Genomic DNA, 131,452 nt, shown 5'->3' on the forward strand with positions numbered 1-131,452 from the left:
ATTCTCCAAAAATTAGCTCTTTGCGGAGCTCTGAGTCTTGCCTGAGCTGGGGCAGAAATTTAAAACCCAGTGTCCAACCTCTGCATTACTTTTAAATGACTATGTAATGAGCTATGGGGAGATACGTGGATTTATATTCACCTCTGGATCCTGAAGAATATCATAAACCATTCAAGCTTTCACTCTTTTGGTTTTATGTCACCATCAGATTCACCTCAGAATTATTTCCTTTGATAAATCCTTCCCGTTCTCTCTACTTTCCCTTTCAGTGAGCTCCTCTGTGGTCCAGCAGGCCATTTTTCAACACTCAGCAGCATCCACTGGTCTGATGCTTTATTGCCAAGGCTGTCTGGACACGTCACTTCACTGACCACTGGCACTTGTGTCCCTCCCAAAGCCTGGGCTTTAGTACACTGCCATAAGGAGCCAGATAATCATCCCAAGACTTGCTGACATTGTGAAATAATGATTTTTCAATGGTTTAACTCTCTTTAAAGTCACCCTTACCCCCATCTGCTTGCCCATGGTTGTGTTTTTGCCTGATAGAAAACAGCTGATCTTGATGAAATCGGAGAAACAGTGGAACACGGAGGGAGGAATTTTGTTTCTCCCCTTTTGCTGTATCCACAAGAGCCATCTAAATAGGATTGATGGAGCAAAACCAGAGTCATCCAAACACTTGCTAGCCAGTTCTGTGGACTTTGTGCTCACTTCCTCCCATGCACACATCAATGGAAAACTGCTGGGGTGTGCACCACCCTGCTTTCACTGAGGGGATGGCTGAGGAGACCAGTGGTAAATACTTGGTAATCAAGCCAGCCCAACAAAGAACTTTTAGAGCAGGACTCAGGATGCCATTGAGAGGTCTGAAAGGTGACAGGACTTGTAAAGCTGGAACTTAAGCTCAGCACAGCCTGTAAGTGCAGGGGAAAGTCACACAAGACACATAACGCACACAAGGTTTTGTCTGGCAAAGCACGTATGTCTGAGGGCCACCCTTTGGAATTCACAGCTGTTTTTCCCCACTGCAGAATGGCTTCCTCCATCCTCACTGGCTGCTGGGCACCTGGCGAAGTTTTATTTTCTGTCTCCCAACACCATGTGCTGTGGCCCTGCTGTAACTCTTGTCCCGTCACCATCAGCCCCTGTGTCACGACACCCTCCTTTTCCTGCTGCTCATTGTATTATTTTCCATCCTGTCCTTCACCCAGCTCCCATCACTTTCTTAAAACGTCCTTGGATACTGTTGAGTCTCCTCACCACCCACCACCGTTCTTGCTTCATGTCCTGCTCTGGGAAGAACTTCAAGATACATAAACCCAAACTATCCAGCTTGGCATCTGTGGAGGGCTGAGCAAAGGAGGCCGTGTTGCTCCGTGCTGTCCGGAGTTTTGGGGGTAGAGTGAAAGCAAAACTGATCCAGGCAGCTTGGACACAAAGATACATCAAAACACAAAAAAACCCCTACCCTGTCAAACAAAAAAAAAAACTACCCTGGACAGATATATGACTTATTGTTACTTTATTAACAACGTGGCTTACAACTGTTCAAGTAAAAAGGGATTTAATTCTGAATAAAAATTAAAATATAACTCTGAATATAGATTTTCACTTATTTACATGGAAACATATATACAGAATAGAATCTTACAGCAAACTGACAACATGCCCTTCGCCCTGGGAACTTTAAAAAGTAAAAACACCAGCATTGATTTATATGTATATATATATACACATACATATACACGCACATATATATACATATATATATACACACATATGTATCAACACACCAACGGGATTATGTACACAAACTTCGAGTCAAAACCTTCAGTACAAACTGGAATGCAAAACAATTCAAAGTTTTCCAACATGCACCACCACGAATGGAGCATAACTGCTGGTTGTGGAGCCAATTCCTGCTGTTCCATGAGAGACAGGAGGGTTTAAGTGCTTGCCTTGTCCTACACGAGGCACATGAAAAGATTCAACTCCCCTCCAAGGCTGCATTTGGGATTTTCACATCCCTTAGAGCACAGAGAACACCCCTGCCTGTGCTTGTGAAATGTCACAGTACCATTCCCCAGGTGAGTGTTTTCCAGAAAGAAGGTCCCTGAAGGTGAAGGCTGCTGGAATAACTTGGCACATCCTGACCACGTTTGGCAGAACAGGGACTGGGAAATGGAATGCACACATTTACAATGTATAAATTATGGACATTTATATGTCCATAGTCTCCAGTGACGCTGGAGGAAAAAGAAGCAGGGTGCCCTGGGAATGAGCATTTTTATCCTGTCTCATCACAACACAGAACAGTGTTTTGTATAGCCACAACCTGAACTCAGGGCAATGTCACCTTTTCCTGTGGGAGAGAGCTCAAGTTTTAGCCTGGTATTTCCTATGGAGGTCTGGAAGATGCAAGAGGAGAGTCTTCAACACCCAACTCCCAGGAGACACACAGGAGTTGGTACAATGAGGAAAGACTGATTTCCCCTCCTATCCAGTCAAGGAGCCTAGAGACATCTGTGAGCCAGATTTCTCTATCTCCACTGGGAAAACAAAATTAGAACCTTTCAGCATTGTGGTTCTGAGTCTATTGCCAGCTTCCTTCCCTACTCTCACCTGCCCCTGCTGGGACTCAAAAACCATCTCTGCTGTGAAAAAGAAAAGCTTTCAGGAATGATGCTCACAGACCCCAGCTGTGCTTCTGTTCTGAGAGGTCCCCCTCCACAAAGACAACTCAAGCCCAGAACTCCAGGCTCTCTCCTCCTGGAGCCCTCTCTCCTCTAGGACCCCCCTCTCCCCTCTCGCACATCCTCGGCAGTGATCAAGACTTACCTTTTTCACTGCAAAAATTAACACAATAGACTAAAAACAAGGAAAGGCCACGAGTATTTGTAACTATGAACCAGGTTTGTGCAGTTCATGTGTCTTCTGCAAGAGAATTCCCATGCATGGCACCGAAATCACTGCAAAACCACTCTTTTTCTGCAGGATAGCTGACATTTGAAGCACTGCTGGGCTATAAAATTCTCATCTTTGATGACTGGCTCATATTCTATATGCAGCCATTAACACCATTTACACTTCTTGCTGGAGTATTGTACCAAAGAATAAATGAGACCATTAAAGGCTTCTGCTCCTTTATTGGGAGTTCATGAGCACCTAAGGACACAAACCCTCTCTTGCGAAGTCTGGCAGACTGCAGCTGCATTTCTGCCTGCTAGGAAAAGGAGACACTTAAATTTTCTGTTAATTAAGTGCAGACTTTGACTTCTGAGAGAAACTGGTGAAGAATTGGTCCCATAGCCCATACATCTATGAGGGCCCTACCACTAACCTCAGTTATTTCTGGATCAAATCCTGAGTTAATAGATTCCTTTAGTTCTGCGTCAACTGATGTGATAAAGAATATTATTGAGGGGAAAATACACATGCATCCACATTTTGAAAGAATTTTTTACATAAATATACTGTATAAAACATGTCCAAAACACCCAGGATTGTGGGTGAAGGAATATTTGTTGAATGTATCCAAGTTAAAAAGTGTACAGTCACAAGAAAAAGAAATGAATTCTAAAGTTCAAGAAGTTGCAGATTACAGAAAATATTTCCCGGAGTAAGGAATCAGCTTTGCAATCCCAAGCAATGGAAAACACAGCGTGACGTATCTTAGCACCAAAAATGGAGCCCTTGGGACTGTATTTAGCCACGCATAATAAAGCTGGTTTCAACGGTGTTCAGTTGCAGCATGTTGTTCTCCTTTGGCACTTGAATTTGGAAACGAGAGGAACGCTCTGAGTTCATCATTTTCCAGATGCACTGCACCAGAAAAGCACAAAGTATTTGAAGTGCCCTGACTGTACGGAGTTCCTGGAACACTGAGATGGCACAGCAGCTCTGCCCAATTTCATTTTGTGCCCTGAAAAGACCAAGGCAGGCTTTAAGGTGACCAAATGTTGATTACGGCAGCCCAACATTGCCTGGTTTGCCTTCAGAAGGCTGAGATGGGGACACCACACAGCTGGGACTGCAACAGGCTGAAAGTTAAAGCCAAGGAATGGTGACTTTCCAGTTTAAGGCAAATTAGCTGTTTGCCCAGAGTAAAATAAAGGAGTCTGGGTGTCCCACTGAGAAACTTTTTAAATGCCAGTAGGCATCCAAGTATCTCTGTCAGCGTGGGTCAGGCCACCTCAGCTAGGACATGCATCTACTGGGTACTTCACTAAGGACAGGGTGTGCCTGGTTTTTGGTGTTTTCTGAGGGCACACAGCATTTTTAGGTTTCTGCACCCTGCAGGACCAAACTATCAAGGGTTATGGAATATGGGTAACATGAAAGAGCTGGAAACCCTGAAATCCTCCTCAGAACTGAGAGGCCTTTATGCCTCTGAGAGGTAGGAAAAGACAGGGTTTGGTCATCCTGGCAGCTGTGTTTGTGAGCTGAAAAAGGAAGAATAGCCCTGAAACCAAAGATGATTTTTCTTGAAGAGCATCCATGACAGCAGGAGAAAGGCAGAAAAACCAACGAGGGAATCATGGACATTCCTTAAGTTAATGACTTAATCCAGTTTCAGAGATGGATGCTTTGGGCCTGAAAAGTGGGAACTGCCTGATTCTGTCAAGGCTCATGAAGGGAGCAGGGACCTGCCCATGGATCTATTCAGCCTGACTGAGTGCAAGCTCCAAAGAAGCCAGTGCAGATAAAGATGAGCAGGTACCATACACTCTTTAGTCCCCTATTTTTGTTCCAAAAATGCTCATCTTTGGTCCTATGCCCAAAGGGAGTCCAGGAACACCTGCACAGCCTTGCTGTGGGAGCAAAGTGGGCTGTGTCAGTGTGCTGAAGGTCAACATCCAACAGCCCAGAAACAACAGCAGGGCTGCTCCCCAGCCCTTGGCAAGGGCCTTGGATAATCATGAGTTCAGCACTTCACAGCAGTGGCCTTTTGCAGCAGATAACACAACACACTTCAGGCCTGGATGCCAAATTCAGAACAGGGACGGGAGATGTGGCTTCACCACTGTCATTAGTCCATCTGTGAAACTGCAGCAGCTCTGAATTTAACTTAGAATCAACCAGGTCTGGTACAAAAAATCCCTCAAACTTAAAGTAGTTTACACTTCTACATTGCAAAGCAAAGTGGTATTTTACTCTAGCAAGATTGGATTTTCATCATCTCCTTTGAAGTACATTACTCTGAAGCTTTATTGATGTTCCAGAATTGAAACGAAGTCCAGGCAAGAGTAATTAATTCCTTTTGATCTCTACTCAATCTGAGCATATTGTCCAGTTGAACTCCACACCACCCGTTCTCCACCTGTGTAAGAAATGGCCCAACAAGTTCAGCTCCAGCTTTTCAGGAAAGCAATCAATGCAACAAGTAACAGTACCTCAATCCCATACATCTTCCCAACCTGCAGACTAAAAAGGAATAGTGAAGCATTTACCACTCAAGATAATTTTAGCATAAAGATTTCAGGTTATCAACTTCTCTGAGAGGACAGGAAGTGATAAATGAGGCAACACTGAAGAACAATAAAGTGAAACACAAATAGTGAGGAGAGAGAAACCTGTGGAAATCAAAAAGCTGGCGCAAGATAAAATTAAAACTTTTTTTGTTGTTGCTTAATAGTTCGAGATTTGAATACGATTTAACTTCCCTGAACAACCAGTAAAGATTCCCAAGTTCAATGCTTCACCCACTCCCTGACTGGCTGGCACCAGCGCTGGTTGCTCTCAGAGTCTGTGTCTGCTCCCCATTCATGCATCCACGAGCAATTAGCTGCCATAGGAATATCTACAGTTACAAGGCTGATGGAGACAAAAAATAAAATTTTTGCAGTGTGTCTCAGAAGGCATTAAACGTCTCTGACAAATCCCAGAGGCCAGAAACTCCAAGAACATCAGAGCAGCAGCAGCAGCTGGATTTGACGAGTAAAGGATCAGTGCAGGGGTGCTGTTTAGCAAACAGCCTTTCTGCTTCCCTTCCTTGGAATGTCCTCAGTTTTCCTGACAGAATCCTCCCAGGAGCTGTCTCCTGCTGACAGATGTAACACCAGGACTGGGCTGAAGTGAGGAGGAGCTGGGAGAAGCAGCCTCCCTGATTTTCTCAGCTGTCCTCTCACTTTGCTGGGCGCAATCCTTCTGTCTTCAGAGGCCAAACACTGAGCAACACTTTTAAGGGACCCTGAGAGGGATCCAAAGTAGTTATCAAATCAGTTACACTGACACATTTCACTGCTACTGTCAGTAGGAAATCCAGTCTAAACTCCAGTTTTTCAGTATCTGCCCCACTACAGAACCCTGTTCCTGGATTTCTGAAGAACAAAACCCCACCATTTGATGCAGAGGCAACTAATACTGCCTTGAACTGATTAAAACTTGAACAAGAACTTCAGAACAAAGCAACTGCTGAGATCAGATCCAGTCCTGCTCATCTCCCATGTAAGAACATTTCTGATGAAGTCTCAGCATCCGGTCCAGCCTGCAGCAGTTGCACCCATCCCACTCCTCAGTGACAAATCAGGAAACATGCTGAAAAACAAGCCAGGAATTCTCAAGTGATGCATGACAGATTCAATGCTTCTTGCCTGAAACACCCTCTGGGTAAGATCTGGATGTATTCCACGGTATTTATAATGGAAGGTCCCTCCTCTTCTCCAAAGAATTTAAGATGGAAACCAATGAAAGAGAATGCAGCAGCTGCAGCCTGGTGTTGGTCAGTAGGTTCTTCTGAGCACAGGGGTCAGCAGGAGTCCCTGATCCCAGTCTGCTGTCACCATATGGCTCAAAGACAGGTCTTTAAATTGACTTGGATTTAAGAGTTAAGATTTTGACTATGAAAGCCTTCATGTTCCTGTACAAGAACGGAGCATTGTACAGATCCCATCACAGAGATATTCAGCTGATTGTGCAGAGCCAGCATGGCTCAGGATGTGCTGCTGCCCCACCAGGTCTTGTGTCACCCCCGCCAGTCCACTGCAACTTTGTCTGGTATCACAGAGACCATGGGTTGAGTCCTCTTCCAAAATTCAGTCAGGAATAACCATTATATGCCTGGTGTTATCACTTTTTCCTTTTGTAAAACCAGAGAGGCGGGAGAAAAAAAAAAAAAGCCCATTGATCACCAAGATCAAACTTGCAGTTAAACCTCAGGTAATGCTACAGATGATGACTTGCATTTCAATATGAAAGAAGAGTGTCAGAGTTGTCTAAAAGAAATGTTCATGTCCAGAAACTGTCCTAGACAAACCACGAACACCTGTAAACGTCTGACTCTTCTCCTTGGGAATGTATCTGCCACTGGTGGGTTTGGTTTGGTGACAAACCACCTGATCCATGCTGGCCTTGCACCACTGGGCAATGGGTTGGAGAGGCTCACAAGGAGGGATGCCAGCAGTCTTTCCATGTGCTTTACAGGTACAGAAAAGTTAGTTCCATTTGTAGCTCGTTTCTTTCTGTGTTCGTTTTTCTTCCCCCTACGGATTAATTCCCAGTGCTTCCAATTCCACTTGTTCTCAGAAAAGAAAAAGGATATGGGGGAAGAAAATCCCTTGAACAAGCTGAAATGGTATAAAAAGACGGGGAACAAGGAGGGGAAGAGGAAGGAACGGAGAAGTGCAGTCAGTTGGCATATTGTGCATAGAAAGCAACTTTTACTCGCTCGATCTGGTGGCAGAGTTTGATGGCTGGACCCAGCTTCAGCTCCATGCACTCCTGCACCGTGGGCAGTGTCAGCAACAGGAGGGCCTGCCCATCAATGTCCTGGGGAAAGAAACACAGGGAAAATGGTTTTGTTTGTGGACTCTGGAGGGCAGAATGCATAAGCAAGTTTGGAGGAATAAGAAGGGCAGTTTGCCCTAAAAATTAAGTTCTTTTATCCTCTGCTTTTTTTCTCCCACTTTGACACTGCCCATCTCCTTTCCCTGAGATACAACATGGTTTTCCTGAAGTTGTCTAATGTCTCTTCATAGGTTCTCACCTTAACCCCCAGCTTGGGAAAAGCCACCCAGCTGCTGAAATGAAGGATCACCTAAAGAACCTCTGCAGAGTCCAGAGAGATCTAATCAGTCCCATTTCACACCTAAGGAGCTGAAAGTAGGGGCAAGCTGCAGAGAGACACCAGAAGACACAGGAGGGAGCCGAATGGAGAAACTGATGCTGGTCCCACTGCCAAGTAAGACCCTTTCCCCACCTCCTTTGGCCCACAATTTGCTTAGTACAGGTTAATGTCTGCCTTGCTCCATGCCCTGTAACCCAGGTCAACCCAGGACCTGCCTCATTCCACTGCTGAATGACCAAAAGAGGGGCCTGGACCACCCCAAAGCCCTTGCAATCTCTAATGTCCCACAATCCCAGAATGGTGCATGCTGGAAACGACCTCTGCAGGTCATGTCTTTCCCTCAAGCGTAACTATGCACCAAACTCCATGAACCAGAACCCCAGATGAGCAATTTTACTGCAAACTCCTGTTGGCTTTATGACCCTCTTCTTAATGAAGAGCTCAAGTTCTCTTTATTCTTTGACTGAGATGGTCAGGTCATAAAACTGTTTTTTACCCTTTAAGGAGGATCAGAGTCTACGTACAACAACTCACAGCCAACATAAACTCCCCAGGACAGCCCTGATTAGGCAGCATGGAACACAAGGAGGATTTAGCCATCTGAAGTGCTGCTTTAATCAGGACTGTCCACGGCTGAAGTCCATCCTCCACTGAAGGTTGATGGCATGGACCACAGCACCAGGGCTACACAAAGAAAAGCTCCAGTCATCTGTGTTTGATTCAAGTACCTAAAAAACTCTCTGGCAAAGGAGGGACAGGGGTGGCTTCCCAGTCCTGGCATTGTTCCAGGCTGGTTAACAAATGGTTGGAGCTTGCTATGACACAGCAACTGCAACACCCTGCTCTGGAGAGTTCCACGCTCTCCAGACTCACCCTCCACCTTCTCCCAGCCTCAGCAGCTGGAGTAATCCATGGTGAAGAATCAGAGACAGTTCAATGAGCAGCTGGCCACACCACTGACTAATTAACCACACTTACTTCTTCCTAACGACGGCTCGTTAGTGCTGCCCTTTACCCTCCGCAGTGGCTGCTACTCATTAGCCAAGGAATGGCTCTTTCCACATAAATTTTACACACTCACACTGGCTTGAGATGAAGAACACTGGTTTCTGCTCCTGCAAACCTATCTGCATAATGGGGAGAAGACTGGCATCTCCTAAATTTAGGTCACCCCAAGGCCTGACAGGCAGATCTTCAGAGGAAAGTAGTTAGGAATTAGGTGTCTACACACTTGGGACTTCAAGGTGTTAATGGCAAAATTCAGACAGACATTTTCGGCTTCAAGGAGCTCTTTTCTGGTTCCCAGGGCAGTAATTTAGAACAGGATGGAACCCATGTGGCCAGGAGAAAGCCTGGTATGTACCAGCTAACCATTACCTGTTTTTACACTGAGGTTCCTACCTATGGAACATCAGTATGGCACCAAGAACCTTGCCATCAAAGGACTAAACCTCCTGCCTTCCACAAGGGTTTTGAGTTTCTGGACTCTCTGAGGATCTGGCAAGCCTCTTGACTCAGATTTCTAAGGGTTTTCATGCCTTGCCAAAATTGGTGTTATAACTTGGCCTGATGGATCTGAGGTCTGGTCACGATCTCTTTACCAAATCCCCAGGCCCAGCCAGCAAGGTGGGATGCGCTGTAACACAAACAGACACCACAGACACAAAGGCACTAATGACAAAAAGGACTTCTACCTGCTCCTGAAATATTTTGGCAAGGGGGGCACAGTCAGTGAGTTTAATAAACCTCACGACATCAGTCACAGTCCACTCCAGTGGGTTACTGTCCAGGACAAGCTTCTCTTCCTCCTCTTGCTTTATTTCCTGTGAGGAAAAAAAATAACAAAGAAAGGCCTTTGATGCTGTTTTACACCACAACGACACAGACTTGGAACTTCAGATGGCTGAAAATGACTCCTTTATTTCTGGGATGTGTCTCCCTTTTATACTATTTTACACAGACCAATTTGATTGGTGAAACAAAGGCAAACCTCTTCAATCACACTGGTCAGACCAGAGGGACATCAAGAAGTCCCTCTGAGGAAAAGGAACGAATAACAAAGTTACAGTTACAAAAACGTTTCTCCTGCTGACAGAAAATTCCCCGGGAAAAAAAAATTTCAGAAAACCAAAACACCTCAGGCATGGAAGCAGGGCTACAGGCCTTCATAAAGCAAACCACCTCCTGTGGAGAAGCGGTGCATGGATGCCCTCCTCAGACCAGCAGGCTTTGGCACCGAAGGTTAATTTAGGAGGAACTCTGCTGTGAAATGGCACACACTCACTTCCTTGGCTGGCGTGCCCTTCTCTGCCTCGCTGCAGGAGTGGGGCTGGGGCCTGCGGCTCCGCCGGGCTCTCTCCGTGGCAGGAGGAGCCCTGTCCGGTTCGGTGCTGCTCCGCAGGGTGACTGCCCGCCGTGGCCTGGCCGAGGGCACCTCGGCCGAGGATGTGTCCGTCTGGTCATCGCGCAGCTCTGAGCTCGTCTCCTCGCTGCCCGTCTCGTCCTCCGCCACGTCCGGCTCCTCATCCTCACTCTCCTGCACGGACAAATAGCACCCCAGAGGTGGATACAGCAGCAAAGGCAAAGGCACGGGGTCAAACAGCATTCCCACGGCCACGCTGGTCTGGGGTAACATTTATTTTAATGAAATATCTTGGGTTGCAATGCAAGATGTAACCGGAAGTATGTATTCTGTTACTGTCTGTTGAAACCAGTTTTTCTCTTCTGTGACCCATTCCTTGTTACTCTGGGGGGAAGGGGGAGGGTGGCTTCTGTTAATGGGCAGCTGTTAAAACCATGTAGGGCAGTGTTTCTTTATCTCTTCCATGACCCATCCTCCCTCCAGAGGATATCTGCTGTTAACTGGCCATTGAGGCTCACTGCATGGCAGATACAATTCCATCATCCCATTGGGAGATGGTCCACCCAGTGGCAGGAGCCCAGCATTCCTACCTGGATAAAAACTGAGATTTGGAACACCAGGACAGTCTGTTTGCACTGGATTCCCAGAGGAAGACCGGACCCATCTCACCACCACTGGACCTTCAGAGGAAAACTACACCCTTCTGAAGGATCACCTCAGCTCCAACAGAACCACATCTGTCACTCCAGGAGGACTTATCTGAACTGCTACCAACACCCTGACCAACAGGGGGTCAGGTTGTATTCTGACTCTGTCAGTGTTTTATTTGTTTGTTTGTTTTTTTTTTCTTACTACTACATTTTTCTTTTAATATTCCTAGTAAAGAACTGTTATTCTTATTCCCGTATCTTTGCCTGAAAGCCCTTTAATTTCAAAATTGTAATATTTTGCAGAGAGGAGGTTTATATTCTCCATTTCAAGGGAAGCTCTGTTTTTTCCCTGGCAGACACCTGTCTTTTCCAAACCAAGACTGCATTACTTCGTTTTCATTACAGAGCCAAGTGAATTAGCCTTCATTTTAGGTTTGTTACAAAACTCAGAAGAAAAAAAAAAAACGATGTGGCAGGAAATTCTTTTTCTCCTCCCAACTAAAGGTCAACAGCAATGACCAACTCATCTGGCATGAAACATTCCTTTCTAGAGCTGGTATCTCAAAACTTGTGGAACTGCAGGTGCGTAGGAGAAATGGAAAATACTAAGTGGATAAAATGAAATTCAGGTTGACTGAGTTAAAACAAAACCAGAAACAGGCCTGACTTTGAACTTTCACATGGCTTCAAATTGTTTTGGCTGTTACTGGTACTGAAAAAAGGGAAATCTTGGTGCCTTTCAAAAATGTCTACATGTTCAAGATAACACTCTTTTAGTGACATTTCTGCAGAACTCAGGACAGAGGATTTCAGCCAGATTTCCCTGCTTTCAGCCCAACACTGAACTGCTGGAGGTGAAGTCCAAAGTTTCATTTGAAGAATTATACCAGACTCTTGTTATTTCTGTCACACAGGGCTTACAAACACTCATCAACTGATGGAAACTGTGCATTTTGAACTTTATATACATATAACTTGCCCAAATGGCTTTGACAGCCTACCTCTGATCCAAGTGCGAGCAGGCACCCAAGGCCATATGCCCAGGTCTTGAGTGAAAGAGCAATTTAGACAAAGATGTTTTGGCTGAAAGGCTGAAAAACTTTTCTAATGGTTGATTAAGGCATAACATAAGTTTAAGTTCCTTTGAAGCAGGTATAATGTAAGGAAATGAAGCAGAACTACACCTAAATGAGGACCAAGCCATGAAGATGCGGGCAATCAACTGAGAGCTGAATAAAATAACCTACTCTAGCTGAAGTAGAGAGAATTTAAGTAAACCAATTTTATTTCACATTGCACAAAGCAGCAATCACTGGCACTCAGCTAAGGAAGTGAAACCACACATGAGCTCTGTTACTGCCACCACGGGAAAAGCCCCCAGAAAACAGTCCACACAGAACTAAGTCTATTCCAGGTTTAATTTGGACATGAATCTTTTCTGAGCCTCAGATCCTGTTGTATCACACAGCAGACTGGAAAGACTGAGCCCTCAAATTCCATGTATCTGGGACACAAACCATTTGCTTGTGCGCTAAGGCTTGATGTTGTGAGCCAAAAATACCAGGAATAGTTAATGAAAAAAATAAAATTCCTTGAAACCACAATGGCTATGACCTATTATTTATTACAATACTTGGAGATCTTAAGATGTGGATCACAGAGCTCCTCCACTCTGCTAAATGCTGTGCAAAGCATCCAACAGGCTCATCTGCCTACTCTTAAGGAAGGAAATAAAACAAAGAGCTATTAGGCAGCAGGTCAGTCAGTGAGAACTGGGAAGGTGGGAGCAAAAAATCGGCCTGCATTACCTCTGAAATGGACGAGGTAAAAATCCCCAAAGTGCCCCAACGAAACCAGTCTGACCTTAGAAGAACAGAGCAGCAAGGAAACACCCAAAATAGAAACTGGAAGTGTTCAGGTGTGCTGAGAAGCCCCCCAAAAGGAAAATGCAGAATGGGGGACAAGAAGAAGGCACCAAAGAGTTTTTGCTGATTTATCCCGGTGTGACACAAACCTCTGCAGAGCCTGCAGCATTGGAATCCACAGCTGACGATCTCCTCTTCTTCTGCACAAAGATGGATTTCCGCCTCTTCCTGCGTCTGGCTGGCTTGACATGGCCACTTTTCATGTTGTTATTTTCCCCAATTGGTGGCTTAATGATTTTTTTCCTCTTCCCATAATAATAAGCTGGAGAAATGAAGCACCATGCCCATTAAAAACTTTAAACATCCAAAGAAGGGAACCTTGGCTTGCTCCTGGCTACAAGTTCAGGGCTGTACTCTAAGTGCAATTTAAACTCTAAAATACTTTGATTTGGAAAAAAAAATATACAGCATAAATAGGTCATGTTGGACTAGCACAATGTTACAGCTCTTATGTATCCAGATTTATTGATGAAGACCTCAGAATTTAACAATGTGTTTAGGCAGAGCTCAGCAGTGATTTGGAGGAAGAGGCCAACAAGTTCCAGATTTGATCCAATGCAGTTCTGTGTGAAGTAACAGGCTCAGACATCCTTCCACCTGCTGAAGTTTTCAGCAGAGAGGGGAAAGGGCCAGCTATCCTCAATCATGTACAGAGGAATGGGTTTTTATTACTTTCAACTATTTTGTGGCCCAGGTTGAAATTAAGGATGTGAGAGTCCTCTGGCCTTACATTAAATGTTTGTATTAAGTGCCTTTTGACATATTCTGGGGATGAAAGACACTCTGTCCTTGACCAGCAAGGGTATCCCAAAACGACTAAAATGGCACTTGGCACCCATGCCAAAGTTCATAACTGAACTGAGCCTTTCAGCAAATCAATGGGGTTTTGAGGAAAAATTCATCCAGTCACATAAACCATCAAATCTGAGATGGGAAAAGCTCAGCTCGAGCTCCCCCAGCTGCCCTCCTCCAGCTCTCCATTTGCTACCAGTGGGAGTCACAACCCCAGCTCAGGTGTAGACTTCTACAGAAACCCATCCCCAGTGATCTCAGTATCCCCCTGAGCATGCTCCTCCTTCTACTCTAGCACCAAACTCAAGAGAATTGCTTTAGATCAATTATACTGCTTTTTGCAATAATCTTTGTGGAAGAAGGACAACACTCACTTCCACTTTCCTGACCTGTTCAAGAGCCAATAATACCAGTAATATGTACGACAAAAAGCACTGAACATTAAAAACAGCCTTCCTGAACAGGCAGGGTCATGTTTAAATATTAAACCCTCTGAGTAGAGATTCAGTGTTCCCAAAACTTCCAGCACCTCAGCACTATGGTTCTGGCCTGTGTTGGTGTGTATGCCAGAAACTCTTTACCAAGAGGATTCATCTCACCTAACAAAGCTGTCTCAAGACGTAGCAAGTTAAAATCTCAGCTTCCCACTGCATGTTCCTTTTATGCGCTCCTTGTGTTAACTTTAGATACAAAGAAAAGTCAAAACCTCCAAAAAGTGATGACGTTCAAACAGATGTATTTGGATGGAGTGTGAGGGACAGTTTTCTAAGGGAACCTGTGGTGGCCTCAGGATTAAATAACTACTCTTAGATGAGATGAATCCTCCTCAGGATTAACATATCACACAACTCCTGCTCTTCACCACACAACATCTCCCACTTCTCCGGTTCCGAGCCAGCGCCAGGAGACATTTTTCCAGTACTCACTGTACTTGGTTTTGGTGTGGATGGAGCAGTTCTCGGGGCAGACTTCAGCCACCAGCACAGGGCTGAAGAGGTTGGGGCAGCACTCGAGCTTGGCACAGACTCTCCTGCAGAAATCTGCCACCTGGTCCGATGTCCGCACGATCTTCACGGTTGCCCGGTATGTCTTCCCTCTGTACCTAGGCAGGAGTACAGGACCCCACGTCACCCAGCTGGCAAAATCCTGTGGTGCTACAGACCAGACTCCCCTCTGCCATGGAGAGATCCTCCCCAGGGACTTTTGGGAGAGTGTCTCTCTTGAGAATGCAGACAGAACAGGTCTGCTTTTTTTAGTGGCTCCATTTCAGATGGACTCGAGGAAGGAAAGGGTGAAATAAATTGAAGGTATGGACCCAATTTGGGAAGGAATCTATGGGCACATTGGATATATCTGTAGATAGGGCAAGAGAAGGAAAAAAAGTCTCAGTAGGCTTGGTGAGGACACTACACAGGTTAGCAAGCCCTTATTGTGAACTGATCCAAAGTTTTTGGGAGAGGGATGCAGTCTCTCTTCATATTTTGACCCACGATCAGATGCTTCTACACCTTGCAGAGCGTTCTGGCCGCCACCCTCTGTTTAGACCGAACTCTCTAAGACCCCAGTGCACTTTTGGTTATCTCCACTGCCATCTTTCCTGCTCCCATATCACGTTCCAGCTCCCAACAATCCCCATCATGGTGCCAGCTGTGGCTATCAAGACACACTCATTGTGAAGAAGTATCTGGGTGAAACAACAATCTCTGCTACCCCAGGACCAGATGACTTCACCACTCTGAGATGTGGGCATTCACTACAAAACCTGTGGAACTCATCAGGAGTCTCTGGAGTTATTTAACAGCGCTGCAGCAACAGGCCTTAAAACTGATTCCTACAGGGAATGCCTGGAGCAGAAACCTGCAATGAAAGGTTTGTCTTAAATTTGCTACGCCAGTAAAACATTTATTTTGGTGTTTCATACGAACTGTTTCTCAGTGATAAATAGCTGAAAAAGATACAGTTACATCCCTGCTGTACTACATTTGTAGATGTGAACCCTGGAAAACCAATTATCCCCTAATTTATTAAACAGCAGCAGCAAGCTGTTGTAAACAGTGAGATAAGGTTTTTAAAACATCTCTTACGCATCCTGAAGAATGCAACACGAGAGACAACCACGCCAGAGCCCAGTGCTGGCATTACAAATGTGCTCAGAGGAGGGAAAAGTAACACACAACAAAAGAAGAAGAGGGAACAACAGTGGAAGACTACTGGATGGGAGGCAAGGAAAGACAAAGATACAGTCACAAGGAAAAATGAAACAAAGCATTTGTCAGTGTATTAAGATCTGCAGTTTCCTAGCAGCTGCTGATAGATATGGGAGAGGAAGAGAAGGAGGTGGTGAAATAAAGATGTGACCAGAGAGTTAAAACATTCAGACAGCTCTTTCTGAAACAAAGGGGTGTGGGAAAAGGGCTTGAAATGTGGCACAGGAAGTGCTATAATGGGGAAACCCAAATGAAACTTGGGTCTGAGAACAGCCCAGTCCAACCATCCTCAGGTCGCAACCCAAATTTATCACCTCAGCATAAAACCTAAATGAGCATTCCTGCAAGGTGCCAGGCTCTGATATCCCATTTGGTGCCAAGACAATCCTGGATTCATTCACCTGAATGCATGAATGACTCAATGAGCCAACTTTTCACACACCCTGAAAGATTGGGAGAAGTGATATAAAGGGGAAAAAAGCGTTCCTTTCAGGTACAGAGCACTGTTATGGCCCCAGCTTCCCTATGAAACAGCTGCAGCGGCAGGCTGGCTGAGGAGGGTTTGGCAATACCTAATACCAAAACTACCAAATGCCACAGGCATTTAAATGCATCTACTTATAAAAGTTTTATATTTCTTTTCAATGTGTTTCAAAAGACTCCTGCGCTTATTACTTCTCCAGGAGCCATTAAAGTTTAATGACAGGCTGGAGTGTTGCATCAGTGAGTCTGTGACAGGCTGCGCTGCTTCCACCTGGACCCAAAAACTCTGCTTGGACTAAACCAGCACTTCCAGACAAGCACCAGCCTCGAGGGTCTCCATACTGGAAGAATCATGGCACAGGGAACACCTGTAGCTACACCTCACGTGCCTATGCCTCATTTTATGACTGGATGCATCTGAATTTAACTCACATTTATTTGTCCTTGTTCTGACTTTCACCACTAGGATGAAACGACTGCATCTGGTTTTGTTTCCCTGCAAAAGCGCTCTAATCAAATTGCCTCTTGATCTTCTTTCTTATAAGCTAAGAAAGCTGCCTGATGGGTATTATTCAAGGATGGCTGACTTTTTCTAACTGTGTGCTTCCTATTGTGTTTGGCTGCCCAGGAAGGACCCATTGTACTACAGTGCCCGCTGAAAGGAAAAGATGAAACTAGGAAAACGAACAACTGACTGATTTCATAGTCTGCTTTGAATGCAACACACATTTTAATTAACAGAGAGGATGGCAAAATGGAGATCTCCATGACTGCAGCAATCAGTCTCAATAAACCCAAGGTGTTGGTACTGGCCACAGGAATATTTTTTACATCATTTTGGTCTTGGCAGCACCTCTTTCAACTATAAACCAGGTTCTACTAATATTTTCCATATTCCTCACACACTAAAGATTTTTAACACAGGCACCAGCAAATGTAATCTGAGCTCTTTCTAAGACAGCCATGTGGAAGGAGCTCCTTTGTCAGAAAACCTTTTCCATTATCATCTCTCAGAAAGTTACCAACTACTGATGCTCCAATTTATGTTTTTATACCAGGGCTCTCAATCACTTGCAAGCAGCAAGTATCTGCATGCACAGCATGGCAGAACTGGAGACTTGGAAAATTGCTGTGTCAAGGATAATATTTTTGGTTTTCTTAGAAATAGCTGTTCTTTTTTTAAAAAGAGATTTTTTCAGCTAAAACCAAAGGAATTTTTCACTCCTCTTCCCCCTTCTCTGACCGCAGATCCCAAACTTGGAGAAAACCTTAAGGCTGCAACTATTTCCATGAAAAATACACTTGCTGATCCATGAGCAAAAATATTAAATGAACAGCACTTTACAATAGAATATGTCTGTTGAAGCTCCCTAAAATAGATTAGAGGTCCATGAGAACATGGTGCCTTCTAGAAGCTCCAGTTAGGGACTGCTGTGTGATGACACAGAAAGTCTTGTGCTGAAAAACTTCAAACAGCAAGTACATTGAGAACTTCATTTTCAGAAGTCCCATTCTAAGGCATTCTGACAATTCTCGAGACTAATTTGAACAACTCAGTACATAAAAGTCTCAATTTCCTTTCGGGGAACAAAAAACTGCTTTCTATTCTTTGCAAGAAATTTCTATTTCATCTGTCTACCTTAAAGTCTACCAAACACAAGGAGTTAACTTCCTTCAAAGCTATTCAATCATCCAGTGGTATTTTGTACTCTTGAACACAGGATTCAGAAAGGACACTGGAGTGCTCTGGTTTTAAGGCTTTGTCTCATTAAGTCTCCTTCTGATTACAAAAATACAAGGTTTAAGTCAGTCCACTGATCCTGGTTTGGAAAGCCTCGTTCAAAATGAACACAAATTAATTTCCATTGCTTCTTCCTCAACCCCAAACAAGTTACCACATCACATCAGGCACAACTCGCCCTCTGCTTCTTGCCAGTCCCCTACTGGTCCTGCACGTTCTCAGAAATTGCTTCCAAGAGGATTTAGCTAAACCCTTCCAGGAAAGTTAAGCTGACAGCCTGTAGTTACTTGGATTCTCCTTCTTGCCCTTCCTAGTGAGGTGTGTGATAATTGCCTTTTTCCAAAAATTAGGATTCTTCCCTCATCCTCATCAACTTCCAAGCACGTCATCGAGTGGCCTTGCAATGACATTGGCCAGTTCTGCCAGGCAAAGCTGGCTGCATCCCAGCTGCTTCCACAGACTTGTGCACATCCAGTTTGCTTCCAGTGTCCTTAGATTCTTTTCCACCTACTGTGGGTAACACTTTGCTCCCTCAAACAGGATCAGGGCCCTGGGAAGCCTAAGAGCCAACCCTCGCTAGCAAAGGCTGAGGCAAAGAAGATTTCAAACACCTCAGCCTCACCTATCACAAGTAAAAGGCAGTCTTCTAAAGCAACTGCAGTGAAAAGGCTTTCTTTGAAATGCAGTCTCATAAATAAGCAATGATGTTTGGCAGAGGGGTAAATATTCCTGGAGTTCAGCTACAGGATTTGAGCAGCTCTCAGAATTTCATTTAATGAAGGAGTCCAGGAACACTCATCTTTATTATTTTGATCAACTGGGCTGCATACAAGACCCAGGAGGTAACTTTCTGCACACACTGCTTTTGTTTATGTCCAAAGTCCTGCAAAAATGGGTAAATCCAAACAGCCCCCTCATCAGCCCTTCAAAATGAAAACCCTTGAAAAGCATTATGTCCCTTAAGCATTTTATGTAAAACTGGGAAGGCAAACCAATATGTAGGCACTGAACTTAAATGCACCAAAACTATAAGGGTTGAATGCTGACAGCTTCAACTGGCCCTCATGGGAACTCAGGAGGATCAAGCTTGACATTTCTAACTCATCCTCACCAATAAATCAGGTTTGACTCTTCTCATACACAGCCAGCAGTGCTGATGGGAAACAGTTGCCATCACACACTGCAAACACATCTCTCTGGACAATCTAAATTGTTTTATCTTCTTTGCAAGGTGAGTGCAATTGCTTCCACAGTGGTCACTCATGACAGCAGAGTGGACTAAATGCAGGCTGCCCCAGGACTTGAGATAATGCATTCCTGGCAGTGCAAAACCTTGCATTTGGGACAGTGGGAAAAGCAGCCTTCTCTTCACCAATCCCTTTGATCTACCCTACTGCAGTCACTGCAAACAAACAGCACTGCCAAGATCCAAGGAGGTGCCAGTCCACATCAGAAAGAAGACAGTGACATGATGTGTCCCATCACAACTGGCTCTGGAGCAGTCATCCTTAGCAACAGGCACCATCCTGAGCCCTTGGAGCTGAAGTTGCTCGTTGCAGGTCTCTGCTGCTCATTACAGGTCTCTGCTGCTCCTTACAGGCCTCTGTTTAAGATTCTGGAGCACTGTCACACCTGGTGGAAGGTGTCATGTGCTGTTTGTACGTTACACAAGATCTGGTTTCATCGCTGTATTTTCTTTTCTGCTCCTGAACAACCAAACGCAATTTAAACTTCTGGATGGAGCAAGTCAAGCAAACGAAAGGAGGAAAAAAGAACAAGTCTTAGGGTAGCCAGACATGTCAATCCCCTGCTATCCACTCTTAAAGTACTCAAACTACCCACAGGCAAGCTGGCACGGCCACCAAGCCCTGCTCTGTGAAGAGATCAGCCGCAGAAGCCAGAGAGTTGCAGGAACAAGGTGCTGTCCAGCCCCAGGAGCTTTGTCTCCTCAGAGGGCAATGCCACACTGGAGGAGAACCCATTGCTGTTCTCAGAAGGCAATTCAAAACTTGCTGCTCCTGGCTCTGAGCCGGTGATCATCCATTCTGTGGCTTTAAAAAGCTGAAAGATGGAGCCTGACTCCCTGGGGAGCTGAGGTTGATGCCTGCTGGGGCAGCCAGCACACAGGAACACGTACATGGACTGTGACTGGCGGGGGGTCAACATAAAACACTATCATGGAAGGTCAGTTAAACATTTTCCAGGCTCTCTCCCATTAGAAATATGGGTTACAGCAGCCTTAAGAAATAGGTATTTCTGCTTTTGCACAAGGCAGATCCCCACACTCAAACAGGAGACCCCAACAAAATCACACTCAGGATAATGTTAATAGGGAAACTGCCTGTAAGCTCAGCTCTTTGCAGGAGAGGGTGTTAAGTAGTATAGGGCATTGTGACTTGATTTCACAACTAAGTACCTGTAGGAGCGAATTATCTGATATTTGTAGCACAAGATGAGGAATCCTAGAATCAAGGAAAACCAGGTCATGGACAAAGACCTGTTTTAAATGAAAATCTCTATGCATGAGGTTAACTTTTAGACTTCCATTCACAGCATCTCCACTGATGAACACAAAAGCCTGGCATTTCGCATGGGTTAAAGAAGCAAATTAAAAATAGGATGTTTCTATTACATTTTTATTTCAGTTTGCAGTCCTTCTTCAGGAAAGCATTTTAAGCGTACGCAGAGTAAAAGTTTCTCAACTCCCTCCCTCAACCAGAGAAAACATGAACTCTCTGCAATATCTACATTGGCAAAGATCAAATACAGTAGCCATCAACAGTGCTGTGTTTGGCAGCTATTCATATCAAATAACCAAGAGAAAATTGCTTTTCTTTGAAAAGGAGTTACAGAGTTCAGTACAAAGAGTGAGATTCACTGCATTTAACTACAGTACTTAAAAAGTCAAGGTGACCATTAGTCAACAAAGAGAGCTTTCTTCAAAGAAATATTTGTTGACATCCATCTTCAAGTGAGAAGAATTATTCTTCAGAAGGACTCTGGAGAGAGTTCAGGTGAGACTCCCCTCTTTTACACAGACAATAGTTGTTGAAATACATCCTATGTATAGTGCCCATTACATAAAGAAGACATAAACAGGTAGATTTTAACGCTGGAAGGAGGAATTCAATATTCTTTGATGCTGTTTAGAAGAGAATTTAAGAATATATTCTAGAAAGGCATCAAATTTTGACCTGAATCTCTGATCTGCTACTACTTTGCCCTAATCACACTCCTGCTGAAAAATGTGTCCCTGCTAATTTGTTTAAACTTTTTTTCCGTGCCATTCATTCTCACTACTTTCTCCTACATTAGTCTGACAGGCTCTAATTTAAAAGCAGCAATACTCCTCCATTAAGAAGCCAGGAATTGAGTTCATTCAGTAATAGACAAGCTTAGAAGAACAGCTTATCATAAAACTCAGGACTTGACTTCATCAAAAACTGGATGGCTGCTTGGAGAAAGACAATAGAAATGAACCGTTCAGGTGAATATTTCATTTCTGAAGTTGCTATGGAATCAGTCAAATAATTCAATGAAGCAAAACGATAATTAGAAAAGTAAAACTCTCACAATAGCAAAAAAAACCCTTTTCTTACCTTTTTTTTTTTTTTTCCCTAGTCAGTTCCCTGTCTGAAACCTCCCAAATAAAAGAACACACACTGAAGACTTACTTTGCTTTAAGTGTTTCCTCCTGGAAATTCCACTGAGGGTCTTCCACAAGCTGCAGTTCTCGTAAAACACTCCCTGGCTTGTAAGCTGCATTGATCACCATGCTGAGAACCTACAGGGAGATAAAACCAACAACAATGATGGCTTAAAAGTAGTCCTTGACCACACTGAATAGGGTCCCAGGTGCTGCACAGGCAGGAGAACCTTGCAGGTGCCTGTTTCTGTCCTGGTTGCACAGGTTAAGTGTTGGATGCAAGGAGGAGGTGTGCAAGAATGGATCATTGTTGCCATATTGTAAGTAACATCTGACTCTGATAAGGTAACTGCATTAAATGCTGCTGTTTGACCTCAAAAATCTGCTAACCAGTAATTTTGTCTTTGTGGCAGACCCTCTCACTCAAAGCAGATTCCACAGACTGCATCCCTCATGGACCATTTGATAAAAAAGTGCCAACACAAACAGTTCAGAAGGCACAACCAGGTACAGATCATGTGCCCCACCATACAGTGAACACTGAAGGGGAAATTCACACATTTGAGGTCAGCAATGTGCTAAAGAGCCTGAGAGTTGATTGCCTTGACTGTATTAACAGAATAGTAATGAAGTCTCCACAAAAAGAGTTTGCAGGAGGTGTGCCTGGAACCCAGTGTGTGTCCACTCCCTACAAGAGAACACATGTGCCAATCCTTTTAATCCAAAGTCACTGAGAATAAAAATGATTCCTGCTATTGGCTCAGGAAATCCAAGCTTTAATAGCCTACACTTGGCATAGGGAGATAAACACAAGGAAAACAAATCTCTTAACAGCACCAGACCGTGTGTTTGAACACTCTGCATTGTATGCACATGAATGATCCCACAGTGAGTCTGGATTGGTTTTCATCTAATTTAGCTCTTTACCTAACACCTGTTCTTAATTCCTTGGGGGCCTGCAAATGATTTCAGTATGACCAACATTAAGTTTATCCAGCACCCATGAACGCAGTACATCAGAAATGAAAAAATAACTAGGTCATACTGCAGTGACCAATGTGTTAATGTTTGTTTGGCTGGTTTTTTCTGGGTTGGTTTTTTTCCCCCCCTCTAAATCCAGCAACCTGAGGATTTGCTAGCTTTTTGAAAACCCTACAGGATTAATCATTTTCACGCAAGGGCTACACTTAATGCTGCAGAGCACTCTGTAAAATGGCACTGGCTGGAGTTGCTTGGATAGGCTATTTGCTAGAAGCAAAATTTAATTTATCATGGGGCCCTTGGAAGCATTACTCAAACCACTCTTCAAAAAAAGTTCAATTAGAGACACCAAACACTGACAGAGGGTAGGTTTAGATTGGATACGAGGAAGAAATTCTTCCCAGTGAGGGTGGTGAGGCACTGGCACAGGGTGCCCAGAGGAGCTGTGGCTGCTCCTGGATCCCTGAAAGTGCCCAAGGCCAGGCTGGATGGGGCTTGGAGCAACCTGGGATAGTGGGAGGTGTCCCTGCTCATGGCAGGGGGTGGCACTGGATGATCTTCATGGTCCAATCCAACCCAAACCATTTTAAAATGCAGGGAGTTATTTAACCCCTCTGCAGGAGTTTGTTGGGAAAGCTCTCCTTGAACACACTTCTACACCCACCCTGCTGGCTGGTGGGGACATCTGGGGCAGAAAGCATCTTGCTGACCAATTTCTACCTACAGTACTGCCCTGCCCCCCCACCAGTGTAATGGTGCTTGTGTGAGTTGTCAGAATAGCTGGGAAACGAGCAAGAAAAGAAAACCCAACCCTGCAATACCAGTGTGGCCCTGTCTGGGCGTTCTCCCAGACACCTAATCAACTCCAGCCCTGCACAGGCACCCACAGTGCCAGGACTTTTCTCAAAGCTGGCTTGTCACCAGCAGGACTCTGTAAACTTCTAAACTCAGTTTAAAAAAGAGTGTTTTGTAAAAACAATTATTTCCCTTTCAGGGGAGGAAAAAAATATTAGAACCTCAGGCTTTTACTCTTCTTGTATCTCAAATGAGTCACTGGGTTCGGCATCTTACCCTACAGCAAAGGTCCATCATCACAATAACAGCGGTACCTTCTAGCAACAGTATCACTTCATATTACACTCTATTAAATGCAAACAAACAAGATTTTTGGAAAAAAAATTAACTGTGATTTAAACAAAACCAGTGAAGAAACCTAGACCAGATTCCAGCTTTCTCTGGAGACGGAAAATTACATCAACTATTTCAGACCAGTCAAATGTCCTTTGGCTGGAGTGTGACCAGTCTGATATTTTGGTGGTTTAATTTCAGTCCTCTGCATCAGGAATGGTTTGGGTGCAGCCACCTGTGCCCTGGAGCACAGGGGGGGATTAGGAAAACCCCGCCTTTGCTGTTACCACCAGTGAGGTTTTATTTTGATGCTGCTGAGCTCTGGATTTTTGGAGCTGAGTGAGTTGGTGTCACAGCAGTGAACACAAACATGCAGCACTGTCACCAGCCTCTGCCCAACCCCACAAGCACCTCACACGCATAAAGTTCTCCATGCCATGTATTTTCATGTGCACAGGAGCTCTTTTCTGAGTGTATCTGGTGTGCCAGATGCCGCTGGGCAGTTCAGCACTGTTCTTCCCACCATAGCTTTTTGGTGCTCACACCTTTCCCATCTCCATCCCCCTGAAACAGTCTCAACCCTGGATGAAGTTTTCTTACGAGATATCAAGGTATCCTGACAAGGTACAGCTAAAAACACGATCCCAACTCTTTTCTCCTGTTCAAGACCTCAATGACCAGCATTCTTACCAGGAGAAACTCAATTTCCCTCCTGTGTCTGAGATATAAACCCACACCTCCTACCTAACAAGAGATGTTAAATCCCAGGGTTGTCTCAAAGCAGGGCAGTAAACTGTTATTTTTTTTAATTTGGAATACTGATGTGTCTGTGGGACAGAGAGAGGAGAGTAGAAGAGTTATCTGGGATTCTCTCATTAGATGATCAAGGATCTAAAAGGCATCTTTTGTCATGGTCCGTTTTCTTTTTAAATAAAGAGCAAAGTGTCTTAGAAATAGTAAGAGCAGTAAGCAATGAAAATAATCCTTACAGCATATTTCTCTAAGATATGGGGGTTATAGATCATCTGGAGTCTTAAGAAGACACTTTATTTTACAATGTTGCTGAGGAGTTCTTGGCATATATGAAGAACTGTTTGTGCTTCTTAGACATTCTGACCCCAGAAACTAAAACTAAAGCTGACAATGTATTTATTTTAATTTAATTCAAGTCAGCCTTTATTATACAGAATAGCTACCTTACAGTCACTACTTTTCAGCCCAGGTGCAGTGGCTGGATGGCAGTAGCTGGTGTCTCCATTGTATTTGGCTCCAGGTTTCAACTTGTTTTCCAAGAAAATACCTCAGAAATGAGACAAACTTTCAGCACACCACACAGGCACTGCCACCTCACTTACCTCTTACAGTGAATACAATAAACCAAAGGTCCCAGCAGAAAAATTGTGTTGGCACTGGGAATAATGAACAGCTAGGCTGTAAAAGTTTGGCACTAAACTGCAGAAGAGTTACTTGTTGCTCGCCAAAGAATTTGGGTTTCAAGGGTACACACACAGGATGATGCTTCACTGCATCAGTGGTGGAGGTAAGGACAAGACCTTGGGTTGAAAGGGCTGAGGAACATCAGAAACTTCAATTGTGCAGCAATTTTTTACTTCCACCCTGCCCATGGCTCTCCAAGCTGCTGGAACCTCTCTTATCTCAGCAACAGCTACCAAGAATCAGGTGTATCGCCCCTACAGCAACATCCTGAAGGTTGTCTCTACACCCTTTCCAGAATTTGGAACTGGTTCCTATGGCCAGAACAAGCTTGAGTCTATGGCCATAATAAGCTTGAATTTTTTCTGCAAAGTAACACAGACCAATGCTGGGCTGCTGCCATTGTCCTGCTCCTTGGGAAGTTGTTTATGTCACCAAAATGAGATGTCCAAATCTCCAAGGGCACTTCTTTTGTCTTGCTCCTTGGGAAGTTGTTTATGTCACCAAAATGAGATGCCCATGTCTCCATGGGCACTGCCATTTGCTCCTGTGTTGATGGCAACCCACACTGAAGTTGCTCTCAACCAACAGAACTCCCCATGTTTCAAAAATATCACCTTTCCCATCAAAACCCACAATGTAAAACCTGCCCCCTCTTCCTGGCTTGCAGCTTTGCCTCATGGAAACCACACCAAGACAATTTTAGGTGCACTGTTCACAAATTCTGGGTCTAGCAAACCACGAACTCATGCCTTCCTCTGAAATCCCCCCAAAAAGAGAGCTGGGCCATACCTCCTTGAGGACGAGCACACACTTGCCAGGCCCCACAGACTGAGGTAGCTCTGCAATCCTGCCTTTGTTTAAATATGGACCTGAGAAGCAGCGGTGGTTGATGTAGAGCTGGGGGCAGCAGTATCTCCCATTGATGGTGCCTGCAAGGAGAAAGCAGAAGTGAGGTGCCTGTAGCACTTTTATACCACAGATCAAGGGCACTTCTTCCTCCTGAATGTAGAAGGAAGGGGAGGAGAATAAAGAAATAAAGGAAGAAGAATAAAGAAGAAAGTCCGCTCTGGGATAGAGGGTAGAGAAGCCTCTGCTATTCAAATCTGTCCAGCATGGGAAAAGGAAGCATTTTTAATAGGGACTGATTTGGCTGCTGAAAGGAGGACTGGGAAAGGGTTTAATCCATGACATGAGCCAGGGCTCTTCCAGAACTCACACTGCAGGGGGACACACGAGTGACTCACTGCAACCTGCCAGGAGGGGATGGAGGAGCTGAGCCTCAGAGACAAGGAATCAGCTCAGGGAGAACATTCTCTCAGTGAAGAGCCTCAGAAACCCCTCTTCAGCTCCTGTCCAACCCCACAAACCCTGCAGTGCCATTCCCTGACCCAATATGGGTCTACAGATCAGTTTTCCTTGTCTGGGCTAATTACTCTGGGCTCCTTTATAGCCCATGGAGAGAAATGGGAACTTCTAGATGTGGTTCACATGCCTTCCAAGCGGTTATTCGCTCCTTTTGGTTATCATACCCAAAAAGATCCTGATTTTCCCCATTTGACTGTAATGGGGTGCTGGCTGCAATGCCAACATATGTCCCACAGCCTGCTGAAATAAAGTGAGTTAAATCCTGTCCCTGCTGCTGGGTTTACACCATTAATTGGATGAATATTGCACTTGGAGCCTCCTGGCACTGCTGAAGGGGAGAGGAATATGCCTTTAGCAGAAGCAGCAGCCACACCACACAGTCCTGAAGTAACACATGGGACCCATTAGGTCCTGCTGTACCCAATTACATCAGTGTCAATTAACAACCTGCACCCACCTCTACCAGAGAGAACTCATTAGCCTTGTCTTAATATCATTATCTGAAATGGGCAAGCTCCAGGGGAACTCTGATAGCCCCAGCAAGGCAGGTGGAGAACCAGAGCCTCACCTGCTGTACATCAGGTGGGTTCACACCACCTTACACCCCCTGAGAATGTGGCTCCATGTCCCCACCCCTGGGACAACTCCCTGCCTTTCTGGGGTCCTACCCTTCCATACAGGACATGAAATAGGGTCTTTGAAGTAAGGATCTTTACCTGTTGTGTCTAGCTGAGGAACTGGGCAGAGGTCATGAGGTATTTTCTCAACAGGCACTGTGGATGGTAACCTGTTAAAAGAGAAATTTGGTGTATTTATTAGTAGAGTATTTGGTGCATTTAATGCCATCAGACAGGACAAAGGGCCAGAACCAATCCTCAGGCTGGACCAAAAGACACGCCAGCAACAGCCTGGGATGAAGAATGGAGATACCTCCAACACAATTCCACTTCCACATGGTTGATCACAGACCAGGGTATTGCAGATGAAGGAGCCAGATCCACCCCTTCTCTAAAAATATATTCTGATGTGTCAGCTTTAGACCTCCAGGCTTCAAATATCCTCCCTTAAATTCAAGTTTCTAAAAACTGCAAGAGGTAGACAGGGAAATGCCCTCCTGGTACGTGTCCATCTTCCCTAAGCATCCCTTGCTGGCCATCAGACAGGGCCTGTACAGCCCCAACCAGTAAAAAATTGCTGTTACAGAGACTTTCTAATATACTAACAAATATTTCAGACTTAAAAGAATCCTCTTGCTAGCTGTGCTGCAGTATCTGGGCAGTTGTTACCAAGCCACACAGCTGCTGTGTATTATCCCCCCTGGAAGACCTGATGCATTCCTGTAAAAACACCACCTTAAATAACAAAAAATCAAAACAACTTACTGTTTTTCTGGTTGCACAACTGCAATTCTCCTCTTCCTTCGCACTGCAAAAACGAAGCAAGGAAGAAAAAGATAGTTTTGTACCCTTCTGTCCTGTTAAGTACCCCCAGAATGCATAAAAAGCTGTGTAAATGCACTGACTATAAAACGACTTTGAACGCAATGAAATGGTACTTAATTACTATCACCATCTTTTCTTGGTATTTTTTAAGTAAGTCACTACATCATTAAAACCTACTTTAAGGATGTAATAATACATTTAATCTTTCCTCTGGAATGCTAATATTGTGTTTTATGGGATCAGCATAAAAGAAAAAAAATTAAAATGAAAACACAAATATTTTTCCATACAGAAACACATATGGATAAGATTACATTTTACAAGCATGATTACCTCCAGCATAATTTATCCCCAGCTATAAATTGTGATAAGGCTGCAAAATGTTGCCATAGCAGTATTCTCCTAAATTAGGCTCTGGCTGCCTGATTTTTAACTTAAGCGTATTTAACTCTTCGAAAGGGCTGAGACATTTTAAAATTCGCCCTCTGGATTTTAATTAATATAAACAGTGAGGCCAATTTTTCACCTTGTGGCTTGAGACTGGATATGCTGGAACAGGAGAACAACACCAAGCCACTGAGCTCTCATGAACTGCCTTCAAATGCAAATAGAAAGGAAAGAAATTTGTCTTAATATGCACTGGAGGCAGGACAAAACCCTGTGGGCTTAACTGTGCTGTGGGGGGACTTAAACTGAACATTAGGAAAATCTCTGAGCTGGCAAGGGCAGTGAAATTTGGGACAGATACCCTGGGAAAGGGCAGAAACTCCATCACAGAATGGCACCAATTATTTCTCCATTTAGATGGAGCAGACCCTGTTTTGGAAAACGGCATCTGGATGGCCTCTGTATGTCCATTCCACCTGATATTTTATTGGGGTTTTTCTTCCAATTTGAGGTCTTTATCCCTAATCCACTCAGCTGCCTGAGTGAACCTGGCTCAGCACAACAAAACCTGGTTTCCCTCTGACAACCCCACTGTTCCCAAACCATTGAACAGCCTTCCCCAGCACAGACAACTCCATTTTTGGAGGGGCTGATCACAGAGACAAAATCAAACTGCATAATTCCAGTCTGGTCACTAATCAGATTTATTAACATCTATTGCAGTACACTTCCAGCCTGGTTACTGGTCTGCTGGGTTGGTTGACAGTGTAAAAAATGGGATTACAGACCTCAGGAAAAATTCCTGATATATCCACTGATGCAACATCTGCACTGCCCAGGTCTCCATGTACTTACAAACAGCTTTGTGTGGTGGGGTGAGGTTATAAGCGTTTGCTTCACACCAGCCAACAGGGAAAATGTCCATAGACTCCACATCAACAATGTACTCTGGAGAGGGCATCTGAGAACCTGTAAACAGAAATTTAAAATGGGATTTAAGCATGGGAACACCAAGCTCAGAGCCATCCAAGCATCCATCAAGAGCCCGGGGAAGCAAATGATGGAACATGTAAAAATAAATCTGCTTCCCTGCACCAGAATCAGGCACCGTTTCATCTTCAGTCCTGCACAGGATGGGGCTGCTGCATTTACAGTGCAATGTGGTTCAGAGGAAAACCCCATTAAGAGCACTTTGAGGGTGTGCAATGAAGCAGCCAAAAGACAGGGAGGTTAAACATTCCCTCAGCAAGATGGCCTGGCTGACCTCTGGGTATTTTGTAAAGTTGCATAAGTGAGTTAGAAGGAGTAGTTGAATGCTTGTTCTTAGTGGCAGGAGAGTGTTATCTAGGCTTTTCCAGGTTGGTAGCTAATGTGAGAGAGAGGCTTTTATGTCCCAGTTCTTCCCTGAAGGTTTTTTGTGCAGTTCTGCCCTTAAGTCCCATTTTTTAAGGTGAGAGGTGGCCACTGCTCTGACCAGAAGTGCCACGAATTCTCCTAGGGCTTCTCACATGGAACAAGAGCTGACCACACAACAGGAGAGAAGCAGTATAAAAATCCCAAGGGGGACACATGCATCAAGGTCTCTGGCACGATGCTGGCTCCAAAACTTTACCTGAAGTCTCTATTTAAAGCAATTATCTTCCAATTTGGTCATTACATCTCCTTTAGGAGGCAATCTCCTGTCTTCATTTATGTGGGTCCCACTCACAGAACCAAATAATTATTTAGGTTGGAAAAGACTTCCAAGATCATCAAGGCCAACCATTAACCCATCACTGCCAAGCCCACCACTAACCTATGTCTCTCAGCTTCACATCTACATGACTTTTGAACACTTCCAGGGATGGTTATTCCACCACTTCCCCAGGAAGCCCATTCCACTGCTTGACCACTCCTTCAGTTTTGGAAAATTTTCCTACTTTTTTTCCCTAATTTACCTGATTTCCACTCAAAATCTAATGAAGATATCCCTGATGGCTTTGAGTTCTTTCAAAAATAAGGCTGTGTCCTGAGTCAAGGCACCATTTAACTACTCCAATTCAAGTTCTACTGCACTGGCACAGCTGGGCCAGCCACTCCACCTCCTCCCTCTGCCAATTCCACCCCAGGACAGACAGCTCCAGCACCAGCATGGGGTGATCTCCTAATAAAAGGGACCAAAGGATCAGCAGCTTCCACTGCATCACCCTCGCCTTGGCATCTGTTAAAATATCTCTGCCTCCTGCTTAAGGCAGCAAGTGTTTGACTTTGCACAGCTAGATGACTACAGGGAGCTTCCCACTAATGTATGTTCATCAAGGGCTTGTGGTGTAATTGAAACAGTAATTGAACTCTGTGATGGGAACACCAGCGAGGCCGAGGTGCAGCGTTTGGATCAGTAATAAACCTGCTGCTCTGAGAGTATGTGGCTGCATGAAAAACCTGAAGGAGGCTGGGGAACAGGTGCTGGTGATCACACTGCTGGAGGAAATAATGAAAATAATGCATTCATGACGTCTGTGTAGATTCATGGACGTCTTCACGGTGTTTTTCTGAGCCCTTCGTCATGTTCATGCACTATCCATTGAAAATACAGTGTCTCTTTCACTGGGATATGGGATGAAGGCATAGGGGAAGGACACAGCTTGCTGAATACAAGATTTCCGAAGCTGAAATTCCCTGAAAAACCATTTCCCTCCATGAGATAATACCACGTGGTCACTGCTCAGCTGGAACCTGATGAAAGCTCTAGTGGGGAGCTCCATTTTCACCTGACACCACAAATCCAGGCAAGGAGCCCACATAACAACAGTGAGTCAGCTGCCAAGATACACACATGGTGAGCAAACCATGGATCAAGCCCTAAACAGAGCTGGAAATCAACACTGAAATGTCATCAGGTCTGGGAAAACCAATTACTTCATCACTGTAATGGTGTCATTCTGACAAAACAGATTCAATTATCTCAGAGGTTCTTTCCAATCTTAATTATGCTACAATCCTAAATTATTAAAAAGTAACCAGATCAAATGTGCTTTCCTGCATACAAGCAGCAATAAGTGTGACATGAAGGGTCTTTTCCAACCAAAATGGTTCTGTGAACATTCTGGTTCTGAAGTTTACAGCTGCAGCCACCCTGAGGAGCAACGAAGTAGCACAATGCCCCTTCTCCTTGTGTTTCTCTTGTAAGACATTCACAGCTGCTCTGTCCTCCCTAGCACTGCCTCTGCCCGCTGGCAACTGATAACCCTGCTTTCCACTTCCAGCATCTTACTGCTTCCTTTGGCCTCACTCACAGGAGTGGAAAACAGCTTTTTTGAGACTCATTAGTTTCATCTGTTGCGTTTTATGCCGCTCTCTTCTCAGAGCAAGAAATGCCCATGGGAATTGGAAGGTTAAAGGGAAAACAGGGAGACTGGAAACTGGGTGAGGAAAATGTCTGTGTCCTGCTATGAATCTTACAGGACGGGTAGAACAGAGCAGCAACTCTAGAAAACTGTAAAAGGAGAAATTACAGGAAACCTCCCTGGAGAAGTGATTAACCAAAGGGTTTTCCTCCAATTCCTGGGCTGTGCAGGGAGCGTGCATTATTACTTGTATAAATTCACACCAGAAAGCTTCAAGCTCTAAAATCTAAAATGAACCAGTAAAAATTAACAATGCAGATGATGAGTAATAAAGTAGCGGAGAGCGCAGAGCATCCCATCAGTCCTGAGCTTCTCCTCCACCACGGGGGAACCGCACTGCTGCTCATTAAACTCGCCCTCGAGTTTAGGGTTCTGCTACTGCACAAAGTGTGATTTATCACACAATGTTCCCTCATGTCTAACTCGGCCCTGCTTAACTCCTGTGCTCCTGGCTTATGGCTGCAGCCTGGGCTGTCAAACTGGGAAACTGGGAGGGCAGCAATGAAAGCTTCAGAGGCCACTGTGATAAACAGTGGGACCTGAGGTTTTCAGTGAGGGGCTCCCGTGGTTGTTGGGGAGCTTTGCTGTTTCCAAAATATAAATGATCAGTTAAAAACAGTTATATTAATGGAGTTAAAAAAAAAAAAAGGCCACACTTCAAGCCACATTTATTTTACAACTCTACAAGCAGGAGTTTTTTGGTTGTGTTTTTCTTTAATGCCCGCTTTTAGCGTAACACTGTGCATACTGTAGTGATGTATTCCTACAGCAGTGAAGATTTCTTTCTATTTTTGCAGTCTTTTGCATCTTTTCTGTTTACATCAGATCATTCAATTCCTGGTATTGAGATATAAACCAAGCTTAAAGCATCTATATATCAGAACTCAAAGAAAGAAGGTGCACACAGGGTTTTTTTATGGTGAGCTGTAAAAAACCATCCTTTAAGAAATTAAAAGAGTAAAAGGCAAAGAAAAAGAGATGATGGAAGGAAGAAAGGTGGGAGTGTGTAGCCCTCTTCCTGCATCTATCCACTTCTTGGGCATATACAAGTAAAGGCACCTGGTCATTTAAGAAAAGAAGTTGCCAAAATGGGTCAGAATCCTTGATCAGAGATGGGTGTAAATTCAACAACAGCCTTAATGAGAATGGAATTTCAAACAACTGCTGATCCCAGCAATTAAAAAAAATATTAGCCCTGTGTCCAGATCGGGCTGCAGATGAGCTGTTGCTACCTTGAGTTAGAAGGTAAACAGTATCTTAAGAGTTAAAAACCAAAACCTGCTATTGCACACACCTCTACCAAAAGCAAACACTGGGGAGGAACTGTAACACTTTGGGTTACCTGGCAATGTTTTTACCAACTTTAAGGGCTTTGATTAGAAACCTCTCCTCCTGTGCAAACTGTCAGGCTGGGAACTGCTGTAGAAGTCTCAGCTGCACAAGCGAGGCAAACGTCTGTTCCCAAGATGAAGGTGTACAATGAAGGCAGGGAGGAGGTTGTTATCATGGTGATAAAGACCATGTGGATGGGAGGGTGGAGGAACTTGCAGCTCCCTCAGAGAAAGAGCAGGTAAATGTGATTTCTCATGACACAGAGCTGGTCAATGTGTGTAAAATTGAAAAGCTGGGGAGAGTAATTTTGTGCAGAGGATGAAGGACAAAATTAAGAGAGTGAGTGAGTGAGTGAGTGAGTGAGTGAGTGAGTGAGTGAGTGAGTGAGTGAAGCAGACAAACACAAGCAGCTTTTAGAGCACATACCTTCCAGGTGCAGCCACATCAGCCGTCCTTTCACCGAGGTGATGGAGGCGACACAAATCTCTGCAGGGTTCCTGGGGTTCACTGCCTCCAGCTTCATGTTCTTGGTGAAGCCACGGCTGAAGGATGTCTGAAAGAGTCAAGAGACAATGCTGAAAACACGGCACTGCAGCACTGCACAGCCTCAACCAGACTGTCTGTGGGGAAGCATGAGTTTAGCATGGTTTGCTTTCCACTGGAAGGGCAGGATACCCTGAAGAATGCAAAGGCATCCAGAGGCAAATCAGAGCTGTCCTGGTGCAGCCCATGGTGAGGCAGCTGTGCTCCTGCAGTACACGGGGGTCTGCAGGGGAGCAGAGACCCACCTGCAGCCCCTGGAGGACCCCTGTCAGAGGACAGGGACACCCAAAGGAGGCAGTGACCCTGGAGACAGGAGCCCATGCTGGAGCAGGTTTGCACCAACACCCATATGAAAAATCAGGGACGGAATGCATGTCATGTTCTGCTCCCATCCCTGACTCCCTGGAGACTGGGAGGCAGTTGCTCCACATCAGCCCCAAGTATGTTTGAATGTTTGCCAGTGATGCATTTTTTGTTAATGTGATACTACCCAGAGGGTTCCCAGAATGCCTGTGCTTAAGCATCTCTCACCTTGCTAGGAGAAATCTTATAGAGCAAAAAATCATCTTGCCTGAGACCAGAGAAACCTCTTCATACATTCAGTCACCCAAGCTGACAGAAGCTGAAAATATTTGAGTAAACTTTTCAAGTATGATTTTCTTCATGGAGTTTTCATGGATGGACCCCTGAGCAACCCAATCTAGCGGGTGGCAGCAGTGCCCATGGGATAGAGGGATTGGAACTAGACAGTCTTTAGTGTCCCTTCCTATGCAAACCATCCTGTGATTCTATTTTAAGCTCAATGAACAAGGCTGGAGTGTAGACGGATCCAGTTGTGTTCATTGCCACTGTTCCTTCCAATGTCCCCTCCTGTTACTTATTCTCAGTCCCTTCCCAGTATCTCCCCCACCACTAGCCCTGAAAACACACCAATGCAACACCTGTGTCCATACCAGGGCTTCCTTTCCCTGGATTTCCCTCCCCTCTGTTCCACCTGCTCTTCATCTCTCTGCACACAGTAGCACAGAAAAGGTTCCCCTCTCAGATGAGGTTTTTTGCTAATAATAATTGGGATGGGTAATAATTGTCACTGACTCAAAATGACACCAAACTCTCATCCTATGTGAGAAACTGGCAGCCAAGCTCAAATTCAACCCTTCTCCTATTTGTGCAACACCAATGACCATGGGCATTTCACCTTGAACAACCATTGAGAGCTCTTTGAGAGACTAAAAACTCATGGCTTTGGTCTCTTTTCCGTCCAAGAACATGCTGCAACTCTCAAACACAGCTCGGACTGCCTCAAGCCTTGCTCAGCACACAGATCAGTTTCACCCTGCAAAAGCTGCTAATGGCCAGGGCTGCAGGAATGCAGGCTGAGTTTGTTTAAAAGCCTTTTATGTTGCCTAACAAGGAAACGCCATTTATCATCACCCCCGGCTCCTTTCATTGCAGTTCGGTGCTGGAGGCTCATTTATACAAAATCAATGGCAAAACAGTTAGGTGGAGTTTATTTTACTAAGCATTTGGGCACGTCAATCCATTTCATAACTGCCTCTCCTTGTTAAAAATCCCTCCCGGGGAAACAGCCACAGCACCTCCACTGCCAGCATCAGTCTGGCTGCACGAGGTGGGAGATGCAAAAAGCTTCCATCAAAGAGCCCCTCACAGCCACAAATCAAGCCAGGAGGCTGCACAAGGGACAACAGAGCAGTTCCCTCTGAAAAAGAATTGTGTTATTAAAAGTGAAAGAGTAAGAGACACATGTTCGTCTGGTCAATGTTTCCTTAAAAAAGGAGGATAAAAAAATGCTCAGACCTGACTTAATCTTAGAGGATATTATACAGAGACTTTTCTCAAGGCTGCCAGTGCTGAGGGAAGAGATCCACTACTTGGCAAAATGAAAAGAGATGTAAAAGAAAACGTGGGGATGTTTGCAGAAGAGAAATGCAAAAATAGCCCCACTGTACTGCTGGGATGCAGCACTGTCCAGCTTCCCCCAGGACTGCTGGAAATCTCTGCTTTAAGTCCCTTCAGGAAGAGGCTCTTTATGGGGCAAAGAAATCCTTACTCTGGCTTGACTCCCAAGCCAGACTCTGCTCGTGGCACAGGTCCTCTGAGCTCATCAACAAAAAATTCACCAATTCACTATCAAAGCTTCCAAGCCAGGCTGCCCCTGGGCCATCACGGATGAGGAGGGCCATGGAAAACCACAGCAGGTGCCTGTCTCCATTCTGCTTTCCATGAACACCCCATTCCTCAGACCCGTGACTTCTGAGCCCAGTGAAAAGCTGCACAACTCCTACAGAAACCTGTCTGTCCATCATTCACACCACCACTTTATTTTGCAAAGCCTTCTGTAAACCACATTTTAGGTGCACCACTAACATTTAGGTACCACCATCGGGAGTATTTTCAGTTATTGTTGGGATCTCAACCCCCATCAGTTGATGGGCACATGAAGGAGAGCACCAGGTTACTGGAAAAGGCAGAAGGCTCCATCTGCCTTTCCCCAAATCATGAATACCTGTCACATCAAGCCACACAGAACTGTCATTGCCATAAAACAGCCTGCAAAAGATAATTTCAGAAGCTGTAAATCTTAATGGCACCCATCACTCTCACGTCACCGTTGCTGCACCAAGGAAAGACATGAACTGTCCCAAGGACCAGAGTATCCATAAGGGTTAGGCATCTTCTCACATACTTTCAACATTTAGAATTTTAATACATGTGGTTTGGTTAAATGCATCCCCCCTGGGATACAGAGGAAACACCTAAAATGTAAAAAGGGGCAAATGATACTATGCAATTTCTTTACCTAAATTATTTTTAGTAGCACTTGAAATAATTGCAATAACCAGTTGAGATCCTTTTTGTGCTGTACGAAACCAGAGAGTGGATGAAGAGCAGGATAATTACTGAAAAAGACAAGACTAAAATAAGCTTTTTTTCTCTTTTAGGGATGGAGGTCTGGAACACTCTCCCAGTTTCCTCCCTAAGGCAGCCTCATGGTGCTCTGGGGGAACCTCTCAAAGCCTTGCAGCACCTTTTCCATGCAAGCTGTTTTGTTTCACATGGATGGACAGGAAGAACTTACATTTCTAAAGCACAGGTGAGGTGCTGCCTCAGCTCCACACTGCTTCTGGTAATCTGCCCAGTCAAAGTCCTGGCCAGAGTAACCTGCAGGAGAACAAAACAAAAAGAGCCATCAGCCACCACTCTCCACCACAGACAGAGGACAAAAATGGCCCCAAGAAGATGAAGATCTGTGTTTCAGCATCTCATCCTGCCTCAGTGACCTGTGCAGGCTCAGCAGGGCCCCTGCTTACACACCATGAGAGCCAATGGCTTCTGCAGCCTCCCCGCACACACCTCCTGCATTTCACTTCCAAGTCTCCATTAAGAAGTAGTCAGACATAACTATTTTCCCTTTTCTGCAAGCACCTCCCAACTTTTAACAAACCCATAACTAATGAGAAGTGCCACGGTCCCAGATTTCCACATGGGGCTAGTTATGGACTTCTTTCTCCTCCTTTTTTTTTTTTTTTTTAGCTGCCTAAAGGATGGGATTATGGAGCTGGACATGGGTTATTTGCTGGCCCCTCAGGAGTGGACAGAGAGAGGATCAGCACCATCAGAAGCTGATCCATCCTCTCTTTCAAAGCAGGAGATAAATTCTCCCCTCTTCACTGATGTACCCTCCCTGACTGATTCCCCAGCAGCTCAGGGTGTGGAGCTGAATCCCATCCCAGTAAGAATGTTACAGAAATCTGCAGCAGAGCAGGAAAATGGATGCAGATCTCCCAGCCTCAGCAAGCAGATCATCCCCTCAGCCTCTGCTTCTAGGTAAAATAAAGGGAATCCTTTATACGAGCATCTCTCAAAGACTCCTATCACAGAAAGACAAATTAGACCTCTGCTCATCCACTACTCTTACTTGGCAATTTAGGTAGTAAATTCTTGGGACATAAATGTTTTTTATTTTTCTTTAATTTGCTTTGGGGGCTTTTTTTTTCTTTTTTTTTTTTTTTTGCCTGCCTCTTAGTCCCTATTTTTGCAGTACTTGAAACCAGTGAGTGCTAATCCTGTCCAGGGGCTTGTGGATACTCTAATGACATTACTGCAGAACTGCTCTTACTGGGAAGTTTCAGGAGTCACCCAAAGGCCAAATTCTCCCCTCAATCTCCCTTCCTGGCATCTCAGCCTGGCCTCATTTCAAAGAACATCCCTGAATGCCTTTTGCATTGACAGTCAAAAAGGGACACTCAAGATCAAATGCGAATGAATCATTTATGACAATGAAAATTGTGACTTTTTTTTTATAGGCAAGGACTGGAATACTGAGTAATCCCCTATCAGTCTGCCAGATCCCCAAAAAAAAAAGGTAAAATTTTTGAAAACAGTGTGCCAAGCATCCTGCTAAGATCCAAGCATCTTGGATAAGATGATTTCTAATCCTAATAACTGCATTCATGACAAACAAATTACTGAGATAAAGCCTTGAGCTAAGATGCCTGTCTCTGTGGGGCATTAAACTGCACAATAATTAAAAAACTAAACATGCACAGGGAAGGAAAAAAAAGGGCAGTGACTTATAAAGAATGTTCTTTTTTCATACAAAAAATATCCTTTCGCTGTTTTTTAACGATTTCTGCAACAGTATTTTCCTCACACTTCTTCTCCATCTCTTTTTTTATCTCCAATCTAAACCCCTCATGGATAGGTTTTGCATCTCGATTTTAAGCCACACAGATCTTGTCAGAGTGGATAGAAATGGCACAACAGAGGGTTTTAGCGAGGTACAAAAACTTGACTGTGTTGTCACCACACAACCACCTGCACCACTGGAATCACTGGGAGCCCTTTTCCTTTAGGCTTCAGCAGGAATGGAACACGGGAGGGGCAGCTGGAGAGTTAAAAATAACTCACTGCAGCACCACAAGGAGGATTCCAAGAGGGGAACACTCAGGAATTGACTTCAAATAAGCCCTGACTGGTCTGTGGCCTTTTAGGGTGAGGCTGCACCTCCAGGGCTGTGCCCAGTTCTGGGCCTTCATGGCCAGAGACACTGAGGGGCTGGAGGGTGTCCAGAGAAGGGAACAGAGCTGGGAAAGGGTCTGGAGCCCCAGGAGAGGCTAAGGGAGCTGGAAAAGGGGCTCAGACTGGAGAAAAGGAGGCTCAGGGGGGACCTTGTGGCTCTGCACAACTTCCCTGACAGGAGGGGACAGCTGGGGTAGGTCAGGCTCTGCTCCCAGGGAACAGGGACAGGAGGGAAGGCAATGGCACTAAGCTGCACTAGAGGTGGGTCAGGTTGGATATTAGGAAGAATTTCTTCACTGAAAGGCTTGTCAGGCTTTGGAATGGGCTGCCCAAGAAGTGGTGGAGTCCCCACTCCTGGAAGTGGCCAAGAAACAACTGGAAACTCAGTGCTGGTTGACAAGGTGGGGATCAAAGGTTGGACTTGATGATCCAGCTTGACTGAAGTCTTTTCCAACCTCATTGATTTTCTGATTCCGTGATCCTGCTCTCAGCTGCCTCCATCAGCACAGGGCACTCACACCCTGTCATCCTGGAAGGCTCAGCCCAAGTGACAGCACTGAGGGCTGTGTTTGCACAACTCAGCTGCTGCTCCTCAAACATGCAACACCTTCACCGTGTTTGCCATCTCAGCTCTGGGCATGGAAGAGCCCAGCAGCCTAATCAGAAGCAAATATAACAATACAAACGTACTGGAGGTTTTGGAAGTGGTTTTTCCTCAATAAGCTTTACAACCAAGAGCATTATCAAAATGTTTTTTTTCCCACTTAATAGCTCATAAAACAACGATTGTTACTCTAAAGGGAAGTGGTCTATAAATCCTGCTCTAATAAATATAAACAGAGCTTGTACAATGTTTATACAGCAGCAGCTAATGGGTATTCATTTTTGGCACTGTACAGGAAAACACTGCTCTCTATTTCGAGTAGCAAATATTTGCACCTCCTGTTCATGACCCATTTACTCTTTGTTTGTATTCAATAAAGCCCTGATAGGCAAAAAGGCAAGGGAACGGATATGAGGCATATAAAGGACTCCAAACTCCAATACCCCAACATGGTACATTGTTCTGACAAAAAAAAATATCTGTTGACCTTGAGATCAGAAAACCTCCTTGTCACCCCTAAATTAACCAGGGGTTTGGAAGCTTTTCACTTCCTTTTTCTGGTGGTTTATGGGTTTTTATTGTGTTTAGTTTGTGTTTGTTTTCAAAAAAACTCATTCTAGTATCTGATTACATTTTAGTGACTCAAAGAACGTGTCTGCCCATAGAAAAGGTTTCACGGTGCTAAAATTCAGTTTGGACATGCAGCCCTCATACACAGTATAAAAAATACAGCAACACATAGAATGCATCTATCTGCCACTGGCTTTATGCCTTTTTAATAGCTTTCCCCCAGGATTTCTGATCTCACAGCAGAAAGCAAATCTGATTTTCACCAGGGGAACAAGCAGAGACTTTCTGCACTTTCTCAGGTGCCCAGGTGGATCCCAATAACACGCGATCATAGAACCAGAGAATCACAGAATGGTTTAGGTTGGAAGGGGCCTAGAAGGTGACTCAGGGCAGGGACATCTCCCACTAGACCTGGACAAGCTGAAAAATATTCACATGACAGATGCTTCAGATATGTCTTAAAATGCTGGCATCTAAAAGAGATTTCACACACACTTGACCCATAAAACACCATCTCAGACAGCCTTTGTAAGAGCATGGATTGGACATTTTTAAGCCTAAGGTCTCCTTCAGTTAATTATTCTGCCTGGGACAAGCTGCATGCAAATCTGGGAGGGGAAAAAAACCCCAAATATTCCATTTACTTTCATTTTTAGCAACTTTTCTGGCCAGTGTCAGTGAGTGCTTACACAAGCATTATCATTACACATGGGTTTCAGCAGGAGAGAGCTAAAGCCCCAGACAGCAGATTTATTTCAGCAGAAGCAGCAGAGCAATCATGGATGCACCACATGCAGCTGCACGTACAGGGCTCCAGGACTTTGGTGGGAACTTTAGATTACATGTGCTAAAGAAGCACTCTGGATATACATAAGAGGATTCTGAATCTGGTAGGGAATAATAAGCCTTCCCTTCCCTGGGTTTGGCAGCATCATGCTTTTTCCAACATGAAGACAGAAGTTCATCCACAAAACTTAGCTTGATTTTTTTCTTTTTTTGAGGCACTTCTTTCTCCCAGGCAACACTGATTTTTGGCAACAGATCAACAACCCAGCCAGCTTCAAAAACCTGAAATTCCAGGGAACCAACACGTTTTGCAAGCAAAGAAATATAGCTAGGGCACCACAGGTGGTTGTCTCAAGTTGGGAGTAATTAACTGCACTGCTACAAAGTCGAGGAACTGCAGGGCTGGAGGCTGTTTCTCCTGGCTCTGACCTGAACACTGCTTGCAGTGTGCCCTGGGATTTGTTGAGACAGCCAAGGAAATCCCTCCACACACCTGGGCAGGCAGCTGTTTTTAGCTCAGACATTCAGATTTAGGAGGTCTGCTTGGCCTCAGTGTTGTAGCAAGGTAGATGAAACACGGTTTGCCACTAGAGTGACTGGACTTTTAATGCTCCTTCTGCTCTCTACACACACAAAGAACTGCTAGGATTCATTCCATAGGGATTCAAGAGGATTTCACAAGCCTGGACCAGACTTCAAAGCACCGGGACATCAATCCACCAGCAACACACATTTGTTGAGATAATCACGGGCTGGTAGGAGCCAGAATAGCCCCAGACACTCCAGAGAACTACTCTCGCTTGAGATACCTTCAGCTGATGCTCTGCAAGTAACCACCACCACAATTTTAAAGTCAATAATAACAAGCAAATGTCCTTCAGAGTAAAACCAAAAATCACTGAGAAGGGATACAAACCCTTGGGAGGTGTGAGATTGACTCCGTTTTTAAGGCACCACTGTATTGGCAAGATCCCCAAGGAATCTGCATGGCAAAGCATCGAGATTTTGCTGGCTTCAGGTCTCAAGTCATCAATGGTCACTTGTAAATAATGATTGTTAAAAACCTAAGGGGTGAAAAAGAAGAGACCAAAATATGGAGTTAGATTTGCTGCAATGTTGGGTAATGTGGAAAGCTGAAACAGCCAAACCTGGAGATCAAACTACAGAAAATAATTTCCTCTCACCTAAACCTTTTCATCAAAGTATTTCTGCCCAAGAGGTCAAAGCCTGAGTTCTAGAGACGGGTGAAATGAAGCAATGGAAAGTGCTGAGGTTCAGGGTCTCACAGCTGAGCAACAACTGGAGATGATTCTGAAGACCCCAGAGCTTTCCTCTCTCTTGCATCTGAGTGTGTGGATTAAATATCCAATTACCACCTCCATTCAGCTGTTTTATTTCCATAGGTTTCTCAGAGGTGCAGGGAAAATACACAACGGATGGAGAGGAGACAAAGACAAAAGAGATCCTTTTTTTTTGCATGCAAGTGGTAGATGAACGTGCTCGTCCCCATTGGTTTTAAGTGCATGGAATCAGCTGGTGACTTGTACGAAAGAAAGATTTAATGAGGAATATCCATGTATTTTAAACCCATTTTGTAACGTATTCTCCAGCCACTTAAGTAGCTCTCTTGTTTAGTTTTGTTTTGTTTTTTTCTAATTGTGGTGGAAATCAGGAAGGGTTTCCCAGTCATGCTCTTTCCATCCCTCCTTTCTGAGCACTCACCTTGGTCACTGATGCAGGACAGATATGAAATGGCTCCCTCATATTCACTGCCTCCAGCTTCATCCCCACAGTGAAGTAGTGGTTTCTCAAATCAGCATGGTCCTGTGGGAAGAGGAACACATGGTGACACCAGGAATGGGCCAATACATCTGAAAACCTATTTGAAAGGCGTCCACACGTGTTTTGTCAACTCAGCTGCTCCTATGTTCTTTCCATGTCAACCCAACCACAGAAAGAGAGGGGACAACCTCAGCCCTAGAGGACACATCTACAGCACCAAGCCCATCATACCTAAAGCACAGGGTATGTCCATCGCAGCAGCAGAATCCAACCACAACTTGGTCCACAAGGACACTGTGCTCAACAAAACGAGGACCTGGCTGAGAAACTGCTGCTTGAAAATCTCCTGTGGGCAGACCTCTCCACCTGTGACAGCCATCACCCTCAGGGAGCAACTGAGAGTCCAGAGGTTCCAAGAGTCAAACTGAAACCCCCCCAGGGTAATGCACAAGATGCTCAGCATGGCCCTGATTTTACCCTGATGGATGTCCAGCACCTGCAGGGCACCAAAACAAGAACCTGGGCTGATCTCTAAGATGGCAAGATGGAAAGGTGTTTTTTTCCAGACAGGAGACTGGAAATGGATTAAGGCTTGGACAGTGAACTCAGACCCAAAATGTGAGCAACCAGAGAACATGATTGTGATAAGATATTGTAGGATTAATTCATGTTTTCTTTTTATGATACTTTATAAACCTATATAGAGTTAGTTTGTGTGTTATTGTATAATGTTTTAAGCCTAAGGAATGCAGGGTTCCGGGAAGACATTCCTCGGCGAAAAGCAGAGAATCACCCATCACTGAAAGAAAGGAAGGCACCACCCATGGGTGATGGAGTTGAGCACTCCCATCATTGGCCATCGGCCAAGCGCTCAGCACCCCATCATCCCAATGGATCCATCATCCCAATCTCATCAAGGACATACATCTCAATACCCGGTCCCAGTAAACCCAGACATAAGTTTATGTCTCCCTGGAAAAACTATTCACCGAATTCACATCCAAAAAGGAAACCATATGAATATGAATCGAGGACCATATTACACAAAGAACCGATGAAGTAATCAGTTGCACAAGCCCAGGAACTGTATAAAAATGTGGCCCTGCACACTCCGAATTTGTGAACCAGAGGGGGATTCTGTGCCATAGAACAGGGGCAGGATCTTCAGTTCACCCAGTGCTGATTCCTGGGATCAGAACTCAGCTTTGGTTGTGGTTTTATGGGGTTTTTTTTATTTCTCAAATTCTTAATATTTTTTTGTTTTTATTAATAATTTTGTTATTAATATTTTTAATTCACAGATTTGGCTTATCACTTGTAACAATGATGACAGGAAAACAGGCAGCTGTGTTCAACTACATGGCCAACTTAACTTCTGCCTGGGATAAAACCTGGCTGCACCCACAGGCTACATGTAGAGGGTTCCCCACAGCAGCTATGGGGATGCAGGAGGCAGTCCTGAAATTCAGAAGCAACCCAGATTCAACTCCCCGGTTTTCCACAGTTCAGTGTTTAACACCTAATTACTCCATCCCTTGTGACCCCTATCTAACAGTCACACCAGCTGCCACCCTAATTCCAGGCTAATGACTGTATTTTGTGTTCATTCAATAAAGATGCCCCACAGTATTTCTAAACCACTAGTGCATTAGCCAATACAAGCATAAAGAGAGATGATGTTATATTTAGCAGACACTCACAGGCTACTCCAAAACACATGCAGAAACCCTGCTATCTAATAAGTGGTTAGCAACAACAATCCCATCTACATTCATTGCTACATGTGGTATTCTTGTTCTAAAATGATTTTCTATTGATCCAAAGTTGTGTTTCATTGTGCTTTCTTTTCCCAAGAACTGTCTGCACTTGTAAGGGCTTAACAACTTCTATTTTGGAATCTTACATTCCAACTGCTGCTAGAGATAAGGATTTTTACAAGTTCCAACCACAGCTAAATTAATGGTTGTTTTCATCTTGCCAACCTGTAGTGTAATGGAGCCCTTTTTGGTGAGAAACAAAAAGCAGAAAAAAAATCACCAATGGAATTATAATGAATTTTGTCTCAAAGCAGAAGAAAATACTAATGAGGAAACTGAGGAATATTTAAGAATAATGGTCCAGAGCCCAAGGAACTAATGGCTGAGGAAGGAGAAGACATCCAGGAGTTTGAGCATCCTTCTCATAAGGGCATGCAATGACAGAATGAGGGAGAATGGTTTTTAAGTGGAAAAAAAGGCAGATTTAGATCAAATATTAGGAACAAATCCTTTACTGTGAGGGCACTGAGTCACTAGAACAAGGTTTCCCTGAGAAGGTGTGGATGTCCATCCCTGGAAGTGTTCAAGGCCAGAAACCTGGGATAGTGCGAGGTGTCTCTGCCCATGGCAGGGAAGTGGAGGGAGATGAGCTTTAAGGTTCTATCAAAAGCTGCCACATTTAATGCTGAAAAGGGTTCAGAGGGAAAAAATGATGGCTGCAAAACTCCAATCTCACCAGCACTGAACTTCAAACCCCTAAAGGAAAAATAGCTTTTGGACTGGAGGGCTGCCTCCTCCTGCCTAAGGATCCACACTCTGAGTCTCTTAATCCTTGGGGCAAGGTTGCAAAGAAAAGGCAACTTTGCAAAATGTGCATCTGGAATCAGCATCTCCCCACAAACGTTCCATGATTCAACTCACGCTCGGATCCAGCCTCAATACATAATAAGCCAAGATCCACCAAAGTACTTAATCATGTTTATCTTTAAACACTCAAGTAGTTTAATCAACTTTTAAAGTGATTTGTTGATTGAGACCAAAATATACTGACACCAAACCATACTGCTTCTCCTTTTCTCTGAATCATTTTCTTTGGTGTCTCTCCTCCTATTTGTTTTGGCTTTTTTCAAAGGGGGAAAAAAAATCTGTTGGGGGCAAAGCACTAGTAATATTTAAAGGTACTTTATTTCAAAAGCATTGTGTACCTAGGGATCAAATCTCCCCTGTCGTTCAGCATAGCAAGTAAATATTTTCCCCATTAAATTAGTAGCAAGAGTGAACTCACAAAGGGAGTTCACAGCATCTCAAGTACATCTCCCTTTTGAGGGTCAAACTCCTCTTTGAAGCAGGAACATGCATTTCTTTGGAGAAATGCTATGGAAGTAAAAACAGTTTCTGTGTTAAATGTCATTTTTGAGATGGAAAAGCTTTCATGGAGAAAAAGCCTTTGTATTTTACCTCTCTGGAAAATGGCCAGGGTCTGGATATTCGATCTGTCTTGTATACTGCCTAAAGAGAATCATCAAAATTTACCCAAGCAGCTTTATATTTCTGCAGCCACAAAAGGAAAGAAAAAAGATTCCTGATGCCATTCTCCTGTTCCAGCGCTGGAGCTGCCTCAGCCAGCAGGGAATTACTCAGGATTTGGCATATGCTCCTCTTCAAAACTCCAATTAATTTACATAATTTCTAAGAATAGGTTCCAGAGAAGTGATGGCAAAGCTTTTAATTAGTATTAGACTCAAAGTGATACACTGGATAATGAACTGCTCTCTCTTCCCTTTATTCACGTTGACAGGAACGACGCCTGTTTAATAAAAGCAGCTACAAGGAAAGGACTGGAGGGGTGAGACTTTCCCCTGGCCCCCGCCAGGCTCTGCAGCTGAACAAAAGAAATGCCTGAAGTGATAATGGGTGGCAGAATTCGACCCTTTGCTGCTGTTTCACAGCATTCAATGCCACCAGCGAGGATGTCACCAGCCATTATTTTCTAGCAGCTTCTCCAAGTGACTTTCGATTTCCTTTGAAATGGAGATCAACAGGCAGAACAGTTTTGACCAGCTGGAGCATTTTAAAGCCTCATGCATGGTGGGCCTTTACTCCTACTGGCAGTCAGGGCTTCCCAGGAGCAGCCTCGCCGACCACACAGAAGTTTGGGTTGGATATGAGGAAAAACTTCTACGCTGAACGGGCTGCCAAGCATTGGCACAGGCTGCCCAGGGAAGCGTTGGAGTCAACATCCCTGGAGGGATTTAGAAGTTGTGTAGATGTGTCATTCAGGGACATGGTTTAGCGGTGGGCTTGGCCGTGCTGGCTTAATGGTTGGACTCAATCTTGGAAGTGTTTTTCAAGCTAAATGAGTCAATGATTCCATGATTCTATAATTTATATCAGCAGATCTCCTGTCCTGGGTTCACAAGCCCTGAGAGGGCAATGGAAACACCCTCTGGCTGCTGAGGAGCAGTTAAGTAACTTCGACTGACAACCAGCAAAGACACAGGAGAGTCCCTTACAGCAAAGTGAAAAATCATGCCACAAAACATTCAACAAATTAACGTGGCACAGGCACCACAGCTGCTCACTCCGAGGGTCACAGCCTCTAACATGATGGATTACAGCTCACGGGTAACGAGTGGAGCACTGCAAAACTCCTCAATGAGCGTCTGTCACTCACAGTCCAAACCCACTGGCAACAGCCAGAGCTGTCAAAGCTCTCACTATAATCCCAAAAAAGCAATTAAACTCAGCCCCACGCTCGCAGCTTTAGAGCTGGGGGTGCATTTGCAAATGCACAGGCTGTGACCCTCTGGGCCACCTGAAAGCCAGCCCCGCTTTGATACACATCTGCACCATGATTTCCATCTACACATGGCTTGTGTTTCTGTAATTATTCTGCAAAAATTACAGAGGGGCTTTGCAACAGCTCACTGCATCCAGCATCACAGGCAGGGCTGGGAACTGCAACATCTGGAAGTTAAGTAACAAGTCAGCCACAGCGCTGGGAGCAGAAACAGGCTCCTAATTCCCAGCCTTCTTTCTTTAGGGTCTGAGATAGCCACGTAATTTTTTTCTCTCACAGCTAACAAGCCACCAGCAGTGTGGATTTCAGAAATGCCAGGTGACATGGCAGCCTAAATGTCACTCCAAAGGAGATCCACAGACAGATTTAGAAAAGGATTGCAACTCTTAAGGATGTGAGTAAGCCTTAGAGAAGTACCTGTGGTGGGTGACATGCTTAACTTCCGATAATTAATTCATTAAGTATTAGTTTTAGGTGACGGACTCGGAGAAATTTCAAAATCATCACTGCCGTTTGCCCGACCTGGTAGCCAAACACCAGGTCAACAAATGTAATTTCTGCTAAAAAAATGCCACTTGGGTGTAAATAAACTCAATTTTGTCCATGTCACAAGAGCAGAGCTCAGGTAATTTTACAGTGCACTGGGTAAAGCTGATAGAACAGGGGGACCCGGCTAAGCTGCTCTTGCCTATGACACTCAGGGAAGCTGCACTCTGGGCTGGTAGCTTTATCTGTGCCCCTAAACCCAAGGAAGGGCATCATTTTCAGATTGTGAAATGCCCATTTTTAAACCCATTCTGCTCAAGACCACTGGCATAATATAATTTTAAACGCAGCAGCTTACACAGCATATAGAAAAGAGCAAAAGGCTCTCACATTTGGGTCGAATTTTCAATTTTCAGGCTAATTTTCAAATAGTCTTAAAAGTCAGGGCTCTTTTGGTCCAGGAGAGTCAGATGCACACAAATCACAAAAGTGCAACTTCATGCAAAATTTAGAACGAAGTTTGAGTGCTGAAAACTTGCAAGGTTGAGAGGCTGATTAGAAACACTTAATAAATTATTGACCTGAGCCTTCTTTAACTGTAACAGTGTGAAACACTCTTGCCAGCAGTCCCATCTCTCCTGGTTTACTCTAGTAAAGGACACAGAGGAGCAAGCCCCATCTGGTATAACTGGGAACATATTAATAGATTGGTTTTTGTTTCCAACGAAATCACTTCCCCTCCGTGTTTTCTCTAATTTCTCCAAGAAACTGGCTGTTTCTAATAGCCTACTTTTAATCACAAAGCTCACGTGTGGGAACCAGTCACAAGCGCAGTAATAGCAGTGGTTAAACTGCCTCCACAGGAATCTGGCATTTGTTTTTTAATTGAGAAAAAAACAAAGGAAATAAAGAAAGGAACACTACAAAATGCAACCCTCTGCTATATTTGCAGATGAATCAGTCTTGTTCGTGATTCACCAACTTCCTTTGCTGAACACGAAGCAATTTTCCCTCAAGGTGCACTCTCTGCAGGGAGACAGAAATCCCCTGGAAGACCCAACACGTGCAAATTGTCCCCTTGTTCTGACAAGTGCCACCAAAGGAAAACCAAAATGTAGAGATGTGGGGTGGGATGAGAAGGAAATGGTGCTGGGAGGGAGATTTTAGAGACACCATGACCCTGAAGGAACAAGAGCCAGTTACAAACTGCACCTACTGAAAAGCCCCTTGAAAAACTGCAGATGCTTCTGCCGAGGATTGGATTTAGCCCTACGGATTTTAAAGCTTCTCTTGTTGAATAAAAAATAGTTACCATAGAAACAGCAACACTACCGAGTAGCCGGTCGAAATCCAAGCACACCTTCTCCGTATGGCTCGGGCTGCTGCAGATGGCATTAGGGCAAAGATCCCCTCCCACACAGTGCCTGCTTGGCTCTGCCTGGGTGCTGGAAGCATGGGCAGAGGGAAAAGAGATGGAGATTCAGCCACTTGGGGGTTTTTTTTGGTGTGCTTGGTTCGGGTTTTTTAGCCTCTCAGAGTCACAGCGCTTCACAAGCATTCACCGGTGAGACCCGGTTGTGCCACATGCCCAGGTCCCATTCCACAGGGGTAAAGTCACAGAGAGAGGAGGGCACAGGTGGGAACAGCTCAGAGTGAAACCAGCAGTGCCTCTGCTCACACCCCCTCAACACACAGCCCCTGGACTGTGAGGAGGGACTGAGGCTGCCCTTGGTAACATCACGGCAGGAATTGTTACTGAGAAATCAATAGGAATTTGTTAGAGCAGAGAGGATCAGGAGCCAGTTCAACGCACATTGTGAGCTGCAACCACCCTGAAAAACAGCTATGGACTACAGCTGCTTTTGTTTTCTTTGAGGACATTAATTCATCTTTAGATAACAGCAGTCTCACGGAATGGTTTGGGTTGGAAAAGACATTAATGATCATCTCATTCCAAAGCCTCTGCTATGGGCAGGGACACCTTCCACTAGACCAGGTTGCTCCAAGCCCCATCCAACCTGGCCTTGAACACTTCCAGGGATGGGGCAGCCACAGCTTCTGGGCAGCCTGTGCCAGGGCCTCACCAACCCCACAGGGAAGAATTTCGCGCTAATATCTGATCTAAACCTTCTATTTTTCAGTTTTAAACCATTCCTCCTTGCCCCATCACTGCATGCCTTCACAAAATGTCCTAAAGTGAGTGACTTTTGGGTATCACCCACCCCATACATGGGAGCAGATGCTGCTGCAGGTGCACATCAGCCCCTCTGAGTGGAAAACACTGCCCAGGGATGTGGAAGGCAGGAGCTCAGGATGTCATAAACTCCTTCACACCAAGCCTGGATGCAGTAATTCAACTAAACCAGGCTCTTTTGCTGACCTCTCCCCACCCTGAGAGACCCCAGCATGTAATGAAGAAAACTACACATGCCAGAGGGACGAGGAAGGTTGAGGGACCTGGACCTCACTCATCCCATCTGCTTGGCTTGAACTGCCTCTCGCATTTCTCTCCCAACCATGACTTTCATATGGTGCTGCCAAACAGACCCTGGGGGCACCTTAGACAGGGCCTGGCTTCACCCACCTCCTTGGATTGCTCTCCCAACCCAAGTCCTTGCACAGTCAGGAGGGAGCTGGAGAGGGTTAGAGCTGCTCACTGCTCACACAGGTACCACCACTCTCCACCTCACCCTTTGCTATCAGAGACATCCTTATTCCCTCTGTGGTGCCCCCTGGTTTTTACAAAGATAAATGGCTTCAAAGGAGCTGAGGCAGGAGTGGATCAAAAGGCAGCGGAACAACAGAGGGATTGGGAAGCCATGCACGTCTCCCAGCCAGGCAAACAGCAGCCATGGAGAAGGGCTGGCAGAGCCCACGTATGGGGAAGAACAGATGGAGTATAAATAATCTGGCAGCCTGCAGACAATACGGCAACTCGCGGGTTATTAAAGCGCAGCGTGCGGAGCCAGGGCCAGCCAAGCCATCAGGGCATGAAGGAGCTCGGGATTGGGGTTTGGCTTCCAAGGGAAACCAAAGGCACACTCCTTTAAAGCTGCTGCACCAGCACGTGCCCATCATCTGAGGAGGGATGAAGACAGAAAAACCCTGCTGGACTTGAAGACTACTCATGCAGCCAGGTCAGGATTGCCTATGAGTCGGAAGTATCCCATGGGTTTCTCTAATTTAAACTCTTCCAGAATACAAAACACTGGAAGAAAACACTCTGAAACACCCACAATGCTTACTATATTCTGAGAGATGTTATCTTCCTTTTTTTTTTTTTTTTTTTTTTTTTCAAAAAATAGAGGTCTTGGAGAAAGTGTCACTCTTACTCTCACGACTAAAATGCACAGTTCATCCAATGGAAAAAACTTATTTTTTTCATAGGAAGAAGTCCTGTTCAATATTTGTCTTCAGGCTTGTGAGTGTAGAACTAGAAGCTCCACTCTGTCCTGAATTTCAGGGGCAGCTCATGCCTGGGTGGTGGATAGTCCCTCCATTTGAATCCTTAAGAGAGATCTGTCCCAACTGATTCCTTCCATGCCATTAGTTTTAGTATTAACTAATACTATTAACTAGTAACAGAAGACATCCAGAAGGTCCAGTCAGAAATAGGGGGACAATGGGCCACGCATTATATAGAGGGTTTTTTTGCTAGAAAGATTTAGAGCTGGAAAAATCAAGCAACTTCAGGAAAGGAGGAGAGGAGGGTAGAGGAATGGGACCAAAGGCTATAAATCAGGAACTTCCACCCGTCTGAGATAACACCTCTCTCTCCTGGGTGCTCCTCAAGCAGTTTATCAGGGTTTTGTTTAGGGATGTGGCTGGTAACAGCTCCATCCAAGCCAGTCATCGGGATTCACTTCACAGGAACTGGGAGCAGGGTGCCAATATGCAAAATCCATGGAAAGACGATGAGCACCCCAAATCCTGGGTAGGATGCAGTTGCGCAAACAGAGGTGCCCGAGGTGAGGATCCACAACATCTGCATGGGACTCACAGATCCGGCACAGGAGACTGGAGAAAGCAGAATGGGAGGTCAGAGAGGACATCCAGGATTTCCTGTCTGCCTCTCTCCAGGAAACTAAATCCATTCACCTTAGACAAGCTGCTGGGCTGTAACTCTAAAAAATGCACTGATTTGTAGTATTAGGGCTGTGTTTGGAGCTTGGCCCCCTCTTAGAGAGCACCAGCAACACCAGGACCGAAGCAAACCACTGAAACTGTTCCACTTAAGTCGAATCAGACCCCAGTAACATTTTGACCATCTTTATTCAAAACAAGCCCTGACCATTTAATCAGGTGTCCCCTGATGCCATCATTTATGACCAGTACCAAACCAAGTGTAGGGACATCCCAACAGCACCCTGAAATCAGAGCAGACATAGCAAAGGACACACAACCTTGGGTTGAGGCCTTTTGGAAGGATCTGTGCTCCTAAGCCATTCAAACATCCTTGAAAACCCCGACTGTATTTATTTTTCTTCAAGGATCAACATGTTTTCTGAAAAGCAGGGAACGACAAAATAGCAGGTGTGTTGCAAAAAGCTTTTGTGAGAAGGAAAATTTATTCCAGGATGTGCAGTTTGCAAAACACTATGTTTAGTAGCTGCATAATAGCAGCATTTTCTGGCAGTTAAACATTACATTCCTTTCTCAAAGATCCTAAAGCATTTTACAAACACTTCCAACATATGGCCAAGTGTAAAACAGCACCAGGGAAAAAAAATGAAAAAGAAAATGCTGTTTGCAGCCTTCTCCCTGATTTTTGCAACCATCTCCTGTGGTCTGGTGTCCCCTTCCTGGATGTCAAGAGGGGGTTTAAAGCTGTGCTTTTGCAAGGGGTTTTTGGAGCTGCTGCGGAAGACCACCACGTGCCAAGCTCAGCTCTGCCACACTTCTGAGCATTGATAATTCAGGCTCAAACCCATGGTTTTTGAGAACTCAGGCAGAACCCAACCCTGTCACACCAAAACCGAGGAGTTTTGACAGCAGCAATGGGCTGACAGACCCCTGAGAGCAGCTGCTTCTCACACAGCAAATGTGGCTCTGCTCTGCCAGTGCCACCTCCTGGGGACAGTTCGATGGCACCACAGTGACACTTCCCTCAGTCATGCAGAGCTTTAAGGACAACCTGGATTTAAGCCATAATCCAGCCCAGGTGACGTGCTCATGAAGAGCAAGCACACACCTACACCCTGCTCAGCCACGGAATTCTGCAGGGAAATGTGGGAAAAACAGAATGTAACTGCTCAGTGTGCAGTTACCATGTCTGCCAAAGTAGGCATTTTCAGCTTTCCAGAAGATCTCTAGGAGTTGCCAGCTGTCAAACCTTGTGCTTTTTATCTAACACATGACAGCTACAGTAGCAAGGAGCCCCAGGCACTGTGTACAGGCAATACTTCTGCGCTGGGTTTGTAAATAGAATTTTAAAAAACTACAATTAAAAAGAAGTTATAAAAGGCACCTTTGGATATGACACTCTTTGCCGGGATCTGGGATTCTATTTGAAGGTCCCACACATAATCATTGGCTCTCTTTGCAAAATTAGTCAAGTTTACTCTTAGAAAGTCTCCTAAAGCCTTAACTCATGTTTAAGTCATTACTAGAGGAAGACATGCTCACAGGCACAGATGACATCTTGTCTTTTTCCCCCTAATTAAGATGTACAAAATGGGGTTGATTCACTCTAAATGGGCAGAATAAAGTGATGCCCATGTACAAAAATGAATTAAGTCTCCTGCCTTCCCAGCACCAGAACCAGGGCTGAGACAGCACCACACTCTGAATCCTGCTCATCTTGTGCTCACCTACCACTTATGATAAACAGAGAAGTTCTACTGACCTAATCGACCTAATCATGGACCTAAACACTGACATTTTTTTGCCACATTTGGCCCCAAAGTTACTCTCCTCTTGGGCCATTCAAGCATTCCAAGGTTTTTGCATTGTCTTCCAAGAGGAACATCCTTGCAAGCTCCAACCACACAGCACAGCAACTGGGACTTGCTGAATTCAAATTTATGACCTGCATGCAATAATTAAAATACGTGGGTATAAGTCTGGCACGCTGGGAAGAGGCAGCAACACAGCTGTTAGTTACAAACTTCTTTTCAAAAAGGGATGTTTCATGAGCCTCATCAGAAACATTCTTCGCTCTTTCACATAGACAGGAATAAAATTTACACATTAGACATCCCCTTTTGTGATTTAATCCCTGCCCTACACAAAGAAGCATTTCTGATCTTGAAGCTGCCAATGCAAACTTTTAATAGAGTTGGCAGATGGAAGCCTTGGATGAGAGGAATGGCAGAGACCCAGAACTCTCCCAACACGGGGCTCCTCAAGCCCACATCCGTGCCCAAGGCCAACACAAACCTTCCCTCTTCTCCGAGCACGGCAGAGCTCCCACACTGCCCCTGCCTGGGCTATTAGCAAAGTGTCCCCAAATTAACGTGGCTAATTTGAGTGCAGCTGGGCAAGGAGCCTGGATTCCTCATGGGAAGCTGCTGCTGGCACGTCCCTGCAGGGAGGGTGAAGGTGGCAACGGGGATTTTTCCAGCCAGAATGGGACACGTTGAGAGCCTTATTTCAGTTACAGAACCATAAAATCTTTTCAGTTAGAAAATCCTTCTAAGATCAAAGTCCAACCATCAACCCAGCACCACCGAGCGCCACATCCACACGTGAACTGCACCAATTCCATGGATGTTCGGGAGTATCCCAGGGCAGCGCTGCTTAATGGCTGGGAAGGAATACAGAGGGTCCCCAGGCTGGTGGTGGGGAGGGCAGCCTGGTCCACCAGGTCCCCAAACAAGAGGTGACACCAGAGACATGAGGACAATGCTGTGCTCCCTGAGCATCCTCTCACTGCCCATCCCACCCCAGCAGGATGGAACTGCTGGAAGCCAGGCGGGCACAGCTGTAAATCAGGATTATCTGGAGCCACCACGGTTAACAGCAGTGCAGACTTACAAGGGAAATTAAAGCCAGGGCCCTGGGGATGAAGCACCAGAGTGAGAATTAAAAAAAAAAAAAAATTAAAAAAAAGATGAAGGAACAAAATTATTTCTCACTTCCACTACAGGTCCTTGAAGGAGGTTTTTCTACCTTGTGGGTTGTGATCAGGTGATAACTTTGGTGCAAGGCTCAGAGAAACCTGTCCAGTTTGTGTCCAGCTTTTATATTCATAGCCTTACTATTTCACAGTTGTGTATGATGCCTTTGCACAGGTCTAACAGAGTAAGACACATAAAAAATACCTGGAGAAATTCCTGCTGGTCACCCCCAGCCCCCAGAAAACACCGACCAAGAAATAAGTCTAAACATAAAAAGTGTTTTATACAAATATCCAACTTGTGACCCCTTCCATGGTTATGTATTATAGCAAAGGCCTTTCCAGAAAAAGTTTAACATAAGCTGCTAAACATGGCATGGTATTTATTCAACATGGGTTCCACAAGCAAAGGAAAAGTATCTTTTACCTTGAACACTTCCATTGGAAGAGGAAAATTTGCTGCATCATTAAGGGATTTTTCCAGAGCGCATTTCCACTCAGTTATAGTCTTCAGAGAATAGATATCTAAAAGGATGGCAATGACAAAAAGAAAAAAAGAACAACAAAACCAAGAGGTGACTGTTTGTAGATCAAACGTTTTTGGAAGACTAAAGTTCTTAAGTCATAGGAATGGACAGAGCAAGTGAAATGAACAGTGTCCATATCCCAAGCTGCGCAGCATGGATAAATCCAACACAAAAGCAACTAGCAGGGACACACTGGAAGAAGACTGTGTTTTATATCCTGGAGTAAAACCCAGAAAAATTCACATCCTTCAAATACTGCTGAAGGAGTGAGAATTGTATTATCTCTCATTACCTGAAAATAGTGAAAAAACTCACTTTTGATTTTTATTTCTCAAAATACCTGATGCTTCCCAGTTTGAAGAACCTCAGATCTTCCACCAATATGAGTCATATTTGAACAAAACAAAATTTATGATTATTAAGGCACCTGTTCTTCAAAAAGTGCTTGGGGTTTGTAGTTTATTTTTTAATTGCAGGGTCGGGGTGGGTGTGAGAAGAAACACTTCAGCTAAATCTCCACCCAGACACATTTTTTGGTATCACACTCAAACCAGAGCATCACACCACAGCAAGGACTTACACTTACGAATTTTCATCATTATACTCTTAGGCAACATCTTTGTGCAGCTTCACATTGCTTCTAGTGAGTTTCTTTACACAGGTTTAATATTATTAAATCATGATATTAACAAGCCCTTTATGGTTCAGTGCAGTGAAATGCCTATGAATCATCAAAGGGAACAATGCAGGAAACAATACTGTGATGAGGAACATTATATTGGATTTACTCCTGCCCTAGAAAACATATTGTTATCTTGCACGTAACAAGTTATTGCAGAACATTCATATCAAGGCCTCAAAGAGAGAAGATAGGTAGATAGATTGCAACAATTATTAAAATGGAAATGAACATTTGCTCAATAATAAACTCGAACCTTGATACAGAGTGAAGAGTGTGGAGCTTTTCTTTGGCCTGGCTTCCCACATTCACATCAAGGTTCAATTTGGCCCAATTTGCATTTAAATCCTGTACATCTAATAACCATATCTATTTACTAGCTAGCAGAAGATTTACTGCTGTATCTTACAATTCTGAAGGAGGGAATAAAAAATATGTGTAAAAGAAAAAAAAGGAATTGGCAAGCACTGTTTCCACCTAGCTCTGATGGTACAAGAGAATTTTATGCTCTGAACTCAACAGATTTAAGACCTTATCAAAATAGGATTTGCAGAATCACTCACTGAAGTGGATGTATTTATACTTCCACTATATCAAATCGCACTACTTCAGAACAGACATCAAGGATATGCATATGAATTTAAACACACTTGAAGGGGACTGTTAACCTTTCAGGGCAGTATTTTTAATTCCTCGGCTGTCTGGTTATTAATGGGAATATAGATTTCAAGTCTTTGTTTACAGCGTGTGCAGCACAAATGTTAAGAAGTGCACTCTTTATCTAATTATTCATTATTTTATAGTTTTGCTATCTTGCTTCTCCTTTGCTTGCAGGAATTCTGACCAGCATGAAGTGCAGGGAGGGGGACAACTCACCTTGCTTATTTCTTTTTTAGTTCAATTAACAGGGGGATAGTTAACTCAATATGATTTTGCCCCACGCTGCAGCCAGCCTGTTGTTCCAAATCTGAGTTCAGAAGACCTGTGCCTGATGCTTTCCCTGCTGGAAATATACCCTCATCTTCTATTGTGATGCCAGTGAAGCATAGGAAAGGTGAAATTGGCATTTTGGGCAACTCTGGCCACGTTTTGGGCAACTTTGGCCAAAATCAGCAAAAACAAGCAGCAACTTCTCTGGGCAGTGTCAACAAAATTCCAGATACGGAGGCAACTCCAGTGGTTTCGAGGGCCAGCAAGGAATATCATGTGCACATTTAATTAGTGGCGCCTCGCTTATGCTGGCAAGTGTTTGGACACTAAATTGCACGGTTAAAAGAGCATAAAGCATTTTATTTGAGTGCCAGGGCTGCAGGTAATTGAACAAAGTGTACTGTGTCAATTTGTATTAGGGTTCACAAGTAGTGAGCAATTAAAATGACTGGCAATTGGTCTTTAAATAGAAAGTAGAATAAAACGGGATGATCTTGTCCTGCATAAACAGCTGAGCTCAGGCTGTCAGTGGCTCTGTGTCAAGCAGCCTGTGCCAATTTGCACTAGCGAGGAGGCTTATTCCAGATTCAGATAAGATCTGAAAGGAAAAATAAGCTGGAACCTTTTGCTTCAGTTAAATGGGCTTGTGAGACATACTGAGTCCATTTGGAGAAGACAGCTGGGATGCTGTTTCCAATCACTGAATGGTTTGGGCAGGAAGAGACTTTAGACATCATATAGTTCCAAGCCCCAGAGGACCCTCTTTCACATTAAGTTAGGATGTGGGTGGCTTCAGGAAAGAGACCTCTCCATCCAAAATATTGTTTGGGCCCATGGGATCGCCTTTACCTGAGATGCTCTGCATCTCCAAAGACTGACCTGGAAATGAAAACCCGGCAGATGCCAGGGGGGGATCAACAGGGAAAAGTCACACCGCAGACAGAGAGGAAAATAAAGTTCAGGGTGGATATGCAGCATCCAAGCTGCGAGTGGGCAAAGCACCAGCAGCATCCAAGTTGCGGGTGGCAAAGAATGTGTGTGCACATTCACAAGCTGCAGAAGCGATGCATAAAAACACCCTCGTTTGATAACAGGGAGACACACAGCCTGATCTGGGAGCAGCTACACATCCTCAGCTTCTCTTCCGAGGAGATCCATGACAGCTTTGATACACAGTCTAAGGCTGCTCCCTTTATCAATCAAGGAGTCACCTTAACTGGCTTCAGATGTTTAGAATTTGGGACAACCAGGCGCATGTTCATTGGTTTCAACCCGCAAGAGCAAAAAAAAAAAAAAAAAGGCTTAAAAAGATGTCACTTCATCTTACCTATGTTAGTTGTGTCTTAGCATCCTCTTCCATAAAAAGAAAGCAATCTCTCATGCAGAACTGTCTTCTGATGCCTGCACCATGGCAGGTGAATCTAATCCCTGATGTGTAAAAAACAAGGTACCGCCCCCACAGAATCTCTCCTTCCTAAGAAGATCCACACCAGGTCTTTCACACAACAGATGTCCTCCTACTCCAAATGCTGTTCCCTAAAGAAGTCACTAAGGGATGTAGCCCTGACAGAGTCTCCAGGCCTCAGGTTCTTAGGAAACTTCACTTTTTGAGTCTGTGGTTTAATAGCCCCATCCCTGAAATTCTTTAGAGCTCTCTGCTGCCAGAATCTCATCCTCAAAACTCACCACTGCTTCCCTGACTGCTCCAAGACTCCTTTTGCAGAGACTTTTATTTGAAGCACATCCCATAAGACCAGTCACTTGGAGATTTTTTCTGTCTTCTTCCTGTCAGTTAATGTCTCATACATTTTATTAATTCATTGTGCCTCATGGACACGTTGGATGGCTGGACTGAAGATCTTAAAGGTTTTTTCCCAACCCTGACAATTCTGTGACTCCGTGTCAGGTGGAGAACAAATGATCAGGAGCAGAACAACCAGCATTCCTGCCTCCAGACACTTCTCATATTTCCACTCCAGACTGGCTACTCCCTGCAGTACAGAGCATGACTGCTGGGTCAGAAGGGGGGATCAATGAAAGACCACAACAGAAGCAGTGATCAAGTAGAGGATTTGGGCAAAAACAGAAGAGTTCAGACTTGAAGGGTCTTTCCTCAGCAAACTCCTACAAGGCTTAACTTTAGGAGATGTAAAGTAATGAAGACTTATTTAAGTCCATGTAAGTCAAGAAGAAGATCTGGGCATTGAATCCAGTAATAACAACATTGACTAGAAAGTGAATGACCAGAGAAATGAGAGGAAACAGCTATCAGATGAAAACAGGTAAGAACAAGAGACAGAAATTTTAGAAGTTAAATCAAGGACAGGGAAGAAGAAAAGTAAACAACTCCAGCAAATAAAGAGTCCAGTAACAAGTTTAGAGAAAGACAACTGAAAAAAAAATGAAAAGAAAGGAACAAGGGATGGGGAATCTACAGAGAATGATGTACAACTTGATAAGAGGAGGCAAGAGTAGAAAGCAAATGGAATTAACGAAGAGGAAGAACGAATGTCCTCTGGGCCATTTCTATATTCACCAAACCTATACAGGCCAAGAGGTTCAGAGATTGTCAATGAAAAAGTTGCAACCCTGTAAAACAACAGAGTGGGTGATATTCATGCTCTCCACCACTCACATCTAATTTAGAAGTGATGGGGAACATTGATTCCTACCTACCCGTGAAGAAAAACACACACTTCCAAAAAGGACTCAAGACCCAAGTCCCAGACAAACTTGTGAACATGAGAATTGAACATATCAGGGTCAACTCTCCTCAAGAGGTGTGAGGGAGAGAAGCCACATCAGAAACACCTTCCCAGAGGAGGGGAATTTAATATTCCTGGAAAAACTTAATCCACATCACAAAGAAAATGAGGCACAGGTCTGGACATGTTGTAACCTACACAGGAGAAGGCAGATCAATCTGTGATCCCAGACTGGCTTAACTGCAGTCACAATCCCTTTCCATTCAAGCTGGTTTGGACACTAAACTCAACCCTAAAGAGCTGCTTCTTCAAGTTGTATGGTGTTTCATATGGCCTGACAGACTTGCCAAGACTTCAACTGAATTTATTTAACAAACAATACAGTTAACCTGACACACTCTGAACCCAAATTAGATGGCCCTCATGTCCCATTTGTGCCACAGCCAGAAACTACTGACAAAGCAATGTGAATGCTGCAAAAGGACAGACGTGCTGCACAAGCATCCCAAAACATCAGTGAATGCCACGGAGGGAGACAATATTTCAAGGAGGTTTCTTTACCTGCAGGTGGGTCCATTCTGTATTTATTCTCTTGACACCAACCGACTGGTCGAAGTCTGCAATCCAAGTAAAACAACCACTGGTCATAGGATTCAGTCTCCTCCAATCCCACATAGCGAAGGCGTAATCTTCCTCCAACATTTTCAACCACACTAACTATCCAGTACTGAAAGGGATTCTGGGAATCCTGCAGCTCTATTAAGGAATCAACTGTAATGAGGTCTACAGGGTTTTTTCCTCGCAGAGGCTGTTTGAATAGAAGCAAAACTCCTTATTTTAAACTTTATTTGAAGACTTCTCAAGGAAACAGATGACAGCAGAAGATTATTTTTGTTTTTCACACCATCATCCAAGCGATCAGCAAACAGTCTGTTCTTCTTCTATTTTACCCAATGTCTTCCAAGTGCAAATTCAGAAGTAAAACAGAAAACAACAGTTGTGCTAATTTCTCAACCGACATCATCAACAACAACAACAAAAAAAAAGAATTATAAAAGGTGGAACAGCTCGTAAGGCACATCCATTTAGGACGCTCGTGAACTACTCAAAGCCCAGTTGTATTGAAGGATTTCACACAAATTCTCATTGATTGCAGCTGATAAGAACCAACCACAGGACTGGAGCCTAACGTTTACCTAAAAGGTGACCCAGAAATTTCACTCTGTGTGCTGATCTCTTTCACCAAAATCAGCCTTATCTTATTTCTATTGGTATGGAGAGCAAATTAACCCCCCCAGCCATGGATGCATGAGCCTGTGAGGTTATTCCAAAGCCCACAGCAGGTTTGGATCCAAGCCCAAGGCACACACGATTTGTTGGGTCAAGCCACCATGCCCAAGAAATCCCAGTGACTGAGGTTATCTGCTTCCATGTGGTTATTTTCTGGGATCCCAGATCTGCAGCCATTTACACACGTGTGTAACTTTCCACATGCAAGCACAAGCATTAAAAAACCATGAGATGCTCTGTAGAACAACCCCTCTGGGGCTCAGTGTTTTTGTTTTGTGACTATGAACATCTCTGTGTTCTCAAGCTTTAACATAATGGTTAGATTTCTTATTTTTTATTAAATACAAGTTTGAGTTCTTATGCAATGTCTCAGTTCTGGGGTTTTAAGAGCAGCATTAAAATGACCCCGAGATTTGGAAGCATTGGTCCCCAAAGGAGATACTAAGCAAAGGCAAAATACATTAAAAAAAAAAGATTCTTTTTTTCCCTGTGTGTTCATCCTACTTTTACTTAATTAAACCATATAAACTTCTCACATTACTTTTAAAAATATTAATTCTGTAAATCAAGAGTCAGTCCAGGATGGTTCTTTCTAACAGTGGCTACAAAACAAAATAAGGAGAAAGCCTTATTTTTCAAAAAGTTATTTTTCCTACTGAATATTGAAAATACTCGAATTTTGAGATGCAACTGATTTTCATACATCTCTTAATCCAAAAAAAGCAAGCAAAAGAAAAAATATGGTAAAAAATGCAATTAAAATTAACTAAAAGCTTATCACATGTACAATTTTAAACACCTCTATGATTGATACTTCTCAGAACAATATATTTGCCATAATAAGCTACTTTTCTACAGTTCAAGCTGCAAGCATCTGTATAATCTCTTCAAATATTATTTCATGGCAAAATGCAATGTCAGAATTTAATAATACAACAGAAATCCATTTTAAGGTGGATTTTTCCCCCCTCTCATACAACTGCTTCATTGCAACAAAATATTCTTTAATATGAAACGATGGTGTAATGATTTAACTTATTATAATAAATCCCTGGCTGTATCAAAGTGAATATTACTTCCCTGATCCGTGTGCTAAATTTTAAGCCAATGGGCTGTCACTTACCCCATGAGAACTGAATGGTTAGGATTAATAATCGGCTTGCATGAAATATTAACATTTACCATAATGCAAGAACCCTTCACATGCGTAGCTGGCATGTTAAAAAAAAAAAAAATATTTAAAAAGTAGCACCACATATTGATTTAACAGTCTAACAACAATCTGCAGCACTCACAAACAGCAAATCTGTCAACAGGGGCCAACATACATTGCACGACACAGACAGCACTGAGCACAAAGAACACCAGAGAAAGGGTCAGAAACTGTTTCAAGCCGACACAGTGTTTTCTCTCTCTGCTTTTCTGCCTGGGGCTGCCTCTCCTCCCTGCCTGCAGAAAGGGGAGGTTTGGTACACACCAGAGACGGGGGTTGGACACCATCAGATTTCTGCATATGTCACCTAGGAGTAGTCCAGGAATGGGGATGTGGATTACTTGGGGTCTGCAAAGGCTGTCCAACCCTCAAGAACGGGAGCAGAAAAAAATAACCTAATGGTACAACAGTAATTCTCTCTGCCAGGTACATTGATGCTGCTTGGGCACGTGGAAAAAGGATGCAGCTGGGGATGGTGGAAGAGACCAGGGACAAAATGATCAGAAGTGGTGCCTGGATGCACACTGGCTTCCCACAAGCCAACGTGAGCACTTTCACAAAGGCAAATCACTGTATGCCCTCACTCTCAGCCTAAATACAGAGGGAAAAAGACTGAGGGGCTCCTGCAGGACCATCTGTCTCCTCTGCAAATGCCCCCACAGCATCCACGTGAGAGCAGGGCAGGCCTTAACGCAAAAGATGCCCGTGGTTTCAAGGTGAAGCTGTGGGATTTTTATCCAGGATCCCAAGGCAGACTGAGGCTGTCCCAGGTGCACGTGACCCTGTGGACTTGCTGCACAGACTGGGCTGCTGGCTGAATGGGTGCATCCAAAAATGGACCCTTCTGCTCTCCTGAGGCCACCTCACCCAACAACTTCCCCGCTAAACCAGACTGCTGGATTTAGGCGGAGGGAATGTCCTTGAGGGAGCACTTCCCATATAAAGATAAACCTGACAGTGCCCCCCACCAACCTATCAAACCCCCTCTCCAGCCTGTGCCACAGAATCACAGAATGGTTTGGGTTGGAAGGGACCATAAAGATCATCCAGTTCCAACCCCCGTCCATGGCCAGGAACACCTTCCACTAGGCCAGACTGCTCCAAGCCCCATCCAACCTGGCTCTGAACACTTCCAGGGATGGGGCAGAGATGGACTGGCAGCTCAGGTCACCAGTTTGATGGATCTAATGGGGCACTGAAGGGCTGAGTTCTCCCTTCTGTGGATCGCCTCCACACTCCCCTTCTCCCACCAGGTCTTTTTTGGGCACCCAAACTTCCTGAAGATCTGAAAGGCAAAACAAACTCCCTGTGACTGGGTCAGAAGCAGAGCCAGCAGAGTCCAGGCGCTGCTGCCATGGATTTTGGGGCAGGGCTGGCACAGAGACACTGCAAGCACACAGCCCTGAGGGCCAGGAGCACACACACACACCGAGGAAAGAGGAACTGCAATCTAATACATACACCTTCCAGCAAATTCGCAGGGGCCGTCCTGGCGCCAGTCAGATCCTGGATGAGAAACTCTGTCCAGTCCATGTACTTCTCCTTGATTGCTGGGGAAGGGGAGGGAAGGAAAGAAATGCTCAGCACAGCAGACTGCAGAAACCTGCCTTGTGTGTCTCACAGTGGACCTGGTGTATTTATTAGGAGGAAATTCTTCATTATTAGAAGGATGAAGCGCAGGTTGCCCAGAGAAGCTGTAGCTGTCCCATCCTTGGAAGTGTCCAAGGCCAGCCTGGACAGGGCTTGGAGCAACCTGGGGTAGGGGAAGGTGTCCCTGCCCATGGCAGAGGGTGAAATGAGATAATCTTTAAGTTCCTTCCAACGCAAACCATCAATCTTTTTAGAAACATCTCCTTGGGATTTACCAGCTCTAAAGTTCTGGATGCAACTGCGACTCAGAGCAGGAAAAAAGCTGGTTTGTTGTCCAGTTCTTTGGGCAACCTGTGCACACGGTCAAATCCCAAAAAAGGGAAAGGTGTTGCTCAAGTGTAGCCACTGACAGTGATTTACAACTTCGTGGTTTATCATCCCCATCTGTCCCATCCAGAATTGGCCACTGCTTGTGTAACCACTCGTTTCCTGCTTATCACCTGGGCTCAGATGTGATTTATAAAGTCTCTTTGTATGTTCACTAATGACCTCTGGGAAAAAAAGAAGCTGTACAAACTTTCAATTCCTTGACAGGAGACCAGAAACTACAGCTGCTTTTCCAACAAAATAGAAAAATCAACCCTGAGAACATCATACATCAGTTGCTGAATCAATACACTAGTGAGAAGAAAGACTTAGTCTTTCCTTTATCAGGAACTTCTGTTTCATTTAGAAAAAAAAAATAGTAATTTCTGAGATAAACACTGTGAACCAGTATTACTTTAGGACATGTATGCAGTTTTGTAAGATGTGAACTGAAATATATATATAAAATTTTTGCCTGTAAGATTCACATTCTGGGTCAGCTCTGTCAGTGGACACATAAAAGCAAGAATTCAGCAAATCTCGGCTTGAGAGACAGAGATGCCTCTTCAAATGCACTGCGCAGCTGCAATCAGAAATACAGAAATTAGACTTTAATTCTACCTGCCTGGAAATGAGAATTAAAATTACATCTGAAACTTTGCTTTCTCCCCGAAATAATCTTATTTATATGTGAGTGAATCAGCAGGAGTGCACTTACGTTGCTAACTTAGAAACACCTACTGAAGGGAAAAAAATCACAAGTATTTGAAAATTTAAACATTTCCTCCAAATAAACAACTAAATATGTCGTTTAAAGACCATTACCCCACGGTAAAGACACAAGCCATGCCCTGTGCACCTAACTTCAACTTCATTTCTGAGCTATGCTCCTTCCCCAAAAGCCAATTCTCCCAGCTTGAGCTGTACATCCAGTTTAGATATCTAAATTACTTTAAATGTGCATTTAAACGTATTTAAAATTATCAAACCTTGCACTGCTGGACTTGAGCCCCCATAAAACAGTGTTTGAACTTGCCTGGAACCATTTTTAAGTCTTTTGCAGCAGTGATTTGGCAGGATTTCCAGAAGATTTATGACCTTTGCATTATTTAAGAGGAAAGAACAGCCTGAGAAGAAATGGTTTAGGTATGACACTTTCTCACTCCACACTCCTGGCTGTGTACACCTCATCAGTTCCTGTCCACCTACCTCAGGATAAAGAAACCAAGCTGAATTCTGGCTTCAGGGAGAGGACAGTAATCGTGGTAATGAATGAGGCTGGAGTCCCTCTAGCTCAGACTTCTGCCTCTCCCTGAGAACAGCACTGGGTGCAGCACAGAAAGGTGCAAGTTGAACTCGATTTTTGGCTCATTCCCACAAAGTTGTCATCCAAATTTCTGAAAGCCAGAGCTTCACTCCCAAGGAATGACAAATGTGATAAAAAGCACACAGTTTGAACTTTCAAAGCTGGCGGGAGTGGGGGGGAGACAGGGGGAGAATGGGATTTTCAAAGTTGACAACAGATTAACAGATTTCAGGGGCTTCCACTTCCAGATGCCCAACTGGAGATGTCATAACGGTGCCTGATTCACAGATCTGGCTGTCTGTCAGTCAGTCTCCCTTCCAGTGCCTTTCAGAGAGAGAAAAAAAAAAAAAAATCCCCTGTCCTTTTTTAAAAGACATGCACCTCACAGTTTGACATCTGAATAAGGTGATGTCTCTCTCCACATTCAGATCTGGATTAGAGGCTTCTGAAGTCCGAAAGTCCCAAGGTGACCTCTGTTTTCAGCCTAAACAGGCTCAGCTGAAAAAAAAAACCCTGAGATATTCTCAGTGTCTAGGTGGTTTCAGAGCCACCCTTCCCATACAGATCTAATTTTTAGGGTTTTCCCTTATTTTGTTCTGCTTTTGTGCCATAGATAAAACAACTCTGAAAACCTCTGAGAGGCAATAAATTGCACTGGAAGTTGTAGAAACAGGGATTTGTACCTTCCTCTGTGCCTACAGAGCACAATCAGCCTTCTCAGTTTTACAGTTCAAGTCACCACAATGCAAATATTAATTTTTAGCAGTTAACGAAGTGAATCTGAATGATCATGGTATCTGCAAAAGCCTTTGAGAACCAAGCAAAATGTTAAACAAATATATTCAAACTAAGGAAAATCTGCTGGTTAAATGAGAATATTTGTCAGTCCAACACATGGGTGCCCAAGCTGAGCATCCCTCTCCAGAAATGCTGGTGCTCTTCTGGCACATCAGACTCAGCACCTGGGGACTGATGCAGTCAACTTTCAAACACTATTTCCCACTTTCCCTCGTTAGCTACAGGAAAAGGCTCCACTGAACCACTCCTACTGCTGGACAGGCTGGGAGAACTCTGCTTTTTTTGCAGCTGGTAGGAGATGAAGGTGGCAAGGGTAAAGAATCCTGCTCCATTGTAACCTGAACTCCACTAGTATTCCTGTTTTCAAATCATTTTTCCCTGCCTTGAATAAATCCAGTGAGTCAGGAGAGCTCCATGGGCTTCAGCCAGCCAGGCTTTCTTCACCTTTCAATAGATCCATTTTCCCAGAAGACTCCTGTGAACTTCCCTTTTAGCTGCGCTCCAGACTGAGCTCATTCAGGACTAAGAGCACACAGAGGAATATCCACCTGAATCCAGAGCACCACAGAAACACCTGAGAAAGATCCCACATTTCCCCCAATTCCCACAGCTCCTGAGGAGCAGCTGTAGGGATGCACCAGTTCCCAGAGTCAGTGACGGGCTGGTGAAGGCTGAGCCACTCCCAACCGACCTCAGTGAAATTACCCACACCTGCAAAAGTAAAAACCAGGTCCTTGCAGCTCACTGCTTCTTTCCATGAAAAAGTAATTATTTTAGAGATCACCTTTTAGTCTGGCAAATATTACACCAAATTCTTAAATGAGAAAGAAAAAGGACCTTTCTAACATTAAGACTCAGGTTATAAAATTGAGTGCCCCTTCCAGAGACCTGAACTCCACCAAAAAATGGATCATATCCAATATCCCTCAAAGTCTTCCCACTTTTTTCCTACTCAATTCACCTTGCCCACAACATCTCTGACTCCCATTCCTCTCTCCCCTTCTGACCCGCTGCCACTTCCTCACTTTTACCTGTTGGTCTCATTTTCCTAGGCTGTTCTTGAGGCTGCAGATGGACCTGGCACTACCTGAGGAGCAGGGGCTGCTGCCAGCTGGTCACTGGCTGATGTGCAAAGTATCATTATTAGTGTTTATCACCAGGTTTTCCCCATCAGCCGCTCAAACCCAGCCCTTTCCCCTTGCTCTGTGAGTGCTGACCATGAAAACCATGGCAAGAGCAGCTGGAAATGCTGGAGCAATACACACCACCCCATCCCCTCCAATCCCCCTGTGCTTGAGAGCCAGGACAGCAGCTTCCTTCCCTGCAACCCTGCAAATCTCTGTGCCCTGCCTCAGCCTCAGCACATAACGGGTTCAGATTTATCTGCCTCTCTGGAGAAATAAGAGATTAAAAGCACATCCGCAGTCCCATGACAGCACTGAGGCACAGGCACTCCATTCAATGAATATGAGATACTATTATCACATTAGCAACTCCTGGGATTTTATCTAGTTTTCCAGTAGTTGCGGTTTTGCTGAGAGCCACTCCTCTCAGGTCATGGGTTTACATGGAAATTCGCATTTTCCTTTTTTTTTTTTTTTTTCTTCAAGAACAGGACACTTGCACAAAGTGCAGGGAAAAATCTTGAAATCTGAAAGACCGACAAGACAATGGGAAGAACATGGTTGGTTTTTTACTCTTCATGACTGTTTTTTTCCCCCAAGGCACCCACTTGATTGGCAAGAACCAGACTCAAGGATCTGAACTGCTACATTTGCTAAACTAAAGGAATGGCAGCAAAAATAACTTACAGGCATACAGCACCTAAAAATAAGTTACTCCTGAGGAAACACCTCAGCATGCCCCATGGATACATGTGCCCAACAAGCAATAACATCATATTATGCTCATTTTTGTCCATATCTTAAAAAAACAAAAACAAAAACAAAAAAAAAACCAAAAAAAACACACCCAACCTAAAAACAACAAAACACTCTTCATGTTGTTTTTTTTTTTGTTTGTTTTGGGTTTTTTTTTTAATAACCCAGGATCATCAGCAACCTGTCGACACCTCTACTGGAGAATCCTCACTGGAACCCATCAACCTCTAAACAGCAGAGTTTTAATTTTCTCGTATGTGAAGAACAGCATTTTAAACAGCTTTATAAAATGGTTTAAGATCTTTCGGATTAATCTGCTAAGTGACAACACTCTCAGTGTGGAAACTATTTTTATCATTAAAATTTTAACTCTTTCCTAGGACTGGAATGAACAAAAGTAGTTTACAAGGGGGATTACAGCAGGGCAGGACCCAGGCAATTCTTCTCCCTCCACTGTGAAATAAACTAAAATACCAGGATCTCATTTAAAGATTAATTTTCTAAACAAATAACTCAGGATGTCCAAAATTTGATACAGACAGACAAATTAGATATACATATATATACATATTAGATACAAAAATCGGATGCACATGTAAGATACATTAAAATAAAGCTGCTGGTGCCAGAAAGAAATGCCCAGAGCCTGGAGAAAGGGATCACAGATCAGCAGGAGAGCACCTGAAGAGCAACACAAGGAAATTCCAGGCACTCCATCCAGCAGGGATGGGTGACATTACACTGGAGATCTGCTACAGGTCACCCAGCCAGGAAAACTAAGGTTGGATAAGGCTTGGAGCATCCAAGGTCTAGTGAAAAGTGTCCCTGCCCATGGCAGGAAGGTGGAAAAATATGATCTATAAGGTCCCTTCCAACCCAAACCATTCTATGACTCTGTGACAAGATATGCAGTTTTTTAAAAGCAGAACAGCATATTGCAAAACTATAGAAAGCTTACAGTATTGACATTTTCTTTTAATTTTAAAGTTGTCACACATTCGATGCAGTATTTATAAGTTACAAAAATATTAACATATAAATGTTGTAACTATGTTATAAAGGTCTAAAATGATGGAGTCGAAATGAGATGTCTTTATATCAAAATAACATAGAATGCTAAAACAATTTGTTTAGACTTCACCCATCAAAACAATTTGTCAAAACTGACATGTTCTCACAAAATATTTCCATTTTGATAAAACAGCATTTTGACAGGAAACGGTTGAATCCCCACATTTTCATTCATCTTGCTGAACTATTTACATCCTTGTGAACCAGACTGGATGTGAAAACAGGATGGGGGTTGAGGGCTGTCCCTAAGCAAAAGGCTCAGGCTGTTTCTGAACCCTCCCCAAGATCTTCAGGGATGGGAACACACTCCACTGCATACCCTACAAAGCCAGATCCCCTATTAAGAATTTCAAAAATAAATTTAGTAAAACCAACATTTTAAAAAAAAAATTACTTAGTGCTTTAACAGCATTTTTTTATAAAAATTATTGTTTGCTTTGAATTCTTCTGTGGGCTCCCTGAAAAAAAGCCAAATGGGGTTAAAGACATCTTCAAACAAATTTCTTACTTAAAACTTCAAACAGTCTTCTGTTCTCACAGCAGCAGAGTTCTGTGGTTTGAACCGGATCACAAAATAACGCAAATTCACTCCAGAAAAGAAAAGAAAGTGCATCAAAAGCTGTTGATCTGATTTCCTTGTGGTGCAGCCACAAATGCCCTGATAGCCCAACTTCAGAGCTCAGGCATTGCCTTCTATTACACCTGTCTTAAATAAAGTGTTCAAGGAAAATATTATATAGAGAAGATTTTCATGGAAACCAGAAGTCATAAGCAATTGTCCATCAAAGAATACAGGTGCTCAAAAGACACTTCTGGACCAGCAGTGGTCCCATTCATGTGAATTTACAATGAAGAGATGCTGCAAGGAAGTGTGATGTCTGTAGGAGAATGTGAATCTCTTGTTTTCTCTGAGTATATGATCCTTTAAGCTGTTGATTTATCTGCTTGCTCTTTATCATCTCACTTTTTAAAAAATAAAACTGAGTAAGTGCAAACTTCAAATTAATGTTTCCTTCATGTGACCTACTTATTTTAATAACAACATTTTGCATTTTTTTTAAATTTTCTTCAAGACATTTGGTGCCCTCTGTTTTTTCAGGCTATCCAAACCACCCTGACCTCACTTCTAAGAGGAGATTATGCTGCAGTTTCTAAGGCCTTGACCCAAGGAAAGGGCCAACACACAGACTTTAATCCTTGCACCCCCAACTCTGCATGAAGAAGCACTCCTTGATTAGAAAAAGGAGAGAGGAAAAAAAAACCAAACAGATAAAGGCATGAACACCTGCTCTAGGTTCTCACCTGAACAACTCCCTTACAGTTTCTTCTATTCAACTACACTGAATTTCAGTACAATGCGACTTTTATCCTTTCTGCTGCCATTCAGGGTTTCCAGAAATTGCCTACTTACATCCTCTGGGTCAAAACAAGCAAGTTCATGAGCAAAAAGCTGCCTCACTGTCCACAGGACACTTTGCTTCCCAACATCCTTTGAGCCCTGCACAAACGTGCACACCATTCCCCCCGGGTTTCTCTAGTCCTTAATTAACTGCTATCCTTTTAACAATAAAAAAGCAGCAGGTGGTTTGGGAGTTGCTTTTTCATTTCTTAAAGCTTGCACTGGCTACAGACTCCAACCCAGCTGCGGGAAGTATGGGTGGAAGAGGTGGATGTGGGATGCTATGGGAGAAAACCACCACCGTGTGCAGACAGGGTGAGTGGATGCTATTACACTGATTTTTTTTGATGATGATGATGCAAAATCTTGTAAAAATCCCTTCCACCAACTCCCTCAGGAAGCCGAACAAGACACTTTGTCCTGGCAGAAGGGTCTCACCACCAACTACTGAGGCACTCCCATGCAGTAGGATCAACTGTCTTCACCCCAAACACGACATTATGGATACAGACACACTCTTCTGAGATGCCACTGCTGAGGCTTTCTGCTTCCAGGCCAAACTGCCCAGGATCAGCACAGAGATTTGCATTAAAGATCCCAAAAGCACAGTGTGCCACAAACCCAGATCAGCCTGCCCTGACTCCCTGAGCACAACAGCCTCAGGTACCCACCCAGCAGTAAATGATCTACTCATAACTACTGCAATTAATTAGCTCCCTTCAAAGTCAATACTTGGCTTGTACTGAAGTATTTAAAATAAATTTTTAAAAAAAGGAAAAAAGGAGAGGCGTGTTGATAATGGGAAGCGACTCTGCCCTGTCTTGCTGGCCTTACTTTATCAACTGCAATCAGATTATGTAGATAAGGAACAGCAGCAAATCCATCAGCTCCACTTGCACTTGTCACATCCCTTTGTTTCAAGGCTTCTGCCAAGTGTGATCAGCACTACCCAGCCTGCAATCACCCAGACACAGCACTGCTCTCCCTCAGCATCTGGGAATGGGTGAAGAGGGGAGAGAGATACAGGTGGGACGTGGCCAGGGGAGAGGGGAATTAATCTCTTCCCACCCTTCACCTTGCAGGGGTGCAACCAATTCATTCACCTGGTCCTTCAGCATAACAAAATCACGTGTGGCCGTCCAGCCTCAACAGGCTGGAATTTAAGGATGAAGCAGTCAACTATTTACCACATATTTATAGCCTAGGTTATGGGTTGGGATCAACGATCTCATTTTCCAACCCAAATGATTCTACGATTATTAGTTTATTTTTAAGGTGTTTTTACACCGATTTCACCTGGAACACAATTTGGCAATGCTGTAACCTAGACTAGGTGCCAAAACCCACCCTCATTAACATGACCATAAAATTGGGAAGGGAACGCAAAAGTATCTTCTGGACACAACCATTTTTAAGTGGGCATCCTTGTTTAGGTGGGAGGAAATTTTGGGAGGAAACTACTGAAGTGGTCTTTTCCAGAGCGCAAATTCAAGCAGCCCCTCTCCCTCAACCAGTTCAGGAGGCAAATCTCCTTCTGGAAAAGTGGAAAAAAACCTGTTTATTTAACAAGCAAAGTATTCAGAAGCACAAAAAAAAAAAAAAAAAGAATCAATGGAACCTCTCACTGTTCTGAAGAGATGGCAAATTTAGAAAGTCCTGGTGGGGTGGAGCTCAGCTCACTCAGTCTCTCATCAGTCCCCCCTGCACTGGAAAACGCAGCATCCTGGGCCCTGGCGGGCCACACGTGTGAGCCCTTGATGTTTTTCTGCGTTTTCAGTCCAGAGCAGGCTGATCAGTTCCAAGAAAAAGAAAAGCCACTGTCTGGGGAACTTCTCTGCCTTAGCTAGCTTAAAAAAACTACCCAAAAGCAAAGGAGAGCACTCTCCCGCTGTCTGTGCTGCACACAACACAGTCCAGAAGAAAAACTGAAGCTCCTATCCCTGTTTTTGAGTACAGCCCCCTCAGACATCTCGCCACTATTTCTTCTCCCCACCTTCACTCCCAGATCTAGTTTTAAAAGCACAGAACTCAATATCCAGCCTAAGCAGAACAGAAGATTGGGGATACAAGCAGAATAAAGTCACCCCAGGACAGTCGGTCAGTTATCTGCGCTCCTGTATCTGCAGTCACTGAATGAAGACTTGATTATTCTGATTTTGTTACAGAATCCAACGTGGCAAAAATGGGCTGATTTTAGTCTCAGTTACCTCTGTGATAAATTAGGAAAAAACCTGAGGTGTAACTAAAAAGTCAGAGTGTTTCACCCAGAATGAGTGGTTTGTGCTCCTCCAAAACTTCCCACCTAAACAGAAACTGCACACTCTTTAAACACAGCAATAACATTGCTCTCTGCCCCACTCAATCCTAGGTACAAGGTACCTAAATTTCATGGCTGCCAACAACAGTCTTAGAAACAAATCAGCATTGGCTGACTTAAATGATCTTGGATGTGTACACAGAGTTCCTGAAAGGCATTTCTGAGAGCCAGGCAATGCCTGGATTTTGAAAGCTCTGCACACACCACGTAACCATAGGGGTTCTCCCATCATTAGTATCAATGTCCATTAGGGTGATGGCTCACTGTGAAAATGAGCATCCGAACTCTGCAGCTCCTGGCACTTAACCCCAAGCCTCCACGCACATTCCCTGATTATTTTTTCCTTCCGTGTGCATTAAGCACCGTGCCCAGGGCTCAGATGAGATGGATCATGAACACTGAGTGCTACAACTCCCAACCTCCAGACCCAGGAGCCTTAATGAAGGCCTTGTCAAATCAGCAGTTTGGGAGCTTTCAGGGAAAAGAGGGGGTACCTGGTACTGTGATTGTAATTTCTACATCAGTTTTTATCCCATAGAGATAAAAAAATAGTAACAATAAAATTGCAAGAGTGCTATTATCCAGGGAAAATCAGCACCTTAACCAAAGTGCTCAGAAGCAAAACCAGATCACAGAGCTCAGAGTGTGACTGCACGAGAAGTTATGAATTCACCTATATGAGACACAAGTATATACACCAGATTCCCTGCACTTACCAGGCATTTGCAGGGTCATTTCCTTCCAAACTGTAGTCCCTCTGGGTGAAAACCGAAAAAGTATTTAGCCATCTCTGCAGGCAAAGAGATTTGCTACTGCAGGTAGAGAGAAATGCACAGACAAATGTAATCAAATATTGTAAAATCCCGATTTAAAAGTTTTGAAAGCCATGGGGGAGGATGTTTGTGCTGCTTGCCCAGCCATCAACCCTGGTAAAGACTTCCTGTAGCATTCCAAAGCTCCTTGTGCACTAGTTCCACACCAGAAATGCAGAAAGAGGAAAAGAGAAGTATGTCTACAGAGCAAAATGCTGAATTCCTAGATAAATCCCCATCCAAGTCAGAATTCCTAACCACAGTCAGAACTATTGCAAGCCAGCTTGGTTCAGACCTGAATCAGTATTTCTGGGCAGCACTGGGCACACACTGGCCTACGCCAACACCAGGCATGAACTGGGGTCTTTCACAGAAAACTGCACTGCCCCAGGTGCCACTGAAGCCACACAGTGGAAGAAAGAAAATCTGGAGGTTTCCTGGACACCCAACATCCTCCCCTTGGCTTGCCTTGGCCATTCACACAAGGCTCCATGCCCTGTGTCTTTGGGATCTCCCAGACCAGCCCCAAATAGATTTTGTGGCATAACAACACCTAAAATTTATGGGCCATTCCATCCAGGGATGTCACTGCAGTATAAATATCCTACCCAGGGCTCTGACCTCACACCTCCAAACTACTTCCAATTATCCCCCCACACTAAGTGCCTTTTCTCACTCCCAAACCCTGTGGTCACTTTCTGAAGGATATTCTTTGGAGACAGCTCTGTAAAACCCAACAAATTTACAGCAGCACAGTGTTCTTACATAAAGCATATACCAGCTCACTGCACAATTATGTTTTGTGTTGTTGATTTTTTTTTTTTTCCCCCAGTAGTGGCAACAGTCTACAGCAAATATCCACTAAAAAGAAAAGCATCAAAACATAGAAGACAAATAGAGGGATGTGATGTCCAAGAAATCCATTCTGATTTGGGGTTGGGATTTAGGGTTTTTCTTTTTTTTATTCCCTGTATTCTACAGAAAGAGGAGAATGAGTGGGGATGATGCCTGCAGTTTATTGTATGCATTTTATTGTTTAATACACAATGGAAGAAACATCAAATAGAAAAAAAAAAAAGACTGAAGTTTTAGGTAATGCTTAAAATGCTTAAAATTGGGGGAGTTTTTTTAGAATTACAGAATGGTTTGGATTGGAAGGGACCTTAAAGATCCTCTTGTTCCAACCCCCTACCATGGGCAGGGACACCTTCCACTACACAAGGTGGCTCCAAGCCCCATCCAGCCTGGTCCTGAACACTTCCAGGGATGGGGCAGCCACAACTTCTCTGAGCAGTGTGTTCTAAATTTTTTCCTTTTTTTTTTTTTTCCTTTCCATCAGCAGCGATTTCAAAGTAAAAAGCAAGCCGGCACTAGTTTCAGTCTGACACCCCCAACACAAAGATGCATCCCAGAGGCAAGAGGCAAAGTGGTGATTTGTTGGAAAACTCTGTTAGGACTCAGCGGGAGGCTGGTGCCACTGTGCTTCAGTCAGTGAGGTACAAACAGCAAAGCTGGACTTTTAAGGTCTAATTTAAGGATTTGCCTGTGACTCTCCCCAAATCTCACTGCTCACACCCAGAGCTTGGGACAACAATGGAAATCTAACCATTCCCATGACCCAGCACACTCCCAAATCATCATGGAAATAGCAAACAGGCCTCATTCACCACGACTCCAACTTATGGCACTCCATGAAGCAGACACATTTCCAAAAAAAAAAAAAAAAAAAAAATTTCAAACTCAATTTACAGAGCGTTCTGTAATTAATCACATTTGTGTTACCAGCTCCTAATGACTGAATCCCGTTTAATCACTCTGGAGCCCCTCAGCTGTGTGATGTGAGCACCACAAATCAGAACCTGGAGGGCCTGATGAACATTCATCACGCATCCTTCCCGAAATTAATGGTACAGTCGAAGCACAGCCAGGCCCCATGAGGTGCTCAACATCCTATGCACAAAATGTAAATTCATAACCATCACCACAACACCATCAAAGAAATACTCCATCAAGGCTCATTTTGAGCTTGCTAAACATGTGTTTTCTTCATTGGGAAACAGAAAAGGGGCTTGAACTGTAAATCCCAGGATCAAAAACATCCCCTGAAACTCTGAAGAGTTTAAATCTGAATCGGAAATCAACATGGAACATTATGCAAGGCAACATCTGAAATGAGAACAACAACGTGCTACAGAACCTGAAACGGGAGCAGTTTTTCCACAGTGCTCTAAATTTCCTTTAAATCATAAAACTTTAGCTTCTCCATCAACCTGGGATATTTTGACTGGAGATGATGAGATGGTACAGTGAACAGAAATGCCTTCACTGCTAAACCAAATATTAGTGCAGAACTATGGTTCATTAAAATGGTTTGTGAGCTCCTATTCTCATTTTCACCATATAGTGCTTCCTCCTAAGTTTTTTTGGGTTCTTTCTAAATAAATTTAGGAGTTCTGCACGAAGAGGCCTTCCCAACAGATCCACCTGCTGATATCCAGGCTGAAAAGGTCAAGGGAAACAGCAAAACTGCTGAAAGCAAAGCAGGAATCTATGGAAGAGGTAATTTCAGCAGTCAACACATTCAGGGTGTAGATGCTTCACATGGGCAGGGACTCCTCACTGACCTTCCCGGAGCTGTTCGGCACAGGAAAACTCCAGGATTTCCTCCTCTCTAGGTTCTGTATTCATCACGGAAGAGCCTCTTCAGGAAAACTGGTACAACACAGAGCAGGATGATTTCCTGAATCTGGAAAGGTTTTCCCTGGACATAATTAATCTTCTACATCAACTCCAGCACTTTAGGAAGTAGCTACATTTTTACACCTAAAAACGCTGACTTTCCCCTGATTTCTTCATTCCCAAGTGACAGCGTGGGGAAAAAAGCTTTTTTTAGCGACAAACACAGGAGGTGGATGCTCTGCCTCAGAACACAAAATAAACCATCAATCAGGATGGGTTTCAGCATGTCCTTAAGCTCATTTGCGGGTCTGGGTTTTATTCCTTCTGTGACCAAAACCAAATGGAAGCGAGAGCACACACACAGAGACTCAGATTATTTGGGAATTCAGAGCAAAAAGTTTTCCAGGGCCATGCAAAAGGGCCAGAACTGACCCAGAATTCGGTATCTGGGTTAGAAGAACTGATTTTTAGTTGTCATCAGGGAAATGCTTTAAAGGAGCATCCCTGAAACCTCCGCACTGCGTTATCAGCCACCTCCACGGGCTCCAGGAGCATATGGTCTGCTTCAGGAATCCAGCCCCTTCCACGGTGACTGGGAGCCCACATTATCATGCATAATGAAGGAAAAATCAAGTGCAAGTCACAGCTGGCTCGGGATCATGCTGGTGCTTGCATCTGCCACTAGTAGCTTCCCAAATTTGCTCCGTGCCTGCTCCTCACAAATCCAAGCTGCACCCGAAGGAAAGCTCTGCTGAAGACATGGCACATGGACATGTTGGTTTGCCCTTGGCCTAAAAAAGCTCAGAAAGTCCTCCCTCAGCTCAGGACTAAAAGATAAAATTTAATCTTCAAACTGATTTAAAAAATGTCCACTGCAGAAAAGCGCACTTCAGCTTTGGCATGCTCTGGATCAAATCCCTTGTGCTACTCACCCTTCCCAGTTCCTATCCAATGCACCAAAAAATCACCTCCTCCTCTGATATAAACACCAAAAACTATGTCTAACTTAGAATATCAAAGACACAGGGTTTTTTAAATCTCCACAGATGTCTCCAATAGAGATTAATTAAGTTTGACCAGGTTTTACCTATTATATCATTAACTACCTAAGTCTAGTCTTACAGTTGAGGTGGAATTTCCATTCCAGAACTCCTCTGGGGAAAATTACAGGAGACTGGGGAAGGGAAATTAAATGCAATTATCAAGAATGACTATGTAAAAATCTCTCAAACTAATAATTTCAAAAGAGTATTTTATTAAAAATGCATTCAGCCAGACATTAATTAAATTGACAAGTACAAAAATGAGTGGTCTGCACCCACTGTTATGCTTTCAGGGTCAATCCTCCCATTTTTCTGTGGCTTCTGGGCTTTTCAGCTTCACGGCTTCAGAGCAGATGGACATGGTGTGAGTGTGGAAGAACAACTGTGGATATTCACTGCTGGACAGTCAAGGTGTGGAGATCTCCAGAGTCATGAGCAAGGTGCACATGTCAGTGGCGTTTGCCTGAATAATGACCCTGTAGTCTCCTCAGTGACAACACACCAAGTCTACAAATGGGGCTGCAATTTCTCTGTTTGACACTGAACAGATTCTCAACTTTTCTGCATTTTGTTTCATATTCTCACAGACAGAACCAAGGAGTTGGGTGATGTCAAACACTAGTTAAACTCAGAGCAACGGGACCAGTAGTTCTTAAACTTACTTTTTTTTTTTTTTAAGGAGCCTCAGAGAGGCTGATTACAAAATAATTTCCATCTTGGCCCTTAAAAGTATTGGGAGGATGATTTTGCTGTTTCTTTCAGTGGATGGAAGAGGTTTTTTAGCAAGAATTGTCAAAGGGAGATTTTTTTTTTCTGAAATGCTCTCAAAGGCACCATCCAAAAATCCACCCTGTTCCACTCGCTGACAAAGGAGGAGGAAATCTCAGGGGATCTCTACTCACAGAAAAGTCTGGTGTCTGCTCACAGCTTTTTCCTGCAGTATTGCCTTGAAAATGCAGCTTCTCATTCACAGTCTCTGCCTCACCCGGCAATTACTCCTTTGCTGCCCTATCTCCGTCCCTCCAGCAAAACCTGCACTAAACATCAGGCTCAAAACCAATGGTTTTGTCACGGTGGAAGCTGCAGACTGTGACCAGAATCATGAGCAACAGAAGGCAAAGCCATGGGGTCTCAGCAGCTCACCTCAAGTGCTCCAAGCATCCTGAACAGAGCCTGAGTCCCACTGAAATGAGATTTCCTTGCAGGAGATCAGGAGCTGCTGCAGAAATTGGTTGTGCCAACATTTTGGGTTATCAACCCTAAGTCAGCTGCTGCAGCTCAGCATCACCTGCAAGGAGTTTTGCTGCATCAGTATTTGCTGAAGTTTAATGCTTTTGCTCTGCAATGGGCTTGAGCCTTGATCTACGGAGACAGAATCTCACGCATTGCCTAATAACACGACCAAAAAAATAGAACCCAGAAATAGACTGGTTCCACAGGGAGAAAAAAAAAAAAAAAAAAAAAAAAAAGAAGAAAAAAGGACTTTTACTTCTTCTCATGGCAAAGGCAGCTAAGAAATACCTCATTCCATGCAACACCAACCCCACCACTCCATGCAAGGTGTGGGGTTGAGAGGGTTCCCAGCTCCTGCTGATGTCTTCCCAAAGTTAACTCTACCCTTCCGATCACCCTTGCTTTTATCTCCCTACCATGCCTCATTTGCTTTTCACTTGCTGGTCCAGCTGTGAAAACATCAACTGGCTTCAGTCCTGCTGTTCCCAGGGAGAAATCACGTCCCCAAGGATTTTTTAGAAATTGTTGCAAAAGACATGGAACACAGACCTAACAGATACCCTGACTTTCTCCTGGCCATTTGTCATGACTGCCAACCACAAAGAAACTTCACCAGCATAGCACACCCGAGCCCCAGCCTTGCCAGGAGCTTGAGCTTGAAGAGAATTTCCATCTCCCTGCACAAATCTGTGATACCCAGGGCAGAAGTGTCCAAGCCTCACTGGCCATATGGGGTCAGACTCCAGAGCACTTTGGGCTAGTTCTAGTCCTTCAAGCAGCAGCAAACTGGGTGTTGAAGGCTTCCAAAACCCAAAAAAATCCTACTTGCTTACAATCAAAAATGACCAGCATGCTCAAGTGATTTTCCTGCAGGATAATGACCTCAGCTGGAGTCCTGTAACACCTCCAGCTGTGATGGTAGAGGATGGATGGCTCCTCAGGTTTTAGGAAAAGGAAAAAGTCAGGACTGTGCTCTCTGCCTTGAAAACCCAGATGCACCATAAGGGCAAGATGAAATGAATCATTCTCAGATATTCAAGCCTCTTCCAAGCAGCGGAACAGGTATCAGGAGAAAACAAACAGAACGGAGTACAGTGCTGTGTACAGAAATGAACTAATACCAAGCTTGACTGAAAAAGTTGATTAAATTAGTTTAATTTAAAAGCCCAAACAAACCCTGAAGGAGGTTCTTTGTTTATTGCTTTTTACCAACAGCACACTTTACAGAAGAAGCACCATGTGGGCATGAAATATTCATTCATTAAATCTTTCATAAAGCTCCACACTATTGGTTTCACTCAGGATATATTTATAACTTGTCAAAGCCTCGAAAATCACTGTTTTTCTTTCTCCCCCCTCCAGACTGTTTATAAAAGGATTAGGCTTTCAGTTTTCATTGCAATATCCCTGATCCTCAGCTCCACTGTTGCTTGTACACAAGGTGCTGCTTCTTTAATCAAAACAGGATTCATTGTTCAGCCTTCCCTGCACCACCCAAAATGCACCCTTTTATGATGCTGCAAACCATCCAGCTGCCATGGGAATGGCAGCATCACTCCTTTATGGAGGAAGGCAGCAGCCTGTTGGAGATAAAAGTCAGAACAGAGAGTCCACCCAGGCGAGGGAAAAGCAGGCAGAGAGTGGATTCATTTCAGTAGGGCCATGTCTGAGTCACTGGCTTTCAAATCTCATCCATTGGAGAACCATTTCTTGAACCCTTCCTTGGCTGCCAGCCAACCTTCAGATTAAACCCATGCTCCGAGCTGGGTTAATAACACACCAGAGTAAACAGTGCTGCATTATCCTCAGAGTTAGCTGTAAAACTAAGTAATATTTTTTTACAAGGTTTGCTGACTACACGGCTCAGTCCACTGTAGGAATGAGGACAGGCTATAGCTATGGCTGAAAAGTATTTTCCACCCAGAAATCTGCAAAAATCCAGGATTTGCATTAGGAGTCAACTGCATCAGGGAAACTGTCTACACTCTAAGGACTTGCACTGATACCTAATGTAGGTGTAGGCCAAATCTGATTTTTCCACATTATCCTTAGCAATACTCTGCTCTGTGGAAGGAGTCCCTGCCCATGGCAGGGGGCAGAATGAGATGATCAGTAAGATCCCTTCCAACCCAAACCATTCTTAGGTTCCAGGATTAAAAAAGGACCCAAATACAGATGCTGAACAGGCACTTGAGGTACACTGCAAGGTCCTGAGCAGTTTCGGTGCCCACAGTCACTGCACACATCCCTGCCTCGCTGGACCACTGGCTGTCAGGTCAGGCTCCTCTTTCCCTTCCTCCATTTGTTTGTGAGCATAAATAAATATAAATACAGTATAAGCAGATGTCGTTGTCCCTGGAAACTAGGCTTGTTGGGCATGTTTCTGCTGAAACGGCTTCTTACTGGAAAATTAGGTTTTGATAAAAGTGTGTTTCTTTCCTTGCTTTTAGTAAACAGAGCCTGCTTCATGTGAGAGCTCTGGGCTTTCTTTTTTTCCACCGGAAAACGAAACAATCTTGCACGGTCTCAGTTTTTCAAATGCCTGATCCTCAGCAAGGGCTGGGTTCAGATGCACAAGTGCACCTCCTGGGGCACTGAGAAGAATCTCAAGATGAACGCACAAGGAGAGGCCAAAACCGGAGACGAAGTCAAAGCCAGGCAAAAGGGCAAGGAACGAGCAGCACCCACTTCTGGGGTGCTGAATCTGCTGCAACTCAGGACAGTTTTTTGGGTGTTTAAACCCAAAGACAGCCATCCTGATGTTTCTGAGTGGAAAAACGGTTGACTTTTTCCCGAAGGAGAATAATGCTGAGTGCAAAGCAGAGGCTTTTGAATTTATGGTTTCAAGAAGGGGAAAAAGGAACTTTTCTAAGCCAGTTCTACCAGATGCTCAAGAGAAGCACAAGGAGTGACCCCAGCTGATGAGACTTGGCTTCAGGGAAAACTCTACCCTTAGCAGAGAGTTGAGAGTGCCCCAAGGCCACGTACCTGAGCCACAGGGCCCCTGCAGAGCCAAGGCTGGGAGTCCTGTGTACATTCCCAAAGACCACTTCTACTGCACTCCCAAAAAACTTAAAACAAAAAGACCTGTGTTTAACCAAACATTGGTTTTTTCCCCTCGATTTTCTCCATTGCTCACAGCGGTCCCAGCCAGAGCCACAGCAGTGCACACCTCGCATTTCCCACTCAGGAGGGGCTTTTTCTGTCAGAGTTTCACAACTGAAACATCAGGATAAAACACTTATCCCTCCCATTCCACCTAATAAACCTCTCAGCAACTCATCCCTGCAAGGCTCTCTGCAGTTATGCCTCTGGACCTGAAAAATTATATTAAAAGGAAAATCAAACCAGAAAATGTTGACCTCAAGCCCAGCAGACCTGGAGATGATCAAAACCCTCTGCATTTGATAAAGTCCACAACTCAAATCTCTTGCAAAGCCTGCCCCACTGGCCAGGCTATGCCACATTTACGCAGTAGCTCAACAATCAATTAATTACAATCCCAAATACACGTAGGGGCCTGTCATGCTCAGTTTACCCCAAAAGGGCCTCACTTGGCAATACTAAGTCTTTTGGAAGTAACTAAAGCCAGTAGCACATGCAAAAGATTTGCAGTTTCACACAACAGCGAAAAGACCATTTTCCCTATCAAGACAACATTATCCTGATGCCACACAAGCCACACAAGGGCAGACTCTTGAATTTTCACATCCTGGGGTGAGGAATCCGAGTCATGCCAAGGAAGGGAAGGAAAAAAACTACTGAGGGTGCTATAACGAAAATATGTTTTCCTGAGGAGCAAGTCTGCAAGGGGCTATGAGGGGCTGGGGGGAAATGCCAAGCCATGACATGCTCCAGTGAATTCCAGCTCCTGGAAACTCCCAAGTTACACCACAGTCAACTGACTTGATTCCTACTACAGCAAATTTAAGCCAAAGCCAGCATTTTTACCTCCTCTCCTCCCCTTTGCTGTCATCAGGAGAGCTAAGGAAAAAAAAAAAAAGCTTTTTTTTTACAGGCTCGTTAAGTATAATCTGCTAAATGTTCTATGCCAATGCATAAAGCTGCCTACTATGCTAATAGAATATTTAATTGACATTTATTTGCTGACTAGTTATTTATGCTAACGTCATCCCTGCATAATTAATAGCCTGCTAAAGTCGACTTGAAAAGCACACATAAAACACTGTACTCAGAGTCATTTGCAGCATTTAAAATAAAGAAATCCTGCCATCTATTTACATTAGGTTAGTCTAAACTCAGTTTTGATGGAATAATAGGATAAAGATCGGGCAGAGATTTTAAAAACCAGCCCTGTATACCGCTTTAGAAACATCCACAGGCTTTGACAGTGCAACCTGCCAAAGAAGATTTCCGAGTTTCATTTTACTTGGCTCGAGGGCCCTATTCTTAGCTGATGTAAAACAGCATAAGCTTAGTGAATGCCTACTTATTTTCTCCAGCCTCAAGCTCTTAGGAAGTAATATTTCAGGTGAAAGAGCTAAACTGGGGCCAGATCTGCTCTCCATACTAGGAAAAAAGCAAAAGGAGAAGTCCACCCTGCCCATCTGATCCCTCTACCTGTGCTGTAATCACAGACCTGCAGACACAGTTTGATTTTTACTTCCTCTGGGATGAGATTACCAGGGACGAACATGCCCTCATTTAAAAAAAAATCACAAAAAAAACCCCCAAAAAACCCCAAAAAACAATATCCATGGCTGTATTTTCTGAAAGGGAATCTCTGAACACCCTCATCCATTGTCAGAAACATTTCTGATTTCTGTGTCCATCTTTTAAGAACCTGTGGACAAGCTCTGCATTCAGCAAGGGAGCTCCAATAACGAAAGCCAAGGGTATGGGTCACATCACCACCACCCTGAGCTGTGACCCCCCAAAAAGCCTTCTGTGTGCCCTGGAGTGACATCAAATCCACACCTGCAACGCAGCAGACCATCTTCTGGCCATTCAGAATCCATTCAGAATCATCATGCTGTAAATTCTGACAAGGCCAAGCAGATCCATTTCTCTCTTCCTTTACACCAGTGACCTCAAAGAGCAGGATTTTGCTCTGTGATAGATTCACATGATAATATGTAAAACCAATCAAACAAAAATAGCAGTGAATTGTCATTTGAAGGCAACCCAATATGCTGTGGCACAAGTTTTATCTCCCTTTTTAACCATATCCTGCCCAGAATCTGACCCAGCACTAGGAATCACAGTGAAATTTCCCTCCTTTGGCCTGCATCTGCGATGGGAGTCAATCTCACCTCAGAGAAACACGAAAACCCATCTCAAACAGCGACCAAATGATGATGTTTGCCTTCACAGAAAATCTGGGCAGGCAACATGCTTCAAGTCTACCCCTCTTAATGGCAGACTTGATGATTAAACTTCACAAAGCTCAGCACCATGAAAGAGAAGGTTATTTCACCTCAGGATCAGACTTCTGAACTTTAATCCTCCTTGCATTGATGCAACAGGGAAGCAAAAGCTGCTTTCCTACACAGAATCACAGTGTGATTGGTCATCTTGGTCACCAAGCCCAGGTACAGCCAGTGTTCAGAGTTTTCCCATCTGCACCAGTGTCTTAGGTTGCAATATGCAACCAAAAATGTTTATTCTATTCCATCTGTTGAAACCAGCTGGGGAGGTGCTTTCTTTATCTCTTGTATGACCCATTCCTCATAACTCCAGGGGGGAGGAGGTGGGTGTCTTCTGTTAATGGGCAGCTGTTAAAACCAGGTGGAGAAGTGCTTCTTTATCTCTTCCAGGACCCATCCTCCCTCCAGGGGATATGTGCTGTTCATGGGCCATGGAGGCTCACTGCATGGCTGATAAAATTACTTCATCCCATTGGGAGATGCTCCACCCAGTGGGAGGAGCCATGCATTCCTACCTGGATAAAAACTGAGATGCCAGAACACCAAGTAATCTGGTTTTCCACTAGATTCCCAGAGGAAAACCAGACCCATCTCGCCATCACTGGACTCTTTCTATAGGACCATCTCTACTGCAGTAGAACCACATCTGCCACTCCAGGAAGGTTTATTTGGACTGCTTCCAACACCCTGACCAACACGGTGTCAGGTCGTAATTCTGACTCTGTCAGGGTTCCTAGGATTTTGTTTGTCTGTTTGCTTGGTTTTTTTTGTACTACATTTGTAGTAAAGAACCATTATTCCTATTCCCAAATCGTTGCCTGAAAGCCCTGAATTGCAAAATTATAATGATTTGGAGGGAGGGGGTTTACATTCTCCATTCCAAGTGAAATTCCAGCTCTTCCTGGAAGATACCTGTCTTCCCAAACCAAGACAACCAGTCTGTATCAAAATATACGCCTGGTTCTCTCCCTGGTTTCTTTCCACCTCCAGCCTCCTGGTCAGCACGGCAAGCAGACTCCAGCTCACAGATCTGCATGCAGAAATGCCCTGTTTGAATTCCCATCTGCCAGTAACATTAAAGCAGAGCCACTGCCGCAATTACAAGTTTTACAAAAACAATCCCATCATCCGGTGCCTTTAGCTGACTCCAGGATGCCTGAGAACAGTGCCAGGAGAGACTGGGCTCTGCGGGCTCAGCTGTAAATCTGCAATCTGTACAAAAAGCCCGAGTGTCAATCACAGGACGTCCCTGCTCTTTCACGATGCATAATTTAGCTACTACACTTGACAGGTTCTCCACGCCGCTCCTGCGCCCGACGGTGGATGTGTCCATGAACTCAACTGTCAGCAACAGAGGAAAACAGCACATGGAAATGAAAGGGCTAAAGGACACCGCTTTTCCTTTCACTACTCAGGAAAGTTTAGTTAGGCTTAGATTTTTAATGCCCAGAGGGTAAAGCAGCCCAAGGGATGAAGGATGGGAGACAAACAACTGCACTTTGAGGAGGAAGAGAGTGCTTGGGTTAAGGCACAGGAGGGGATTAATGCTAGCCCTGTTTCTATGCAGGCCGATAAAACAGCGAAATTTTAACTAACTGATGGAAAACCTACTTTACATCCCACCCTTACAGTGCAGGGAACAAAGCCTCCCACACCACCACAGCCCTGCCACTGCCAGTGAACTTTGAAGCAGGTTGTCCTTCCTCATATGAATTGCAATTGCTGAAGGGCCTCGTCAGGAAGGATGAAAATTTCACACTCAGCTACATCAGGCAGTAGTTACCCACTGCTTACACCACAGTTAATATGCAATAAAGAAGAAATCTCTGTCCCAGGACGTGACATTAGAGCTGATCAGTGCCAAAGCTACAGACCATAAGGACAGCTTCACACTTGCCTCAGCTAGTTCATGAATAAACATCCAATTCATTCAAATGAGTTCTATATTAACTAATTTAAATAATTTTCATTTTGCTTTGAATGGTAAACAGATCTATTCTGCCAGGATAGTTGAGTTTGCAATTCAAATTACACACCGATTTGTAATGAGAAAAATATAATTAATGGCAAAGCTTGAAGTAACTACAATTTTACTCCTTTGATTTCCTGTGGAGGAGGGGGTTGGAGCGTGAAGCTCACAGGCACACGTGCACCCACACCATCCTGCCATAAACCAAGACATTTTATTGCCACCTCAGGTATTCCTGATCTGGTGATTGCACCATCACGTCACAGGAGGACAGAACATGACTTGACATTTTACTCACAGGCCACAGGCAGCATGATGCAACTAACGTCACCCCATAAATAACAGCACAGCAGTCTGTAAATTAATCAACTTCCTTCGCTGTGGATCATAAACTACAATTATTTGGCAGCTGCCTCTTAAAAGCTCTGTGTGTTGCTGGACTTTAAATCAAGTTCTATTGATCTGCTGAACTGAACCAGCCCATTTTGTTGCATCTTTCTCCCATCTAATGAAATTCTTTGTCCCATCACTCTGCCATTCTTGTCTGGCGTCACATTTACGAGATGAGCACCCATCAGTCCAGCCTGACTCTTCAGCAGAAACAAAGCATTGTCCCTGTGCTGTCATTCTGGCTGTTAAACAAGCCCATTTTGGCAACTCTGCTTTTTAACCAAAAGCTTTCAGCTCCTGATTAAAATCACAGCCTAATGACAACCAGCCTCAGCCATGCTGTTTGCATGGTCTAGCCAACAGATACACTCACTGTAATCAAGATGTGCAGAACTGATGCCTTCACAACTGGGTCCATGTAATTTAAAGCCAATTTTTGTTTCTCCCAAAGGTTTGACAACAAAATAAAGTGCAATGCTAAAGAGGTTTAAAAAAAATCTCTACAGAGTTTATCGAGAACATCAGTTTCTCTTTTACCAATGCATAGGTCCTCTGATTCTCTAAGTCCTGAAGTTCCTCTTGGGCATTTTAGACCTCATTCCAAAATATGAGCCAAGCTCTCAAATGCTTAAATCTCTCTTTGAAAAAACAACCCATGCATTTAATTTATTCTTTTTGAAAATTATACTGTGACACATTCAACAAAGTTTATTCACCGAAAATGGGAGTGTGAGGGGGAAAATAAGCAAACAACAACAACAACAAAACCCCCAAACTAACTAACAGGGCAGCTGCCCACATTCAGCACCCTGGTGTACATTACATCACCCACCAGAGAAGGGATGTAGGGCACACTTGCAGTCACTCAAGCAAGGCAATTCACATAGAGTGGCCACGACCCAAAGGACAAACTCCAACAGATCCATGAAAAGCAGCTGCCTCAGGTTATAAGGGAATTGTTATTTTCTATTATGACATTCAGTAAGTTCTCTTACCCCCCTGACCCTCACATTTGAGATTTAGTCTGTAGCACTATACACCTTCCTGGTAACGCTGATTGTAATCCACATAATAAAATGTAGTTTAAGAGGCCAATAAAATAAAACACCTCACCCCTCTCACATCAGCTTGATTTACTGGTACTAAGCCAAAAGATTTCTCAGCTGTATTTATCTCCAAGACTTCTTTTTTTTTTTTTTTTAAGCAATCAATCTTCTGTGTATTCAAAACACACAGACCAGAACAAAAAGATAAGTTTAGCTCACAGTTGGGCATTTGCAAGGCAGAAATGTCAGCTTTGATTGAAACACTGTGTCTACAGCTCACTTCAGGGGGAAGTTAGGGAACACTTCCTCCAGGAGAATTCCCACGTGGCACATGCACTGTTTTCAATGGTCACACATAGCAGAAAAGGAACAAGTAACTTCAACAACAGAACCCTTAAATGAGACTTTCCTTAAATGTATGCACAAGCTGGAGGCTGAATACTCATCTCTTCTTCCCTTGATCCAGAATAAATGGGATACATGGCAGGAATACTACGGAGCAACATTGACAATATGTCTCTGCCTGGAGCAATGTAGTAGCAAGGATACACCACAGCTGCTCTGTTGCTGCACATAGCTTATAAGTATATATATATATATATTTATATATATATTTATATATATATTTATATATATATTTATATATTCTTATACACTGGGGATCACATTGTATTATTAACAAACTGTTCCACGTGGGCCACTCAGGAACCTACAACACTTCCGTTCAGCTTTTGTGCACCCAGGAGCGGCCAATCAGGACATGCCCAAACCAGGAATGACCAAATTCTGCCATCTTTAATCACATGGATCTACCACTGGAATTAAAAGCTGCCGGAGTCTGGCAGTGGAAGGTTTTAAACTTTCAGGGCAAAACACTTTTGAGTGCAAAGGCAGCTTCTGATTTTGGTTACAACCCAAACTGATCTTGCTTGTTTCAGTTTGTTCTCACTCTTGAATTTCACCCCTCCTTTCTACAAGACACAAGGACAATTTTCTCCCTGAAGTGAAAATCACAGCATTACAGCTCAGCAGCAACAAGACATCTCCCTATGGAAGTGCCTTCTGTTGTTACCAACAAGGGCAAAAACTCCCTTGCTGCAGGCTGATGGGCAAACTGAATCCTGTGGGGACACAACCCTGCCCAGGATGGAAAAATTGAATCTTGTGGGGACACAACCCTGCCCACACCACCCAACACCAGCTGAGCACGTGGAGTACCCATCCCAGACCAACCAGAAACCTGGAGGTGAACCCACAGCCCAACACCAGGGCACGACCCCAACCAACCAGGCAGAACTCACCGTCTGGAGGCATCAGGACCTTGTTGTTCTGCGTGCACCAGCCCACAGGGTGCAGGTCTGCTGTCATCACGTCACACCAGAAGTCTGCCCTGCGGTCGTCCCCGTAGCCGCAGTAACGGAGCAGCAGCAGCTGCCCACAGGTGGTGATGATGGTAGCCACCCAGTACGTGTCTGGGTTGCTCTTGTTGGCCACTTCCAATTTCATCCCTGGCTGGAAACTGCTTTGGAGACTGATTTCAACCTTGCAAAATGAGAAAGGCACAGTGTTACCTTTTGCACTTTGCAGGAATAACCCTCCCTCCCCTGGAAATGCTGCCCTTGAAGAGCAGCCCTGGTGGTGGAGTCCTAGAACCTTAGAATTTGGGGCTTTAGTTTATAGTAACACATATGAGACAAGGTGGAGGATTTGGGGGCGTTGTCTTTCTCCTCCTTCTTCACCTTCTTCTTCCTCCCTCTTCATGGGTTTAGGTGGTTTTCTGTAACTGGGTGAAAAAGGTCCACGCTGTGGGCCTTGTGTGGTCAACTGCCACACCTGGGATACGACATGAGCTGATTGTGCTTCTTAATCCAGACACCTCCTTCTCCATCTGTCTGGGCAGTAGCTCCATTCCTGCTTCACTGGCTCATATCCCATCATGCAAGGTTCCAAAGTGCAGAAGTGCTACCTTCAGCTGTACTACATCCAAGAGAGGACTGGCACTCATCTTCAATCCCTAAATGTCACTAGTGCCTCGGGTACAGTCAGCATAGCTCAAATTAATTTCCCACTGCACAGCTCCATCCACCAGGAAAATCACAGGACACAGAAAGGCAGGTATGAAGCACCTCTAGGAGTTAAGCCCAACTACAGTAATTTGTCACATAACAACACTGAAGCACCTCTAGAGGCTTGACAAGCATCAAGGGCTGAATGGTGTACCAGGCAGACCAAGGAGAGAAGTTCCACTGCACCCATCCTCAGCAGCTCAAACCTCAACCAATTCCCCCTCCCAGCACCCTGGAAAATGAGGTATGGCCTGTCACTGAAAGAAGTAAATTGTCTGGGTCACCGTCCTGCCATCTGATGGAGATGTCACATTTATCTCAGCAGTGACAGGCCACCTGTAACTTGCCTCAGGACATTGGAGATGCTAGTGTATCTCTTTTGGGACACTGCTGATGAACACCAGGGCCTGCTGTAGCACAACCTGTGTTTCAAGGACCAGTGGGATGCTTCTGGCTGTTGTTGATAAAGAGGTGGATGCCAGTGCACTGGTTATGTGCCAGCCCTGTCTTCACAAAACCATCCAAAATGTAACCTGTCACTCCTTAGAAGACCTTTAAAGACAGGCTGATACATGTTTCTTAGAACCTTCCCAGCTACTGAATCCAGAGGGATTATAAATCTAGGTAAACCTGTCTGATTGACTTCCAATTGAAATGGCAGTTTAAAATTACTCTTTTACTTACAAAGACAAATATAACATGGTTTACTTGGTCAACTGGGGATTACACAGACATAGGGATGCCAAGAAAACACTCCTCTGGCCCGTCAGCAGTAATCCCTCACTCATCCAACTCCAGCTTCTGACCTCAGGACTGCCCAGCCAAACCCATTCACCATGTGCACTCCATGTGCCTTTCCTTGTGTGGGCACTTCCAGCAGAATCAATGCCCAGAGTCACAGAACAACTGAGAGGGACCTTTGGAGATGGTCTGACACTGAAGGTGGCCTGTGACACGCACGGCTCCACTTAGTGCAAAGACAGGATCTCAGCAATGCTCAAGAGTCCTCATAAATGACCCAGGGTACAGACTGGGCCATGCCCCAGTATAAATTGGATCTCCTGGCCTCCTCCCAGTACAGACTGGCAGCTGCAGCTCAAAGCACCTGAGCCTGATGCCTGCAGAGAGTGATTTATTTGTTGGTTTTCTCCCTGTGCTCACCATACCACCAAGGTACTCCAGAAGCCAAGAGACTTGTGACTGGAAATCACACCAAGAGCAGAATCAGACAGACAGATAATACAATCTTCTCTGGCAGCTTTCAGGTTTTTGGCCAGATTTTGAGGATCAAGTTCCAGATTGTGAAGCAGTCACCAAGGTCTGTTCCCAGCACCAATCTGTCCCACACTGACATTCCCAGGATTGAGGTGCTGTGAGACACTGCAGTCAGCAGGATCAGCTGGGCATTTCCACACAATTGAAGACATCCTTAAGGGCCTTCAGGAAGCACCAAGCTTTCTACTTTGAGCCTGGAGCAGAAGTCTGGGACGAGATGCTCTCTCCAAAGAGCTGCTGGATCAAGAATCAACTCCACAACAAGCATTGCCCTCAAACCTCCAGTATAGAGAATTATGGTCCTTCACTCTGCAATACTCTGAGTGAACTGTTGTTAAAATGAAAGCAAAACAGGGAATGGAGGACTGTACTGGTTTTCAGATCTAGATAAAAGAGAGGCTTTTCATCCCTGCAGCTCCTTTAGCCCTACAAAACAACCCACAAAATTACCTGGAGACAACAAAGGTGGTTTGACCAGGTGATCTCCAGAGGTGCCTCCAAATACCGCTTGTGCTAACACAGAGCAGAGCACACACCTGTCACTACCAGAGCTGTCTGCATGCTCCATCTTCACCCAGGAAAAGCACCACCAGCCCAAATCCCTGCTTCCTACACTTCTCCTGGAGACAGCATCTCCAGGCAGGAGGCTGAGAGATGGTTCCCCATGAGCCACACTGAACTCTAGTGCTGAGTGACTCTGCCAGTCAGCAAATCAGGCATTAAAAGGAGCTTTGGGGAAGTAAGACACTCTTGGGAGATTTATCTCTACAGGCTGGCATGGACAACAATGAATGTAGAGGGGAAAATAGGTGAAGAGGAAAAAAAAAAAGAGTGCCTTGCAAGCAAAAGGAGAGCAACACGAGCTCTCAACAATGGAAAATTTGATGCAAAGGCAGAGGATAAGGGAGTGGCACAGAAAAAGAACTCCAATCTGTGACTGCAAACACACCAAGGTCACCTAGCACTGGCTGGGGGGCTATTCCCAGTCAGGTTGTGACATGTGTGGAGGGATAATTTCACCCCAAAATTGTCAGACTCCCCTACAGTTCTCCAGGGAGCCCCTGAAAAACAGAAGAGAGAAAGTGTACAACACCCACAAGGCTCAGAGGAAGCACGTACGTGTTTGAAGGAGGTGTGGGGAGCAGCACTGGCTCCTGTTTCCTCCAGGAACTCGTCCCAGTTGAAGTCTGCGTCCTCAATACTGGAGCCCTCATCTGTTTAAAAGAAAAAAAAAATTAAAAAAAAAGAGAGAAAGAAAAACAGCCTAAAACACAGCCAAAGAAGGCAAAAGTTGTGTCAAAGAGTTCAGGGTGAGAATAGCAACCAGTATAAACATCAACAGAAGGGACAACAGAAAGCCTGCTTTAAGGATCTGTGTTTTGACCAGCTCGTACCATACTTTCAGCAGGCTCTGGGGCTTTAGCAGCCAACACTGAGACCAGAAATGACTCTGCTTCCACAGCAGTGGGGGCACAAAACTGTCATACGCTGAAAAAGGCACTTGTGATCTCTTATTTTGCATTTGATGGCTCCCTGGCTGCGAGGGAGGTGGCTGCCTGCCCACTGTCACCGAGGTGCAATGTCCTTGTGCCCTCACAGTGGCTCCTCCAGCACTGTTAATTACAGCAGCGCCCCCATGATAAATTAGAAGATGCTTCTGTTGGCTGAGCCGTGTGTAGAGCAAACACCCCAACCCCTGGGGTGAGTGAGACCCATTTTCACTCCTGCCACCCTTCTTCTCCTTCCTCAGCATCACTGCACCCAAAAATCTCAGCTACACCCCCCATGCCTCCCTCCTCCCCCAGGGCTACAGCAGCTTTCCCCAACCCCCAAACACACCTCACTAGACCCCTACTGCCTTCTTACTCCCTGCTCCCCTTCAGATTTGGGGCTCTGTATCCTCTCTCCCCCACCCACACCACTGCCCCACACAATCCCTCCCCACACAGGAAGGGTTGGACATGACCACTCTTTTCTTTCCTTCATTACCACACTGAGGCAGAGCCAAGGCCCCAAACCATCTCTGAAACAGCACACAGCAATAATTAAAAATAAATCTTCTTTCACTTACAGAAAATCAGCCAAATCTGATTGTTTTCATTTTGTTCCCAAGCAATCTTGCAAGCCCAGTTTCATCCCCAGAGCAAAAATATTTACAGTCTAGCAATGAGCTCTTTGCAATAAGCATTTATCAGGCAAACTCTGCGAGACCCTTTACCTGCCCAAACATTCATCAGTGTGGTCATGATGTAATTAAAGTGACTCATGACAAACTGAATTAAGAACCCTCCCCAGACAGTTTTATGAAGAAAAAGGCAGGGTTAATTTATTGCAATTATTGCCACAGGTCTCCAGTTTCCAGGACCAGAGAAAATTATGTTGTGCAAAGGGAATCTCTCATTATTAAAAGGGGAAGACAGAGGTTTTATTTGCTGCCTGTGGCACCAGACCCACATAGGTGAGGGGGGAAAAAAGGGGATCAGAAGAGGGGTTTTGAGACAGAGCTGGTGCAGGGTAAAGATGTGTCTGGGAGCTCAAAGCTGAGCTGTCAACACTGTTAAACACTTGCATGCTGCTGCATCAAGTCAGACTCCTTGCCCTAAACTCAAATCATCTTCTTTGAGAGATGCAAATCAACACTTACTCCAGTGATAAAGAGGCTACCAGATGACTCTTCAGCTCAGCAAGAAATAACCCAATTCCATGATTACAGTCCAAATATAGACAAATTCACGGCAGAATAAAGAATGGGCTTTGTTTTGATTTTTGCAATCACTGCAGAAACCTTCAGGCACAGAAGCAGGCTCTACTTGAGGTATCTGACCCAGAATGAGGGGTTTGATCAACCTTGACTGAATGATAAGCCACAACCACAAGGTAGGAGCTTGGTGGAAAAATTCTGTATCATGCAGGCAGGCAATTTAGATGAACAGGGATATTTTTCAGCCTTCATGCCTGCAACCCTGCAGAGTTAATCTTACAGAGAAGAGCTGTGTGCAGAGATTTCAAAGGCTGAGCCTCTAAAACCAAGTATGTTAGTCCATCAGTAGATGGGCAGATATGATTATCCATTCCAGGCTTAAAATTGCTTAAGCAACGTTTTAGCCTGAGCACAACCAATCCCCATCCCAGCAGAAGTCGGAAGCAGCTGACATGAAAAGTTTCATCCCCTCTGCCCCATCGCTCCCTGCTCCTGCAGGGTCTGTGTCCGTGGGGTTGGGATGGGCTGTTCCAACAATCCCAAAGGCATCTCCAGCTCAGGACATGGACAGGACATTTGGAACAGGCTGCCCAGGAGTGCTGGAGTCACCATCTCTGGGGGGGATTTAAAAGACACACAGATGTGGCATGTGGGAACATGTGGGCTTAGTGTGTGGCCTTGGCACTGCTGGGGGAATGGTTGGACTCAAAGCACTCAGAGGTCTTTTCCAACCTAAGTAATTCTGTGTTTCTCTGACTTCCAGGTCAGCCCTGGGCCCTCTTCTCTCCTGGCCAGGCACTTCCATCTCAGAGCACGAGCTCTTTCCCTCATCCTGGGATGCTCTTTGTGTACTCTCAGTTTTTATTCCTGTTTTTGCTCTGATCTTCTGTGTGAGTCAAGGCAAGTCTCTCCTTCAGCACACGTCTCCTTTTCTCCAGCCTTCCTCAGCCGTCTTATGGAAAAGATTCATTCCACAGAGCAGTAGGAGCAGAGGTTTTCAGTCAGTTCATGCATAACCTCCAGTCCTGGCAAGGAAGAATGTCTCCGGGGGGGTCAGAGTCTTCTCCACAATTTGCAAAAAGCCTTTTAGCAAATATAAATAGATGCTAATTATGGATGCATCAAGTCCTTTACAACCTTATTAACCCTGACCTACTCTGCCATGGGCCAGCACAGAGACTCTCACTGGCAGGTTCTTTCACATGCTGCCCAGAAAAACTCACAACAGCACCTGTTTAACAAAATACCACCCAGATCTCTCCTCTCCAAACCCAAATAAAGAGGCTTCAAGGCCCGGAGGCGAGGCAGAGTGAGAGCTGCAGCCTTCCCTCCCTGTCAGCTCATTCCTCTCTGACACATCACCAGCCTGGCTCCTCTACCATGTTTTATCTGTAGACTTTATCAGGAAATTACTTTTACAAGGTCTGTAAAAATAATGTCAGAGTACTCATTTATCACAGCATCAGTGGCTTATTTTGCTTCATTTCACCACAACGAATTCTGAAGGGACTGTATGTTTTCAAAATGGTTTTTCAATGGACTTTGTTCCCTGCTGGAATTCTGGCAGGGAGGCATCCAGAGCAGACCCAGAGTGGCACAGGGATGAGACCAGCCCAAAGGACCCAACACCACCCACACATGCAACAGGGCTGCACACAGATCTCCTCATCCATCACAAAAACCCAACTGCTGAGGAGCACAGGACACCCTGAGAGGTGATAAATCTGGCATTAAACCTATTTTACATACCAGCTCCCTTTCTAATTATTGGTACTTAGGTCCAGAGCTTTTCCTTAATGAAAGAGTCAAGGCTGGCTGGTTTACAATACGGTGATGTATAAACAAGCCCAGGATGGCAAATAAAATCAACAAGTCATTATCTGCGAGCCTCTCAATGGCTTTAAAGTGCTCATGCATTGACACTGTAAAAATGCAACTGTTCCAGCTGTTAGCAGCCCCCTGGGATGTTCAGCTATGGAAAAGAAAAGGGATAAAAGACCCTGTGGCTCAAGAAACACAGATTCTTTTTTTCCCCAGGCTCCACTGTAGGAGAAAGCATTTAAGGGAAATTTCTTAGATATCTTTTTTATAGCACCTAGATACACATACATGACTTTTTGAGTGAATAGAGCACTGAAATGCCCCCACAACAGGAGTGGGGACAGGGAGACACACACACACACCTGAGCAACCACAAACCCCTGGCACAGCCCTGGGAGAGCCATCCAAATCCTTATCCCCACTGAAATTCAGGCATTGCAGGCCAGTTCTTCTCATTCCCAAAAAAATGTCTATGGTTGGCCAACTGAATCTCATCTTAGAGGCTCCTATCTCTCTGCCACAGATAAAAATAGATCCAGTGGTGACTAGATCAGCCCAAACGTGTCCACTCTGGAAATCCAAGGATCCGGTGTCCAAGGAAACAGGAAAATCACTGAGCTGCAGCAAGAAGTGAGGAAACTGAAGGCTGAGTGGTCAAATTTCTGACATGCTGAGGGAGAAGCAAGTAAAAGCTTGGCTTCAGAAGAAAAGTAGGTTAGGTCTTGACATAATATACTTTTTCATCACATGACACAGTCTCCCCCTGCTAAGGCTGGATATGGGAAGTTAAAGCACCTGACTCCAGCAGAAATCACCACAGAACACCCAAATTTAGCACAGCAAATCCTCACACCTCCAGGAGCCCATCCCAGAGCATTACAAGCATCCAGTCATGAGCACAAGGACAACATGTGACCAGCCCTCCTCTCCTCAGTGTTTGTGAAGACCTCTCACTTGAAGCACTCCAAAAAAAATAGTGAAGGAAACTAGGGGGAAGGTCAAAACAACGGAGAAATGCTGTAAATTTCTGAATGTTTGTTCTGTCTCTCTTAACCACAAAACTTCAACAGAATAAAAAAATGGTGGGGAAGCCAGGAGAACGCAGTATGATGCCTTGGGAAAGGTTTTCCATGGCCAGTTGTTTAAATTTTGAATAGCTGATACATACGGCAGATGAGGTCCAGAAGAAGAAAAGCTCCTCTTTCCCATCAATCACAGGACACAGTTCAATCACAACGACTTAAAAAAAGGCCTTGGAGCTGTCCAACCATTCCCAATGCCTCCCTGGCTCTCCTGTGAGGAGCTGCAGCAGTGACAAGGACACATGGGAGTGAAGGGGAGCTCACCTGAGTCAAAGTTCTCCCCGTCACCATTGGCCGGGCTGGGATCCTGCTCTGGGGAGAGCTCCTGGGTCTCTCTCATGCTGGCAATGAAGGATGCCCTCGTCTCCATGGCTCAGAGGAAGAGGCTTGGCCTTCCTAATTCATCCTGCAGCAACGAGGACAAGCTAAAAGGAAAACAAAAAGCAGCAGTGAGTGATCTGTTCTACCTACAACCAACTCATTCCCTCAGCTTTTCCCGATGGCTTTCATGTCATCCCATCCTGATATAGCTGGAATGAAAGACCTTCGAGATCCTTCCCAGCCTTGTCATCCTATCCTGATACAGCTGGAATGAAAGATCTTAGACATCTTTCCCAGCCTAAACATCCCATGACTCTCTGAGGGTGACCCTTCCATCCTGCTCTTGTCTCCAGCCTGAAGCTGGGGCTGGATGAAAACCACAACAAAGGACCTTAGCGGCAATAATATCAGAAGAGCAACAGCGAAGATAATAACAACAGAGAAGATAATAAGGTAATAAACAGCATCCAGAGGCTTCACATCTCAAAGTTCCCTCCAGCTCCCAACGCCACCAACAGAGAGAGAAGGATGAGCCCACAAGGCAGCACAACCCATGCTAGAAAAAACCACCTCCACCATCTTCCAGCCATTTCAGCCCTCGATTTCCAGCTTTTTCATGGCTAACACTGTGTGAGATGTATCTCACTTCATAAATATTCAAACTTCCAAGGGGGAGATCTGTGATAATGAAACAGAGAAAACACTGAAGCAAAAATACTCATGAGAGAGAGAAAGACACTAGAGTAATTCTAGAAAATAAAACTGAGCATGCAAAATGCAGATACCCTCATGAAATAGTGCTGGCTGCCACTGTTTATTGAATGGGGATTGACCTAAGGTAACTGTGCCAGTTTTACCATGCAGGGCAGCAAATAGTAACTGACTTCAAATTCGATTGTGTTAGCAGAGGAGATTTTTCTAGGAGTGACCATAGTAAAGTCAAAGTGGAAAAAAACCACACAGAAGTGAAAAATGATATAAGGAAGGGCACCCAGGCTGACCAGATCTTGCATCAGACACCAGACTAAATGAGAACTGTATTTCCAGCCACACTAAGGCACCAGACAAGCAATACCCCGAGATACACCTTCAGCAGTAGATTAAAAAGAGCTCCAATGTGAGCTTTTCAGTAAAACTCTGAGACGCCGATGAATTACAAGGTGTCAAAGGACGACTGAAAAAGAGAAACCAACAGCTGGGCTTATGGGCACAGAGGGAACCAGCTACAAGATATGCTAAAGCAAAAACAGGCAGTAGGGAAGGTGTGCGTCCAGAATACCTGATGGGGAGGACTGGTCCTGCTTATTAGAGGAGCATCCAAATCCTGCCTGACAGAGAGGACTGTGCTAGCAACACCAGTGCCAAATGCTTTGCAAAATGTGTGACTAGAAGTAGGGAAGAAGTTTACTGCCAGAGGCCAGGCAAAGTAGGATGTAATAAGACTGTAAAAATATATGGGATTTTTTCAACTTTTACTACTCTGGAGGCATATTCTAGAAGACTAGATACGATGGTTATAAAACAGAAAGGAGGAGAGCGTTCTGCCGTGGATTTCTCACTCCCAGATTTTAAGGCCGCTCCCATGGCAATTTAAAAGAAGAAATGGACGTGTGTGAGCAGTTATATTAGAACAGAAAGAGATGAGGAGCATGTCAAGTGTCTGGTACCCATTAGCTGGACCATGGTAGGACTGTCTGCTGGAGCAACCACAGCTGCAATTAAAACCTGCACAAACCACTCGTGTGTTTCACAAAAAAAAAAAAAAAAATCACTGGTGGAAGCAAATTACCAAGGGAGGTGTTTCAAACACCCTCTGAAGGCTGTTCAGGCACAATCAGAAATTTTTGTTTCCCACCCCAAGGGAATCTGCTAATGAAAGAAAAAAAAGGTACTTTTAAAAATGAAAATCATCAACCAGCTCAGAGCACGGTTGCTGGTCTCTTCACAAAGTGCTCAGCAGACTTTAAGTACTCCACAAATATGACCCTTTTCCCACTGCCACTACAGCACTTCATCTTTATTCTTTGTTGACATGAAACCTGCTAATGAATTAAGTGTATTATAGACTCCAAGCATTCTGAGTGCAGCTAACCTCAGAACATGCACATCACTCATCCCCAGTGTATATTATGTTTCAATTAACCATGAAACTAGAAGCAATCAGTTTACGGAAAGTCAAAAAAAACCAAAACCAGTTCTCCTTTGGTAGAGAACAGTCCCACAAATACCATTAATAATAAATTAGCTAAGTATCAAGACTTTATATCAGTCCCTGTTAAATATGAGAGGAGGGAAGATGCCAGCTGAAGCTAAACCTTGGGGGGATGTGGCTGTTTTAATTTTTGCCAAGGACCAGACAATGGTGGAAGAAAACCTGGGTCTACCAAAATAAAATTCAAAGAATGGAGAGAAACAGAGAGATCAATTCAAACACAACAAATCCATCACCTTAAAGAGAGCTCAGGGGTAACAATATAAATACCAAGAAACAAAATCCTCTTGGTACTGTAGTTAAATCTTGTGATGCCTCTATGATGATAATAAAACAAAGTTATGGGCTGATAAAAAGCTGAAGGTGGTCAATCAGATAACAACAGCATTTGCACTCTTTTTACACAGCCAAGCCCCAAATCTGCCACCAGACCCGTGAGAGGGACTCAAACCCCTGGATTATGGAATTTCACATCAGAAACGGAAAGTGGATGGGCAAAGCAGCAGGAACCTGCCCAAGGTGTCTGCAACACAACTGGGACCCGGCTGGGACTGGCTCTGAGCTCACTTCCATTAAATGGGGGAAATACAGAATCTCTGAGGCACATTCAGCAACATCATCAACATTTTCGGATTTTTAAACTCTATTTCAATGGATTTTTTGCTCAAGTTATGGACAACTAACTGGTTTTGAAACGTCATGTCAAGAGCATTGACATCCCAAGGAAACTGGATCTATTAGAGGCCATTACTTGGCTTATTTTGGGAATAACAAGTTTACCAGTTATGTTAGGAGAGCACTTCAGCTATTTTCCCAACACCATGTGACAACAAGACCAAACTCTTATGCAAACACCGGCTTCAAAATAGCTCTGAGCTTTAGTGTTGATATAACTAACTAGCAAAGAAAGCTGACACAGGGTATTAATTTTTTCGCTTCTTATTAATTGCTGCTAATTAACACTTCAAACAGAGTCCCCAGCCATACTGTTAACAGTAGCACTCAGGCTGGCCTGCAATCATCAACATCACACAAGCAGCACACACCACTGCACTCCAATTCCTCTGCCAGTATGAAACCCACTGGAAACCAAATCCAGAACCACAAGCCACACTGCCAGCCTGGGAACAAGGGGATGGGAAACAGCACCAAAAGAGGCTCAAGGTGACATTACACCAGGTAGGAGCACAAAAGAAAATTCTATGAAATGCATCTGAAAGAGCAGGGAGGGGGGAAATTCACTGGTTTCAGATCCCTTGCTCATTGTTTCTGCACGGTGGTGGTTCAGACTCATCCTATTCTTCCCCCCCAACGCAGCTCCCATTCCCTTGGTTTTTAATTCAGATCCAGGCTCTTAACTCACAGGCAGGAAAAGCCAGGCAATATAATAAAGAATCTCCTTTATTTCCTTCTTCCCACGGCTGTCAGTCTCAACCCTGCCTTTATCGCCAGCGTGCTGCCTTGTCATCTGTATCAATATTGGCTCTTTGTACAAGCACAGCCTTGGCTTCCTCGCACCATTTTACATTTCTCATCTCCTGTCAGCTCCATCCTGGTTTTCCTTCCTTTGGAGTAATTCTCTGTCGGGAGAGGTCCCTTACCCACACACAAATCCAGCACTCCTAGGGCTCTTCCTTAAAGCTACTCCTGAAAAACTTTCTCCCTCCTAATGCACGCTCGGTTAATCAGGATTGACACAAGGAAGACAAAAGAAGGTGCTGCATCCTTGAAACCTCTTGCCTGAATAGTGAACCAGGTGTGCCAATGTAATGCCGAGTCCTGAACGGTGGAGAAACAAATTCCACTGCTTTCCCAGGGATCTGGGATTGACTCTGGACCCTCCAAAATCCAGCAACAGACACTGACTGGAGATGGTCCCACCTCTCAGCACAGTGACACTTGAGAGTGGAAGCAAGGCTGCAGGGTCAGAGAATCACAGAATGTCCTCAGATGGAAAGGACCCACCAGAATAATCAAAGCCCAACTCCTGGCCCTACACAAGACAACCCAAACAATCCCACCACGTGCCTGAGAGTGTTGCCCAAACACTTCATGGTCTCTGTCAGGCTCGGTGCTGTGACAAATTCCCTGGGGACCCTGTTCCAGTGCCCAACCACCCTCTGGGGGAAGAACCTTTTCCAAATATCCAGCCTAAACCAAGCCAAGAAAAATCACATCCAAAGGATGACTGACTCCAGTGGTCCAAGTCAGACACCTGAAATTCAAATGAGATCAACAACCCTCAGGGGGTTCCTGTTCTTGCACAGCACCTGCTAATGTTTTAAATATCCAAATTCCCCAGCAGACAAGCTGAATCAGTCATAGAGCAGTTTGAGATCATCCAGTTCCAACCCCAGTGCCATGGACACCTTCCAGCAGATCAGGTGAAGGGATGCCATTTGGTACTGGTCCTGTTCATGGGGCAGGATAAAAGGGATCTCATCCCTGTGGGACATGATCCAGGATGCAGCGCTTGTGGCAGCCTGCCACAATATTTACATCCCTGAGCATCTGCACAATGCAGTGGAAGCTCATTCAAAAGGGCTATTGAACACGTCAACTAAGTTTCACCTCCCAGAAAAAGGGCCTGTCTCTCCTCTCAGACAAAAAAACAGTTGGAAACCTTTTAAGGAAACTTTTCTTCCAAACTCCTGCGAGGGTTTTTTTATTATTTATTTGAGAGCTTCCCTCGCCAAATGTTTTCACTTAAATCAACTGACAATTTCTCTTTCATATTGAAGACCCCACAGGATTTTAATAAGGGAAATTTACTGCTTTGAACAGCTCTGTGTTGTACTCTGGGGTGCAAGAAAAAGATCCCATGTACTCTGGAGAATCAGGAATGTTCACAATATTCAAATACATAAAAAACAGCTGAATGGGGAAAGGATATAATCTGTTTTCCATGTTCTTGGTGGATTGAAGAAGGCAGCTTGGTTTAAACTGCAGGGAAGGGACATGATTTGGGCAGGGGAAGAAATCATTTATAATGAATCTGGTGAAGAAGCAGGATACACTCTGGGAAGGGCACAGAGCTCTGCTTTCTGGAGGAGTTAGGATGCTAATCTGTCCAGAAACTGATCTTGGTAAGAGTTAATCCTGCCCTGGGGTAAGGGATGGTCAGTACAAGACCCCTTCCAGCCACTCAACTCAGGGCTCATCTTCCTGCTCTTGAAGTCAACGTTTGTGCATCAGCAGAAAATAAATGAGCAAGCCTAAGGGAAAACATGTAAAAACAGGAAATCAGGGAACTACCAGAGCAGGGATGGTCTGGATCGTCTATCTCAAAGTCAGAGAAGGACAGGAACTAAACTTCTCTGAAGACACATGGTGGAGAAGGGATTGTGCAAGGTGGTGGCAGCTCCTGTAAGTCAGCTGGTCCTTGGTCTCCTCTCTTCTTGCACTGGTGCCAAAAGCTTCACACTTTTGATGTCAACAGAGACAAACCTGCTCCACAAAGCAATTTTCTCATCCTCCCTACCTGGCACACTCCTGAGTCCGGGATACACACAGAGGTAAATGGTAGTAAGATAAGATAACAAAAAGTAAAATAAACCTAATCAGAGACCCTTAACTTGTTTACAGCAAAAAACCCTGCAGTATTAAGAAATAAAAGAGAGAGAGATGACAGGCAGACACCCAGGCTTAGGTATACATCACCCTCTAACCTGTCCTGTGTGTAAATAAAACCTAAAGACTGAGAGATGGACTTCAAGGCAAAACCTGGCATGAATTTCTCCAGGGACTAGATCAAACCTCAAAAATTAAAGAACTTTTTCATTCAGTTTTCATTCTCCTGAGTGAGCTGGATGTTTTATTAGCAGGGTCAAGGGGGCATTGCTGCCCCACCTGCACCGTACTCCTGTGAACCCCGGACAACCCCACCTTCAGCATCCCACAAAGCATGTGCCCCAAGGAGAGGAAGGTCACCACATACCAATCTTTCCTGTTTTCAGCTGCCTTGTCACATAACAGGTGTCTTCATTACTCAACAGGCCATTTCCAAGATGTTGCCCCCCACTTTGGTAAAACCCTTCTACCCACGCTAAGTACCCAACGTACACCAACTACCTGGAAATATGACATATTTAAATCCGGCCATCTTCTAAAGCCCTCAGCTGAACCAGGGCCATGAAGAAGATTGGGACAATGTCCGTGATGCCCTTTATAACCAGATAAAGAATGGCAAGGAAGAAGCACAGCAACACTCATGCGGAACACTCTGCCTTCTCCCACCTCTGTGTTTGAAACAGAGCTGAACCCAGGAAGCCTTTGAGACAGGTAACCTGAAGACACAGAGCTGCTTTATCATCCTGAGACACCTCACCTCGTCAGGCACAATCACAGAACTGAGTGGTGTAGGCTGGAAAGGACCTTAAAGACCAGGGAGCTCCAACCCCCATCATGTGATGTTTATCACCTCCAAACACCAACCACATGGACCAAATTAATCAGTCAGACCCCCTGAGTGGGACCAATCAGCCAAGCTACAAAAGTCACCCAGCAGGAAACACAAAACACTGTTTTCAGGGGCTTAATTTAGAGCCCAATTCCGAAGCCCCTCATCAACCAAACTCCCATTGTCCAGGGCAATCAGTTCTGCTTTCTGTGTCTTTGCAGCAGTCAGAGCTATTTTCAAAAGGAAAAAAAAAATACAAGATGCAAACCAGAATTCAGGAAACATCTGCCATCTGATTCCAACACTTTTTAGGAAAAAAATGACATTTTAGATCTTGGCACTGTTTGGTTCATTTAAACAGCACAGCTGATCAGCACTTGGGCTTAGTCCTACACGCTCTTACATCCCTGTCAATGCTTTACATCCAGAAGCAGCTTCAGTGACTGGCAGGATCTGCCAAAAAAAAAAGAAAATTTTTAAAAAGATCCAGCCTCAGAAGCATCTCCAGCCACCTCACAGCACAACAGCAGGAAGAGGAGGACCCTTCCCTTGGCCAAGCACATGTGAGGGCAGCCAGCAGAGCCCTGCCAAGGTCCATCCAAAACCAAACTGCGCAAGACATTTTAACTCATGGAGTCCTACAAGTCACATTGTTAGGGCTAATTCCACCCAGTTTCTCCAAGGTAAAACAAATCAGATTCCACTTCATGTGAACATGAGAGCTGCTGCAAAACATCCAGGTTTAATGCCTCAACACCATCCCAATACAGCATCTCTGACACTTGGCACTGAGCTCCCACACTCCAAACACCTCCCAAGAACAAGTTCATTTTTGTTCTTCCTGAACTTTCTTTAAAGATGTCTTTTTGATGCACCTAGGAGAGCTATGGCTTCCTACCCAAAAGTCTCCACAAGGAACTTGTGACCCTTTACACCTTAAGTGTCCTCAGCCTGTGGTTGTCCTGTCTGATCTCCTACACAGCAGGGACAGGCACAGTGTCACTTCCTGGATTTTAGGAGGGAACTCCACTTCCTTGCCAACCGAATAAATGCAAGACTTTCTAATTAACTTGTACTCCAACTGGGTCTCAGAACTTTACCCAAGAAAAGATGGCTCCTCTGCACAAGCCACCCAGTGATGCTAAGAGTATCAGTCATGAAGACAGGAATTGGGAGTAAAAATAGCAAGGATTCTGCACATACATTTTTTTGAGCCTTACACCTACTCAGAACTGATCTCTGGGTCAGTTGTCAAGAACTGCTTGGTTTGGGCTTTTCTTTCCTTTCTTTTTATTACTATTTTATTTTAGATCAACACTTCTGATTCATAAAAATGGGAGTAGCTGTGAACACATTTTCCAAATCAGCCTTCACAAGAATGCTTTGCTGAGGTCTTACAAAAGGCCAATCTCAAAATAAACTTTTTCAGGAGTTTTTTAAATGTCAGCGGAGAAGTCTTCGCTCTTATTTCTGTATTGCCTTATTTTGCAACTCAAACTTTTTTTTTTATCACTGTAGGAGTCACAGCCCAAGACACAGAAAATAAAGGAAAGAGAAAATTTTTTGGCAAAAAAACCCATAGGATGGATTTGACAGGTTTCATTGGGGTCTGTCATGCAAAGATCAATCCAAGTTTCAAATGATGAGTTTTAAATATCAACAAGGTACCATCAGCTACTGTAATCCTAAAAAAAAAAAAGAAAAAAACCTGCTCCTAGGGACCAGATGCTACAATGACAGAACAAACTCTTATTTGCAGGTGGCATCACTAGTATCAACAACATTTCATTTTCAGCACTGAGGATCCTGCTGCACCAGCTGATAGACTCTGCATCAATAGTCACAGTAATAAAATATTTCCGACACCTTCAAGTCATCTAAAACATGGACCCTGTGGTCATCACATTAATTTTTTTCTGTGAACCCTCATGAACACACCTCTGACTCCTCTGCTTCAGGTTTTGGCTATGTGTCATAAGTTTTGAAGTTTTTCACAACCGCTTTACTTTATCACTTGGACACAGTCAGGGACAAGCCACCTCCTTCAACCACCACCATCCTCATAAACCTCCTCAGATGCTCTCCATGGCTCTGCTCACCCCACACCAACATGAATTAAACCAGTGAAATACCCCTGATGATTCACAGAAACACAGAATGGTTTGGGCTGGAAGGGACCTTAAAGCTCATCTCATTCCAAGTCCCTGCCATAGGCAGGGACACCTTCCACCATCCCAGGCTACTCCAGAGCCCCATCTAACCTGGCCTTGGACACTTCCAGGGATACAAGGGCAGCCACAGCTTCTCTGGGCACCCTGTGCCAGGGCCTCCCCACCCTCATAGCCAAGAATTTCTCCTCAATATCTGTTGAAGAAACAGGGTGGCACCTTCTCTACCATGCCCTGTCCTTCAGCAAGGTTAACATCACATCCCCTCACTCAGAGCAGCATCCCATGGCTCTGAAAGGCCAGAAACAGTGACCCAAAACACACCAGCTCAGCACAGCACAAGCCAGGAGAGGGGGAAAAGCATTCCCAGTCTAAAGTGTTGGCAGTTGTGGTGTTTACTCCATTTCTAGTAACACTTCCACGAAGTTTTAATAAATGCTTCATTAGAACATCGACTGTCTGTCCAGCCAGTCAATTATCACTCCTAATCACAGCTATATAACTGTATACTGTCTTCTACAGATGTTCTTGCATCTGTGCAAAACACACTCCCCACCTCTGCCACATGTAACATCTGTTGAATACTTGCAAACGTTTTCTCAATATAGAACTGAAATTATACTGTCTTGCTTATAATGTATTTACTGTCCCACTACCCTGTGTGCACCCCTTAAAAACCATTAAAAAGGTATTTCCTTGCTGTGTACAAGGTACCAATCTCTCTTTGTTACATTTATTTAAATGGCTTTTAGATTTTCACTTAGTAACAGATTACAGTGAGCCTCCATCTTATCGCAAGAGTTATTAGGACCTAATCCTTTATAAGCACTGAAGTTATTAGACTTGTGAGGATATTTTCATAAATAATCTGTTAGAGAGAGGAGAAAAAAAAAAAAGGAGGAAAAAAGCCACTTGCATCCCTGCTCACCCAGGCAACAGTCCCAACCCCAGAGAAAGAACCGGCCTCACCTGCTCTTACTTTGCCAGCAGCAAAGGAAATCAAATTTGTTTCCACCTAAAGGCTCCTAGAGAGGGAAAACAAATTGCACTAAACCCTGGCCAGCATCCTTCTCTGCTACTGCAGGAAGAAACTCCTCAGAGAAGGTTTGCCCCAAGTTCAGAGGGATCCCCAGAGACCTTTCCAAATCCATCTCCACGTCCCATCACACAACCAGGTGAAGCTGCTTCTCTGCTCAGACACAAGGTCACCACTCTGCTACCACACTTTCTTCCCCAGAGCACCAGGGGCACAAACTGGCTTTAGAAGCTGCCCTGTCCAAGGGACAACAAAGTTGGGGATGGGGAGGTGCAAGGGGGGCAGAGAGGGAAGACACCTTCCCCTTCTGCAATGGCTCCATCCCTTCCTACCCCAAAGAAAACCCCACTGGCACCTCTTGGATTTTGCCACTCAAATCCCACCACAGTTTGGTAACTGCCTTCCAAGCCTCTCTGCGTATAATTAATGCAATTTTCTGCTATTTTAATAAGAAATCACAATTTCACCCCCATCTTCTTTCTGCCCCCCTCCCCACCACCATACCCTGCAAGTTTGCTGGATCCCCAAGCCAGCTAGGTCCTGTCAGGGCTGGAGAAAGGAGGGGGAAAAGGGCGAGTTGATGGATCAGAGCCCTTTTGGAATGGGAAACTTCATCCTGCACAAGGTGTGCGAACAGCACCTCCAATGTTCCTGCTAAATAAAATCACAGCGAGGATCTGGGGATCATCTCCAAAAGGCACAGGGAAATGAGGAGCAGATCAGCTCTTCAGGCATTCCTGGATTCTCCCCGGCTCCTCCATCCACACCCAGGCACTGACAGCCGGCGGTGCTGGAGCATCCCATCGCCTCCCACGCTTCCAAACACAGATGCTCCCAAGTTTCCCATCTTACAACCGCGGTGAAACAACCCCAGAGCAGCAGCACCGAAGTGCTCCCTGCACGGCATCGGGGAAGTTTTCCCTGCCTCTGAGGCAGCCTCACTCCTCCACTCCCCTGGAAAATGCATTTGGGAAAGGCATCCGGGAAGGGCACCAACAACTCGCTGAGAACTCCCTGCAAACTCCTTCTCTTGCTCTGCAAGAGCCGCGGTTTGCCTTCGCCACCGTGGGGGTTTTCAGCTCGCACTGCCCAAGTCACTCGTATGCCGCCCGAAATTCCCGCGTGGAGCAATTCGAGAGTCTTTTTGCTAAACAAAACCACGCAAAAAGAAAAACAAAACAAACAAACAAAAAACAAACAACCAACCCACCCCAGACATCCCCAGCTGACTGCGCCCAGGAAGGTCTGACAGCTCCAACAGGACATCTCATCCCACGACACGTCTACTGCTAATGCAAAAGAAATCAGCGCTCTGTCTCCCGGCGCTTTTTTTTTCTTTTCTTTTTTTTTTTTTTCTTTCTTCTCACGGCACGCCTGCGATTTTGGCATTCAAAGGCAAATCGGCCGCGGTTCCAACTCCACACGTCCTTTTTCCGAGCACACACAAATGTCCCGGTACTTTTCCCGAATTGGGATCCCATCCTCATCCCTCCGCACCGAATTCACCGGCGCACCTCTCCGAGCAGCGCAAGAGAGTTCAATCAAACGCGTGGTACCCCGCCTTCCCTCTTTTTTCTCCTCTCAAAATGTTTATTTGCCGTTTTTTGAAGACACCTTAACCCGCCATGTTGAGCAAGATTTATAAATATTCATTTACCGCAGTTCGGGAGCGCTACGGGAAAAATACGTCTAGATCAGGGCTGCACATTTTGGCACAGCTGATTGCTTTCTTCTCTTTTCCTTCCTTTTTTCCCCTTCCCTCTCGCCTCCTGCAGCAGCTTTTTTTTTTCCCCTCCTCCTTTTCCCCCGCAGATTCAGAAGAAAACCACCCGCACACCCAAAATAACTCTTTCCGAAAGATGTGCATCAGCCTCGTAAATCTGAAAGGAGGTCGCACGAGCGTTTGGTTAAAAAAAAAAAAAAAAAAAAAAAAAAAAAAAGTATAACTTAAAAAAATAAATCAGGAAAAGAAAGATGGGAAAAATGAAATAATAGGGAAAAGAAAAGAAAGAAAAGAAAGAAAGAAAAGAAAGAAAAGAAAGAAAAGAAAGAAAAGAAAGAAAAGAAAGAAAAGAAAGAAAAGAAAGAAAAGAAAGAAAAGAAAGAAAAGAAAGAAAGAGGAAAAAGGGAAGGGGTGGGGGGGGAGGAGATGAGAGCATCTAAAATGCGATCTGACGAGGTAAAAAGCAAGCCCCGCACGCCTGCGATGCACCCGAGCGGCAGCGCGGACCCTCCCGGCCCGCGGGGCGCAGCCGGGGAGCGGCAGCCGCGCTCCCAGCGCCGGTCCCGGCCGGGGGCTCAGCCCCGGCACTTCCAACAACTCCACCGCGGGCTCACCCTCTGGAAATCGGCCGAGGGGAAAAAAAAAAAAATATCCACACCCATCTCTCAAGCTTATTTAATTAAATAAATAAATAAATGGGAATTAATTTTTTTTAATGCATCTTGGAAAGGGGAAAGCGACTCTCTCCACCCCAAGCGCTGCCCAACCCGATAAATAAAAAAAATATATATATTTTAAAAAAGGGAGAAATTCCAGCCGGGAGGGCTTGAGAGGGGTGGCCGCGGGGCGCCGTGCCTTACCTGTGCGAGTTTGGCTTATTTTGGGGTGTTTTCCTCCTTTTTTCCGCGGAGCGGTGCGCGGCGCTGCGCGGAGCTGAGCCCACCCGCGCCTGCACCCGCGGCAGACTCATTCCAATATGGCATCCGCGCAGTGCGCATGCCTGCCGCTCTTTTTAGGGCTTTTTTTTTTTTCTTTCTTTCTCTCTTGCCTTTTTTTTTTTTTTTTTAAATAATATTTAGCAGCCAACTCCTCCGCTGACCTTTTTTTTCAGCAGTTTTCAAGAAAGGGGGGGGGGGGTTACAAATAAATAAATAAATAAATAAAATCCGTAGAAACAATCACGCGAGCATCCCAACACACAGACCGCCCCGGCTGCGCCGCGCTGCGCGCCCGCGGTGCCCCCGCGCTTTTGAGCCGAGGATTCGGGAGGATTCGGGTTCAGCGGGGTCGTGCAGGGATGGAAAATCCACGCGTGGAAGCGATGCCGCGGTTCGGCCACGCTCCGCGGCTCGGGGCAGCGCTCCGCGGCATCCCGGGCTGGCCGCCTGCGCGTTAAATGCCACAAAATACCGAGCCTTCCGACAGCGGAGCGCTGCCTCCCGGCTTGCCCTCCCCACCGCTCCCCGCAACCTTTAATTCCGCTTTTCCTCCTCGTTTCGCGTCGCCAAGAAACTTCCAGGGAGGGAGACAGGGGGAAGAAGATGGGGGAAAAGAGGGGAAGCAAAAAAATGCGGCGCATTCCTCAGCCCGCCCGTTCCCTCCTCTTCGCCGAGCTCCGGCATTACCTGTTTATTCCCTGTTGCAGAAAATAAATAAAATATATCAAGAAAAGCCGGCGAAGGCACAAGGCAGGACGTAAAATCAACTGGTGGGCACCCTCCGCCCTCCCGGCGCGCAGGGACACGCACAACTTTCCCTTCCTTTGCTCCTTGGGCTACAGGATGGGTGTTTTTTTTTTCCTTTCGGGTGATTTGATGGTTTTTCCTTTCTTTGGCGAGTGCGGGCGATTCGCGGCGGAATCGCGCTGCACGCCGGTGTGCGCGGCTGTGCTGGTGCGGGGGTGTTCGCACGTACAGCCACACTGCGGGATTTTTCAGATATTTGCATAGATACTCTCTTCTCCCCTCTCGAGAAAATCAGCCCCGCTGCAGGGCTGGAAAATCACACCAGACACCACTGCCCATGCCCCCCTGCCGCCTCGTCCTGCTCTCGGAGGGGGGGATCAGAAAAAATCCCCTGGGGTGGGAGAGATGAGGGATAAACCCCCATTCTGCAGCCGGGATTTCTCGGGATGCTCCGACCGCCCGCAGATCCCAAAGCTTCCCCTACACGGGTTTGCTCAGCAGAGGGGCTGGGGGTGAATTTTGCAGGATTTTCGCCCCCCTCTCCATTGCAGCCCTGCTCAGGGACTGCGTAAAGCATCTTTGATGGGGATTTTTGGAGTCCTAGCTCCTGTCTCCCTGCAGGCACGATTGGTACGATTGAGGATTCAAGTGGATGCTTTTGGAGCATCCTCCGAGGTGGGGTTGGTGCAGGGTACACATATTCAACAGGTCTTGAGGAGAGCAGAGGGAAGGGACATCCCGGTTTTGAGGCAGCAACGAGCCCTGAACTTCGTCCTTTCCACAGAATTTCTTTGGAATTAACCCAAAGGCTGCTGTGTCCATCCCCATGCCCAGGCTGCCAAATTTCTGTCGCCCCTCGTGCCCAGATGCAAGTGCTGCCTTTCTCCACTTGTCTTTCTCTGGTCACTCCCAAGGCAAGCAAGCTTGATTTTGTGAGCATCCCTCCTGGCAGGAGCAGGGAGAGTGATCTCACACCTGATTTCCCACAGGTGACCCCAGCTCTTCTCTGCCCCGTTGCAAGCACCAGCACCCTTTTCACTGCTTCTTGCTGGGGATTCACCACTGAACCTCCCAAATCCCTTTTCTCTCCCACTCTCTCCAATCCCTTTCTCTTCCACCAGCCTCTCACGGATTTTGTGCAAGAAGACAAGTGAGGAGTGGAATAAAGATGAAGAAATATTTTGATTCTGGAATACATTTGAGAAGATAGTGAAGACTGGGGGGAAAAAAAAGAGCAAATATTGCAGAGTGTTTCTTCACCACAATCCATGTTCTTGCCATTCACACTCCAAGAGGCCACAGGCATGGGCTCAGCCTCTCCTGTTCCAGCAGATTTCCTGGAAAACATACAAATCAGGCAGTTCCTATTTTCAGGCTTTGGGCTGGATGGGATTTCAAAACAGCAAGGGAGCACTGTCAGAACTTCAAAATAAGACTGAAAACCCAAATAGATGCCAGGAGAACACTGAAGTCCTGTTTATCCACATGATTGTGGAAGTGAGTGACATTTTCAGCACGGTGACATTTCAAATTTTCAACATACTTTTTGAAAGGAAGATGCTCTGCAAATACCGTATCTTTGTTCTCTCTCCATTTAATCTGCTCTGAAGGAGGTTACAGAGATTCCTCTGGCTGCAGCCTCTCTTCATCTAAAGCTGGTGGCATCATCCAGTTTAGGGACAGACACAGCCACAGTGGCTCTCACAGTACTTCAGGTGATTCTCCCTCTCCTTTCCTTTAACACCAGATGCCTTTGTGCTTTATTTCCATTCAGCCTAAAAGGTCTTCTCAGACGTTTTGGTTCCACTGTCTTTTTTGGAGCTTCTTCTTCCCTCTTCACCTTGGTTTTCTCTGTCCTGGCTTCTTTTAGTTTTATTTAGAGACTGTTTTTGAAGCACTGACAGTTCAATTGTCCGTGTATGTAGAGATGTGGAAGAAAGCCTTCTAAGAGTTTGTGATCTGAATTAGGTCTATGGATGGTGTCCAAAGAGGTGGTTTGGAAAAAAAATAGTAATTAAATCTGAGGAACAAAATTCCTTTGGTATTTTTCTAAGTGGCTGCTACAACAAAGCTTTCAGATATGAATGAAAAGGTGAAGATTTAAATCAGGTCTGAGCTGGAGATGACTCTAACAGCTCCTGTTGGCAGCAAAGACTTCGCATCTTGCTCATTGCTGAGAATACAAATTGGTTTAGTTGGACATGAACTGCAGTAATTGCTGAGAGATTTCATTTTAATACTACCTTTGAGAGCATCCTTGGAAAAAAAGGAAAGTGCTTTGAGAAATACTGAATTGTGCCAGTGTAGTATCCCAAGATGTAAAATGGAATTAAGCCCTGGCAGAAACCCACACTGCGATCAGCTCCAGTTTCAGATTCAGTGACACTCAGGGATGTATTTTCCACTGATCTAAAGCAGCTCCATTAATTTCACTGCTGACCATGCTCCTTAGTGCTCCATTTGTTTGCAACCATGACCCCCGATCTTGTATTTCAAGTTGGTAACAGAAATTCCACATCTGAATTTTGCTGTTGTTTTTAACTAAAACACTTTTATGCAAGTAGCACTGATAAAAAAAAATATTTATCTCACTACCAAGTACCCAAGTTGTAATGAGCATCCATCTGCTGTTGCCTCTGATGATCACTCCCAAAGGGTATAACTGTTCACATTCCAAATTTTCCATAGCTGGACACAAGAAAAGTGTCCAACCCAGTGCAATTCACACAGTCCCATTACTTTAGATCAGATATTAGCAGTTCCTGATCTGCAGGATAAGCTTACTAAGACACATTTTTTTTTCCATTTTCCAGGCTGTTGCCTTCAGCAGGTTCATGGTTTTGGAGGATAGATGGAGATGTTATAAGGTCCCCTACACAAGGAGGCACAAGTACATACACAAACAGAGGTGTTATGGCATTAACTGTCCTGATTTTTCTCTTATTTCCTGGCTTGGGAAGCTAAATGCTCTGGGGGGCATTATGGGATTTGTAAGTGATGGTTGTGTATTTGGTTATCAATTTCTGGCCCAAATTTAAGCATGTGCCTGAGGGACTCAGAGCATCCCACAAGCTTAACATGGTGTTGAGATAACACTGGTGTTCATAAACAAGTAAATGGCATTATCCTTGCAGACAGAGCAAATGGGGGAGAGCTGAGCCAACTTTTCTACAGGTAAAATGGCAAAGCTCAGGCTCTGGAGCTTCACCTGTGATAAACCCTATGACACTGGGCAGAAGTTTTCCTTGGTGGCCACCAGGTTTCCTTTTAACCCAAAGAATGTGGTTATTTTCACTTTTGGAGTTATTTGCCTGCTTTGGGGATGCTGACACCAAGCTGTCCTGAACTGGAAAAGGGGCAGGGCTGTGCAGCTGACACTGGGGAATTATTTGGGGGTGGTGAACAGTGTCCAACCTGAGTGAGCTAAAGGATGGAGAGTGTCTAACAGGAGCCTGGTGTCAGAGAGGAGACACAGGACATCACCTGGGGCCACCTCCACAGTCAAGTGCAGTTCCTGTTACTCATCTGAGACTGCTCCTGGGTTCACAGTGAAGCTTCTCTGCATTTTCCCTTTCCTCTCAACAAACTGTGGCCTTCAGCTTCCAAGTTTTCACCGCACCTTATCACAATTTTTACAGGAAGTAAAGACACCATCAGGCCCTTATTTCATGTCAGCCTCTGGGCCAGGGCTTTTACTTCTACCTTTGTCTTCTTTTTATCCATCAGCCCGAATTCAGAGAGAAGTTGGTTCCTGGGAGGCGGCATTAGGATGCTGGAAGACTTGTTTCACAGTGCCATCTCCTGGAGATCATATTTAGGCTGAATTTCTCTGATACCTTTTTTTTTTTTTTCGATGTATCCGAGCTTTGAAGGCATGTGTTTACGGCATGACCTAAAGAAGAGATTAGCACAAGTGAAGTTAGTCCGAAATTTAAACTCCCTCTTTATGCTTCACAGTAAAACTCCTGCCTCTTGAATGCTGTGAACAGCAAAGAAATTGCTGGCTTGGGATTCATGAAATATTCATTGGGTTATGGTCTCACAGGCTTTTGCACCTCTTGGCAACCCCAGACCTGTGTGCAGCGATTGCAGAGGCAAAACACCCCCTGGAGAGGTACAGGGTCCCTTGGTGTAGCCCTTCTCCTGCAGGAACTCAAGGAATACCAGGGAAAAGGGATCATCGCCTCTCAAATGGGAGGTGTCCGGGCCAGGCACCACACAGCCTCCAGCAGCAGCTGCCCTGTACACCCTGCCCTGGATACAAACCCTTTGTGGAGACCCACACACCAACTCCACAGCCCAAAGAAATTCATTTTCCCAATTTTATTTATTTTTATTGCCTGTCGATTAGAAATCACTGCGTAGGGGTTGTGGCTATTCAGCAGAGGGGCAATAACTGGCTTTAATATTAACTGGAAAACCTGAGCCAGTACCTCATGCCTGCAGCTCAGGAATGCCCAGAAAGCGTGGTCTCTGTGCTAAACAATAGCTCTCCCACCTTAGCAGTAAATGAGAAGGAAGCACATGTTACACCAAATAAATCACAGTGCTGAGGTTCATAGCTATGAGCCTTATTGATCATGCCAGCACTACAGGAGAGATCCATTCTCATATCAAAAACTTGCTCATTTCTACCATTTACCAACAGCTTCTTTTTTTTATTTCAAGTATTTACAGGCTCTGGCTTGGCAGGAAAACTCCTGGATTTTAGCCTCTACGAGCTGGTGTTGGGAAGGGAGGCTGGGGAAACTGAGGCAGGAGGAGCTGAGCTCTCACACACAGATGTGCAGTGCCAGTGAAAGGTTGTGATCATGGAAATGGATTTAGACCTCACATGCAGCACAGAGGTTACAACTTTCACTTAACAGGGGTGTTTATGCCAAGCTCTCTGATGTCAAACAAGTAAATTCTCTATTACTCTCCTGTTTCGTACAGGAATATCCATAATGGCAGAACAAGACCAAAATCTCTGACTGACAAGGATGACCAGGAGCTCACATTTTATTAAAGTGTAAATTATGCATCACATCTGCATTTCTCGTCACTGCTGCACGTGGAGTGAATTCTGTATCACAGTCTGCAAAATACTGAGTTGGTCTGGCTCTCTCAGGGCCCTGCTTGCATGGTGGGCTCAAAACCCAGCTCAGGTTAGGTACCATGGTTTTGGTACCTAACAGGATTTAGGAGCTGGTCAGCTGTGGGCAGAAATGCCCTGGCACATTCCCACAGCAGCCCAAAAGCCCATCCACAACACAATTTGTGCCAAAAATGTCTCTGGCAAACATCTCACCGTTCAACAAAACCTAATCTTGCAATTACCCATTTGACCTTTCCCTCCCTCCTTCCAGCCCCCCCTCAGCACCACCCCCAAACTCACAGCAAAGTATTTAAAGGTCATATCAGTACTTTGAGGGATTTTTTTTTTACAGTACTAAGATGAAAATGATGCATTTAGAAGTGTCTTTCTGAAGCTGACTGTGAAAAAGGCTTGTGGATGGCTTTTGCTCTTTTAATGGCTCCTTCTGTATTAAGGAGGAAGATTGAGAACAAAATGCCACTAATTGCACATAAAGGCCCCTGCTTCCACAACAGAGTAACTGTACATTGTATTCAGCTTAATCTCCATCTGCCCCTAAGAGCATAATTGATTTTTTATTTTAATTTGAAGAGGCTGACACTTCCACTTCTTCGCTGCCAGGTTGCTAAGCACATTTAATAAGGATGCATTTGAGTGGAGGCATCTACAGTATGCCATTAAAGGTAATAGGTAACATATTTAAGGTCATAATGAGCTCAGGACTAAGTATCTCAGCGCAGGGATCAGGAGGAGAGGTGCATAAATACTTTTCTTACCACAACTCTGCTGAGCAAGACATGGCTGTGGGCTTATTAGTAAAGAAGGAAACAGAGGGTTTTTTCATGAAGTGAATTTTCTGATCTCATTTCAGACCATGCCCCCTTGGTAGTTCATGTCCTGCCTGCAGGTCACCATGGTTTTAGCCCAAACTGGCTGACCTCTGACAAGTGGCAGCCTCTGTGCCTCAGTTTGCCCATCCCTAAAATGAGAAAAGGAATAATGTCCTGGTTTTACAAACTGCTTAAAGAATTCACTCCTGCAAAATGCCATATTCTGTACCCTGTAAGTATCTTGTACATTGTCTTTAGAAAGGAAGCACTGTAAAGATGGGAGACTGAAGTCTAGGCAAATTGAAAGCCAGATCCATAAAAATATTTAATAATTTTAATCCCTCTTGTATTTTCAATTGCAAATAATAGGTTTTAGGAACATAGGGAGATTTTTAAGGAACTTAAAAAGCTGCAAGTAGCTTTGGATATTTGACTCCTGGATCAAGTCAGTTCCTCAAAGTCCTTACTTTTATTATGACATTGATACCTTTTTCTCCACTTTCAGACTCTCAATAAGCCTGCCCAGGATATGTCTGGTTACCTTCAGGCACCCCCAGGCTTGTAGGAGCCTTCGGAAGATTTGGTCCTAGAGAAGCATCTGCTCTGTTTGAAATTCACACTGCTCTGAAATCCTGCAGAGAGACTCGGCTCCTACGTCTGTCACAAACTTGCAGCCAAACCCCCCAAAAAATTCAAGCCTGGAAAAAAAATCTAGCTGCTGCCACACGTAGAGACGATGAAAATCCTCAGCATCCATCCTGGCTGCTCAGAAATTCCTGTTAGGGGGGTGAGATACAGCTTCAGCCCCCAAACTCAGGACTCTTTCGTGAGTATCCTATCACTTAAAAATGATTTGGGTTTTGCTGAATCCCAGGGGGTACAATAAAGGTTGCACTGTTTCGTCATTTACATACAGCAAGGATCACGGGGGAAAAAACCTCTGAATTTTGGCTGTGTGCAGACACCCTCACACAGAGCCCACACTGCCAGGAGAAGAAGGTGCCCTCAGGCACCAACTGTGTCATCTGAGTCAACCACTCTGATTTATGTGGTGGAACTGATCTGAAACCCTAAAACACAGCATGGGGCGTGCTCAGTGAGAGCTGGTGACATTTAATGAGACAGAGATTTTGTGGAATTCAACCTAATTGCTGTTTCCCTTTTGATTTTATAAATTGGCACTGCTGGAGGCCAGGATTTGCAGTCTGGACAGGAGTCTTTTCCACTGGGCATCTCCTTACATCTCCTAACTTCTGACATTCATGCCAGTCCTATTTTTCTGTGTGCTCAGCTATAATGTGAAAAAAACTCCTTTCCCAGCTTGCTCCTGTCACACACCATAAATATTAATCGTCTTCCAGGTTTTCTTTTGGATTGAACCAAGTCCTTCCCTGTGAGGTGACACCTGGGTGCCTTCAGGGGTCACTTGAAGGATTTCCCTTTGTACACAGTGTGACTGAGGATGAGTTTACCTCCCTCAGTCCTGCATGGCTTTCCAACACCATCCCAGCAACAACCCTTAGGAGATTCTGCCAGGTTCCCAAGGGAGGGATGTGCCACATCAGTGCCACCCTCATGGGCTGTATTTTCAGGGTTTTTTTCTGCAAATCACCTCTTTTCTAGGGGATAGAGAGATGCCTCAATAATCCCAGAAGAGACCAAGGTGGACATGGCCAGTGGCCTTGGGAAGAGGCCAGCCTGGATGGACAAGGCTTGTCCTGGAGGCTGCAGGTCTGCCCTTACAGCAAACAGCACTGGCAGGGTAGATTCAGGTAACGTTTCACTAGCACTGGACAGGATTTTCAGGATCTTCACTGGGGAAGGTGTGCTTCCAACAGCTAAAACATTTTAACATGAAAAAATTCTTCTCCTTCCTTGAGTTTTGATCACTTCTCATTATAAATGTGAGGTATAAACGTAAAAGCTTCTTGGCATGGTGTTGAGAAAATAACAGATTTTAGTACTCTGGAAAAAACTTTTTGTCTAAAGAAACACAAGTCTTTACACAGGAAAAAACCACATTTTTGTTTGCTCAGCACAAAAAAACTGCTGCTTTCTTGCTCACACCTACATTTTCATCATGTAAAATGAGGGAAGACTTTACCCTGACAAATCTTCTTAGTCCTAATCTCAATGTCCTTTAAATTGCCTCCTTACAAACAAAAGGATGTTGCACAGTCCTGTCAAGAGGAAACGCTTGCTGACAAGCATTGGATTTAAAATACTGTTTAGGTAAACAAATCATGATTGCAGTCAATTAATTGATTGTGTTACTGTCTATAAAATATCCTATTTATCCAAGATGCACAAAGGCAGCTCATTAGCTATTAGCATAAACAAAGAGTGAAAAGTAGAGGAAAAGGCAAAAGGGGACGTTGGAAGAGATGCCAACAAGACAGGTCCAGGGAGAATGATGTCTGTTTGAAAAGTAATATCAGGGATGAAAGTTTGTGTGAAAATGCCTTTTTAAAGTGGCCAGTGCAGTCAGTGTCCCTGTCACATATTTGGAATACCTCAATGGATGTACCCAAGGCTGCATTCTGAAAGATGGAACTGGGGTTTTTTCCTGTGGAAATGTCAGTATTTTGGGGATATTTCCATGCTCTATCCCTGGAAGTATTCAAGGCCAGGTTGGATAGGGGTCTAAGCAACCTGGTCTAGGGAAAAGCATTCCTGCCCATGGCAGGGAGGTGGAATGAGATGATCTTTGAGGTCCCTTTGAACCCAAACCATTCTGTGACTCTGTAACTTTTATGTTCCTCTATTCCTATGGAGTGACTTGTGCCCAGCCCTGTGTAGGATGAGAGCAGTGAGAAATGTCCATGGAGACTGATCCAGATCTGATCAATGTGACAGCACAGGGCACAGAATTCACGTTCCTCCTCTGCTGGGTAACAACAGGTGTCAAGGTAGGTAAGGACTTTGATTTTCCTCATGACAAGCTTTAAAATGCATTTGATTTTCAGCTCAGCTTTTCAAAACCTGGGGCCAGTAGAAGCTTTTTGGACAGGAATGGGACAGCACTTTCTGGCAGAACAGGCTCCAAAGGCTTTTCCCCAGCTTTGCTATTGAAAAAAGGCAGAAAACTCAGCATGCAAAGTCATTCAAAGGCATTTGCACAGCAAAGGCAGCACTTTCAAAGGAGACCGAGGAAACTCAGACCCAGTAGGAGAGGGTCAACACTTCCTTTGGACTGCTTGGAAAATCCTCCCTGTGTGTGCACAGAGAGGTGGCCCTTGTGGGGGCAAACCATGCAATTACAGAGAAATACCCCAAAAACGATTAGTGCAAGGTTGGAGGCACAGAGAGGTGACTTCCCCACGTGACTGGTCACAGTCCAAGGATCCACCATTAGGCCGTTCTGCCTCCCCATTTTTCATCTCACCAGGTAGTTTTAATGCTAATCTGCTTAACTGCCTTTTTATAGCTGGTAGCTCGAGGCTGGTTGAGTTAAGAAACCTTTACAGCTGTACAGTCGTTTACAGGGCTGCTTTAAGACATGGCATATATTATGTATGAAGCTTTATAACAACCATCCATATCAGAGCTGATGGAGAACATGAAAGCAATACAGCACGGCTCCTTCCTACAGCACTTTGTTACAGGTGACAGGAGATAGGAGATCCAAAGGCTCAGTAAAACAGGGAGCAGGAAATTATTTTCCTAAGAGACTTCTAAAGGATTTAATGATAAATAAGACTTTTAGAGCCACAGTGAAACAAAGGGCTGCTTTAATTAAAAAGAAATCTGATCCCATGAAATGTTGAAGGGTGTATTCATCTGTCTGAGCTAGGAGATATTGAGATAAGTGCAGCTGAAGTATTAATCCCCTTTGTAATTGGGGGGAAAATCACTGCAGCGACCTGGAAAAGAAATTCATCTCCCTCCAGGGTAAATAGCAAATATTTTATCTATGCTTGAGACTTTCAAACTTCCATGTTTGAGTATTAACTATGATCTGTCTCAATAAAGGAAAAACTGGTTTCCAGGGCCAAAGCAGCCTGTGAGACACCTTGGTCTGGACCTTTTGGGTGAGAAGAGTCCCAAATCCAACCCAAAGCCAAGAAGAAACCCTAGTCCCACAGATTCCAGTAGGGAGCAGAGATTCCCCGGAGATAACTACTTGCATGACAAAATTTTGCAGGTATTTATGAGGTTTTCTCCACTGGAGCTACACTGTTTTGAACTTCTTTGAATTAAACCCTACATGAGTGTGGAAACTGGGAAGATTTTTCCTTCCAGATTATGAATCAAAGTCTGCAAAAATGCATTAAATTCACTGTCACTGTAATCCTTCCCAAAGCAGACAGTAGTTTAAATCATCCTCCCCTCTATCCCAAAACAAAGCTTACAGCTCCCATCTCCATTTCAAGGCTAATTATAAGCAGAAAGTCTTGCTCCTCCTGGAGTTTAATCAGTTTTGCTTTCATGCCAAAGACAAGCACAAAAGTTGAGTTTCATTCTTAATGATTTTGGCCTTTTTCATTCTGGAGAGCTCAAGAGCCAGCTCCTGTAAATAAAACCACTTTCTAGCACTAAATACTTCTCATTTACACCCGCAGAGCACCTGGGGCCAGCTTTTCCAAGAAATCCATTTGCTTTCTCACTCCTCACCATGGCAGAGCATAAACAAATGTGTATAAAGGCGTTATAAGAAGTTCATGAGAAAGACACATGGTGTAATGAGAGTAAATGAAAATATATGTAATGAAAGCTTGGAGAAAGAGCATTCACACACTGGTTACGAAGAGCTAATGTCCACTTTAAGTGGTATCAAGAGCTGGAGCAATTGAAAGATAATAAGGAGAAAATGAGTAATGAATCAATTTTATTGTGTGCCGTTGAGCAGTCCTCGCTGGAAGAGAGTGTGTTGATACTGCCTGATAAAAGGGATGGATGGGAACTGACAGCAGCAGGGACAAGTACTCCCACACTTTCTGAAGAAATAAATGATTTCTGGAATTATTTTTTGCCTCAGCCAATAGGATCCCACTGAAAAAAAAATGGGATGTTTTCTTGTGGAGATCAGTATAGACATGGCAATTGAACAGCACGATATTTATGGAGAGCGAAAATTCCAGCTTTATTGGAGAGACACACTCACTTTGCATTTTTCTTGGATGTGGCTGTGCTGACTCCCCCAGGAAAAGGGACACCCACCCCGATCTCCCTGCGGGACTCATCTGTGCTGGCACATTTCCCTTTTCTATGCATTATACAAAGCCTAAGCCACCACTTTTCACTTCACCCCTTTGGTCTTGTATGGGTTCCAAATTCACACTTGCCTCCCTGGACTCACAGAATGGTTTGGGTTGGAGAGGACATTAAAGAGCATCCAGCTCCAACCCCCCTGCCATGGGCAGGGACATTTTCCACTAGACCAGGTGTTATAACCTGTTTCAAGAGGTGAGGGTAACTCAGGTTCTTGTTAATAGAATTTTTGGGGCAGGTTAGAGTGAAATGACACCACACACCAGAAACTCCCTTACTCCCCCTCTGGGGTGCAAACCTGGCACCAGCAAAACACAAAAGGACAAATGTTGGAACCATCAACCCTAAACATTTCAATGTCTCACCCCAGGCTGCTCAGACCCCCATCCAGCCTGGTCTTGACCCATGCTGCAGACACACTTGTTCAGAAACCACAAAGCTGCTGTAGTACATTCCCTGTTGAAAACAGAGCAAAATGAGTCCACACAGGCATTTCTTCCTGCTACAGCAAGACTGATTCCTGTAACCAAGCTGATTTGAGTGTCTTCACTCCAGTCTGAAGGGTAGAAATCCATTTGGCAACTGTTGTCTCTCTGTTTCCTATGTTTCAATTATTTTTTTAATCCCTGTTTGATTCTTCATCAAAGCACCATTTATGCCTAATTGTGGAAATCTGAATCAGTTCTGAATCTCACTAAGTAATATTATTTCATCCATGTGTTAACTTGCAAACATCTGTTATGGTAAGCAGATGTCTTCTGGCCTTTGGAAATCCCTGGGCATTCAGAGGTTTGTATTTCAGCTGTAACATCCAGAAGTGAAGACATGGGGAGGAAAAGAACATATGGCCTACATCAGCATCAAGCTAAGGGGTTGCCTGTTAAAACAGCACCCCTTCATTAGGACAAGGCTGAAAATAGAAAAAATACACTAGAAGAAAATAGAAACACTGTCTAGGTTGAGTTTGAAGTAAGCATTGGATTAAAAATAATTTCTCATTGAATGGTACAGGCTTATTCCTCCCAGGAAATATCTCAGGCTTGGGACCCCTACTTTGAGCTATGCCAAAAGTTAAGAACACTGAAGAACTCATGAGTCATTAGGCACAAATCTCCTTTAAAAAAATCAGCTTTTAAGCCAGTAGAGTTTCTATTTTGGTGCAATAAGTAACATTTAGGCCAGTTAAAAGCCTTTTTTCAATTGCAGGTACCAGAGGAAGGTGACTGTAAAACTCCACCCCTTCACTGGTGCAACACTCTCAGAAAAACTTTTAAAGAGCAGATCTGGTGTCAGACTCAAACAGTGACTGGGGGGTTGTAAATCACCCTGCAAACCAGTTTTCTAACCCTTTTTGTTATAAAAAGAACTTGTAGTTGTGTTTTACTCATAGAATCATAGAATCATTCGGATTGGAAAGGTGTGTCTTGCCCATGCAGTTATGGAAAGCAGGAGCAGGGCTGCAGGGTGGAGTGGATTTGTAGGATCACCTCTAGCAGCTGCTGTCTTGCTCCTTCAAATATTTTTTCTCTTCTCCTGCAAAAGATGGAAATGCAGCAAAAATAATTACTTCTCTGGGATGCAGCTTCTCAGGGATGCAGCTACCAGGCATTTTGTGCAGATTTGCATCCACACAGTTCTGGGCTCTGGAGCCAGAGAAAGCTTTTTCTGCGAGCTGTGCTCATGTGAGCACTGGGACTTTTCTGTAAAGAACTTTAAGGATCCTCCCAGAAGCTAAATTCAGGCATGAGGTGAGCAGGCACGATTTGAGGAAGCCTAGAAAGGCAGTTTTGGCTGCAGGGCTACATCTCAAAGATCTCAAAAGCAACAGACCCAACTCCCTGCAGTTACAGCCTCCCCTCCAGTGCTGAAGGAGACTCTGAGCTCAGTACATGTACAGATTTATGCTGTAGTAATTCTGCTTGAAAAGAAGTTGTACGTTGTGGCACGTGTCCAGTGCTTGGGAGCTAAAATGTGAAAACACAGCTCCGGTAAATGGATTCTTTCAACTGAGATTGTTTTGTGTCAGATCTCAGTTAAGGGTGAGATTTATACATCTGATCTAACGCCAGCTGGAATCAGGGAAAAGATTCCCCTTGAGTTCATAAAACACAGAGCTTCAACCTCACCACTTTCCTTACTGCTTTGGAAAACCACTGGATATCATCGTGAAAAAAAAATAACAATAACAAAGTTATTATTTTAAAATAAATGCATATTTTTAGAGCAAAGTGTTTTAGTAAACACCACCAGGTCTGAGGCTACCCATCACAGGAGAAATGAGCAATCTTCCCCTTGGTGTTTTCTTTGTGACTTTTGTTCCTTGCTTAACTAGATGAAGTCGCTAAGAAGGGATTAAAATCAAGAATTCAGCCGGTCTTCAGGAAGAACTGGTTTAGCTGAGCAGTTCTCTGTGCCTTCTGCAGTGCACACCCAATGTTTGCATGTTGGATAATGAACTGGGGTGGGACTCAAATTGACTGATTTCCTGGGCAGGATCCTGAGGATGCTAAGGAAAGTAACACATATCTCCTTGCTTTAATTCCTCCTCCCATTTAATATCCAATAGGACCATTATGGGCTTGTGTGTGCATGTTTCTCATCAGAGACCAAATAGATGCGTAAAAACCCAACAGTTTTAAGACAGTTGATGGGGTTTATTTAGCAATCCCTGGGAAGAAACACTGTAGGTCGCACAGGGGCTGATTTGACTGAGGTTTCTAGGCTGAAGACAATCTTATTCCTCAACCTTGAGAAGGTATGTTTGTTGCAATACTTGTTGCACCATTTCTAATCCAAACACTACTAACACCCCTTTTCTTCCACATCTGAAAGTTGGCCAGGGTTGAGCTCTCTTCAGAGAGCTTTTTTTGTACCTACAAGGATCCGTCAGGCTCCTGACCTGTAGTTCTGCAGCTGAGATTGCACAGTAAATGTGAAATGGAGTCCTTGAGCAGGTTATTAGTTTAAGGTTAGGTAGCATGTGCTCTTTTGGGAACACCTCAGGAGAGGTAACTGAGTTCCCTTCCAGGATGACTCTTTGCAGCCTGAATGGAAATAATATCTCTGCTGCAGCTGTAAAAAATGCATTAAAGGCTGATGTCTCAGCTATAACATTTATAAAACATCAAGGATGGCTAGTGAAGGAACCTGTGGTTTTCAAGTGCTAATGGAGAAAGGCTTGGGAGCAGGGAATATTCGCCAGGTCTTGGCAAATTAGCATTTTATTTCAAGGCTCTCAATGAGCGAGAGAACTCGGGGGAAAATAATCAAGGTCCTCTGGTTCGTGCTACACGAATGTTGTGAATATTTAACATTTCTCCAATAGGGTAGGTCTCCATTTCCTAACTGATCTTTTTGCATAAATAGTTACCCAAGCTGTCAGATTCCCACATCCAGCTAAAGACCTGAAAGGATTCATCCAAACCCACGACCGTGCAGAGAAAAAAAGCTTCCTCTTTCCTGAGGCAATCTCATGTCTGCCAGAGAGACAGAAGAGCTGTAAGGAACAAAACCTTATTTGATTGGATTTTTTTTTTTTTTTAAAATCCTGAGGAGGAGTCTGATCCCCCTGAAATGGAAGGATGTTGAAAGGGGTGAAATCTCCAAAAGCACAGGATTAGGACACTTCCTGTTTGTCCAATAAACAACTGCAACACGAGGTCAGGCTGGAGATACAGGCTGGCAAAAGGAAGCAGAGCAGCCAAGAAAATGCAGTTCATGAAAAATTTAGGAGATCAGCTCATCAGTTCTCCCACCTCAAGCAGGAATTACCCAGCTGTCCCTGAGAGAAGACTTTTGGTCGATCTCAATTAATAGTTGGACTTGATGATCTTAGAGATCTTTTCCAACCTACATGACTCTCTGACCCTAAAAAGATGGATGTTTTTAAAATCCTCCAGTGGCAGAATCTCTCCCTCTGCCCCCAACAACTTACTGCACCTCTTAACTAGCCTCACTCCTGGAAAACATGTCCTGATGCCAGCCCAAATCCACTCTGTTGCCGTTCAGACCCAGGGAATTTTGCCCAGGTTTCAATGGCCATAAATTCAAATTAAGCTTGAAGGAACTTGTATCTGGCCACTCTTACATAAGAACAACACAAGTTTAATTTTCAAGAAAGAAATTGTTCGAAAAAGCAAATGTTGATCCTTTCCAGCAGCTCTATCCTTGTCCAAATAGTCATAAACCTAAGGATCTGTTGGAACCCTGGGCACTGACAATTTTAGACTTTCTGTGCTGACAGGCACTGGCCCCCAAGAAAACACTGCTTTTGACCTGAGGCCATGGAAAAGGCTTCCAAAATTGAGTGACAGCACTGGGATTATGGGTGTGTACTTTGAATAGAAGCGTGTAATATCACAGGGTAGAAAACATAGAGTTTAAGGTTTTAGGATAGAGTAATATATATATATATAAAGCAAGATGGAGGTTTTAGGGCAAAGGACAGTCCTTCTTTCTCACCTTCTTCTTGGGTCTGGGCGGTATCTTGTAATTGGATAGAAAAATCTGCATTGCGGGCCAGGAGTGGTTGGTTATTGGGTTAAAAGTAAAAAAAAATTTAGGTGTCATTTCATAATTGGACAGTTTATCCTTAAAAGGCCTTGTATAGAGAGAGGTAGGGGCCATTTTTTACTTTGTTAAGGATCATCTTAGAACCATAGAATGGTTTGGTTTGGGAGTGACCTTAAAGATCGTCTCATCCAATCCCCTGCCAAGAGCTCACCTCTGTAGGAATGTGATATATGACCTCAAGAGAGCCACACTTGAGGCAGGGACATCATCCCCCAGGGTTGGTGGGACCTGTGAGGGTTCCTTAGGACCTCCCAGTTTGTCCTGGGGGAAGGGATGGCAGTGCAGAGGAGTGGGCTGTGCTCAGGGGTTGGTTTGCAGAGCTGAGGGGTTCTGAATGAGGGGAGGGGGAAAGGGAAGCTGAAACCTTCCTCTTTCTGCCTGTCACACTTGGGCACAGACCTGAAGGCCACTGTCCCCTGCCCCTCTGGCTTGCACAGCCAGGGTGAGCAAGGCTGGAGAGTCTCAGCTCCAAGCTAAGCACAGCCAGCCAAAAATGCCACAGGCCCTGTAAAGTGGGAAATTATTCCCATTCATTCTGAGCAAGACATTGAACACCTCATAATAACACAGCTAAAGCACTTATTGAAAATAGGAAAGAATTACCTTGACAATTATTCCTTGGAGTATCCTGCAATACAAAGTCCTGGCTGATACAAAAATTGGTGTTGGCCTCTTTCTTATGAATATAACCTGGAACTGATTGTTAAATGTGCCAGGCCTTGTAAAATGGGTAATTCAGCAAGAATAAGGTCTAGCTGCTATTTAATCAGCAGGGCTCATTGCTGCTGACAGCATGAATAAAGCCTGTTCCAAGTATCAGCTAAAGGAAGTTTTCTCAAGAGACCTTGTTTTCTGAAGTGATTTCTTCACCACGTGATAAATAAAACCAGATGAAAAATTTACATGAGCATCATCCTGGAAAGGGCAGCTTCATGTGTTCCCCTCCAATTTACCACAACAACCATCTGCAGACCTGCCACTCCCTTTCCCTCAACCCCACCATCAAGTTGAAGACTCTGGGGGTACAAAACACCTGAGTGTTTTGGGGGCAAGCGAGTTGAAGAAATCAATGCTGTGTTGCTATAAAAAAAAATGGACATTCATGATTCTGTGACTCTTTTCTGGCATGAGGCCATCACTGGACTGTCTGGAGCTGGAGCAGATTTAATTCACCTGACCAGGATGGTCAAAGGAAGATGTCCTGAAAGACATTATTCCTCTCCACTGGCTAGGAAAGGAGGCAGGAGATCTCCCAAAAGGGAACATCTGAAGCCAGGTAAGGTGGATCCCACCCAAGAGTAACTTGTGCACAACAGGGGTTGGATTTTTCATCCAGGACTGCACTAAGGGCATCCAAGGCCATGGCAATGTTACAAAAAGGAGTAGACTTAAAAAAAAAATTATCCCTCTGGATCCCAAGCCAGCAGCTTTTCACAGTTCAGTGCCCTTGGAGTGAGGAAGCCTTGAAAAGCCTTGTCCTCCTCTCAGGTCTGTTTTGAACCCAGGCCCAGCCACAGCACAGGCAGCTGAGTGTGAGCAGGTACCTGTGCTGAGTGTCAGGGATGGGCTACACAATTTTCTCAGTGCTGCAAAACACTTTTTTTTCTTTTTTTAACAAAAAACCTGACTTCTCTTTCTGAGGCAGAAACATTCAAATAACTTTATTAACTTTTTATAGCTGTACTGGAATAGTTTTACCACAAAGCCTGTTCTTCTAAGGACACCTAGTATTTCTGTAGGTTTGTTTGTGTTTTGTTTTTTTGTGGGTTTTTTTGGTTTTTTTTTTTTTTTTGGGGGGGGGGGGGTTGTGTTTTTTTTTTTTTTCTGGAGGAGAAAATATCTCACTACCTTTCTGTTTTTTATTTCCTCAAATGCTTGCCATTCTTCTTTGCTTTCTCCAGATTCCAGCACATCTTTGTGTGATGGCAAAACTGGACTGAACCCAGCAGCTCCCCAATTTTTCTCTAAAACTCTCCAGATCACCTCTCAAAACAGGATGTGCCTCATTGCAACACCTTTTTTTGTTATCCACTCACATTTTGTCTGCAGGACATTTACATCTCCTGATGCTCTTTCCAGCCACTTTCTGCCTCCTTCCTCCCCTACCACTCACTGCATTTCCTTCTGTTGACTCTGGAACCAAACCCTTCAGTTTAACGAAATAATTCCGAATTTTCACCCTAACCTCTTGAAGGGTTGCAGACTCCTCTAGTCTGATATCCTTGACCCTCTCCTAAGGGTTTAATTTACCTCACCCAGCTTCAGATGCCCACCTGGAGCCTTCACACTGCTCCTGGTGCAGCAGCAAACAGCTTTTGGGCAGCTGCTGGGGATTTTTCTAGAGGTGGTGCTCCAGCAGAGCTCATGGAGTCCCTTGGTTTTTACTGGGGCAGCCACACAAACCTTCCCCAAGTCAAGATCCACCCAGTCAGCCTCTCAGAGCAGAAATAAAACTCCCTTGACATGATTTATTCTAGTTAAATCCACACTGGCTGTTTTATATTACCTTATTATCTTGTAGGTGCTTATAAATTGATTGTTTGATGATTTTTACCAGTGTCCTCCTGGCTACTGGAATAAAGCTGGTGGGTCTCTGGTTCCTCACACCCTCATTCCTCTCTTCACAGCCAGGCACAGCGTTTTTACCCTTTTCCTGTGATAACACCTGAGGAGCCAGACTTTGCCCTGCCCACTTTGCAGCTACTTTTCCTTTTGGTTTCTTCAGGCCCTTGAATCCATCAGTCTCAATTCCTCTCATTTTTTAACCTGTTCTTGTCTTGTTCTGCTCCTGTTGTTTTAAGTTCATTTTACTTGTTAATCCTTTTTGGAAGGACGGGAAAATTAAGGTATATTCTGTGGTTTCCATTATTTGGTTTTCCATTCTATCAGAGTAGAATACTGCTCTTATAGAGAGTTCACAGATTTCCTCCAGCCTGCATTTTTTCCTTGTACTTTCATAAATAGCCTGGGTTAGTTTTTACATTCCTTGTCACTTGAAATCACTTTGGTGTTTCTGATTTTATGCTTAAGCACATGGCCAAATATTTTACTCCCTTTTTCTTAGTTTTTTTTTTTCCTTTAATGATTCCTTTATTAAATTCTACTTCTTGCATAAGTGCTTACTTGACTTGCTTTTTCTTTTGCTGGGTGTTTTTCAAATGTTAGAAACATAGAATGGTTTGGGTTGGATGGGACCTTGAAGATTATCTCATTCCAACCACCTGCCATGGGCAGGGACACCTTCCACTGTCCCAGGCTGCTCCAAGCCCTGTCCAACCTGGCCTTGGACACTTCCAGAGATCCAGGGGCAGCCACAGCTTCTCTGGGCAACCTGTGCCAGGGCCTCATCAACCTCACAGAGAAGAATTTCTTCCTAATATCTGATCTAAACCTGCCCTCTGGCAGTGGGAAGCAATTCCCCCTTATCCTGTCACTCCACACCCTTGTCCAAAATCCCTCTCGAGCTCTCTTGGAGCCCCTTTAGATACTGAAAGGGGCTCTAAAGTCACCTCAGAGAGAGAAAAACCTTAGGGAGGAAAAACCAACCAAACAAATAAACAAACAAAAAAAACAACAAAAAAATCCCAACCCCCCCAAAAAAAACCCAAACAAAAATATCCACAAAAAAACAAACCAAAAACAAGTAAACAAGAAATTAAAAAAATAAAAACCAAAAAAAAACACAGGAAAAAAAAAAAGCAGGGAGCCAGTGGTGAGGCACCTTAATCGCCAAAATTCCAAGGTTACAATTGAATTAACCACAGCTCCTGGACTCCACTTGGGATATAGACAAAACTTCAAGACTTTTTTGTGTGGTTCAGAAAATACAAATATTTGGAAGTGCAAGTGGTGCTTTTGATAAAGCAAAGCTGTGTTTTCACGGAGGAGTGTGGAACATCAGGAGCCACTGAAGGATATCTGCCTCTTCCTGCCAGGAGGGGGGAACCCAAGGCTCTGTTTATTGGCCTCCTGTAGCCTGAGTGTTTTCACACACGGGAGGCACTCTGCTCTCCTGTAAAACTATCCGCACCTGGAAATAAGGCCTCAGACAACTTCGTCCTGCTGATAAAGCAGCTGGGAGGAATCACCATTAATTGGGCTTGAAGAAAGGCAGGGAGGCAGCACTGGCTCCAAGGGATCTTTTGTAAAACTGTCCCCTTGGGAAAGACCCTGATACATCACAGATAATTTGCAGGTTATTAATAGAAAATGAAATTTTGTTTAAGAAATGCTCATCTTGTTCAAATGCCTTTTTTTCCCTCCTTTGTTTTCTCCAATTGTTGTGCTGTACCTGAGCAAGCAGAGTCCAAGGCACCTCCCAGGGGAAAAATTATCCAGAAATTCTGGAAAATGCCTTTTTAGCAGCAGCCTAGGAAATCTGAGAACATGCAAAAAAAGTTAGAGCCTGAAAAAATCTCTGTTAAGATGTGTGCTTGCTTAATAGATGCTTCCACATACAGTGTGTTCAACTAGTTTATATAAAAGTATCAACTTTAATATTTGATTTAGAATTTAATATAAAGGCAGCTGACTGCAAAACACAATCAGATTTACCAGCTCAGGGGAATGAACCTTTTTATGAAACTAACAATTGCACATACAAAATCAGCTGAAAATGAGTTAGTGAGATGAAACTTCCACCTTCCTGGCTGAAGTCATGATTAAAGCATGATTAAAGTCAGTGAGTTAAGTGAACAGCTATCTACCCAAAATTCAATTTAATCTTGAGGGAGGGGAAAAAAAAAAAAAAAAGGGAGGGATTATTTTTGTTATTTCATTGATGTGCTGACTGAGTTGAGGAGGGACAAGGCTCCAGCCTAAACTGCCTGGCACTAATGACCTCCCCAGAACAGGGGATTCCCAAGCCCAGGAACAACACAATTCCCTCCTATGTTGTAAACTGGACCTATTTGGGAACCAGGCCAGTTCCCATGATTTTCTTTTCTCATAACATTTACTGCTGTTTCTAAGGCCATCCCTCGGAGTCATATGACAGGATAAGGTTTGCAGACTCTCTGGTGTTGTAACTAAACACAGGCTCCTACCCTGCAAAATCAGGGAAGAAAATTTCACCGTGAGACCCCAGAGCTCCCTAAAGATGCCTTGAGTGTATTGAAAAGAGAGAGAAAAGGAAACCTGCCCTGTGGGGAGGAGGCTGTATAGGGGGGTGGCACCAGTGTTAAGCAGGGGAGCAGAAAAAGGAGATTTGAGGCTGCAGTTTGAGAACCCAACCCCATCAGCAGATCCAAAATCCCACCAGGACTACCCTCAGCCCAGCACTCTAAATCCTGCTGGGATCCTCTCCAGCCTGGTACCTCAAACCACAACCAGGACCCTGCACCCCAAACCCTGCTGTGACCTACCAAGCCTGGCACCCCCAAACTTGCTGGGACCCCTCAATCCAGTCTTGACCAGTATCCCTACCAACCCTCCCCAGTCAAGCATCCCAAACTTTGTGAGGACCTCTCCAGCCAGGGCAACCCAAACCATGCTGGGACCTCCAAATCCAGCACCTGAAACACTTCTGGGACTCCCTCAGTCCAGCATCTCAAATCCCAGCAGGACCCCTATCCACCCTCCCTGGCCCAGCACCTCTACCCCAACCTAGGACTCCCCCAACCCAGCTCTCCAAACCTCAGCATGGTTTCCCCAATCCAGCACCCCAGTTCCCTCCAGGACCTCACATCCTCACCTCCATAATCATCCCCACCTCTATCTCAGTCTCTCTGTCCTCGTCCATAATTCCTGTCCCCATCACTGTCTCTGCCTGCATCTCCATCCTGATTTCTCTCTTCATTTCCTTCCCCATCTCCATTCCATCTCCAACCTCAGCTATATCCACATTGTCATCTCCACCTCTGTCCCCATCCTCATCCCCACCCATTT

General features: G+C 44.5%; 1 protein-coding gene across 2 annotated transcripts; it reads right to left on the minus strand.

Moving 5' to 3' along the window:
- Positions 1-1,516: 1,516 nt before the first annotated feature.
- Positions 1,517-109,235, minus strand: SFMBT2 (Scm like with four mbt domains 2). Of its 2 annotated transcripts, XM_066182674.1 has the most exons (21): positions 109,052-109,235; positions 96,597-96,757; positions 91,848-91,942; positions 88,689-88,929; positions 63,563-63,651; positions 60,160-60,406; positions 55,185-55,282; positions 42,598-42,699; positions 41,792-41,939; positions 36,973-37,055; positions 33,756-33,882; positions 29,467-29,580; positions 28,165-28,207; positions 27,499-27,569; positions 26,207-26,346; positions 21,900-22,009; positions 14,721-14,896; positions 13,092-13,264; positions 10,350-10,601; positions 9,760-9,888; positions 1,517-7,767 (listed from the first exon to the last, which is right to left on the minus strand). In XM_066182674.1, exons 2-21 carry the CDS (start codon positions 96,700-96,702, stop codon positions 7,627-7,629), a joined length of 2,685 nt encoding a protein of 894 aa, XP_066038771.1. In that variant the 5' UTR covers positions 96,703-96,757; positions 109,052-109,235; the 3' UTR covers positions 1,517-7,626. The 2 variants fall into 2 exon arrangements, with proteins under 2 accessions (XP_066038771.1, XP_066038772.1); XM_066182675.1 differs by lacking the exons at positions 88,689-88,929; positions 91,848-91,942; positions 96,597-96,757; positions 109,052-109,235 and having other exon boundaries at positions 60,160-60,215; positions 63,563-63,590.
- Positions 109,236-131,452: the final 22,217 nt, after the last annotated feature.

Source organism: Chamaea fasciata, unplaced genomic scaffold (assembly GCF_029207755.1).
Source record: "Chamaea fasciata isolate MVZ Bird 193981 ecotype frontalis unplaced genomic scaffold, bChaFas1.0.hap1 SCAF_5, whole genome shotgun sequence".
NCBI lineage: Eukaryota > Metazoa > Chordata > Aves > Passeriformes > Sylviidae > Chamaea > Chamaea fasciata.

What these genes read in the sequence shown, in the direction of transcription:
- SFMBT2 (XM_066182674.1), bottom strand. Translation starts at nt 96,702, where the DNA reads ATGGAGACGAGGGCATCCTTCATTGCCAGCATGAGAGAGACCCAGGAG. An exon ending in CAGAATGGACCCACCTGCAG is followed by an intron (nt 55,283 to 60,159) that starts GTAAAGAAACCT and finishes CCATCCTTTTAG; the next exon opens with ATATCTATTCTCTGAAGACT. An exon ending in GTCCTGCATCAGTGACCAAG is followed by an intron (nt 41,940 to 42,597) that starts GTGAGTGCTCAG and finishes TTCACCCCTTAG; the next exon opens with GTTTTTAACAATCATTATTT.